The 139859-nt window shown below is 40.0% G+C and overlaps 3 protein-coding genes across 4 annotated transcripts; 2 read left to right on the forward strand and 1 right to left on the reverse strand.

Moving 5' to 3' along the window:
* Positions 1-42788: 42788 nt before the first annotated feature.
* Positions 42789-49916, reverse strand: LOC127572925 (uncharacterized). Its single transcript, XM_052020653.1, has 2 exons — positions 49511-49916; positions 42789-43474 (listed from the first exon to the last, which is right to left on the reverse strand). Exons 1-2 carry the CDS (start codon positions 49914-49916, stop codon positions 42789-42791), a joined length of 1092 nt encoding a protein of 363 aa, XP_051876613.1.
* Positions 49917-50015: 99 nt separating this feature from the next.
* LOC127572333 (coiled-coil domain-containing protein 112-like) lies at positions 50016-71864 on the forward strand. 2 transcript variants are annotated; one of them, XM_052019461.1, is made up of 10 exons: positions 50016-50140; positions 51096-51223; positions 56699-56817; positions 57825-57914; positions 60107-60182; positions 67154-67526; positions 67874-68290; positions 68902-68997; positions 71539-71657; positions 71763-71864. In XM_052019461.1, the coding sequence occupies exons 3-10, from the start codon at positions 56793-56795 to the stop codon at positions 71791-71793; spliced, it is 1227 nt and encodes a 408-aa protein (XP_051875421.1). In that variant the 5' UTR covers positions 50016-50140; positions 51096-51223; positions 56699-56792; the 3' UTR covers positions 71794-71864. The 2 variants fall into 2 exon arrangements, with proteins under 2 accessions (XP_051875421.1, XP_051875420.1); XM_052019460.1 differs by lacking the exon at positions 50016-50140 and adding an exon at positions 50275-50363.
* Positions 71865-73144: 1280 nt separating this feature from the next.
* On the forward strand, positions 73145-119920 carry pggt1b (protein geranylgeranyltransferase type I, beta subunit). The gene is made up of 9 exons (XM_052019462.1): positions 73145-73294; positions 79337-79455; positions 84377-84444; positions 85352-85503; positions 86944-87076; positions 108083-108128; positions 115279-115463; positions 119067-119175; positions 119430-119920. The coding sequence occupies exons 1-9, from the start codon at positions 73176-73178 to the stop codon at positions 119609-119611; spliced, it is 1113 nt and encodes a 370-aa protein (XP_051875422.1). The 5' UTR covers positions 73145-73175; the 3' UTR covers positions 119612-119920.
* Positions 119921-139859: the final 19939 nt, after the last annotated feature.

A 139859-nucleotide genomic window follows, 5' to 3' on the forward strand; every position in this document is an offset into this window, starting at 1 on the left:
AAGTTCAAAAGGCACAGCTCTGGGACATTCCAGGAAAACAGATAAGCATTTTTTTCTTATTTTCTCCATGACTTCCCCCAAGTATCATGTATTTTCTATCATGCACAGCTGCTCAGTAGCACACAGATAAAACTCGAGCTCTACTCCTGGCCTATAGCTCGATGAAAAAGCTGGATATGTTAAATGAAGTCTAATATTGTTTATTTTGAATAATATTCACTGAAAAAATACTGGCCACAGAATCGGGCTATTAAACCTCCTATTTCGGGAGTTGTGGGTGCGGATTTGGCAGCAGTTATATGGCCATTGCATATGTAATTTTTTTAGTTTGACGTGTGTCATCCACCATAACTGGAAGGCAGTTACACACATGTGAAGTATGCAGAACAGGCAGAATATGACATCAGTCCAAATGTAATGCTGATTGGATGCCAGTCGTCTCAAAATGGAATGACAATCCAGTCAATGCCGTATTTTAAGAACACATTAAGATCCCAGCATTTAGCAGCAGAAAGATACCTCACCTCCTCATCACCACTCCCAACCCTGCAAGCTTAGTTTAAGGGGTCGGCAATTACATGCAGTTCCTTTGTATTTGATTAGAAGAAGATTTGGTGAGGTTAGCTTTCTCGGTAATATTGGTGTTTCAGTTCAGGAGTGTTTCAGCTGAAGCTTACACCTATATGTTAGTCACATTCTTTTACATTTGGCTGTCTCCTCCTACTGCCACTTGCCCTGAGGACTTCCTGACCCCTGTGAGTAAGGAAGCTATCTCCTCCATGTCAGCTCATCCACGAAGGCATTCAGAGCCACGAAGAGATGGAACAGCCTGCTGGTGCCTGTGTTCCGCCATCTCTTCCAGCAAGCCCCTAAGGCCTCTAGAAATACTTACACCACCTGCTGCAGGCACAAAGCACCTCCCTCTTGGGAGATGCAGGCCTGACTTTAATCAAGTTTGAACTGGTGTTAACTATTCAAGAAAATATTTTCCCATGCTCTGCAGTGTTAGAAAGTGCGATTCACCCTTGCAGATTGCTAAAATCACACTTAACGAGGCCTCGACACACCATTTTGTGCACACTGCATTCAGTCAAAGGGTCATCGTTTAATCACGCTACGCAAATCTGTTTTCTGTTGCCATCCAATTTAAAGTCACTCAGAGAGTCATTAAAGCACAGAAGGAAACAATTTAATCCATCGTGTCCACCGTGTTTGTCAGTAAAAGAATTTATTCATTCTGTCCCCATCACCCTGCAAGTTTACTTGCCTCAAGTGCTGATCCATTTCCTTTCTGAGATCATTGATTGTCTCTACTTCCACCACCCGTGAAGGCAGTGAGTTCCAGGTCACTACCATGCACTGCACAAAGAAGTTCTTCCTTATGTCCTCACTGTTTCCCTTGCCCAACATTTTGTCTATGTTTCTTTGTCTTTGTATTCTCACGAATGAGAACAGATTTTAATTGGTTACGTTGTCTAAATCTGTCATAAACTTGTACACCTTAATCAAATCTCCCCTCTGTTGTGACTTTGAATGAGCTGCACAGGATCCAGAGCTGAAGATGGAACAGCTCTTTCTTTATTCAGCGCAAGCAAACACACAGTTCAGCCCTTGTGGGAGACACCCATGATGAAATTCAGAGTACATTGAGTTTTCATACTCTAAGCAAAGAGATAGAGCAGGTGATTGAATACAATTTCAGCAGTTACGGTTGAATAGTTCACTTCAATATTTTGAGTATAGACAAGCGTTTGCATAGACTGTACAGCAGGACCACATCTTCATTGATAACACCTTTGTTGAGAAAAGGTAGTTCATATCAATATTCCAAAATCTCCTGAGCCTGTGTTCATCACAGTGCTGTAAGTGCTGACTTTCTGACTGTGCAAATACCCCAAAAGAACAAAGATGTCTACAGACATATTTGATATGCTAAGAGGCAAAATAGCCAGTCTGGAACCTTCTTTGATCTCTGTCATAGTGGCGCAAAGTACCTTGGCAGAAAATGTCTTATGCCTGGCTTGATGTAGGCCATTTAACATAGTCCTATTGTCTGTGCAAATGAGAATTTCTCATGGTCATGCTAGTTCCCAAACCACATCTCTACGTGACCTCCCACTGTGAGCCTGCTCTCTCTTCACAGACAGTGCTGTTTGTTTACACAGCTACCCTTGTATTTCTAGACAGATTATAGAACATAGAACATCGAACAATAACAGCACAATTCAGGCCCTTCAGCCCACAAAGCCGTGCCGAACATGTCCCTACCCTAGAAATTACTAGGCATACCCATAGCTCTCTATTTTACTCAGCTCCATGTACCTATCTAACAGTCTCTTGAAAGACCCTATCGTATCAGCCTCCACCACCGTTTCCGACAGCCCATTCCACACACTCACCACTCTCTGAGTAAAAAACTTACCCCTGACATCTCCTCTATATCTACTGCCCAGCACCTTAAACCTATGTCCTCTTGTGGCCACCAATTCAGTCCTGGGGAAAAGCCTCTGACTATCTACCCGATCAATACCTCTCGTCATCTTATACACCCCAATCAGGTCCTCCCTCATCCTCCATCTCTCCAAGGAGAAAAGGCCGAGTTCCCTCAACCTGCTTTCATAAGGCATGCACCGCATTCCAGGCAGCACCCTTGTAACTCTCTTCTGCACCCTCTCTATGGCTTCCACATCTTTCCTGTAGTGAGGCTACCAGAACTGAGCACAATACTCCAAGCAGGGTCTGATCAGGGACCTATATAGCTGCAACAATACCTCACGGCTCCTAAATTCAATTCCCCGATTGATGAAGGACAATACACCGTATACCTTCTTAATCACAGAGTCAACCTGCGCAGCCGCTTTGAGCGTCCTATGGACTCGGACCCCAAGATCCCTCTGATCCTCCACACTGCCAAGAGTCCTACCATTGATACTATATTCCGCCAACATATTTGACCTACCAAAATGAACCACTTCACACTTGTCTGGGTTGAACTGCTCAGGCCAACTTTGCATCCTATCTATGTCCCTTTGTAACCTCTGACAGCCCTCCTAACTATCCACAACACCCCCAACCTTCGTGTCATCCGCAAACTTACTAACCCACCCCTCCACTTCCGCATCCAGGTCGTTTATAAAAATCACAAAGAGTAAGGGTCCCAGTACAGATCCCTGAGGTACACCACTGGTCACTGACCTCCACTCAGAATATGACCCTTCAACAACCACTCTTTGCCTTCTGTGGGCCAGCCAGTTCTGGATCCACACTGCAATGTCCCCTTGGATCCCATGTCTCCTCACCTTCTCCATAAGCCTTGCATGGGGTACCTTATCAAACACCTTGCTGAAATCCATATACACTACATCTACTGCTCTCCCTTCATCGATGTGCTTAGTCACATCCTCAAAAGATTCAATCAGGTTCATAAGGCATGACCTGCCCTTAACAAAGCCATGCTGACTATTCCTAATCGTATTATACCTCTCCAAATGTTCATAAATCCTGCCCCTCAGGATCTTCTCCATCAGCTTACCAACCACTGAGGTAAGAGTCAACGGTCTATAATTTCCTGGGCTATCCCTACTCCTCTTCTTGAATAAGGGAACAACATCCGCAACCCTCCAGTCTTCCGGAACTTCTCCCGTCTCCATCGACGATGCAAAGATCATCGTCAGAGGCTCTGCAATCTCCTCCCTTGCCTCCCACAGCAACCTAGGGTACATCTCATCTGGTCCTGGCGACTTATCTAACTTGATGCTTTCCAAAAGTTTCAGCACCTCCTCTTTTCTATATACATAGGTTACATTTGAAAACAGTTTGAAGGCTGGTTCTTGTTTATATTAAATAGCTACTCTATCTTATACTTCATACTTCCCAACTATAGTTGCTTCTCCCTAACACCCTCAGCCCCTTGCTCCCAGGAGAGTAAGCTTTTAACTTTTTCCAGAGATCATAGTTTATCCAAAGGTTCAAGGAATAGGTTGTATTGCTTCCAAAAGAAATGGAAATTACTATAATTATTACAGTATAATAATTCAAAACAACTTCACTATTCTAAACAGGTATGAGGTGGTGCTCACAATGAATTGGTCAGTCAAACAAGAAATAGCAAATTGTCTCAGCTTTAGTCATGGCAGCAATGGTCTCCTTAGTTTTCTCCTTCTTCTTTGTCTTTGTCTTTTGTAGCTGATCAAGGTGTTAAACCAAGGCAAGTTAAGACTAGTTGCCTAACTTTTACCCATCATGCACTAACCTAATTGCCCATTTCAAGACATTGGCAAATGTTCATCACCATCCTAATTACTTCAGCTATTAATGAACCAGCCACAAACAAACAGGTATCCTGAAGGAATACTTCCCGATTAGTGAAGTAATTATGATCCTCTTTCATCTCCAGCTCTACTCAAGTCATTTCAGTATGTCCTGCTTAAATAGGTCCTTCTGCTCTGACACTCTGTGTGCATGAGCTTTCTTGACTCAGCAGACGTACCTGTCTAACCAAGTCCCCCACTCCCTTTTCCCTTATCTGCAGTCCAGTTAGCATGGTTTATTTTATTTCCCCAAACAAGTTGTGACCTGGCCTTACCTGTATACCAAGGACACTCACTGTTCTGTGAGAGGTCTGCTATAAAATCATCCTGAAGCGTCTAGATTAAAGGATATTATCTCACAATTTTTCTGTTCTATCTCACCTTACATGGTTTCCTCCCCACTCACAATACAAGACCATTAATTATATAGTTAATATTTTCATGCAACAATTATGTCAACCTTTCCAACAATATAATACCAACTAGTTGACGGCCTAACTTTCAACATATTAACAATGTACCCAAAATTCTACAGAACAACCCCAGCTTTTCCAGGCAATGGTGGTGGCATTGAGATCAGAAGTGCAAACTAACATGATAGAGATCCTCTTGTCTCCACCTTGTGTCATCTAGTTTCTCTTTGTACTGGACATTGCATTCATTGGCATCACCCCTCTCCCTTCTCAATACCCTAAATCATGTTTGATTTCTAAGTTTTCTCAGTTTTGGTGTCTTTAATGTGGTTGATTATTTTCACCTTTACCCACTGGAATTCAGGCCAAGCACCTGCCACTAACCAAGAGGGGAAAAATGCTGCTATAGTCACCAGCCAATCATCTCTTGGGTTTCAAGTGTTGCTACACTTTAATTACTTTTCCCTTCTGTTTCACACACAAGCATACTCTAGACCACAGTTTATTTTCTTCCCACTGTTCTCATTTCCTCTCAGCTCCACTCCTGTATTCAACTCTTGCTCCAGCTATCCTGGCTGTCTCATTTAGCAAGTTTCTGTAAAATGAGCTCCATGTGTTTTTTTTTATTGACATTTTAGACTTTTCTGAAAGTTTAGTTATCAATTCCCACCCACAACCCTCCAACCTCTGGCCCCAGTCACTTTCATTTTGCTGAGGTTCATTCACTTGGATAACTTCCACTGGGCATAGTACAAACTGAGAGAACAGGTGTGACCTGTCAGTGACAGGGGCGATGAAAAGTTGTAATGTGAGCAGCCTTTCTCAGAACTATACAGCTGACATTGAACAAATATATCATGTATAGGGGTCACAGTCAGAAATAAAATGTGATTAAATCTGCTTGGGACCATTTTAACAATGTCCCTGAATGAAAAGTGCTCCCAATTGATGACTCACACTCCTTCCATTAGCAGCGTAATGGATGTCTGTTCCAGAGTTTTCTCTCAAATCTACATGTTTCTTATGCCAGAAAGCCATCATGGGTACATGAAATAAGGAGAATATTGTAGAACAATATTCAACAAAGCATGGGTCATAAGTACAAAGCTTTCAAAATATATTGGGAAGAATGTAATTTATATTTGACGTGAATGTTGATTTCTTTGGATTGTTTATGTCCTATTTTTAAAGCAAGCTGCCTCTTGTTTGATCTCCCTGAATACCCACTGACCTAGCAGATGTGTCAGGCATTCCCTTCTTGGGCCCGTCAATGGTACTACAGCAACAACTTCTATTTATATAGGGTCTTTAACATAGCAAAAATCTTCAAAAGGTATTTCACAATCTGCTAAAAAAATGAAAAATTGACGCCTACCCACAAATTGGGGGTCAAAACCCAATTACCCACAAAACCTTGGTCAGGGGGGTAGGTTTGAAAGGAGGGAGATGAGGAGGCAAAATCGTTTGGGGAGGGAATTCCAGAGTTTAGAGTCTTGGTTACTGAATGGAGCCACTAATAATGGAGCATCTAAGTTATTGGATGAACGAAAACAAGAGGGAACTGCATATATCTCACTGGTTTATAGAGATAGCAGAGGTTACAAAAATAGGGAGAAAGAAAACCACGAAGAAACTAAGGATGAGAGTTTCAAAATGGAGGTGATACTCGACAGGGATGCAAGTTTGGTGCAAGTCTGGATACAGGCAGCAGACTTTTGGATGTCCTCAAAAGACATCAAAATAGAACAAGAGGCACCATCTAGATGCGATTTGAATCAGTCAAGTTTAGAAGTAACAAACGATATTAATAACAGAAGGATACACAATTTGCACAACACATTTCACTCCCTGCCATGAAACCAGTTAGCTCCCATAATATACATATTGGGGAGAGGAGAGAGTAGTTTGAACACTATTAAGCGGAGCTATTGAAAACTTTAGTAGAAGGACAAATACTCAATTTTTTTTCGCGGTTGATCCAAGTCCCACTTTCTTATTAATTCCTTCCATTCCCTAGAAGAAAGTCTCATTTTTACAAGTTGCTTATTTGATATCTGCAAGCAATTGCCATTCATTGATCAAAATATTTTTAGGTTCTCAAAATACTTTGATTAGCATTTGTTAGTCTTGGTTTCCTTTCCATTCTTTATAAGCATCCATAAGGCGTTTAATTCTCACTCATCTATGTGACCTGACAATGGACTTGGACTGAGCCTGGAGTATTTGAATCAAATGACACAAATCAAGGGTCTTCACATATTTAGTTGGGTTAGACCTGCACCATGGAACAGCAGATAGCGCTGCTGCCTCACACTCCAGCAACCTGGGTTTGATTCCGTTGTCAGGTGCTGTCTGTGTGCAGTTTGCATGTTCCCTTTGTGACTGTGTGGGGTTTTCCCCAGCACTCCGGTTTTCTCACATGTCCCAAAGATCGCTGGTTGATATGTTAATTTGATGCTGTAACTCACCCTTTATGTAGGCGGGTGACAGGAAAGCAGGGTGGAGCTGTTGGTCCTGTGAGAAATAATAGGTTACAGAGAAATAAGTGGGGGAATGAGATTGGGAGATTGTTTTGAGAGCTGACATTGAAGAGCCGAACGGCCTTGTTCTCCATGGTAAGAGAATATCTTGTTATGAAACAATATGCATTTTCAATATATCACAAGATCCATTCAACACAATTTCACTTCTGCTTATGGTCTCTTTATCTGAGATAAATTAGCACCACTTGTTAATCTCAATTCCTTTCCTTCCTTTATATATGACTAAATTCAGCTCATCCACATGACCTGACAAGGGAATTGGACTAAACCTGGACCGTCTGAATCAAGTGACTCAAATGAAGTGCCACACATCTATTTGGATTTTAACTAATTACCCTGATTCAAATCAACCTCTAATTTTAGAAAGGGGTTGCTCCATTTTTCATTCGTTCAGGATCGGTCTTTGTATTACTACAGAAGGTAATGTTATGCTAGTCCATGACATAACTCCCACAGGCAGAGGAAGAAATGATGTGCGGTTACTTGTTCTACCAGCTCCCCAACATCCAATACAACATCAGTAATTTCCTGCTTGTTATTTTCTAACAAGATATTTTACTATATTGACACCATTATAAGTATGTAAAGCAAGGCACCCGGTGCATCGCTGAGATACATATTGAAGGGATATTTAAGTATTATAAGCCCCAATGTTGCAAACATGTTTTCAAAAATACTTCTGTGCAAGGGTTTGCTGACCATGTTATATTGCAATAGTATCCTTGGGTGCATTGCAACAGGACCCACTGCAGCAACCCATAGCCTAGAATCCCATGGCATACAGCAAGCTCAAAGCCTACAGCAGAGTCCTGTTCATGTGAGGGGTGATTTACAGCAGCAAATGAACATACCAACCAGCAAACTTCAGGACATGTGACGAAACCTGAGCAATGGGGAAAACCCCACAGAGTTCCATGCTACAACAGTGATTTATGATGCCCCTCACCCTCCAACAAAGTATCATGACCATTGAGCAATCATTGGGCAATATCCCATGGTTTACCTCAGAGTTCCATAATCAACTGTGGAGTCCCGTAGACTATTGCAGTGTCCCGTAGCTTCCAGCAGGATCCACTATCCTATATTAGGCCCATAGTAGTGTCAGATGGTCTAGAGCCCACTGTCTACATCAGGGATTGATACTCTACAACAAAGTGCTTTAGCCTATGAGCAGGGTACTTAGCCGACAGTAGACTCCTTGCCTATATCAGGATGCCCTAGATGTGCACCAACTCAATGCACTCCCACAGATTGAAACCCATCGTAAGAGGGAATACCCACCAACCATAATGGTATTGGAATAAACACTGCAGTTAAGTGGTACTACACGGCAGAAGCTGTCACGTTAATTGGTCATTATCTCATGGTAGCTTTCTGGGCCACAATTGCACAAAGTGGCCACTGGGTTTCCTACATTGCAACGGAAACCATTTCAAGAGGCAATTTTCAAAAGCAAAATTCTGCAGGTGCTATAAATTTGAAATATAAACCGAGAGTGCTGTAGGTACTCAGTAGCTCATGCATCATCTATGGAGAGAGAAACAGAGGTAATATTTCAGGTCAATGACCTTTCAGGATTTTAAGGGTCATCAACCTGAAGCAATACCTTTGTTTCTCTCTCTACAGATGCTGCCCGACCTGCTGAGTACTTCCAACATGCTCTATTTTATTGCAAAAAGCAGTGCCTTTGCTGTCAAATGATTTATGACATCATGAAGTTGTGAAAAGTCCTGTATAAACCCAATTATTTACTTCTTTTATTTCTTTAGGGCAATCAACTCCATTTATTTTAGAACATCTTGTTCATCGTGTAAGAGGCTGTCAAACATTTGTGAATGCATCAAATGGGTAGCAAAGTACAGCCTATTTTGTTCTGAAAAGCTGCCAGCTTGTGTGAACCACAAACAGTTTGAGCTGAGCAGCCAACAAACTAATCCAAAATTAGTAATGTTAATTTCATCTGAGACCATTATAACCAGCTGAGAGAGATTTCCATCCCAGCAATACGGGACAGATTCAACTCCAGCAGTAAGTGGGAAGAAAAGCAGTGTGGCATTTCCTGCTGCCATACAACTCCTATTGGTTACACAACTACCATCAGCTACCAAGTCATCACTTGAAACAACTTTGTTGGTTTCTACTCAGAGAGTTGGTCACTAGCAGTGGTGGTGCACTAGATTGTGTTACACCCACCTCTGGTTTTATTTGCTACTGTGAGGGCTGACACAAGCCCTTCGCTGCTTGGTTCAGGTTCACATTCAAGATAACGTAATAGCCCAGCACTGGTGATATTTTGTTCATGGATATATTAGCCCAGCCAGGCTACATGCCATTCTAGAAACAAACAGAACAACACCAAACCCACCTGTTTTCAGCAGGTTTACATGTAGATAGTTTTTAAACTAAATTGTGAAGGGAGGGATCAAATGAGGGGAAGTTTAGAAAATTAAAGAGAAAGGAGATGGGGGCATTGCACAGGAGTGAACTGGGTAATGATAATCGGAAGGTGTCAGGAGGATCAGATTATTTAAATACATCTCCGATTAGAGTCAAATAGAAAAATAGTAAAAGGATAAAATTGAAGAAAACTAATGGCATACAGCATTGGTAACAAGATGAATTATTGGCACATGTAAAAATAAGTGGGTATGATCTTGTACTGTGGTTGAAAATTGGTTGGGATTAAATATCCTAGGACAGTTAACTTTTAGAAGTGAGAGTCAAAATGGATAAGGAGGAGTGGGAGCCCTGATGTTAAAGAAGTCAGTTTAAGACAGGCTTAAACAGACTTTAAGACAGAATACTGAGACTTGGAGCGACCCTTTCCTCCCACTCTCAGCTCTCTGTCTTAAAGCCAGTTGGCAATCCGTGCAGTACTTGACCCTCATTCTGCATTGTCTGACCTTGTTCATTCATTTATTGTGTCACTGAAAGTTGTATCAGGATGTTCTGCATTAACATGGTCCACTGTCTCTGTCTTATGTCTTCAAATAATTTAATATGGCTGGTCAAGTAAGCTTTTCCTTTTGAAATCTATGTTATTTAAAATGGTAATTTTTGTTTCTAGATGTTCTTCCATTCTCTCCTTTGCTGGGCAGTCAACTATTTCTCCCACCACTGATGTTAAATGGTGGGGGCCAGCACGTGAGTGTTTAAGAAAAGGATGAAGCACTCATCACCATGTTCAGCCAGAAGTGCTCATTAGATGCTGCATCTCTACTTCCTCCTAAGATCATGACCATCATGAGCCAGTCTTCAATCTACATGGTATCAAAAATGGCTGGATGCAGCAAAGACTATGGTATCAGACAACATACAGACGATTGTGCTGATTATTCAACCATGGGGAAAATCGAATAGGTATGTCACAAAAAACATGGCAAATTCAAGTTGTTTAATTACTGCCCAATCAGTCTACTCCCATCATCAGCAAAGTGATTGATACTGTTGCCCTCAGCTTTATCAAGTGATACTTACTCCTCAAAAAATTGCTCGCTGATGGCCTGTTTTGGTTTCACTCAGTTCTGGACTTCACCACAGACTTGGTCCAAACATGGGCCAAAGAGCTGACTTATACAGGTAAGCTGATTCTATAGGTAACCCTTGATATCAAGCCAGTGTTTGTCTGAATGTGGCATCAAGGCACCCTGGTGAAACTAAAGACAATGGGCATCAAGACAAAAACACACCAGTGGTTGAGTCATACCTTTCACAAAGGAAAATGGTTGCTGTTGTCAGAGATAATCACTCCAGCCCAGAACGTCACTGCAGGTGTTCCTCAAGGCAGCGCCCAAGGCTTAAGCATCTTCAGTTGTTTCATCAGTGACTTTCCTTTCATCATAAAGTCAAAAGTGGAGATGTTCACAAATGATTGTACAATGTTCTGTTTTGTTCACAGCTCTTCACAAAAAGTAGCAATCCATGTCTGCTTGAGGCAAGACTTAGATAATATTCAGTGGAAGGCAGATAAAGGCAAGTAACATTTGGGCCACAGAAGGAGAAGGCAATGGTCATATTCATCAAGAGAGCAGCTAACCACCCACCCTTGATGCTCAACAACATTACCATGGCAGAGTCCAGCGCCATCAACATCACCGGGGTGGGTTACCAATATTCACAAATTCCGCTGGACCAGCCACAGAAATACAACAGCCACAAGAGCAGGGGAAGAGGCTGGGTAGCCTGCAGAGGATGATTCACTTCCTGCCACCCCAAACACTTTCTATTAAATACAAGTTAGGAATATGGTGAAATACCCTTCACTTGCCTGAATGAATGCAGCTCCAGCAACAATGAAGAAGCTCGGTTCCATCCAGGACAAAGCAGCCCATCCACCGCCATAAACATTCATTCTCTCCCTCTACCACCAGCAGGTTTTGACTGCAGCGTGTACCATCTGCAAAATGCGCTGAAGTTAATTCCCTCAGGTTACTGCAGCTGCACCTTCCAAACCCGAGTCCTCTATCACCAAGGACAAGAAAGCAGGTGGATGGGGACACCTCACCTCCAGGTTGCCTTCCAATTCTGCTGGGTCTAAATCCTGGAAGTCTGCCCAAAGAGTATTGTGGGAGTACCTTCACTGTAAGGATTGCAATGGCTTAAGAAGGTGGCTACTCAAAGATGAGCAATAAATGCTATCCTTGCCAATAATGCCCACATCCTATAAAATAAATAAAAGCAATTACCACTGGCCAACCTCAAGATAATTTCTGCATTTGATCTATTTCCTATCTCTATGATATTTGTATTTTCTAATGTTTCTAGATTTAATTTTATTTTTGCCTCTGAGATTTAATTCACGTGACACACTTCAGTCTCTTTTCACAACTCCAATCCCCCATGTAGAGGCCATAGTCAATCTCTTTCCAGGAGTTTCCCAGGCTTTGTTCTGTGAGGTGTGTGAGCAGAACTTGACTGACTTTCCTTCCTCCCTGTACTGATACTGTGTAACAACCAAAACACATTGCTCTTTCTCAAATTATGTCATGTTTTTTTCCAAAGATGGATAACAATCAAACTTCCTCTACAGTCTTCAGGCTGGAATGTTGCTCCCTCAACAGTGTAGTCAATGATGTACCAGGAAAATCTTGGAAAATGTGCCCAATATCTCAGACACAACACTATTAATAGCTGTGAACTTGGTGTCATGAGTCAGCTTCAGGTGTGCCACCATGATATAAGCATTGTTTTGGAAGTAATTTAAAAAATCTGAACATTACTACCACCTAACCCTCATTTCTTCCAACCATGATATTGTCTGACCTTGATCCTTGGGTCTTGACCTTTCAGTTACATTACTTGAAAGAAAATTCCTTTTTTCCTCAGGCACAAGCAGACAACGTGTGCAAGGAACCTTGCCAACCCACAGCAATACTCTGGTTGTTCTATTATTCAGAGGATGTGTATATCACTAGTAATGCCAACACTTATTGTCCATCTTCAATTGCCCCACATCTAAGGCACCATTAAGAGTCAACTATGTTTGTGGACTATAGCGCAGAACATAAGGAAAGGATGGCAGTCTTGCTTCCCTCAGTGGTATTAATGGCACTCCGATTTTTATGACAGTCTGGAAGTTTCATGGTAACTGTCACCTAGGTTAAATTCTTTAAAATCCAGATTCATTTAATTACTTGGTCTTAAGTTCTCCAGTTGTCATTGTAGGATTTGAATTTATCCCTGGACCAATTGTCCAGAAATCTGGCTACTAGTCCAATACCTTAACCAGTAAATTCACTCTGTCTTTGGTGTTTTAATTGTTTTTTTTCCATGTTTTAATCAAAAATTATACAGATTAAAGATCCATAGAAGCTGGTAGCAGCTGTGGAGTTTATCAAAAGAAAGGAGAAAGGACATGGGTTTTAACTGTGAAAATAAACATTATATATTTCTATGCAATCATTCCATTTCACTCCAGGCGTGGGTGGAAATTGTGAGTGGGAGATCTGGCACATCAGGTGAAAAAAACACCTGAGAGTCTCAACAGAATGAAATTAAAAACACATCTAAGTACTTCTTAAAAACTGAAAACATCATAAAAAATAAAAGGGAGCAGAATACAATGTAATGAGTGCATGGGCAATTAATAAAAATATCCTGCCCACACCTTTCAGTAATATTGATTTGGAATAAGACTTCTTCATTTCTGTGAACAGTCATCATTGTATCAAATGAGACAAAAAGACAACCCTTCTCCCACCTTATTGCCCTCATTTCTTCTCATTGCCCTGTAGTCTTGCCTACTTCTGAATGGAAATGAGTGATACAAGAAGTCCTAATGAGCATGTCCCACCAAAAATCCACATTCGGTACAGGGATTTTTCTATATAATGTATAATCACAGGAGGCCAGGTTATCACCACCTCCCTGCTCCTAATTCTATTTATCTGTCTCTGCCAGGATTACTGACAGCCTGTCCCCACCTATAGTACATATGCTGTATACTAGAAGGGAAACAGGGTCTAGCTGTCCATGAGATTTATGTTTATCTGTTTTTCTTATTGCCAGTACCTGGGACTTTCCAGCAAATAGGAGCCATAGTCTGTACTTATAATGTATTTATACAGACATCTTAATATAGATAATCTTCTCAAGATACTTCCAATTAATGTTATCAGATGAAATTTGATATCAAGCAGTAGAGCAATGATTAAAAGATTATTAAAAAAAAGTGGATTTTAAGCAGCATCTTGAAGGAGATAAGTGGAGAGGAGCTTTAGGCATCCAGTTCCAGAGTTTGGAATCTCAGCAATAAATAGTATGATGGCCTTCATTGCAAGTGGATTTGACAACAAGAGGAAGGGTGTCTTGCTCCAGTTACATAGGGCCTGAGTGAGGCCACACCTGGAGTATTGCACACAATTTTGGTAATTTGGTGATTCTTTGAAATTATTCCAGCATAATTCAAAAGCAGGAACCTATAGCATTGCAAAATAGAGAATGATTACTCTGTGATTCAATGTTTACAATTGGACATGCAATTGAAGGGAAATTCAGGCATGCAGCCAGTGATTTTCTGCACAGGCAGAAAATCATGGGTGCACAACCATGACTTTTCAAAATAAACTCACTACAACTGCCAGTAGAACACAGATCATACGTTCATCCTCCATAATATTTAATTATGAACTCAAACAATGATTGAACAGAATGCCTAAAGAAACTGGAATTTAATGGATGGATACATGTCTCCTTTTAAAATCTTATACCATCTTTGAGATCTGTTTTATTTTTCAAATGACAGTGATACACTTTAAGGAGTATTCTGCCTCCTTAGAATATGAGGCATGGAGTTGGAAGTTGCTCTAAATTTCTGATATTTTTGTGCTGGAAATTTACCAAACTCTATCTTGTAGATTTGTACCCTGAATTAGATATGTCTAAATATACTATAAGGCTGAAAAAGTTGTATGGAATAAAAATTAAAATGGAGAAATTATCTTATTATTCTTGATAATTTTGCCAGTAAGCTGCACAACGTATCAGTAATTGGTTTATTATTGTCACGTGTACCGAGGTACAGTGAAAATCTTTGTTTTGCATACCGTCCATACAGAACATTTCACAACATCAATGTACTACTTCGAGGTAGTACATGGGAAAAGCCGTAATGGAACACAAAATATAGTGTTACATTTACAGAGAAAGTGCAGTGCAGGTAGACAATGTGCAAGGCCATGGTGAGGTAGATTGTGTGGTCAAGAGTTCACCTTGGCCTACAAGAGGTTCAATAGTCTTATAACAGTGGGATAGAAGCTGTCTTTGAGCATGGTGATATGTGCTTTCAGGCTTTTGTATCTTCTGCCTGATGGGAGGGGGGAAAAGAGAGAATGACTAGGGTGGGAGGGGGTCTTTGATTATGTTGGCTGCTTTTCTGAGGTAGTGAGGTGTAGACAGAGTCCATGAAGGGGAGGCTTGTTTCCATAATGTGCTGAGCCGTGTCCACAACTCTTTGCAGTTTCTTGCAGTCTTGGGCAGAGCAGTTGCCATAGAAAGCCATGATGCATCTGGATAGGATGCCTTCTATGGTGCATCAATAAAAATGGGTGAGGGTCGATGGGGACACGCCGAATTTCCTTAGCCTTCCGAGGAATTAGAAGGGCTGGTGCACTTTCTTGGCCATGGCATCTACGTGGTTGGACCAGGAGAGGCTATCCATGATGTTCACTCCTAGGAACTTGAAGTTCTCATCCATCTCCTCCACCTCCACACCATTGATGCAAACAGGTACGTATTATCTTAATGTAAAAATTTTGAAGTTGGTTTGCTTTAGGAAATGCCTTAGTTCCTGTATTTAGAATTCTCACTTCCCTTGTCAGATTGCCTTTGATCGCCCAATGTATCTAATGAAAGTTGACGGCATGGGTTGATTCAAGAAAGAAAACGCAGGGTGAGAAGAAATGCAGAATAGAAGTCATGACTGTGAAGGAGAAGGGCAAGTTGTCAAAGCTCTCCAGGTAGGATGTGAAGGCACAAAATATTTAGGTGTTCCAATGTGTCCCTTCAAACATTTGGTTCTTGAACCAACTGGGACAACCTTAATCACTAGAATTTAGCAACACTATGACCAATTTGATCACTTTGCACTAAAATGGATTTTTTTTTCTTGTTGTGTTCTTTCTTGTAAAAATTGTGTATAGTTTATGTTTAATTTTATGTTTTTCTTGTGATTGTTGCTTTTATGATGCCAAGTGCCTGTGATACTCCTGCAAGTAAGTTTTTCATTGTACCTGTGCATATGTGTACTTGTACATATGATGATAAGGTCAACTTTGACTTTGTGGTTCAATGTCTTAGATCATAAAATAAAGGAGCAGAATTAGACCATTCGGCCCATCGAGTCTTCTCCACTATTCAATCATGGCTGATTTTCCTTTCAACCCCATTCTCTTGCCTTCTCCCTGTAACCCTTAACCCCTATACCAAACAATTACCTATCAATTTCTGCCTTAAATACACCCAATGACTTGGCCTCCACAGCCCTCTATGGCAATGAATTCCACAGATTCACCATCCTCTGGCTGAAGAAATTCCTCCTCATCTCAGTTTTCAAGGGACATCCCTTTATTCTGAGGCTTTGCCCTCAGGTCCTAGATGCTCCTCCTAACGGAAACATCCTCTCCACGTCCACTCTATTCAGGCCCTTCAGTATTGCTTAAGTTTCCTTCTGAACTCCATTGAGTACAGGCCCAGAGCCATTAAATGTCTTCCATTTATTTGCCAACTTGCTGAGTTCCCAATCAATACCATCCTACCCAGTGTGGAAACTTCCACATGGCAAGAGAGGCTCAGATACTTTGAAGCAATTTTTCTCATTTACCTTTGACATAAATAATTACCAGGTGAGGGATGTCGAGGAGAATGGATGGGGACCTACCTGAATTTTACTCCAGTGAAATTACAAGAAAAATCTTAGCAAATTCTGTTAAGGATATGTGACTTTACCTAATGTGATTTGGGGAATCTAAAGAGAACGTACCAAGAATAAATTCTCTGCTACTACAGTATTGTTTTAGTTTGAATTTCAAGAAATGGGTGACTGTTAGCTAAATATGGGACTTCTTTATATTAGTAGCCTAAATATCCAGAAGCCCACCAGTGAATTAAAGGAGCCAAATTTACCAGTGTAAATGCTGGTGGCTGGTTTACAGATTTATGCATCCCTGAATCTTAATTAAAACAGCTTCATTGTCAAGGCAGCTGATGAGAGAAAGAACTCAACAGCAAACTAAACGTGTGAAGTTTAGAAGCTTGTCTAAGCACTAAGTAAAATCTAACAGAGGGTAAATATTTCTTATTTTTAACAATGCATGATATCGTGATTCTGAGTCTCCAGGTATTCTCGGTAGTGGTGAGAATGTGGCAACAATAGAAGAGTGAACACATAGAATTACAATGAGATGTAAGTGTAAGGTACTGACTCATGAAATTACCAATGAGCTGCAATGAGCTGCGAAATATCAGTTAAAAAATGGAGAATGATGGATGCTGGAAATCTGAAATGAAAACAGATAATTCACAGGAACAGTGGATTGAGGGACAGCAGGATGCTCAGCAATTCACTGACAGCCATGTCATGCAAATATTCTTCAGTGTAGTTGAAGCCATCTATTGGTGTTGGTTTATTGGTTTATTATTATCATGTGTACCAAGAAAATTTTGTTTGTGTGCTATCCAGGCAGATCATGCCAAACGCAAGTACAATGAGGTAGTAAAAGAAGACAGAATGCAGAATATTATGTAGCAGCTATAGAGAAAGTGCAGTGCAGGTAAACAAATAAAGTGCAAGGAGGGGAGGGGAGGCTGTTTTTCACGACAGACTGGGCTGCATTCACAACTCTCTACAATTTCTTGCAATCTTGGGCAGAGCAGTTGCCATACCAAGCTATGATGCATCTGGATAAGATGCTTCCTATGGTGCATTTATAAACATTGGTAAGAGTCATTAGGGACATGCAAAATTTTTTTAGCCTTCTCAGGAAATAGGGGCATTGGTGTGTTTTCTTGGCCATTGTGTGTATGTAGCTGGACCAACATTGTTGGTGATATTTACACCCAGGAACTTGAAGCTCTCAACATCTCCACCTTGGCACGATTGATACATAGAGGGGTGTGTACTCCACCCCGCTTCCTGAAGTCAATCACCAGCTTCTTTGTTTTGCTGACATTGAGGGAGAGGTTGTTGACTTGATACCATGCCACTAAGCTTTTTATCCTTGTTTGAGATCCAGCCCACTATGGTGGTGTCATCTTCAAACTTGTAAATGGATTAGAGCAGGAATTGACCACATAGTTTTGAGTGCATAGGGATTATAGTAAGGGGCTGAGAACACAGCCTTGCAGGACACTGGTGTTGAGGATAGTCATGGAGGAGGTTTTGCTGCATATCCTTACTGATTGTGGTCTTTTGGTTAGGAAGTCAAAGATCCAGTTGCACAGGGGGGTGAAAGGTCCAAGTTCTAGGAGGGTGATGAGTTTGTTTCAAACTATTGTGTTGAAGGCAGAGCTATAGTCAATAAATAGGAGTCTGACGTAGGTGCCTTTGTTATCCAGATGCTCCAGAGATTAGTGTAGGGCCAAGGAGATGGTTTTCGCTGTTTCAGCGGTAGGCGAATTGTCTGGGAGGCTGGAGTTGATGTGTGCTATGACCAGCCTCTCGAAGCAGTAGTTATTAGGGCACACTATCTTATTTTATTTTTGGCACAGGGATGATAGTGGCCTTCTTAAAGCAGGTGGGAACCTCAGATTGGAGTAAGGAGAGGTTAAAGATGTTTATTGCCCAAACATCTAAGACCCCACCTGTCTAAGAACCAAGAATGGGGATGGACACCAGGAACAGGGGAAGTCAGCTCCAACCAGAAGGAACACTTTGAAGATGTCCTCCACTGTGACTCTGCCTACTACATGAGTGCTTTTGACCCCATCCAACAACAGTCTACTTGGGCCAGACTTGCCACCATTCCTGGCCAACAAGAAGGCCAGATCCCAACTGAAAAATAACCATGTCTCAGGAGCAGATTGTGTCCCCAATGAAATCTTAAAATTTGACATTGAGTATCTTCGGTCTTAAATCCATAGTCTGATTGTCCACATCTAGGAAGTGGAGCATATATCAGATGACATCACGGGTGCTGTAATTGTGACCATCTTCACAAATGGAGGCAAGTCTGACTGTGGTAACAACAGAGAGGTCTCCCTGATGTTTGCCACAGGGGAAGTCATTGTCCAGGTCCTTCTGAACTGCCTTCTCCCAATGGCCGAAGAGCTGTGCCCTGAATCATAGTGTGCATTCCGTCTTTCTAGGGAGATGGTGGACATGATTTTAACTGTGTGACCATTCTGAGAAATGCAGGCTGCAGCCCCAACCTCTATTGAAGGCACTAAAACCTTTGACTCTGTCAATCAGGTGCAGCTGTTGAACACCTTCCTCAAATTCAGCCACCAACTAAAATTTGTCTCCATCTCAGGTCTGCTCCACGATGGCATAAGGTCTTGATACGAAAAAATGGGTCTACAATAGAACCAATCTCAGTGAAGACCAACATTAAATGAAGCTGCATTATTGCCACAACAGTTTTATAGTTTTATCAATTTTTCTCGGCACTTTTTTGCACCTCACCTACAACAGACTTTGTGTGGGAGTGGGCCTAAATGGTATAACTAATGGGATAATGTTTAAGATGAAGATCTCAAACTAGGCACAAAACTCATGGTCTACTGGGCAGCAGTGATCTCCAACTTCCTGTATGCTCTGAGACCTGGTCAACCTATAACAGGCATTTCAAAGCACTGGCACAATCAATGTTGTCTCTGCAAAGTCCTACAAATTCACAATAGGAATAAATGTATTACATCCTCCCAAGCCAACATTCCCAGCATTGAGGCCCAAGTCACACTAAGTTAGCTCCACAGGGCAAGCCATGCCTGACACCAGATACAAGACCACTGGAAAATAGGAGCAGGAGTAGGCCATCAGGCCCTTGAAGCCTGCCCCACCATTTAATATGATCATGGTTAATCTCTGATGGCCTCAACTCCTCTTCTGTGCTATTTCTCCAGACTTCTCTATTTCTTGATTTATCAAATAATTATCCATCTCCACTTTCAATACTTCTAATGAGTCAGCTTCCACCAACTGCCAAGGCAGAGAATTCCTCTGAAGAAATTTCTATGTACTTCTGTTTTAAATGACTGGCCCCTTGTAGTTATGCCCCCTTGATTGAGACTCATCCCAACATCTATCTTGTCAAGTCCCCTTAGGATCTTGTATATTTGAATAAGGTCACCCCTCATTCTTCTAAACTCTAAGGAATACAGGCCCAAACTATTTAGTCTCTCCTGGTAGGACAATCCCCACATCCCGGGAATTAGCCTGGTGAATTTCCTCTAATGCCCTCAATGTTACTATACCCTTTTTTAGGTAAGGGGACCAAAAATGCATGCAGTATTCCGCGTGAGGCCTCACCAACACCCTGTACAATTGCAACAAAACCTCCCTATTTATAAACTACAACCCCTTTACAATGAAAGCCCAAATGCTGTTTGCCTTCCTTCTTAACTACCTGTTGGACCTGCTTGGTAGCTTTTTGTAATTTCTGCACTAGAACACCTAGCACCTTCTATACTTTACACACATGCAGTCTCCCTCCATTTAGATAATCTGCCATTTGATTTCTCTTATCGAATTGCATGACCTCACACATTAAACTCCATTTGCCAGTCTTTTGTCCACTCACTCAGTCTATCTACAGTATATCCCATTGCAGAATCACATATCCTTATTACAATATGCCCTTCTACCTATTTTATTCCTTCCTCCAGGTCATTAATGTAAATAGTGAACAATTGCAGGCCAAGAACTGATCCCTGACGTTCTCCATTAGTTGCCTCCCTCCAGTCTGAAAATAACTGTTTTCTGTGAGAAAGCCAGTTTTCAATCCATCTGACACACTTCCTCCAGTACCTTTGACACTTAATTTATGTAGCAGCCTCCTTTATGGCACCTTGTCAAAAGATTTTGGAAATCTAAATACACTACATCTACACATTCCCCTCTATCAACTCTCCCTGATACACTCTAAAAGAATTGGAACAAATTTGCTAAACATGATTTACTTTTCATAAAACCACATTGACTGGGTTTAATTACATTCAGCTTTCCTATATGATTACTTATTTCCTCTTTGATTACTGACTCTAATATCTTGCCAATAATAGCTGTTATAACTAACTGACCTGCAGTTTCATGTCTTCTGCCTTTCTCTATTCTTTAAAAAGGGAGTCACATTAACTGTTTTCCTATCTTCTGGTACCCTCACGAGTGATGAAAAATTTCAGTTTGCGGGTCCATTATCTCTGTAGAGTAGGGTCCATTAAGTTCCAAGCATGCAGTCCATTGGGTCCTGACAGCCTGTTCACCTTTGGCCCCCTGAGTTTCTCCAGTACTTTACCTCTTGTAACAAAGATTTTTATAGGTTCTACTATGTTATTTGAAATTAACCCATCTGATAATTTAGGGATATTAACAATATCTTCCATGATGAAGACTGATGCAAAAAATTTATTCAGCTTATCTGCCATTTCTTTGTTTGCTGTAATTAATTCACCAATCTCATTCTCTACAGGTCCCACATTTACCTTAGCCACTCTCTACCTGTGTGTATATCCATGGAAATATTTACTGTATGTTTTTATACCAGACTCAAGTTTTCTCTTAAAATTCATTTTCTCCCTTCTTATGAGCTTTATAATCCTCTGCTGCTGGATCCTAAAAACTTCCCAGTCCTCTGGTCTACCACTTGCCCTTGCCACTTTGTATACCCTAGTTTTCAATTTATTGTTGTTTACCTCCTTTGTTAACCACAGGTTGTGCCTCTTTATCATGGAGCCCATCTTTCTGATTAGGATAAAGTCTTGCTGAGCATTATAGACCAGCTGTTTGAATATCTGCCATTGTTCCTCTACTGATCTGCTTCTTAGCTCATTTACCTGGTCCACTTTAGACAACTTCTCCCTCCTATCATTGTAATTGTCTTATTATTTAAATTGAAGGCACTGATTATAGACCTATGATGTTCATCCTCAAATTATTGTGGTCATTGCCCCCTTGGGGATCTTTAATCACAAGATCCCTTATTAATCTCTCTACATTATATAACGAAACAGACACTTTATTCTAAGCTGTCATAGGAAGAGATTACCAAGCAGACAGAAAAAAAGATTCCAGGATATGCTTAAAGCTCCCTTCTCCACTGGCACAACATAACCATAGTCTATATGATCTATAGAATTCACAAGAGCAACTTGCTAAGACTTCTTCCCATACTCATGCCCCTACCAAAACAGCATATGCATGCCACCACTTTCAAGTTTTGTTCCATTAAACACAATCTTATCTTGGAAATATATCATAGTTCCTTCACCATCACGGTATAATCCTACAACCCAGCAACACTGTGGGAGAGCAATCATCAGGATAGCAGTAAATCAAGAAGGTGGTGCATTTTCATCTTTTCAACCATAATTAGGTCTGGCTAATCAATGTTATTCTTGCCAACAAAGTCAATACCCTGTAAGTTAAAAAAAAATCAGTCTGAAGTCCCACAGCCCCAGTATCATTCTAGTAAATTTCTTTGCAACCCCATTGAAGCTAGTGGAATTGACATTCAAATCTATTATTTGTCATTTTATAAGTGATATTTGTTATATGCCTTAGAATTAAGACTAAAAAGTGAGGAAGTTACAGTGCCAAATTGTAAATGTTACAATGTAACATAGCAATCCGTGTTTCCTTTGTGCTGTGTTTGTCATCTAGTAGCAATAATGTCAAACTCTTTATCATCTTGTTGCAAATTCCTGCACCTCCAAGTCAATTCAACAGTTACTTTGCTGTATTTTAATTGGATGCTTTCTTTCAGCTTCTAATCTTTGGAACACACACAACGCAAATAAATAACGTCACCAGAATACAAGAGGTATTTCTCTGATAAGTAAAAAGTAGAGTTCATTTAGTATCATTTACAGGCACTGAACATCTTAAAATACTTACTGATTTTCTAATATGATTACATCAATGACAGGAAAAATTATTCTAATTGTTTGACTTTGTTAATGTATAAACATGAAGCTGGACTTTTGTATCAATCTAGAATGGGGCAAAATGAAACTGCAGCCTTAAACTTCCAAAATTCTGCTAACTGCTGAGATGTGAGCACTGGTCAAGGTTAGCAGCACAGTGCATGTTGGAGAAAATGGCTTCTCTGTAGGGTATTCAACCTGAAACATTTTTCCACAGATGCTTCATGAGCTGCTGAGTGTTTTCAGCATTCTCCATTTTTATTACTATTTGGATAGCACTGGTTACTTATTTGGAACAAGAAACAGTTCATCTGTAAAGTAGGTTATTGTTTTTATGTTGGTTGGAAGATTGGATTTTTTATTGCTATTATGATGGCCTGGATTTTATAGGGACTAGAACCATTAACTTGCATAACCAACAGCAATTTCAGAATTTCTGATAAGCGTGGAAGTCTTGAAATTGCAGTTAACTGTTCAAGGTATCTTTCCCAACTGCACTCTTAACTCTGGACTGCTTAGAGCCCAGTAGGAAAAGCTGAAGTTGCAGAGATTCTCAGTACTCATGATGGGGCAGCCACTTCAACTACATGCACCAGGAAACTCTTCTCTGTCAATTTGAATGGAGGGGAACAGACATGAGAGACTATTAGTACCTTCAGGTTCATTTTAATTGAACATTTTTGTATTGGTATTGGTATTGGTTTATTATTGTCACTTGTACCGAGGTACAGTGAAAAACTTGTCTTGCATAATGATCGTACAGGTCAATTCATTACACAGTGCAGTTACATTGAGTTAGTACAGAGTGCATTGATGTAGTACAGGTGAAAACAATAACAGTACAGAGTAAAGTGTCACAGCTACAGAGAAAGTGCAGTGCAATAAGGTGCAAGGTCACAACAAGGTAGATCATGAGGTCAGAGTCCATCTCATTGTATAAGATTGTATCATCTCAATAGTCTTATCACAGTGGGGTAGAAGCTGTCCTTAAGCCTGACACAGTGCAGTTACATTGAGTTAGTACAGAGTGCATTGATGTAGTACAGGTGAAAACAATAACAGTACAGAGTAAAGTGTCACAGCTACAGAGAAAGTGCAGTGCAATAAGGTGCAAGGTCACAACAAGGTAGATCATGAGGTCAGAGTCCATCTCATTGTATAAGATTGTATCATCTCAATAGTCTTATCACAGTGGGGTAGAAGCTGTCCTTAAGCCTGATGGTACGTGCCCTCAGGCTCCTGTATCTTCTACCTGATGGAAGAGGAGAAAAGAGAGAATGACCCGGATGGGTGGGGTCTTTGATTATCCTGCTGCTTCACCATTAAATGTCATTTTACTGTTTTAACTGAATTTAACTGTTTAAACTGACATTATCTTCATTTTTAAAATAATTCTTTATTAATAATAATAGTTTTAATAATTCTTTTATTGTTTTTGAATGCCATAGATATTCAGAAATACACAATACACAAGCACTTTGCCAGAAGGCTAGGCCAGATGCTTGGCCTGGCTGAGGTATGGAAGAACTACCCTTCAAGGTTTTTGCAGCTCTTTGCAGGACAGAGTATTTCATTTCTCGCCTTGTCAAGTAATGAGACTGACAAAACTGAAGGCCATACCTGCATGTAGGGTCTCAGTGCTGAGGAATGGGGCAGTTTCTTAGAACAAGCCTTTTCCAGAAGAACCAGGGCAAGCTTGAGTTTAAAGTTTTTATGTACGTGAACAAGGCTCGTGACTGCAAATTCTGGGTCAATATTGGATCTGTACAATTAACACAGGCTTTGTCAGAGGTGAATTAGTAAAAAGATATAATTCATAGATTAAAAGTTGATTGTTTTTATACTTGATTATTTTTCTGCTTTGTAGGATTTTTATTTCTAATCTGATTTGCTTTAACAGATTTGCTCTCAGCTGGTGTTTTGGTCTCGGGCAACACACAGGCCTTTTTTACAATATATAATTTATATAATCTCCCTGTATCAGGACACCTGGTTTTTGCCTCTTCTTCTAACATGTAGATCATTTAATTAGGAGGATGGCTGTTCTTGTGTCCTAAGGGTCAGCATTTCCATTTATACACCAACTAATTTTTCCAAGCTGCTGGCAGTGACATGGTCATAAGCAGGTGGTCAGTCATCCAGAGATGCATCAAAGAAGAGGGAGGAAAATTGCTCTCAAATGTTTCCCTTACTTTTTTTGTAAACAATCCATGATCTCTGCTGAACACAGACTATACCCTTGAACGAATGAGTGGAATGGCATGGTAGCGTAGCAGCTAGTGTAGCAGCTAGTGTAATGCTATTACAGCACCAGCAACTGGGGTTCAATTCCTGCTGCTGTCTGTGAGGAGTTTGTATGTTCTCTCCGTGTCTGCGTGGGTTTCCTCCGGGTGCTCTGGTTTCCTCCCACATTCCAAAGATGTACGGGTTAGTAGGTTAACATGGGTGTAATTGGGCAGTGCGGGCTCATTGGGATGGAAGGACCTTTACCATGCTGTATAAATAAAGTCCTAAAACAAAATTAAGTTTTAAGTGGCCTCATGATAAGTAGGGAGATATTTAAACATCCAAGCTTAGACATGAATATACTGAAAACACCATGCAAAAACTGGAGCGCCCTGTGTACCTGTATAATTCTAACACACCCCTTAAATTAAATCTAATTCACACTTGATAGAATTCTACATGTGATAGTAATATCATCTTTCTAGTCACCTTTGTGATTTGAGTTTGCATCTAACCCAAATTAATGGGATTAATTTTGCCTCTGATTGCTGACTTAAGGATTCCACCAGAAATATGTTTGAGCTTTTTTTATTGCCAACTGCAGTGGGCATGATGTTCCCACAAAGAACAAATCACCTCTGATTTGGCATTAATCAGTAATTAGTAGAAGAGTCTGGAATGGGAAATGAAGAAGTGTTGTTGTGAAGCAATAGGAATGACTTTTCTGAATTTGGACTAATGCAGAAGTCAGAGATTTAGTACACTATACTTAACCTGTTGCTCATAGTAAATGCAGAACATTTTCCCCATAGGCCTTAGCTAATGAGCAGAAGCATTTCTGGCAAACGCAAAATTAAAAATGTTCCTTCCTAACTTTTTAGTTGTAAAATATAGAAATCAGATGTCCCAGATACAAGGATGAAGGATGAGCAATCACACAACAGAATGTAAACCAACACAGAACTGTTAATGAAAAATTACTTTTAAACTGGCTTATTGGAGGCGGTGTATGTTGAGTTGACAGTGAAAGGTTTAACCCCGACTGTCTGCATCGACTATTCTCATTAGACATCAGTAAATCACCTGAAGAGAAGTCTGAGAAATAGTGTAGAAAATTAAAAAGGCATGTTTGAACCAGATGATGTACAGGATAATTATGACTCCTCAGATCACAGGGAGGAGAAGCCAATTACGATTTTAAAATTAACTCTGACCTACATTCTCTCTAAGGGAATGCAGAAGACCAGTGTTACCTCTAGAAAGAAAGCAAATGATATTATAATTTCTACATAAAATAAAAAATATATGTCAGTCAGTAACTGAAAACCAACCACAGATAGAAATTTCTACTTGAAATGTTCGCTGAGCATTGATTTATTTGTGAATTTTCAGGGTTTTTTTGTGGTTTGAATTTGAAATAGGATATTGTCACACTTTATATACAGTGGAAGGAAAATAAAACTCTCGTCTTCAGCTGGAGTGTGCCAGTGAGCAATTTGATTAGTTATTGAAAGAAATCCAATTGATTAGAAATCATCCTGATTCTGTGGCCTAATTTCTTCTGTGTGCCACATGCCACTGTACAGCAGTGGACTCCTGCCTCTTACTGATTGAGTCTGAAGAGCTGGCTTTAAAATCATAAGAGTCAAATTTTTGAGTCAATGTCCTGAAACTCATTAAAGGAGCACCTTAACAATATGGACTGCAGTGTTTTGAGAAAGCAGCTCAACATCATCTTCTCAAGGCTAAGTAGCATGGGAAATAAATGCTGGCCTTGCCAGCAACACCCACATCCCTAGAATGAATAAGAAAAAAATTACAAGTTGTATGAGTAGATAATACTAAATGGAAAAACAGCCAAACCAAAGGAAATGCTTCAAAATAAAACTCTGCAAGTGCATTTTTACTATATTCTTTCTTCCCACCATGCACTATCTTCCTTATCACCATCTCATTTATATAATTCCAAAGGTATTCCTTTTTAATAAAACATAGTCTTCTTTCTCTTATTTTGTCAAACAGCACTGAGCATGTGTAAAGCTCCCACTTTTTTGTATTGGCTCATTGAAGGTGAAGCAGAAGTTTATTGTGACTTGGCTGTGAAATTTCTGCTGTGCAGATTTTCTTTCTCATTAACTTCAGATGATGAAAATCAACTTAAGTTCTATTGTGAGTCTTGAGAGAAACATCATCATTAATTCTGAAGCAAAAAAACTATGGATAGTGGAATAATTTGATATAAGTTCAACAACCTTAAAATATCAACCATTTCTCTTTCAAAGAGTCATAGTCATAGAATAATACAGCATGGAAGCAGGCCCTTTGGCCCAACTCATCAATGCTGTCCATGGTGCCCATTAAGCTAGTCCCATTTGCCTGTGTTTGGCCCATATCTCTCTAAAGCCCACCTATCCATGTACCTATCCAAATGTCTTTTGAATGCTGTTATTGTACCTGCCTCAAACCATTTTCTCTGGCAGCTCATTCCATATATGCACCACCCTCTGCGTGAAGAAGTTGCCCCTCGGGTCCCTTTTAAATCTTTCACCTCTCACCTTAATCCTACCCTCTCTGGTTTTTAGTTCCCCTTTCCTGGGAAAAAGACTGATCAATCCCGAGAGGTTAGCTCCAAGAATAATGAGCTGACATGAGTTAAGATGAGCAAGTTCAACATTCAGAGTGTATGGCCTACCAACTCCATCGTCAGTCTCACCCATCGTTACATTTGTTACATTCCTAGAACCCACTCCAGGACAATTTCTGTCAACTAGTACTCTTCTCTTTCCATAAATACATCCTGAATTGCTGAGTAGTTCTTGCTTTGTCTCTAATTCTCAGCATCCACAGCACCCGTCTCTATTATTATTACACTGTAACATACCTTGCAGCCTCTGATTACAGCTCACACTACTGGAAGGTATTCATCCATGCCATCTGCAAATAGGAGAATGCTCAATGATACATTTCTCTATTTCTCTCCATCTTGCAGAGAACGTGGAGTATTATTGGAGGGAGCAAGAAAAAAAATCTGAAAATACATTTTAGTGCCATTGGAAGAGGAAGTGTAGGTAACAGTTTACCTGAAGGTGATGACAAACAGCAGCCCAGCTGCAGATATCAGCTGAGGATTTTGAAGGCACAGCTTAAAGCTGATGAGTGTCCACAACCAAATGTTGGTGCACTGGAAAGCCTGACAGTAAGCCTACACACAACATCAAGGAGCATGGAAGAATCAGTGTCCTGTTTTGCCAGGGCTTCTTAATATTATCTGTGGTCAACTGCAGTCATGGTGTCAGGACAATCACATCATACAACGTTTATACAGGATTCGTCTCAAGTCAAGTTGGAAGATGGGACTGATGGCTTCAAATCAGTACAGTGTACAGATTTATGTCATTACCTCCCTGTTCTGCAGCTCCCAGTTGTTGTTTAGTGTAAGCAGGCTCCTTTAACAAGAAGTGCCCTGATCAATTCCCATCATATAGAGCTCAGATTTTTGAGTCTTTTTGTCCATGAAGGAGCTAAGAAGTGTGCTAATTGGCCTAATTTAACCCCCCTCGTTCAAATCAAAACATTGTGAAACCCTATAATCACTTTTAATAATTCACAGAGCAATTCAATGAATTATGTATATTAGAAAAGAAGCAACACCTTAGTATTTATTTTTGCTGATGGCATATTATTTCCTTTTTCTCTGCTTTTATTATAAATCTTACGTTCTTAAATCCTGAAACCAATTAAAGTACCAGTAAGTGCATGCATGGGTGTGCACTAAATACAGTGATGAACTATGATATCTGGACCTTTATTCACAAAACTCTTACATTCTTCTATCAATTAATTTCTTCACAAAAGGAATAAATAACTGAAGGCATTGGAAATCTGAAATGACAGAAGGAGCTGGTGTAAATACATAATAGTTTACTAACATCTCCAAGAGAAAGGAAAGGTAACCTACGTTTTTCTAGGTGTTACTGAAAAATAAAATCTAGATTTCCAGTGTTTTGTTTAAATTATAATTTAAGACATCTTAGGATTTGTTGAGAGAAGTCTGAGCTGGGGGAGTTTACTAATCTCTGTGTATTAATTTATTTTTGATGGAATTCCACGACAGCACTAGTACCTTAGTTACGTGAGTTTAGGATAATATTGCACCATCTTTATCTTGGTTATCTTCTCGTGATATATGGAGACAGCTGTTGGCAGTTCAATCTATCTTTCTTTTTCAATCTTTTTATTAATTTTCAAATTAGTACAAATTAATATATATAACATTAGTCATTATACTTATGGTGCAGAGAGATCAGGATAACAATCATAACAGTTAATATATATAATCACAAGGAGTAAAAAAAAAAGTAATCTAGACCTCCTGCGCTCTTATTAAGTGAATGTAATACAAAAGGAAGATTGAAAAGAGATTTAATTATATGAGAAAAGAAACCCCAAATCAAAAAATATTAATAATAAACCAAAAGAAACCAAAAACTTCAAACAAAAACTGAACTGATATTTCTTCAATTAAAAAAAAATTATGATGTCGATAACTCCGTTCCTCTGTATTCAAAGGTTATTGAAAGGGATCTGAAAAAGGTCAGCTTATATCATATGGAAATATTGAATAAATGGACTCCAAACTTCCTCAGTTCAATCTATCACATCTTCACAGTTGCATGCGACAGTCTGAAAGTTGACCAAAGAACATAGAAAGATAGAAAATAGGAGCAGGTGTAGGTCTTCTTGTCAAAAAGAGGTCTCCTTCATCACTCAATAAGATCATGGCTGATCAGCCAAATTCAGTACCCTGTTCCATCTTTTTCCATATATCTTAATTCTTTAGCTCTAAGAACTATATCTAACTCCTTCCTGAATATATTTAATGATTTGGCTTCAATAGTTCTCTATGTTGGAGAATTCTAATGGTTCAACATCTCTGGGGGAAGAAATATCTCCTCATTTCAGTCCTCTATGTTCTTAGACATTGGGAACAACTGCCGAACATTTATTTTGTCCATTCCTGTTTGGATTTTGTAGTTTTCTCATTCTTCTACTGATTTCATTCACTCCCTCTAGATCTGAAACAAAGTGCAGAAATAAACCCCTCACTTTTGGAATGGATGTAGACAGATTAACCAAGTGGCAAGAAGAAAGCAGAGGGAGAATAATGTAGAAAAACATGGAAATGTCCATATTAGGAAAAATAGGAAGGGAAAATATTTTTTAACAAATCGCAGGGATGGCAAGCAATTTGGAAGCAGGGATTCAACCCAAAACATTGACAATTCCTTCCCCTCCCACCCCCACAGATGCTGCTCGACAACCTGAGTTCTTCCAGCAGATTGTTTGTTGTTCCAGATTCTAGCATCTGCAGTCTCTTGTGTCTCTGTATTGGTTTATTATGGTCACATGTACTGAGATACAGCCAAAAATGTTTCTTTGCATGCCATCCAGACAGATCATTCCATACATAAGTACATTGTGGACTAGAGGTTCTCCATACCATGGGAAATGATCCTTCTTCATTTTGAGCAGTCATGGACCAGCGATTCCCCATAGCCAGGAAGGGTAATTCTGTTCCTTTAGGCCCACAAAGAAACTTTAAATGCTTTTTCTCAAGGAGGCTTTGAGAATATCCTTGAAAAATTTCCTCTCTTTGCCTGGTCTCTTCCAAATTAAGGTAGTGAAACATAGGTTAAAGAATAAATGCCGACATGAACAACCTTTCCATGACTGTGAATTGAATTGTCTGTTTATTAACAGTGTCACGGTGGCTTTATATGTACCTGGCTCTTAATCTAACTCAAGTAACATGCCAGAGATTTTAAAATGATTCAGCCACATTTTGAAGGTACCATTGTTGCATTTAAATACCACAACTATTCTTAAAATATTTACCTTAGCATTATTGTTTTTATTAAAAATGCAGGGGAATTTTTGAGCTCTGAGGAGTCTCATATTTTGGTGCAAAATTGCATCTATTGGATCAGAGTATGATATATAATACAATAAGCAGGAGTGAACACAGCAGTAACACCATCAAATTATCCATATTCCATCATTGATATTCTAAACAACAGTTGGTGTTAACAATGTTTTGAGTTGGTTGATCAAGTGTCTTTTACCTACTCATCTGCTCACTGATCTTAACTATGTGAGTGCAATTTTGATATTAGCATTTTTTTTATCCGGCCTCTGTCAGCAGTACCTTGATTTAATAATTGTCATGATCGCCGAAAATATTGACTTGCCACGAGCAGCACCAGCCCACCACATCCACACCAGCCCCATTTTGCATCTTCCATCCTACATGTTAGACACTACTTGTCCTTTGCTGCTATGTGCCCAGATGAAGTAGATAATTTTTGGTAAGACAACTAATTTCTTGGGATGGCCTGGTGCAGTTGAACTAATTGCTCAAGTTGGCCAAAATGGCAGCTCCATTCTTTGTAAAGTGGTCCTGGTGCTTCCAAAGTATTGAAATCTTTTGTCTTCACTCATGTTGCTTAGTGCTTCAGCAGATAGTCAATAAGCAATAACTAAGGAATTAAGGTAGAGAGAATGGAAAAAAATTGTGCTTTTCATCTTACCTTTATAACAACAAAAACACAGAAAGTTAAATTGACTGTGCATTTATCATGTGAATAAGGATAGAGCTCATTTATTCACCTGTCAGTAGTGTCTATTCCTCATTTCTTCGACCATTTTCGGATTCCAAATAATTGTGCTTGTTTAATGCTAATCGATTGGACAACACAGTCAATGCAAGAGGATTCTAAATCCTGGCTTTAGTCCTTGGTATTGGTAGCCTTGTAGAGAGGGAAGAAATTCTGATTCTTAGAAGGCCAAGCAGGGAATCTGGAATCAGCAGTGACTCAGTTGTCCTCATGTCACAGCTGCCTTCTGGCGTTTTCCGGAAAACTCCCACGAGGAATTATTCTGGGGTAACTTATTGCCATGAAGCAAGATGCTAAGTATGACTGTTGAGGCATATAGTCATTCAGGAGGCAACTGCCATTTTTTGTTTAGTAGGAGGAATTTGGCGGGATGCAATGAATTAAGGAAGATGACATGAAATTGTAAATTGGTTTATTATTGTCACATGTACCAAGGCACAGTGAAAAACTTTGTTTTGCATGCGCTTCATACAGATCATTTTATTACAACAGTGCATTGAGGTAGTATGAGGGAAAACAATAACATAATGCAGAATGAAGTGTTACCGTAACAGAGAAAGTGCAGTGCAGGCAGATAATAAGGTACAAGGTCATAACAAGGTAGATTGTGAGGTCAAGAGTCCATCTTATCGTTCTAGGGGACTGTTCAATAGTCTTATAAAAGTAGGATAGAAGCTGTCCTTGAGCCTGGTGGTATGTCCTTTCAGGCTTTTGTGTCTTCTGCCCAATGGGAGGGGGGAGAAGAGAGAATTTCTGGGGTGGGTGGGGTCTTTGATTATGTTGGCTGCTTTACCGAGACAGCAAGAAGTGTAGACAGAGTCCATGGAGGTGAGGCTGGTTTCTGTGATGTGCTGAGCTGTGTCCACAACTCTCTGCAGTTTCTTGTGGTCTCGGGCAAAGCAGTTGCCATACCAAGCCGTGATGCATCCAGATCGGATGCTTTCTATGGTGCATCAATAAAAGTTGGTAACAGTCGACAAGGACATGCCAGATTTCTTTAGCCTCCTGAGGAAGTAGACGTGCTGGTGAACTTTCTTGGACATGGTGTCTATGTGGTTGGACCAGGACAAGCTATTGGTGATGTTCACTTCTAGGTAATTGAAGCTTTCAAAACAAACTGCGGCAAATTTGTTGAATGTAATTCATTGAAGTTAGAGATCTCTTTCACTAAGAAATGTCAAACGATATTGCCTTTTTCATCATTTATCAGAAAAAGTGTTATAGTTTAGCAAATAATTCCCAATATTCCAATCTTATATAGCTCAACTTTGTTACATCATGCGTTAGATATGGATCTGACTTCATTATTTAGTGCATATGAAACTTCATGATGGGAATCCACATCAGTGACTGATAAGGTGTTGCCATGTACTGTAAGTTATTTGCAATGGAAATTTTCTTTGCAACAACATTACAAAATAAAAATTGTGCATGGAACGTACAAAGGTACCATGGTTAGCTCCAGGTGACTATAGTTAGGTCAAGGAGGTAGGTTTCAGGAGACCATGGGTAGCTACTTGTTACTACCACTGGGGAGGAGTTACAGGAGCCTGAAAACCTACAGTCAATAATTAAGGAACAGCTTCTTTCAATTCTTCAGATTTCTGAATCGTCCATGAACCCATGAACACTCATTATTTTTTTTGAACTATTTATTTATTTTTGTCATTTATAGCAATTTTATGTCTATGCACTGTTCTGCTGCTGCAAAACAACACATTTCACATCATATAATTCAGTGATAATAAATCTGATTCTGATTCTGATTCTGAGCTCATGGAGGTTGAAGTTAGCTCCAGGAGTATGTGATTAGCTTCAGAGGACCCTGGTTTGCTCCAGGTATCCATGGTTGGCTACAAGAGATCATGAAATGCTCCAGGATATAGTAATTAGCTGTAGAAAGCCACAGTTTGCTCCAGTATCCCCCAATTAGATCCACAATGCTGTAACTTCCAGGAAACCATGGCTGCTCTGCTAGACAGTAGTTGGTTCCAGGATGCTTTGGTTAGCTTTAGGAGACTATGATTAGCTTTAAGACACCATGCTTAGAATTAGGTGTCTGCTGTTAGCTCCAGGAGACATGGTTAGCACCAGGATGCTGAGTTTGTCTCTGGAGACCTTGGTTAGTTCCAGTGAACAGCGTTTGGCTCCAGGAAACACATTTGGTTCCAGGAAAGAGTAATTTTCTCCAGGAAACAGTGTTGGTTTCTGGGAGAATCGTTTGCTTCCACAAAAAAAAGAGTATTTTTCTGTCAGAAACACAGTTTCTTATTTACTTATGCACTTATATATTACAATTCTGGAGGAGGCCATTTGACCCATCAGCTGCATGCTGACTGCCTGCAGGGCAATTCCATCAGTCCCAATCCACTCTTCTTATTCCTCGTATTCTTGCAGCTTATTCACTCTTGTAAGTTCATCAACTCCTCTTTGATTTTTTTGCATGGCAACACTATGGAGAATTTGCAGTGGTCAATTAACTCACCAGTTGGTGTTTGGGATGTGGGAGGAGACTCGAGCACCCAGCAGAAAACCACGGCATCACAGAGAGAACTTGCAGACTCCTCCTAGACGGCACCTGGGATCAGGATTGAAACCAGGCTCCAGGAGCTGTAAGGCGGCAATATCAACTGCAGCTCTGGGAAACAGGATTTCACTCTATGGAATTTTTCCCCAGGAAACACATGTGGCTCTAGGAAACATAATTAGCTCCAGGAAACAACGTTAGGTTCCACTTATTCTCTTCCACACACCCATTAACTCTTCTTTGATTCTTTTTCACTTAACTACTTTAAGGGGTAATTTACAGTAGCCAATTATTCTACCAACATGTGTTTGGGATGTTGGAGGAAACTGGAGCACCCAGTCAGCAGGAAAGTATGCAACCTCCACAAATACAGCACTTAGGGTCAGGTTCAAAGCATCATCCCTGGCGATATGTTTGTTAAGCTGCAGGAGACTTTGTTCAGCATACAGAAATAGCATTTAGCTTCAGAAAACAGCATGTGGCCCAGGAAACAGCTTTTGGCTCCAGGAAATGGTGTTTGGCTCCAGGAAAGGCAAAGAGGGATACAGTCCTACTGTGGGCAAATGAGATTAGTGTAGATTATCAAAACGGTCAGCCTGGTTGTGGTGGGCTGAAGGGTCTCTTTCCGTGCTGTACGAATCTATGGCTCAATGAAACAGTGTTTGGATCCAGGAAACAGTTAGAATCCAGGTAAAAGTATTTTCCTCCAGAAAAAAACATTTGTCCCCTGAAACACAGTTAGAGACCGAAGGTAATTCCAGGCGACAAAGTCTAGTTCAAGGAGATTACAATCGGTACTCAAAAATGTGGTTATCTCCAGATAGTTGTGTTATCTCCAGGAGAATATTTTGAATGTTTTTTTTAATCTGAGAATTTTTATTATTTTTAGTGGGATTTTGAATATGAACAAAAGCTTTCAGATTATTCATATATATGACAAACTATTAAATAGTGTCATATATATGTTCATGTGTATTAGTCATATAAATAGCCCTTTGTAGGGGAGTATGGAGCACGATCAAAGAGAATGCTGACATGTAGGTGCTTTTGGAATAACTGGATGAATCACGACAGAACATTTTGAGGCCTGTTTTAAATAATGTTGCATGAGGTGTTTAGCTGAATCACAAAACAGACAATAGGCAATTATATTCTTCAGAAAAGTTGCTGCTTAGATGTTAACCCACATATTCCCTCAATGCTCAATGAAAATGACTGGCAAATTATTTACTACAACGCCACAGGCATTATAATTTTTTTGAACAATACTTTTAGTTACATAACTATACAAAAACTGGTCAAATATAGAGTCATAGAGTTATACAGCATGGAAAAAGCCCCTTTGCCCATCTAATCCATGTCGACCAAGTTGCCCACTTGAGCTAGTCCGATTTGCCTGCATTTGGCCCATCTTCTTCTAAACCTTTCCTATCCATGTACTTGTCTAAATGGCTTTTACCTTCATCATTTATATCATAAAGGACAAAATTGTTTTCTCACGTTAGGGAGTCAATTTTTATCTTTATTACCATTCCCAATTTACTTTCCATTAATTTAATTTTAACTTTGTATGTCTTCATCATCCATGTGTGCCTTAAATATGTAATCCAGGAATAGTCTGTAAAAACGTTTAAGAGTTAAAGTTAAATGCATGAGGTTAGTGGCTTTTCTTTTATGTTATCCTTGATTTCAAATTTCCCCATGGTCTTAACTCTATTTAATCTCCTTCAGTTCCATAACTCTTCAAGCAATTTGCTCACTCCAACATTGGCTCCATTACACTTAGCTGCTTGAGCTCCAAGCTCTGATATTCCCTTCCTGAAACCTCTTTGCCTCTCTATCTCTCTTCCTTCCTTAAAGACATTACATAAAATGAACTTTTTTGACCAGCTTTTGGTCATCTGTTCTGATAATTCCTTTTGTGACTTAACTTCAATTGATAATGCTCTTGTGAATTGCCTTGATATGTTTTGCTACATTAAATGTGCTACATAAGGTTCATGGTGATGGTATTCCACATACCTGACAAAATGCATAATATTGGAATGTAATGGACAAAACACTTCAGTCAAAAGACCAAGTCTGTAAGCTTAGAAAAAGGAGAGGAGAAAGTTGAAAAAGTCAGGTGTAATATACAATCAGAAGAATAATGTACAAATTAATGATCTAAGGAATATCATTTCATAGTCTAATGTGTGAATATCCTATTGTTTTCAAGACATAAGGATCCCACATATAACATGTTTTTGCATTCTTCTAGTCCTCCTGGGCTAGATATGGCTGGTTTGGGTGGTGTTCTAAATAAAGTTGAGCAACAGAGTTCAAGCAAAGGTGAGTAGCATTCTTCAAGGAAACTACTGCTCCTGCCATACCCACTGCAGGCACAAAATTCTGCAGGGAAAATCTAGAAGTCATTTCAATTGGCTGATGCTGAATCTCAAAAGTCTGGTTGTGTTTTTTTCTTTTTTTTAACTTGTGTAAGTACGTGTGATGGATCTAGAGTGATGTCAGCCTAAAGAGAATTGATTTGGAAATCCCTGTACATCAATTTTCTTGTGCACACCTTGGTGGCTCTAAATAATCATAATAAGAAGAACATTGTTGAATGTCTGTTTACAGGACAATTTCCTCCAAAACTGCATAACAGACAGAGTGGTCTGGAATTCATGACATTAAAAGAGATCTGTACAAAAGAACTTTGCAGAGAGTTACAATATTGTCTTTACAAAATTTGGGTTGGAATTTTCATGATATTGGAAGTGGAGAAATACTGAGGAAAATTACCTCCAATGACTTGAATTCAGATTAAGAACAATAGAAACGCATGTCCACTCTGGTAGATAGAAGAATCCTCAGTGAAATGAGTTGGAATGTTTAAATTCCAGACAAAATTTTGTAATCTTTCTCAAAAAGAGCAGAAAAGTGACTGAGAAAGGAGAAATTGAAGGAACACATTTAGGGTAAACATCATGCTTTTTTGAGGCAGAGGTGCTATTCCAGGCCCCTTAGAATTAAATTGGGGCATCTTATCCCCCAATCCTGTCTTTTGATATTTCTATGTCATGCTCATGTCTTATCACACTATTTAGATAGATTTGGATGAAGGACTCTCACCTGTGTTTGCAAACCTGGCTATAAGTTTGCATCATTGGCCCATTTTCCATCAGTATCAATTCCCAGGCTCAAATACAAACAGGGTGGACATTGACATCGAGGATTGTTGCCTGCTGGTGTCCACAATAGGCCTGCTTTACCAAGCATTGTTTCAACCATGAAATAGAATACCAATGCAGTATTAAGCTGAATATTAAAAAATGCTCTGCAAATCCATGTTTTAATTTTATCAATTAAAATGGAATTTATTTAAATATTTTGAGACAGTGCATGTTCAAAAGCATCCTCTTGAAACCCTATTTATAATTTAAAACAGTGCACATGATTGCTTAAGTTCTGCTTAATATCAATGTTAAATTTGCAGTGTGACAAAAGACCCTATTGGCAACTAATTGGTACATATCTGAGGTCAGGAACCACACTGTAGCCACGACCTAGAGAATGGGTTAAAGTTACCCCAAATTAACCTTCTGCACTGTATTTTATTAATTTCACAAATGTTCATATTTTAGGGACTGAGATGTAATTCATGGTAACTATTTTAGTTATTTCATCTCTCTTGTTGTGGATAATATACTGTGCCAAATGATTTTAATGAAGTTTAATTCCAAATAATAGTGGCAAATGCCACTATTATGAGATGCTTGTTGGGCAAAGGATGAACCTTAATATAGTTTGAATTCACCATTGTCTGAGGGACAACACAAGCTAAATCTGGTTTATGTGAGGTAATTACACCAATCTTTGCAGGGCACCAACTTTTTTTTGTTTATTTGTTTTTTAGGGATATGGGCATCACTGCCAAGGTCAGCAATTATTGCTTATTCCTGTTTGTCCTGGAGAAAATTGTGGTAGTTTATGGTAAGCCATCTTCTTGAAGTGCTGCATCGCTCTTTCTAGTAATGGTATATCAATGATGCTGATGGGTAGAGAGCTTCAGGATTTAGACCCTGAGGCAAAAGCATTAACAACAATGTAGTTACAAATCAGAACGGTTGTATGACCTGGAGGGAAATCTACACATGTTCCTTTGTGCCAGCAGGCCTTGTCCTTTGTAATGGTAGATGGCATGAATTTGGGAAGTGCTGGGAGAATAGTCCAGGTGAGTAACTACAGTGCATTTCATAAGTGGTACATGTCACAGGCACTATGCACCAATGGTGGACAGAATGAATGTTTAAGATGTGCATTGGGATATCAATTGAATAGGCCACCTTGTATTGGATGATATCTCGAGTGATATCAGACCTGGAATCATCCAGGTAAGTAGAGAATTCCATCATGCTCCTGCTGTGCCTTGTACATAGTGGAAATGCTTTGGGAATCAGGCGAGTTACTCACTGCAAGATACTCAGACTATGACCTGTTTATGTACTATGGTATTTATATAGCTGCTCAATTGAATCATTGGTTATTCCCCCCTCCCATCTTACCTCTAGATATTGATGTGGGGGGTGCACGTAGCCATTGAATTTCAAAGGTAGATAAACTCTCCCTCTGTTGGGGATGGTTATTGTCTGGCAAAGAATGTTACTTGCTACTTCAACCCATGTCAACATGTTGTCTATGTTTTACTGCATGCAAGGCATTTTCTGAGGAGTTGCAAATGGAATTCAGAAATCATCAATGAACATTCCCACTTTTGACCTTATGATGGAAGGCCGAGAAGATGGCTGTCCCTATGAGACTGTCCTGAGGAATTTCTACAGTGATGTCCAAGGGATGATTGACCTCCAACAACCATAACCACCTTCTTTTATGCAAAGTATGACTCCAAACATTGGAGAGGTTTCCCTTTGATGCTCATTAACTCCAGTGTTACCGGAGCTTCTTGATACCACATTCAGTCAAATTCTGCCTTAACATTAAGGCCATTTGCTCTCAGCTCACTGCTGAAATTCAGCTCTTGGGTCCACTTTCAGACCAAGGCTGTGATGAGGAGTGGTCGTGGCAATATTCTGAATGGGTATCATTTAGCAGGTCATTTATGAGCAAATACCACCTGGTAGCAATTTCAGCAGCACCTTCCATCATATTGATGATGACTGAGAGTACACTGATTGGTGGTGGTTACCTAGATTTTATCTGTCCTGTTTTCTGTGGTTCCAATATGCTCAATTGTTCCCTTACGTTGTATGGTATTCCTTCATTGCTGTTTTTGATATTGATATTTGCAGCTTCTTTTAATGTATGTAAATTTCATGTAAATTTGCATAAAACAATGTGATTTTACATTTTGTATTACCACAACAGTGGTGAACGTTTTTGACTGATTGATACCTCCAATGTTATTTTATTCATGAAAAAGCATCCAAGTGTTCCATCTAGTGTACAGTTATATTAATGCAAAAATGATTGGCCTTTTCCATTGAATTTCTTGTGTCTTGAAATTCAAGGCAGGCAATTCATCCTTATTTTGAGGGGTTTGGAAATGGAGTAAGTAATAATATCATACAACTAACCTAGAGTTTTAATTTCAAATCCCACTGTGTCAAGTTGTGAAAATAGATTTAATAAAGTAAGTAATTTGTGCCTTAATTCAAGGAAAATTGACAATGAAAACTGCTGGAGTCATAAAATCCCAGCCTTTTCCCAGTCAACTTACTGAACGTCCTTTGAAGTTGCCTAGGAAGCCTACTGGCAGCAAAAGTAGATCAATCACCTGTACAAGACAACTAATAAAGGGCAGGAATAAAAAAAATGAAAAATAACATGCTGGAAATCTGAAACAAAAACAAATCATGGAGGTACTCAGCAGGTCAGGAGAAAATGTCAACTTTGGTTCTCTCTCGACAAATGCTGTCTGACCTGTTGAGTATTTCCAGAATTTTGTGTTTTATTCTATTTTAATAATGAGAACGTTGTTACATTCTGACAATAAATGTAGAAAGTGGAGCTTAAAATGAGTGGATATACAAGAATACTAATATTACCATTCAGATAAAAACAACTTGTAAGTCAGCTATTCGGAAAGTTATCTTTCCTTCTCATACCAAGTATTGTATGAATGGTTTAGCTCCTGAATCCACAAAGTTCCAAGGGGCAAAACAGTCGTGTGATGGCACACTCTCCACTTGCTCAGTGGTTCAGGGCTGTAATTACACAAGAAACTCAAAAGTAATCAGAGCAAAACAGCCGACTTGATGACCAGCTCATTCACTCTACAGAAGTAACTTCACAAATGTGTTTACATATGTACACTGGATGCTCTGCAACAGATTGTCAAGTCTTTTTCAGCTAAACTTTCCAAACCCTAAAGGTAGCAGCAACATGCAAGTCACAGGTTACCCCAACTTCGATAAATATCTCCAATACTTTATGTCAAATCTTGCACTTTCTTATTTAGGAGGATCTGGCATACACAGCAAGTTCCTGATAAGACTGCAATAAGAAGGTTCACTGGTTTCATTCCAAGGACAAAAAGAAATAGTAGTTGCCATACAGTGGGATTTCCACAGTTTCCTCCAAGAGTAACATGGCTGAATATGTGAGACAAAGAGCTAGCTAATTTGTTACGTCTTTTTCACATAATCTCATGAAATGCAGGAGATAGTGTGCATTAAGTAGGATCCCACAAATGGCAGTAATATAAATAACCAGAATACCTGCCTACATCAAGGAATAAATAGTGGTTGTAAGTACCCAGAGAATTCATTTCTCCTTATTTGAATATTGCCACGGGACCTTTTACATCCACACAAAGTATTGGCTTCTCAACCACACTTTGAGAAACACTGCCAATGACACTGAGTGCCATCCTAACCTACAGTATGTGCACAAGTCTCTGGGATGGAATTTGAACTCCCCACCATCTTCCTTGGAGGCAATGTGACAATGACATTAACTTGGCTTAAGGATAAAAGCTATCATGCTGACACATAATTCCAAATTACTTCTCATTCCAATTTAATTCTGTTGAGTAGCACTTCTGCAGCCTTCCAGTTGCACTGTGACCCTACCCTTGTTTGTGGAATCTCCAACACTTACAATACTCTTGTGTTAGAGCTCTGTGTGGATCAGTAGTAACCTCTCCCCCTTGCTAGCAATCAACACTGCCACACCTCAAAGATGTGTGCTTAGCCCACTGGTCTACTCTCTCTACACTCATGACTGTGTGGCTAGGCACAGCGCAAGCACCATCTATGAATTCGCCGATGACACCACTGCTGTTGGTAGAACCTCAGGTGGTGATGAAAAGGCGTAAAGGAATGAGATAGATTGGCTGGTTGAGTGGTGTTGCAACAACAACCTCACACTCAATATCAGCAAGACCAAGGAATTGGTAGTGGAGTTCAGGAAGGGGAAGTCGGAGAACACACACCAATCCTCATTGAGGGGTCAGTGGTGGAAAGGGTGAGCAGCTTCAAGTTCCTGGGGGTCAACATCTCAGAGGATCTATCTTGGGCCCAACACATTGATACAATCACCAAGAAGGCACACCGGTGGTTCTATTTCATTAGGAGTTTGAGGAGATTTGGTATGTCACTAAAGATTCTTGATCATTTCTACAGACGTACAGTGGAGAGCATTCTGACTGGTTGCATCACTGCCTGGTATGGAGGCTCCAATGCGCAGGATCAAAAGAGGCTACAGAGGATTGTATACTCAGCCAGCTCCATCACAGGCACAACCTTCCCCACCACCGAGGAAGTCTTCAAGAGGCGGTGCCTCAAGAAGGCAGCATCCATCATTAAGGACCCTCACCATCCGGGACATGCCCTCTTCATGTTACTACTGTTGGGGAGGAGGTACAGTAGCCTGAAGACCCACACTCAGGAACAGCTTCTTCCCCTCTGCTGTCAGATTTTTGAATGGTCCATGAACCCATGAACACTACCTCGTTATTCCTCTGTTGCACTATTTATTTATTTTTGTAACTTATAGTAATCTTTATGTCTTGCACTGTACTGCTGCTGAAAAACAACAAATTTCACGACATATGTCAGTGATAATAAACCTGATTCTGATTCTGTAGGGGTAGAAGTAAAGTTAACATTTCAGGTCAGTGACCCTTCACCAAAACTGATGCACTGTTGATAGGTCAGTGACTGAACTGTTGACTCTCTCTCTCCACAGATGCTGAGTATCTCTGGCACTTTCTGGTTTTGTTTCAGATTTCCAGCATATACAGTTTTATTTTGCTTCAAAGTGGAAAATTGCCAAGGTGTATTCTATTCACAAAGAGCAAGACAAATCCAAACTAGCTAATTACTACCCAATTAATTTTTGAAAACAAAATTAAAATAAAATTAACTAATGGGATTATAGTTTTGTATCCTTTTTAATATTTGAAAAATAATAGAAAAAATTGAACATACTGGATTCAAAAATAATACTTAAAATATACAGTCAAGAATTAAATATCTTCATTTGTAATATCTCAGTCTATTTCAGTAGCAAGGTCCCTAAACTAATCGTCTTTTCTTTCCTAAGGTCCTGGAGTTGTTCTTTGTTTGTGCCAATCTAGGTATCTCACGCTGCTCTACTTCAGAAGGCCCCAGACTCTTTGCCTGAGGACAATGTGTAGGAGAGTGGTCCAGCAAACTTGCTGTGTGCTCTGGTTGTTCAACCACAGACTTTGTGAGCCTTAGTGGCTCCGGTGTTGTTTGGGAAAAGTGCTGCTGCATGGACAGACGTATCTCTGAAATGTTTTGAGCCATTTCCTGGGTGTGAAGGACCAGCCGCTGATTCTGCAACACCAGTTCTCTGGTGTTGTCGGCCACTCCCTTCGTCTGCTGGGCCACCTGATGGGTATGCTGAGCAACCAAGTGAGTTTCGTGAGCTAGCTCCCGGGTTGCCTGTATGAGGTCCCGCATGAGAGGTTGGAATCCTTCCCAAAAGTCTCTCAAGAGTGCAGTCTGCTGGTTTTGGGAAGCGAGCAGTTGCCTGTCAAACTCATTCATCAAGCTGTCCTTGGGTGGTGGGCAGGAATCCCTGTGAGAGAGGAATGGCTCTGGCAATGAGGATGGCATGTGAGGGGATGAGGGAGATTCTGAGGGTGGTGTCCAACTTCTTGCTCCATCCTCATGGGAAATGACATGAGTTCCTGATGGTCCGGCCTCCCCTGCAGTGCATCCCCTTTCCTCCTTTACTGTGAAAAAACATTGGAGGTTCTCCTGTTAAATCACTAGGAGAAAACAACATTGAAATCTTAATCTACCATTAAGATCTAAATTGTTTACAATTAATTTTAAAAATCAAACTTCATTATAACTTAAGATAGTGACAAAGTTTAAAATATATTGTTTCTAAGTGAGTCTTTGGGCAGGCCAATTCAAAGGAATGCATGCTGTGAAACATTTACTGTAATCACTATGTAAGCCATCTGCGGAATTTTCAGTGTTTATTTTTTCTTAAACATTTCACTAACACTTAAATTAAAAATCCACACTTTTCAGGCCCCAGATGCAATTAAAAACATGTTAAAGTACTGCAGTTTCCTCTAATTATAAACACTGCAAATTGTCATGAAAGAACACCTCAGAGCAACATTATCCCTTTTATAATTTGAAAAACAAATCTGTTTATAATTACAATTGAAATTTACTGAATTTTACAATCATTTAGAACGCAATGAGTTTTTGGCTCCAAAGTTTATGAAACATATAAGTGAAGTCAAATAATCCTTCTGAGGCCCAAGAAGATATCTTCCTAAATACTCACCTTCTTTTCCTGTCACATCATCTCCTTCAGAGATTTGTCTTAAAGTAGTAGCGAGACCTGTGGCACTAAATATTCTTTGAATTGGGACATTACTAGAAGTGCAAGTACTTCTCCATACAAAACTACCCCCTCCCCATCTCTCATATCTCCCACTTCATTCCAGATACACTGTAACTGGAAAGTTTCCTTATAGAATGTATTTCTATCTTTGCTTCCCCATTGAAGATGGAAAAAAATCAATTTGATCTCGCTCTACATTAATTCAAATACTTCTTGCATCAAGAAATGTACCCATGTGATTCTCACCAGCTGTTGGGCTTCATTATTAAAACCAGCAAAAGTAGCTTCCAGTTATATGTAAGGACACAAAATAAACTATTGCCAAATGGAGGAAAGGCGATATTCAAAACACAAGTCTCTGTCAGCAAGCTTTATAAAATTCCTTTTTATAGCTGTATTCTCTGCAAGGATTGCTCTATGTTATCAAGTACATGCCAATAAAATGATATATTGTTTTCATGATAATATGAATTAATGAAAGCCTTTAAAAACAAAGTCTTGTTAGTAGGTTGCAGGGGTTCATGCCTCCGGGGCAGCTGTTAGTGAATTCATGCATATTAACTAGAACAGGGATACCCAAACTTTTAGAACATAGAACAGTACAGCACAGTACAGGACCTTCGGCCCATGATGTTGTGCTGACCTATATAAACCTTATCCCCATTCGATCTACCCCCCTCCCATAACCCTCTATTTTTCTTTCATCCATTTGCCTATCTAATAGTCTCTTAAATGACCCGATCATATTGGCTCCTATCACCACCCCCGGGGTGCATTCTAGGCACCCACCACTCTCTGTCTAAAAACCCTACCTCTGACATCTCCCCTGAACTTTCCTCCATGCACCTCAAATGGGTGACCTCTAGTATTGACCATTGCCACCTTGGAAGAAAAGATGCTGGCTGCCCACTCTGTCTTTACCTCTCATAATCTTATGTACCTCCATAAAGTCTCCTCTCATCCTCCATCTCTCTAAAAAGAAAAGCCCTAACTCACTCAACCTCTCCTCATAAGACATGCTCTCTAACCCAGGTAGCATCCTTGTAAATCTCCTCTGCACCCTCTCCAAAGCTTCCACATCCTTCCCATAATGTGGTGACCAGAACTGAACACTATATTCCAAATGTGGTCTAACCAGAGTCTTATGGAGCTGCAACATTACCTGTCAGCTCTTGAACACAATCCCCCGGCTAATGAAGGCCGGCACACCATACTCCTTTTTAACTGCCCTATCCACATGTGGCAACTTTAGGGATCTACGTACTTGGACCCCAAGATCTCTCTGTTCCTTCACACTGCTAAGAATCCTGCCATTATTTTATTTGTACTTGGGGTCATTTTCAGGTTGCGGGAGGAGACAGTGGACCCTAATTGTTGCTGGAAGCATGACTCGCCAGCAAATGGAGGCCTCAAATGACATGGGCCTCAAACATTGAAGCAAAGGGAGAACAAGCCCTACTTTACAATTAACTGAAGAGCCTGTCCTTACTTGTGTGGTTGCTGGAGAGTCTAAGGAGTATATCTTCCTCCATTTAAGTATCTTTTCTAACTTGTCAAGGTAATTTCTTTAACTTTTCTTCCTCAGTGATTATTTCCCAACCACCCCATTTTACTCTTTGCTGATGTCTACTCCCCCCACACGCATCAAATTTCTCTCTGATATTCACTGCTTCCACCGCCAACAATCATCTGCCCAGCTTTCTCCCGTCAGACTTGCGGACTTCTCCTTGACACCCACCTCAATGTCTTAGTCCTCTTCCTGAACTGCAGCTGCAAGATGCCTCAAATTACACTCCATCATGACTTGGAAATGTTTCTAATTTTCTTCATCATCTTGCTTGGTTAATTGTGGAAGGCAGTCTCACAATACCTTCTCAAGGACAACCCTGGATGGTCATTAAAAGTTGCCCTTGGCAGTGAAGCTGACCTCCCTTGAAAGAATTAAAAAGGGATCACAACCTGCTGAGACACTTGAACGTGAAATCACCCAATGCAGAGGCAAGACGTGGCTGGCAATTCAACCAATAAATGGGCTCCATAGTATGGTCCACATTTGATGTGGCTTGTTGGCTCCAATACTAACCCTCTCAATTAATATCATCATTAGTCATTTCAGATACATTTTTCCAAAATAAATGAAATGATTGCCTGGATGCTGACTGGCAGATTGAGTTATTTATTATTCCTAGGATGAGGTATTTTGTCAGCTCTGATTTATGGGTTGAAAGTTCCTCCTCCTTATTAATTGTTTAGATCATTTGAAAGGTGGGTTAGGAAAGTGTAAGTATGCAAATTCAACCACTGCCAAAATAACAAAGCTCGGAATTTGGGTGTAGATTCAAAGTCACAAAATGACCCAGCTGTTTAATGCTGGGTGAACAATTTATGGTCAGTGGTAAACTCATTCAGGGTTCATGGTTGGTTTGGGAAATGGAAACAATTTGTATTATAAGTTTTAAGGTATGGAAATGTGACAAGTGTTATCAAAATAAAATCGGTACCAAGTCACACATGGAAATATCAGGCAGAAATCCAAAAATTTGGATTGTAGAAGTAGATTTTCATGAACACCAAAGGAGGAAAGCGATGGGGCAAGGTGCAGTCTACGTTTTGGGCTGAGACCCTTCGTTGGGTCTGGAAAGAAAAAAGGCAGAAGCCGGAATAAAAGGGTGGGGGGAGGGGAGGATTACAAGCTGGCAGGTGATAGGTGAGTCCAGGTGAGAGGGTGAAGATAGGTAGGTGGGGGAGGGGAGGTGGAAATGATATGAGAAGCTGGGGGGGGTAAGTGGAAGAGGCAAAGGGCTGAAGAGGATGGAATCTGACAGGAGAGGACACTGGACCGTGGAATAAAGGGAAGGAGGTGGGGAATCAGAGGGAGGAAGGTGTGGGTGATGGCAGATCATGACGGTGGGGGACGGGAAAGAGTAGGGGTAATGGGGCCAGAGGGATAAGGAAAAGCAAAGGGGGGGGGGGGTTGGAAACAGAGGAAAGTAGTTACCAGAAGATAGAGAAACTGATGTAGATGCCATCAGATTGGAGATTATGCATCTTACCTCAACTTGGCAGTGGAGGAGGTCGTGGACAGACATCTCAGTGTGGGAATGGGAATTAAAATGGCTGGCCACCGGGAGATTCTGGCTGTTATAGCAGACGGAGCGAAGGTGCTTGACGAAGCAATCCCCCAATCTGCGTCGAGTCTCACTGATGTAGAGGAGGCCGCACCAGGAGCACCTGATGCAATAAGTGACACCGATGTATTCACATGTTAAGTAGTACTTGACCTGGGAGGACTGTTTAGGGCCCTGAATGGTGGTGAGGGAGGAGGTGTAGGGGCAGGTGTAACATTTGGGATGGTTGCAGGGATAACTAGGATCAGTGGGGAGGGATGAGCGGACAAGGGAGTCACAGAGAGCGTAATCCCTGAGGAAAGGGGAGAGGGGAGGGGAGGGGAAGATGTGCCTGGTGGTGGGATCCCGTTGGAGATGGTGGAAGTTGTGGAGAATGACATGTTGGATGCGGAAGCTCATGGGGTGGTAGGTGAAGACAAGGGGAACCCTATCCCTGTCATGTCGGCAGGGGATGGGGTGAGGGCAGACATGAGGGAAATGGAGGAGATGTGGGCGAGGGCTGCATTAATAGCAGTAAAGGGAAAACCCTGTTTTCTGAAAAGAGAGGACATCTCGGATGTCTTGGAATATGTCCATGCCAACCAAGTTGACCTAGGCAAATTGGTTGGCATGGACAAGATGGACCGAAGGGCCTGTTTCAATGCTGTATAACTCTAGAATGATGCTTGAGCTCATGCACACTCAAAGACTGAGCACCAAGACACCATCAACTCATTCAGCAAAGCATAAGAGAAGATGGGTCTTGCACTCTACATTTGGAAGACCAATGATCACCTACCGATCTGCCCAGACTGCCCTCTGAAAATAAAGGTTCATAGAGAGATCCTGGAAAACACAGGCCACTTCTCATATGTTAGATGCCAGCTCTTGGCAAAGGCAGGCTTTGATGATGAAATCTTCCACCGCCTTCAATGAGCACCAGCACAACCTTTGATCAATGGAAGAAAAGACTATTTGAGGATCAAGAGTGGCACAAAGTTTATGGTCAACGAAGGCAGCACTGATCCTTGTTCTCCCTTATGATTCAAGGGTCTGAACTACCTACAGCAGGTGCCTCAAGGCACTGGAATAATACCGATAATGCTGACTCCACAAAATCCTCCAAATTCACTGGAAGAACAAGTGAACCAATGTCAGCCACCTCTCCCAGGCCAACATCCCCAGCTACGCTGGGCAGGCTGTGATATTCGTATGCCCAATACCAAATGCCCAGAATGGAGACTCTACTTAAGCTGTATCACGGGAGGAGATTACCAGATGGTACAAGATTCAAGGATGTGCTCAAAGCTTCCGTTAAGAAGTGCAACATCCCCTCTGACTCCTAGAAACCTCTGGCCCATGCCCAAGAGCACTTGGGATGGTATACAGAAGCTCTGCATAAGCAGTGAAAGGAATGCACTACCTCACAATCTACCAACCCACCTACCTGCCCATCTCCTGCCCAGTCTGTGGAAAGGTTTGGGGTTCCCACATGGGTCTTACTACGCACCTCAGAACCCATCAAACTGGAGTGAAAGCGAGTCATCCTCCATCCCCGAGGGACTGCTTAAAGAAGAAGATCAGCCATGATCTTTTGAATGACAGAGCACACTCAAGGGCTGATTATCCTAAACCTGTTTCTTAAGTTTTCTTTTAAATATATGTCCCTGGGAATACCAAACTAAAGACATTGAGTTTGATTTGATGTGAGTTTGTTTACCTGTCATTCTGGGTAAGGGTTTGGATCCTGAAAGTAAACCTTCTAAGAGAGTTATGCTAGGGATATTTTCATTCCCAATTTCAGAAAATACATTTCCTACTTTTGGTTCTGAAATTATTATTTTATTGGTCTGAAATCAGTCAATTCAATTCTGAATCTTAATACGTGCAAGTTAAACGTGGAAGTAGGCTGTTTGGCCTAATTAACCTATGAATTACTAAATCCCTAACTATCATTGAAAATCACCTTGCTATTACATGGAACTTAAGGGTGAACCAAAGCATGTTACAGGCAATGAATTACAGTTTGAAATATAGTCCCTGTGATAAGGTTAGAAGAGAGGTCAAAGAAAACATACAGGATAACTGATTTGTGATGAGCAGGATAGTACGAAATATAACTGACAGTAAAAATATGATCTTTTGGGTGACTCAAATACCCACATTTGTGAAACCAACACATTATTTCATTGTGATTTAATCTCGTCTTAATTTAATGCCTATCACGTTCAAATTAGCAGAAAAAGAATTAAGTTAGATTTAGTGCTGTTACACATTAATTGAAGGGAAACACTTACTTGACCTCCAATATGGAAAGTCTGCAGGATCTGATCCACCCATGCAAATTATTGATTGAGGGTGCATGACCTGATGGACTCTCCATTCCTCTGGGGTCAGGTCTTCTGGTCCGCAGGGTCCAACACGAATTTGGCGTGCTGCTCTCGCCAAATTGGCTACCTCTTTGGTACGCCGCATTAGGTCATCCCAACGTGTCTTGATGGCCTTTACAGACCTTTTGACCCGTGAGACCGCATTGACCTTGGCAGTGATATCCTGCCATATTTTATCACGATCTCCCTGTGACAATCTGTGGGCACGGCTGAAAAGTTGGTCCCTATGGGTGGTCACCTCTGCAATCAGCACCTCCAGCTCATCTGAGCTAAATTTGGGCAGCCTCTGTCTCCTCTGCTGCTGTTCTGCCATTTTGCTGAAATCTGCAAACTCCTTTGCACCACGTGGCCACCTCCCAACAGACTAATCATTTGCATGTTGTCAACATGCCCGAAAGCGATGTGGCCTGGTTTGCGGATTCCGCAGTCTTAACAACAATGCCCTTTCAATCGTTTGCAAATATAGCGACTGGTGGGGCCTTCCGCTAAATTCCCGCAAAAGAGATGAATTAAGTTTGCGGGAAGCTTGCAGAAAATGTTGGTTTGTGTGTGTGTGTGTGCAGAGAGAGGGAGAGGTGGGAGTGGGGTAACGGGGTCGCCGGTCCTCCGCAGGACATTTGCTGGGATGCGGCTGCGGCACATTTTGCGCCGCGGGTTCGGCTCCGCTTCCCCCGGCGCCGCCCGCTGGCGACTGCGGGATCCTGCAGCGCGCAACCGCAACATGGCGGCCCTAGCAACGGCGGCGGCCTGTGCTCAGCGGGTACGGGGCCCTGTCCGTCCCGTGGGGTTGGAGGGCCCTGTCCGTCCCGGGGGGGCGGTTGGGGGAACCCTGTCCTTCCTGGGGGGTGGGGGGGTGTGTGGAAAACCCTGTCTGTCCCGGGGGCTTGGGGGGTGGAGGGGGAAACCCTGTCCATCCCGTGGGGTGGGGGGGGGGGGGGAAGCCCGGTCCGTCCCAGGGGAACCCTGTCCGTCCCGGGGGGGGGGGGGGGGGGATGGGTGAGCCCTGTCCGTCCCGGGTGGTGGTGGGTGGTGGGGAGCCCTGTCCGTCCTGAGGGGTGGGGGGGGTGTGGAAAACCCTGTCTGTCTTGGGGGGTGGGGAGGAGCCCTGTCCGTCCCAGGGGAACCCTGTCGTCCCAGGGGATGGGGGGGTCCTGTCCGTCCAGTGGGTAGGGGGGGGGGAGGTGTCCCTTGTCCCGGGGGTTGTGGGAGGTGGGTGGGGCTTGTACCGAGTGTTGGGGGGGAGTGGGGCAGTTTGTACCGCATGTTGGGGTGGGGAGTTTCTCCTAGGTGTTGGGGGAATGGGGCAGTTTGTATTGCATGTTGGGGCGGTGGGGGGGGGGGGGTGAGTAGGTTTACCGGGTGTTGGTGGGAGTGGGGGCGGAGTGTTGTACTGCGGAGTGCGGGGTTTGTCCCGGGTGTTTTGAGGGGTGTCCGGGCTGCATTGGTTGCCTTGCGGTCTGTGGATAAGCAGCTGTCTCTCGCTGTCCGGCAGGTGGATGCTTGTGCCTGGAGGTCGGAGGTGGCGCTGGGGGCACTGCGGCAGCGGGTCCACCTGCCGCACCACAAGGACTCAGACAAAGCAGCGGCGTTCATTCAGGAACTGCGGAAGCTGAGGCTCCAGTGAGTGAAACTCACCCTCTGAGAGGGGGATTGGTCTTATGATGCGGGGTGCTCCATCCAGAGGGGGAGGGGTTGAAACACATTGGATAGATGTTGGACCACTGGGGTTAGTGGGTGTTACAGTCGTGTCTTTAACCCTTTGGCATCAACCCTTCTATCTGGGTAGTGCAAGAGCCAAGTGTGTGAGAAGATGTGTAAAAGATATGAGCAGGACTATCCTGGAATCTGTCTGCAAATCCATTCATTTTCAACTTCTTCTGTACCCATTCATGCCTTTGTGTTGTATCTCCTTATACTTATTAAAATATTTTTAAACTACCTATAAAACCAATGATGGCTTTATTATTTGCTTCCAAGAACCCTTGCTATCTGCGATTGTTGAACTGTATTACCGTATTTCTAATTTTAATAACTTTCTGCATGTGAACTGTGTTTCATTTTTTAACATAGATCTATACCCTGAAGTGTAAATAGGACAAATTATGTCAAATTAAATTTAGTTTGTGAAAAACACTACGATGCTGGAGGAACTCAGCAGGCCGGGCAGCATTCATGGAGAAAGCAGGTGGTCAACACTTCGGGTCAGGACCTGAGGAAGGGTCCTGACCTGAAGTGTTAACCACCAACTTTTCTCCACAGATGCTGCCCGGCCTGCTGAGTTCCTCCAGCATCATAGTGTTTTTTATCTATATATTCCAGCATCTGCAGTCCTTTGTTTCTCTAAATTTAGTTTGTGTTTTGCAAAAAGATGACCTGAAAGTACATGCACTATTTGAAGAGAGGAAATAACAGCATTTTAATATTTAACTGAAGAGAAATAGAACCTGGAGAAGGGCATTTAGCTCTTTGAGCTTTCTTTGTCATTTAGTAAGATTGTGGCTGATCCTCTGTCTTGACCAGATTCTTCCTCTTCCGCCAAATCTCCTGGATGTATTGATCACAGTCTTGAATTATATAGTTAGTGACCAAATTCACCTCAGGGTTGTGGGTAGAATTTTAACAACTCTCTCAAGGTGGTATTGGATCAAAGGGAAAAAAATTACAATGTTGCCCAAAAAAGGAAGTAAGACTGAGGACTGTGAAACTTTAAGAATTCAGCAAAAGAGAACTAAAGCATTGGCAAGGAAAGGGAAAGTAGATTATGAGAGTAATCAAATGTGAAACACAAGAACAGACTTAGAGTCTCTATAAATATGTAAAAAGGAAAATAATAGTTAATGTGTGTCTCTTTTAGACTGAGATGAGATAAATTATATCAGGGAATGAGGAAAAACCAGAAAAAAGAAACAAATGTCTTCATGGAAGAAAACAAAAAGTCTCCCAGAATTAATAGAGAACTACAGGTCTTGAGTGAATAAGGAGCTGAAAGAAGTTAACATTAGTTTAAAAAAACATTAGTATTGGAGTAATACATGGCAAGAAGGTGGTTTGTCCCAGATGATTGAAATGGAAACCCCAGTGATGTTCCCCAGCTATATTTCTGGAGTAGGGGTGTAGGTTTGAGGCTGCCTCCTACCCAAAAAGGGATATGGCCAAGAAATGTCACCAAGGGTTTTCATGCCACTCATCTGTGAAATGGAGGAAGTGATATCATCAACTCTTGTGCAACGAGTGGTTGGGGTGTTGAAATCAGTTATCAGTTCAGCATACTCATCGAAAAATGCCAACCAACATGTGTTGCTGCTGCAATTTGGCAGTAACAGGCAAATATGCAGATGAACGTCAAGTCAGATGATTCCCAAGGAATTTTTCAGTCATTCGGGGCTAGGAGTAGGTCATTTAGCCTCTCAAGCTTCCTTCACCATTTAATTAAAGTGTAGCTGAGCTCCATCTAAAGCACATCAACATGCCTTAACACATTTGCTTAACAAAACTCCCATCAGTCTTATTTGTAAAGTATTTCAATTAAGCAGGCCTCTGCAGTTTAGGGAAATTTTCAGGTTACCTCTCCTCAGTCTTCTTTGTAGACTTGATTGTTCCTACGCACTCTTGACTCGTCAGGAGTAGAACAAGGAAGGAGTCTTCCAAAACTGCTGCCTGACTCTTAACTTACACTAAATTCTGTTCATCCATTATAGTGCTTGCTGACTGATGTTGGATCCTGGTGATGTAATGTCCAAATTTTAAAATTCATAGATCCCTCCATGATTTATTTCCTCCATATCTCTGTAATCTCCAGTTCTATAACACTTGGAGATAACTGAATGTATCTAGTACTCTCCTTCCTTTAAAGCGTGTCTCTGACCAAAGTTTTGGTCATCTGCTTTATAATCTACTGCGTGTTTCACTGACGGATTTTATTTGATAACATTTCCATAAAATGACAGTGGATGGACAGAATTCAAAGCAAGCTAGGAAAGGGAAAGTGAAGTTTTGGATGATATTAATGGTAGAACAAGGAAGGCTACGTTAATGATGACATAAATTAAGGTGGTTTCTCTTTATGTAAAGAAGAGTTTTCTGACATCAGCCCTGAATAATATAGCTTTATTTGTACATTTATGATTTCCATTCAGTCTCTACTCTCCCAAAGAAAATAATTTCTTCTTATGCAATTAAAATCTTTTAATCATCAAACACTTCAGTTATGTCCTATACATTCAAGTGAATACAAGGTTAATCTAGGCAGACTATCCTTGTAGTTAAGACTTTTATTTATGGAGTTATTCTGGTGACTGCTGCACATTAGCTAATTTATCCTTGAGGTGCTGTGCCCAGAAATAAATACAGTATTCTAAACAAAGTCCAACCAGAAATTAGTGCATCTACGGGTTAATGTCCAGCCCTTTATATTCTAGCCTCTTTGAGTTAAGCCTTTTCAATCTTTTTACCAATTACTGTATCTGAGTCCTTATATTTTCCTAGCCTCTTGCTGATTTTAAAAGATAAATCAAACTAATTTTTAATACCTAGAGTGGTGACCTCATAATTTCCTTCATTGAATTCCATTGCCACAGTTTTGCACAGTCACTTAATCTACCATTGACTCTTTCTAACTCTCTGCACACATCTGTCCTGTTTGCTATGTTATAGGAAACTCAGTTATTTGGCTCTGCTTCATCCCAGCCACGTACGAATACACTGAAAACCAGGGATCTAGTGGGAATCCTTGAGTGAAGGCAGTAGTCATATCCTGTCATTCTGAATATTTATTGCTTGGATCCCAACATTTTGGCCTGTTTCCTCCCTACAAATTTCCTACATCCATGCACTGTCCTTTTTAAGTGTTTTTATGAGGAACCTCAGCAAATTCCTTTTGAAAGTCCAAATAAATATCATTATATAGATAACCCCATATAAAGCCTATTACTTCATCAAACAAAAAATCATTTGGGTGTAACAGGCATGATTTACAATTTACAAATCCACATTGAATCTCTCTGATTAATAATAATTATCCAAATGCTAAGTCATTTTATTCCTAACACTTTGTAGTAACTTCACTAAAGAGATCTTTTGCTGCACTTTGATGGGATTTTTGATATGGGAAAGAGACACGGACCCTGAGTAGCAACAGAACAAGTAGAAAGCATTATTTTAAAAAAAGGCATGTTTAATGAAACTTTTAAAGGTAGGAAGATGGAAGATAACGGGATTTAGAGAGGGAGTTCCAGAGAGTAGGATTGACAGTGACAAAGGCTTTTCTGCATTTAACTGAGCAGAGGGAGGTTTGAATTTTAGCAGAATTCTGAAGGACATAGACAGGATGTTTAGAATAAGAAAAGTTTTATGAAAGTTGGTGTTTGATAGGCCCATGAGCAAGGGAAGGAAAGAAGTAGAGCAACAAACAATCTGCTGGAGGAACTCAGTGGGTCGAACAGCAGCTGTGGGAGCAAAGGAATTGTCAATGTTTTGGTCGAAACCCTGCATCAAGACAGCATCTGCAATCTCTAGTGTTTCCAAAGAAAGAAGTGGGATTATCCAGAGATATCAAATTTTTGTTTGGAGTTTCCGTGGTGGTATAGACAGAACAACTGGTACAGAGGGTGTGGTTTGAAACTTCACTCTGACCTGAGTAGGGCCATGATATTGCACACTTTGCCTCGGTAAGAAGTTGGGATCAGGAGATTGGACCCTACATATTGAAAATCTGTCTTAATGAAAGCTGAAAATGATAACAACAAAGGCTGTGCTATTTTGATGGTTTAGTTAGGAACGTGATTAAAAATATATAGGCAGAGGAGGTGGCTTCGGTAAGGAATTATGTGCTAGTGGGCAAAGCAGGATACATTTTGGGAACAGCCTGCTTTAAAAACTTCAATGAATTGTTGGCTTGGGAAGATTTTTATGTTCGTCAATGAAATATTACCTTGTGCAGAATTTTGTTTTTTTAAGGAAAGTGGTAGCAGAAATCCAGGCAAAACTGATGACCCTTTGAATAATTTCCTGGAGTGGCATTACCTTTTAAAAAAAGATTGATGATTAAACATAGTTACTTCAGTCTTTCCTATATTAGTACATAAATAATTTTAAATTGTATCTTTTTGTTTTAAAATAAATATGACTTTTGTTGAAGCTCATCCTTTTCTAAGATTTCCATAATTTTCATATCAGGTCTTATTAATAACTAGTATTCAATAACAAACTGATTTCTAAAATTTTTTAAACTTGTGTACATTTCCTATTTTGATTGGAAAAAAAAATAAGTTTGCTTATTTTGATTGGAAGCAAACAAACCTTTTAGTGCAAGATTAAGCAGTTCTGTTCAAGAAAGTCCAAACTGCTAGGTGATGTTGAATTGTAAGTTAACTAATTTTAATGAGGCAGCAGTTAGGACTCCCTTTTTGGGCTAAGTATCCCAGTCCAAGACGGAGTAAGCCTGTTTCACCTTTAACAGCCCAAAAACATGCATGCTGAAAACACTCAGCAGGTGAGTTAGCATTTATAAAAGGAGCAACTCTTACAGTAGTCTAACACAGAAAAACAAACTCGTTTGTTCTCTCCACTGATGCTTACCTGACCTGCTCAAATGTAGTGTTTTCCATTTTTTTAATGGATGTTAAGAAATAATTGATCATGACTTCAATGTAAGGGCAATCTAATAACTAACAGCTGTTCAATTTCTTGACCAGCATATGGAGAACAAGATGCCGTGGAATTATATTCCACCTAAAGCCAGTGCTTTCAGCAAAAAAATATGTTTATTACCAGAATTTTGCAGCCTAATCATGCCACTTACAGCAAAACAAAAAGTATATCAGATTATGTGTTTGAAGCTCATTTCTGAAATAGAGTAATTTATAGATGAGAAACAAAGGACTGCAGATGCTGGAATCTAGATGAAAAACATGATGATGCTGGAGGAAAGCACGCCAGGCATCGTCCGTGGAGAAAAGCAGATAGTCAAAGTTTCAGGTCAGGACCCTTCTTCAGGATGATATGTTTTAGATGATATGTTCTTAACTGGGAAGCTGCTTTTGCATACGTAAAAAAGATAAAGAATTCTAATTTGTTGTATTTTTTTTCCTAATCCAGAATAGCCAATTTAGAAAAGGATAAGAATGTTTATCTTTTCAATAAAAGGAATGAGAGAGCAGAATATAGCACTCTTGAAGAGCTGGAACTGAAGATGACAAATAACAGGAAAACAGAACGTAGGAATTTAGCAATTTATTGTGGTGACGATGGGGGCTTTGATTTTCTTTCATATATATATTCAGAAATTTTTCTATGCTGTCTTGGTAATGTACTTTTCTCTCATAAATATTTAAGAATGGAGTATATCTTGTTTTGTTTGTATGCCAGTACATTGCTTGCTTTTGCTGCATGTTTATGCCTCTTCAGTTTGTAAAATTTGCCTCTGAGACAAGATTCTGATTCAAAGTGTGAGCTAGTTTGTTTCCTTAATCTATGTTGATGTTACCATTGCATTATTATGTGTTGTATTTGAGATGTTACACAGACACTGGCCCTTCATAACTTTTCTGATTTAAAAAAAACTATACATGAAGTATAAACTCCTCAGTTCTCTCTGCAGGTGGTAACCTGACCTGTGAAGACTTTGCAGCGTTTTTTGTTTTATTGTAGATCTTAGGTGATGAGACGACCCAACTTGGCTGCCATGCAAGGGCAATCCAATAACCTGCAGATGCTCATTTGCCGCCTTCAGTAATTTGAGCAGCTGTTAAAGACTCATCATTTGAACAAGGGCTTTTCACTACCGATCCTCCTTAAACCAACAAAGTATACTGATTAACTGGCCATTCACGTCTTAGCTCTTTACGGGATCTTGTTTTGCACAAGTGAATTAACAACAATAGACTGCACTGCAAAAGAAAGTAATTGAATAGGAAATGTTTTGAAATTTTTCTGAGGCAGTGGATCTTGTATAACTGCATGTCTTTTAAAAATGCCTTTCGAAGTGTAGTACTGAATCAGGCATTCAGAAGATATATACATTTATATTGATGTTTTAAGGCAAAACTTTAGACTGGCATTTTTCAAAATATATGTGAATAAATTGTCTAATTTACTTAAGAACTAAAAGGCCGCAATTTCGTTATGAGAAATGGAGAATGTAGAATGTTTTGACTCATGCAATCTTAATAGGGCATTCTTTACATCATATGTGATTTAGAATTTCTTGGCTGAAATTTCCTAGAGATGAAAGTTCAACAGCAACTTGCAAAAATACATCATAATGTGAAGAGATTCCAGGGACAGCTAAAAGACGTCAAGCCTACTCCAGAATGTAGGTACAACATTCAAACAATGTGTGCACTGTTATTTTGATTAGATGCTTTACAGTACATCCATATTATATAAAATATAACTATATATTAGACTCTCTCCTCTTGAAGATGGTCTTTGCCAAGCACTTCTGTAGCAAAAATGTTACTTGCCACCTGTCAGACCATGCTTGAAAGTTGTCTGGGTCTTCCTGCGTGCAGTCACTTTCTGTGGTACTGTGAATGGAATTGAATATTATACAGTCATCAGCAAATGTCTCCAGATCTGCCGTTATGATAGAAGGAAGGTCATTGATGAAGCAGCTGAAGGTGGTTGGACCTAGATTACTGCCCTGAGGGACTACTGCTGTGATGTCCGAGTAGCTGACCTCCAATAACTTCAATCATCTCTTTTTGTGGAAGATGTGACTTCACTGTTGGAATACTTTCCCATTAATACCCAATGAATTCAGTTTTATCAAAGATCCTCAATGTCACAATTGATCAAATGTTGCCTTGGTGTGAAGGGCATTCACCCTTGCCCTATCTTTGGAATTCACCTTGAGGCTGGGATAGTCCTGGAGCTTAAGTTTCAGCGCTACAATTGGTATATTAACTGGTCCCATAGCTTTTGCTGTATCCAGTGTTCTCATCTGTTTCTTAATATAATGGAAGCTCATTGAATTGGTTGAGCATTGACTTCTGTGATGTAGATTTCAGGAGGAAGCTTAATACGTTGTTGTATATTGTAATTTACAGGAACTTTATCAAGCCAAATTTGACACTGGGCTACATATGGAAATGTCGGAACAGATGATCAAAAATTTGGTTGAAAATCTTGAGTTTTAAGAAATCTTTGAAGGAGGAGAGGGAGATGCAGAGGTTTAAAGGGGGAAATTCAAGAACTTGTCAGCTGATGACCTTGGCTAGATGGTCAGGAGATTAAAACCAAATGTAGGGTTTTAGGGCTGGGGGAGATTTGAGATGGACTTGAAAGTGAATTTGTGTTAAATTTGTGTTCTTTTTTTAACCAGGAGCCAATATAGGTCAGCAATCACAGGGCTCATGGGTGAATGGAATTTAAGTGGAACACTTCACGTTTATGATTTTGGAAAGAATCAATTTGTCTGGGGAGGGGAGTGGATGAGGGATAGGCCGGTATAGTAGTGTAGTGGTTAACATAACGCTGTTACGGCACCAGCGACCTGGGTTCAATTCCGGCTGCTCTCTGTAAGGAGTTTGTACATTCTCCCCGTGTCTGCGTGGGTTTCCTCTGGATGCTCTGGTTTCCTCCCACATTCCAAAGACATACAGGTTAGGAGTTGTGGGCATGCTATGTTGGCGCTGAAAGAGTGGTGACACTTGCGGGCTGCCCCCAGCACATTGTCAGTAACACAAGAAGACACATTTCACTGTGTGTTTCCATGTACATGTGACTAATAAATAAATATCTTAAATATCTTAAAATAAAAGACACTGAGGGCAGTTAGCTCTTGGTAATGAAGTTGCAAGAGACCTCAGGGCAGACAGTAAGCTGATGGAAGATCATCTGTTGTAGGCTGCAGGCACAGAGAAATGATCTACTGACATGGTGCAAAGTTGCATGATATGAAATAAAGTAGTTTAAACATGTACAGCAAGCTTTGACTTGTCAAATATTCATTGTCTATTGTCAAATTTTCATTGTAAGCAAATATTTGATTCCAATCACAAGGATTGTTATTCCATGGACAATGCAGTCACACAATTAGATAAGGGACGCTAAGTCAAAAGTCAGAAAAAAAGACAAACATCTTCAGTAAGTGATTCGACTGAAACCAGGTTGATAACTGTTGCAGACCTGAATTTATAACAAATGCATAGCATACTTGGAGACTGCAAATTCTGTAGAATTTGGAAATCTAGCTTATTCTTGAAGTGTAATTTTACTACTACTGCTGTTGTCCACAAACTTGCATTGTAGTAGCATTTAGGAAGTGAATGATCGTGACCATGTGATGACTCTTAACCTCTCATTTCTCTTTGTGATGGAGATGCTCAATTTTATCTTGATATTTCAACTTCATGGATCATTTCTTATAACCTGTGTCATGTTTGTTTAAATAGCTACAATCTATTTCTTTTCAAGTATTTATTTCGTTCATTCAGTTATTAATGATGCTAATTGTGTTTGCTTACATTCATTTACTAATGGATTGGCATCTGATATTTTAAGTTATAGAAAAATTGAGGGAAGTAATGGAAGAAGTTGAAGATGCAATTAATGTCTTCAAAGAAGAACAACGACAGCTGTAAGTGCTTAACTGTTCTGACCACATCTGAAATGTTGCAATAATGCATTAGAAATGCTAATATTTTGGTTGGAAACTTAAATAAAAATATAGGCAAGGAAGAATAGCATTCAGGAGCAAAGCAAAATTAACCCAATGGTCAAAATTGGATTTTTGTAGCTCCTATTTCAAATTTGTCGTGGCCAGAAAATGGTGCATATACTTCAGGTTTGTCAATATATTGCTCAGTATCACTGTGGAACCATGTTAACGTCACCGATCTATTAGTGAGTTCTGTGGTTCCAATGTGCCACTTTATTGAGGTCGTTAGAATTTCGGTGAAGTTTAAATCCTTATGGGAGTTGGAAACTTCTGCACCTTTTCATTAATGTTCTGATCTGGGCTTTGCTGGCAAGGCCAGCAATTATTACCCATCCCTAATCACCCCAGAAGGTGGTAGTGAGCTGCCTTCTTGAACTGCTAGAGTCCTTCTGGTGAAGATGCTCCTACAGTGCTGTTGGGTAGGGAATTCCAGGATTTAGACCCAGTAACAATGAAGGAATGGCAAGTCACAATGCTAGGTGACTTAGGGAATCGGCAAGTGGTGGTGCTTCCATGCAACTGCTGCCCTTGTCCTTCTTCATGATAGAATTATGGGTTTGGGAAGTGCTTTCAAAGTAGCCTTTAATTTGTAACTGCAATGCAGTCTACACTGCAGCTACTGTGCACCAGTGGTGCATGAAGTGAATGTTTAGTGTGGTTGAAAGGGGGCCAGATAGCAGGATAGCTTTCTGGTTGGTTTCAAGTTTCTTGAGAGTTCTTGAGAGCATTCATCCAGACAAATGGAAAATATTCCATAATTTGTTTGTTCTAGAGTGGACCCTGGCACAGTCTCCTGCTAGGAACCTGGCCCCCAGCAGTTTGCCTTGACCAGTGACGTATGGAGGCTATCTCAGCCCAGGCAGCTAACTGGCTTCATAAAACCACTTTGACCCTCAGTGAAGCCCCACCCACAAACTCACAGGCTGCCAAAGCTGTCAGTGTGATTTGACATTCACAAACACTCAGTAAAACACTTGAGACAGATTAAGAAAAATACGTACTGTTTAATTTTTTTATATATAGTTAAGCTACAAAACTACATCCACACACTAAAAATAAATCAAAAATAATTTGAAGTAACAATTAATGAAAATGTTGCTATATGCCCTTCTCCCAGGAGCTGATGTCTTCCATTCATTTGAATGGAGACTCCCATGCTTGTGTTGGAATTAACCCAGCTGCTCAGTGGATAGGTTTCCAGTTTGAGAGCTGAATAGCCTGTCAAAGATCACAGTAATCCCTTTGATTACGTGAGGTATTGGACTGCATAAGGAGTCTCCTGGTGCAGTGCAGACAGCTGCAGCCAGAGGGAATATGTTGCTGCCAATGTAGGGTGATGCCTGCACTGCAAATTGGCACTTACATTTGGATACCTGGCATTGGTTTTGGCATCAGGTTGAAGGATCAGCACCATCCAAGTGTATGACATAGAAAATGGCATTTCTCATTTAAATGGATGACGAAGGATATTGAGACTCTAGTCAGGGAAAAGAGGGAGGCATGGGTCAGGTACAGGCAGCTGGGAATAAGTGAATCCCGGGAGGAGTATAGGGGTTGCAGGAGTATACTCGAAAGAAATCAGAAGGGCAGAAAAGGGGCATGAGAAGACTTTAGCAGAGAAGGTGATGAAGAATCCAAAGAGATTTTATGTAAAGAGAAAAAGACTAACTAGGGAGAGAATAGGATCCTTCAAAGACCAAAGTGGACATCTTTGTGTGGAGCAGCAGGAGATGGGCGAGGTCCTCAATGAATTTTTCTCCTGCTTTTACCATGGAGAAAGACATGAAGACTTCGGACCTTGAGATAGTTAATGGGGAGGTCTTGGGGATTGTCTGCATTACAGCAGAGGAGATATTGGATGTCTTAAAATGTATGAAGGTAGATAAATCTCCAGGGCTTGATCAGGTATATATACAAGAACACTGTGGGAAGCTAGAGAATAAATTGCGGGAGCCCTGCCTGAGATATATGCATCATCATTAGCAATGGGTGAAGTGCCAGAAGACTGGAAGGTGGCTAATATTGTGCCTTTATTTAAGAAGGGCTGCAAAGGAAAACCTGGGAACTATAGACCGGTAAGCCTAACATCTGTGGTAGTTAAGATATTAGAGGGGATTCTGAGGGATAAGATATACAAGCATTTGGAAAGAGAGGGGTTGATTAGGGATAGTCAGCATGGCTTTGTGCATGGGAGATCATGTCTCAAGAATTTGATTGAGTTTTTGAAGTGGTAATCAAGAAGATCGATGAGGGAAGGGCAGTAAATGTGGTATATATGGACTTCAATAAGGCCTTTGATTAGGTTCCGCATGGTAGGCTTCTACGGAAAGTTAGATCGCATGGGATCCAGGGAGAGCTAGCTAATTGGATACAGAATTGGCTTGATGGTAGGAAGCAGAGGGTAATGGTAAAATATTGTTTTTACTGGAGGCCTGTGACTAGTGTTTCCTAGGGCTCGGTGCTAGGCCCATTGCTATTTGTTATCTAAATCAATGATTTGGATGAGAAAGTACAAGGCATGGTTAATAAGTTTGCAGATGACATTAAAATAGGTGGTGTCGTTGACAGTGAAGATGGTTTTCAGGATTTACGAAGGGATCTTGATCAGCTGGGTAAGTGGGCCAAGGAATGGCAAATGGAGTTTAATTTGGATAAGTGTGGGGTGTTGCATTTTTGGAAGACAGATCAGGGTAGGACATCCACAGTGAATAGTAGGGCTCCGGGGAGTGTATGTAGAACAGAGGGACGTAGGAACTCAAAGTCAAAGTCGAGTTTATTGTCATATGCATAAGTACATGTATGCACAGGTGCAATGAAAAATTTGCTTGCAGCAACATATAAGCGGCATTCACAGGAAAACATAAACAAATTATACACAATTCTTACAAGAAAGAACACAATTAGAACAAGGAAAATCAAAGTTCATGGTTGGTGCAAAGTGATCATAATGTTGCTACCTGTAATGATTAGGATTTTGCCGGTTCCCTGAAAGTGGCATCACAGGTAGACAGGGTGGTGAAGAAGGCTTTTGGGACACTGGCCTTTCATCAGTCAGGGCATTGAGTATAGAAGTTGGGATACTATGTTGCAGTTGTACAAGATGTAGGTGAGGCTGCATTTGGAATATTGTGTTCAGTTTTGGTCACCCTGCTATAGGATAGATGCCATTAAGCTGGAAAAAGTGCAGAGGAGATTTGTGAGGATGTTGCCGGGACTCAGGCGAGTGAGCTATGGAGAGAGATTGAGCAGGTTGGGGCTTTTTACATTGGACCATTGGAGAATGAGGGGTAATCTTATAGAGGTGTATAAAATTATGAGGGGCATAGATAGGGTGAATGTACATAGTCTGTTTCCCAGGGTTGGGAAATCAACAACTAGAGGGCATAGGTTTGAGGTGAGAGGGAAGGGATTTAATAGGAACCTGAGGGGCAACTTTTTCACCCAGAGGCTGGTCAGTATATGGGATGAGCTGCCAGAGGAAGTGGTTGAGGCAGGTACATTAACAACGTTTATAAAGTTCTTGGACAGGTACAGGGATCGGAAAAGTTTAGAGGGATATGGGCCAAACACGGGCAAATGGGACTAGCTTAGATGGGAATCTTGGTCGGCATGGACCAGTTGGGCTGAGGGGTCTTTTTCTGTGCTGTATGACTCTATGACTCTAAATGTTAGAAGTAGCTTTTGATTAGAAGATAGTTCTCTACTGCTTATATATGGAAATTAATCCCCTATCACTAGCACTAATTATGCTGGATAACAGCATCAGCATCTACTTTTAATTTCTTGGGCCGGGAGGCATTGCTGGTAAGGCAAAATTTTATTGCCCATTCCAAAAGTAGTGAACTGCTGCGGTCCCTCTGGTTTAAAAAAACTCCCAAGAAGCTGCTGGGAGAAGAATTCCAGGGCTTAAAACCAACAATAATGAAGGAATGGTCAAATATTTATAAATCGGGATGCTATATCACTTGAAACTCCCAATGGATGGTCAAACATCATAGGGGGAGGGAGGTGTCAGAAAAAAGATAACCCTCTCCACAGCTTGTACACCCACAGAGCATTGGTTCTCTCAGGGCATGCTGGTATATAAGATCTTCTGAATATCGAGTAACATCTGGATATGTGGGCCACAACTTGTATAGCCATCTGTTATGTGGGTAGTGCTAGTTACTTTTTCTGCTGTTAGTGTTACAGGAAGTGAATGGATTGCCAATTAAATTGGCTGCTTTTTCTTGGATGCTGTGGGGCTTCTTGAGTGTTGGAGCTGATTAGTGGTGTGCATTATGCTTTTGTGGTGCCCTATAGCTGGTCAAAAGGCTTTGGAGTACCATGAGCCAAATCACTTGCTCGGAGCATCCAGCCTCTGACCTGCTCTTGTAGCTACGGTATTCCTGTAGCTGGTCTTGTTGAGTTTCTTGTTCAAAGTCAAAGTCAAGTTTATTGTCATCTGCACAAGTACCTTGATGCACAGGTGCAATGAAAAACCTACTTGCAGCAGCATCACAGGGACATAGCATCATATAAGCAGCATTCATAAGAAAAGCATAAATTAAACATATTATACACAATTTTTACAAGAAAGAACACAATTAGAACAAAAATAACTAAGTGATCAAAGTGGTCATAGCGTTGCTAAACTGTAGTGATTAGGGTTGCTAATGGTGACCCCCACCCCCGTATACTGATGGTGTTGTCCCGATTTTAAGTTCCCACTTCTGTCTGCTGCAAAGTAACACAGTGCCACCAGGTTGATTCAATAAAACGCGTTTATTAGCAGTATACCGCTAGGGAGAGGTCTCTTCAGCACTCGTTAAGAGTCACTATCCGAGGTCTCCGCAGTCCAAAGAAGCAGATGGTAATTTATACAGATATTGTCATGCACACTTAATGAATTTGGCTCCGTGAGTTTCAGTCAGGCCTCAGAGATCCAAAGGCAGACATCGCACCCATTGTCCAATATGATTGATTTACAATCAAGAGATTCAAAGACAGGTATCACCCTCATTGTTTAAAACAAGCTTCCTCCAGTCTGTTTATTACACCCACCACCCTTATTGTCTAGTATATTGCCCTGCCACCAAGGTTCCGGACACAGCAATTATCACCTAGCGCTGAGTCAGTAGCTTGCCTGCTCTTGCTTACAAGTTATTTTTCCATCGGTTATATGTACAGTTACAGTCAGTCACAGTTTCTTAACCCTTTACTTCCTCAATGGTATGGGACTCAACAATGGTAATGCTGCTGAATTTCAAGGATAGATGGTTAGACATTTTAGAGGTAATCATTGCCTTGCCCCTGCACAATGTGAATGTTTTTTGCCACTCACAAACTCAAGCCTGAATATTGTCCAGGTCTTGCTATTTCAATTTCTATGGGTGCCCAAATGAAAATAACATTGTGCAATTATCAGCTAATATCCCCCCTTCCCACCTTATGGAATGAAGGTCATCGACACAGCAGCTGAAACTGGTTGGGTCGAGGGCACTGCCCTGAGGCATGAGGCATTCCTGTCGTGATGTTCTGAGGTTGGAATGATCGATATCCAACAATTACAACTGCCTTCCTTTGTACAAGTATGACTCCAACCATTTGGAGTGTTTTCCCCTTGAGGCCTATCGACTTTAGTTTTACCAGGGCTATTTGATACTATATTTGATAAAATTCTCCCTTGATGTGAAGCTTGGTCATTCTCACCTTACTTCTGTAACTCAGATCTTTTGTCCGTGTTTGTACAAAAGTTTTGTTGCGATCTGAAAATGATTGGTCCTAGCAAAACTTAAATTCTGCATCAGTGAAAAGGTTATTGATGAGTAAAAGCCACCTGATAAGGCTCTGGCTTTGAAATTTATTTTGTTAAATTTTATACTATATTTAATGCTACAAACTAGGAGTGAATATCTAGGAATTGGTAAAACAGAAAACTGTGGATGTTGGAAATATGAAATGAAGACAAAAAATATTGGAAACCCTTAGCAGATCAGGTAGTATTTGTAAGGAGAAAACTTCTCTTCAGAACTGAGATTTTTGAGTGGTTGACAACATAATTGCCTGAAATCATTTGTACAACTCTTGAATTTAGGTTTCCATAAATGATATTCAAGGTTTTTGATTCAACCAGTTTTTCATTATTGAATTTAAAATATTCACTCCTCCATGGATTAAATTGAATTAACACAATGCTAATTTAACAGTACTAGTGAAAGGTCATCAACTTAAAACAATAATTTTGTTTCTGTCTCCATAGAAGCTACCTGATCTGCTGAGTGATTCCAGCATTTTCTGCTTTTAATTATGAAGTTCTAAGCACTGGTTTCTGTTCCTTGCTGAAATATTTACTGTGGCAGCAGAGGCACTGCAGACTTGTGTGGATTTGTAATCCTGTCAGGATCTGCAATGTCTGATGAAATGGCAGACTAGATATTTCAAATAGCTGATTTATTATGGTTTGCAAATGGTTCAGTTGAATAGAGACCTAAAACTGATCAGTTGTTGCATGCACAAGATATACAATGAGATGGACTATGACTTCACGATCTACCTTGTGACCTTGCACCTTATTGCACTGCACTTTCTCTGTAGCTGTGACACTTTACTCTGTACTATTATTGTTTTTACCTGTACTACATCAATGCACTCTGTACTAACACAATGTAACTGCACTGTGTAATGAATTGACCTGTACGATCGGTTTGTAAGACAAGCTTTTCACTGTACCTCGGTACAAGTGACAATAATATACCAATACCAATTTCTTGTGTGGGTTGTATCCATAAACAAATTTTTTGGAAAAAAAATGCATCTTTCATGGGTCATGCTTTGGCTGTTGTAAGAGGAGGCAAATTATATTTGCAGGAGTAATTATAAAGTATTTTCATTTATCTTTTTAAATTTAGATATGAAAACCTTCTGAAAGAAGAAAAAGTTGTTACTCAGGAAATTTCAGCTGTGGAAAAGAAAATGGAAATATGGGCCCGCAATCTAATTGTGATTCCCAAAACTGCCTCAGCAAAAGGATCATCAATAAAACCAGACAACGTGCTGGTAGAAATTGCAGAGTTTGAAAAGTTCCTTCAGCAGACAGGACGCCAAGGTGGCTGGGATGATTTTGATCATAAGAACTTTCTCAAAGTATGGATAAAACACAAAGGGAAGCCTTCTTTTATTGATGAAGCTCTGCAGTATTTGGTTGGAAGGACTCAAGAGGACATAGTTCAACATGAACAATGGTATCAAGAGTTTCTCTTTCTTGAAAAGAGGCAGAAAGAGGTAGGGAAGATACTTGTTTGGAATATTTTTAAATATTGAGTAGATTTCCAGAAATCTATCATTCTTAAACATATTTCCTGTTTATCAAAAATGACTGTTTTATATTTGTATGATATACGTATATAGATATGTGTGTGTGTATATATATAAACTATTATTCCAGCTGAAAAGAAAACTCAGAAGATGATTACTACTATTCTGCAAATCTTGCCTTTTGGTTTGAGTGGATAAAATGATTTATGATTTTTACATTATAACCATGTTCAAGATCGGGAACAGCAACTTAAGTAAGTAAGATTATCAGTGTTCAATCAGCTGTTTTTGTTGTTATTGAAATTACCTGACAGGCTATTCAGAAGTGGAAAACAGAGAAGCAACAAGAAAAAGTAAAGCTGATGAGGATGCAAGCACAAAGTGAAGCTGAACTAGATGCCAAACAACAGGCAAAAGAAGAGGCTAAACGACTAAGGGTTGAGAAGGAGAGAAAAGAAAGAAATTTCCAGCTCCAGTTGTGGAAGAAAGAAAAGGAACTGGAGTTTGCTCAAGAGAAAGAAAAACAAATGAAGGAAGAAGCAGAGAAAATGAAAAGGCAAAGAAAAGAAAACCAAAGACGGCTCAAAGTGAAAAAAATACTTGAAGATTATGCTAAGCAAAAGAAGGAGGAAGAGGAGTTTCTGCAACTGGAGTCCCAAATGAGGGAGCAAGCTGAAAGAGAAGAAAAACAACGGCTTGTGGCAAGAGAAATTTCCAGGTTTCAAGAGAGAGTAAGTCTTTTGGAAAATAGCTTGTTTATAAAATTGCTGAATAAGAGAATACGGTAAAACTTAAATAATCTGCCACTCCAGAGTTTGGACATCCTGAGGGTTTAGCATTTGGCTCACTGAGTGATTTTTACCACATTCCCTTTAAATTCACTGAGGCCCTGTTTTTCATGCTCCCTTTAAACTGGCCTGGTCATTGGAAAATTTATTGTGCTATTGTGTAACATCTTTTTAAAAACAAAAGGTGATTGAAAGGTATGTTGGGTATTAATAGGAATAACATCATCAGTGCATAAATTCTCCAGGTCCAGCACCACCAAAGTCACAAGGTTGCCAGACTATCAGAGTTACAATATATCCTTCATTGTATGTAACAGTCAAATATGAAGAACCAACTCTTGTATTTTTGTATTTTGCAAATCATTATTTTAGTAACACTTTGCATTTTAAAAAATATAATTTTGAAATGTAATTGTAAAATATTACTTACATTTTAAAGACTTTCAGTTTGGGAGTACTTTCACCTGTTTGCAAAGAAAAAGAGCAAAAGCCATTATTTTATGTCATTATTGGTTTAATCAAGCAATTACTCAATATATTTTTATACCACACAGGATTTTCACAAATTGGAGTTCAAATTATCAGAGAAGCAAATGAAGAACGAGATGAGGGATGAGCGAGAGAAGAGATTTGCCAAGCTTAAAGAGAAGGTTCTGTTTCTGCTTTTAAATAGAACAAAAGCCATTGGCTCAATGTGATTCACAATGATTGGTCACATTTGTTAAGAGTACGTTTCCTGAGGGGAATAGTACTGTAGCAGATCACTCGGATTTGTTTTTAGCCAATGGGTCAAAATGCAATCTCGGGATCCCAGACCTTTGCCCTTCCCTGTCCTCCATTTCCTCAGCATTTTTGGTCTTCATTGTGTTTAAAAAAAACTTTCTACTGATGGTTACAACTTGGCCTTGTAAGATTATACAATTTCAATTCACTCAGACCTTTGCTTTATTTATGTGAACTCTAGATCTGTCACATGCCACCCACCAAAGAAACTACGTGGACGCTGGTTGTATACTGTATCTGGTTAGTCTACTAATCCAAAACCTCCTTTTATGTTGTAAATTTTGTATGATTTTTGGCTTGCAGGCTCTTTGAAATGCCCTAGCAAGCCACTCATTTGCATCCAAGCTCTAAAACAAAACAAGTGTACTCAAAAGCAGCGCGGGCTGGCACACCTGCACTCACTGCTGCACATGTCCTCCTGTCCATTCTGATCGTCTGCCCACATTCACCATGCTTGCTGCCCTAGCTTGGAATGTCATGGAAGACATTAGGAGATGGACAGAGGATACGATTCAAAGACTGAATCCTGGAAATCCCTGGCTCGTGACACTCAAATTGGAGAAGAAATATTTGAGATAGCGTGGAGAACCTTGAGTTGAAGTATCAGATATTGGAAGGAGTGCATCATAAATTACCTACCCACCCATCACGTCAGGCACCCACTGCCCTATCTCTGGTATAGTCTGCAGATCCAACATTGGTTTTATCATCCTCATCCCTGAGAGATTGCCTAAGAAGTAAGAAGAGGTCCACTCCTGTCAAGTCTGGCTGGCTGCCTGCCTGCACTCACCATGCTAGCTGTTAAGTTTTTCTCCAAGCAACAAGGCTTGTTGCTGAGCTCTGTGACGTCCTACTATTTGGGCTGTTAACTTTCTAATTTTGATTGGTTGACAAATGGGTCCTTATTTAAGTGTTGCAATCAGGAAGAATTCCCAGCACCCAGTACAACAACATTTTCTTACACAGGTTATGACCTGTCTCGGGCTTCACTGGATATTCGTGATTGTTATTTTTGATTGGAAAATTTAAATAAAATACCTCACCCATCAGAAAGAGACGAGGGTGCTTTAAAGAATTGCATGGGAGATGATGAGGTCTTTGGCAGGTTTTAAAGGAACATTGGAAATCACAGCATAAGGTCTTTTGACTTTACGGTACGGAGTAGTAGAGAGGCAGTGACTGGAGCTATGAGAACTATGCCATTTGTATCTTTTAACACAGTGTCTGAATTGTTAATCTAACCATCCTAGCAAAAAAAAAGTTGTACACCACTGAAAGCCACAGCAGATCAGGAAGATGGCTCACTACCACCTTTTTACAGGCAATTGGGAATGGACAATAACTTCTCATGATGCCCTCATCCCATGTATGAATAAAAAAAAGGCCAAATAGATATTGAATTTGTTGGATTTCTATTGCTCTCTTTGTAGCTTTGCAGATATAGGTCCTGTCCGGGTTACGAACGCCCGATTTATGGACACCCCCCGTACACATGAACATTTTCTCCGGAGAACACAGACTGCTGGTTTCACCGCTTAGGAAAATTGCTTTGGAAATTGATAAGCAATTGCTTCTATTGATACTTGTGCAAAAATGTAACATCCACTGATACTTCAAGCCCATCGAAACCATTGATCTTGGGATATTGTGATTCTGTACCTTTGTAAATTGGCAGCGGAAGACAATAAATAAATGTTCATGATAATTGGCCCACATCAACACCATTTATTACAATATTGTGAAGGTATGGTGATCGTATCAAGTGATTTTGTGTATTTTCTGACAAAGTACAATATTTTGCTTTTAAAACTTAAGTAGACATGATCTGTTAGTGATGAACTTTTGCATCAGGATCTTTTGTTTTCTTTATTCCCAAATTCTGCATTTTTGAATGTTGGATCCTGATACTAAATAAAAATGGAAAATGAATTTCATCATTTGGATTGAGAAAACTTCGGTCATTAAAGCTGTCCATTCATTGCCTTTTACTGAGTAAAATGTTGAGTGAATCTTTGAACACAGCATTCCAAGGAAATAGAATCTCTGACTCAATGGCTAAATTCACTGTCTGATGTGATAATGAACCATGCAAGTTAAGGAGAGGCCAGTTTCAATCATTGGTTGATGGTGGGTGAATTGTGGCTTATGTGGTAAAATTTACTGAGCTTTTGTTTCTAGTCATTTGATAGAAATCTTTGTTGGAGGCATGCATAGTAGGGCCCAAAGTAGAATTGGGCTTGGGTTAACAGCCATTTAGACAAATTACTTGAAAATTAAATGTTTGAGGAAACAAAACTTCAGTTAACATCTTTAGAAGATGGGAAGTAAAATGGATACCTGATTATATTTGGTATTTTACTTTTGGAGAGAGGTTTAACACAAATATTTATATGTGTAAATTTACTCAGGTTGAAGCTCAAATACAGCGTGATCCATCTAGACTTTTCAAACCAACCAAAGGTTGGGAGGAACACACAAAAGATGTCGGGAAAAGTGATGGTGGGCCTATGCTGTATCTTCCTCACCGGTAGGTGATTGGCATGGCTTAAAAGCTAGATATTGAAATAGATTCATGTTTTTAAAGGTACTTTGCTTGGTTTCCTCATACAAACTATTTTTTTTTGTTTTTCAGAGCTATTCCTAGTTGGCGGAAGGGGATATAAAAGTATTGTTTTTCAAGTAATTGGACTGTTCAGTAGTAGTAATTGTATGTAATTTTCATTATTAAATAAATTGAGAAACAATTGAAGAAAATGAGAGTTCATGATTTGGTGGAAGATGGAAAAGAGGCAAGGAACATAATAAAAAAAATAAGGATTTATGTTCCAGAAATGGAATCATGATTGAGTTGCATGTGAATGGCCAAACTAATCAACCAAAAATCATTGCTAACAGAAACAAATAATACAATAGCTAAAACAGAGATGTATCATATGTTTGAACAGAATTGGGAATTTAAAATTCCATGTTATAATGACCTTAGAAAGAACCGTATCACAATGCAGTTACCAGATTATTGCTAAAAATCCACTATGTTCACTAGTTGTCTTTTAGAGAAGAAAAATCTGCCACTTATCTATAGTAATGAAGAAATGGGGAGTTCTGCTTACATGCTAGTCAACATTTATTCATCAGAACTAAAACCTATCACCTGGCAAATTTATTTCTTTTTGTAGGACTTTGCTGGGTGCAATGTCCTGTATTGCAATGAAGAACACTATGATGCTGGAGGAACTCAGCAGGCCAGGCAGCATCCGTGGAGAAAAGCAGGCGGTCAACTTTTCGGGTAGGGCCCTTCTTCAGGACTTAAGAAAAGCCCTTTTCCTATCTTCAGTCCTGACCCAAAACGTTGACCGCCTGCTTTTCTCCACGGATGCTGCCTGGCCTACTGAGTTCCTCCAGCATCATAGTGTTCTTCAACTAGATTCCAGCATATGCAGTCCTTTGTTTCTCCTGTACTGCAATGGTCCGTTGCTGGCTGCAGATTACTTTGAGAAGTTATGAATTTCATAGCAGCATGCAAATCTAAATTATCTGTTTCCAATACTGGTTAATAATTAAGCATTTTAGGGGGTGTTAATGGCACTGCTTTTATCTTGCAAAATCTGCAGGACGCATTCAGAGTAATGTTGCTGCTATTTTTGCGAATGATCACGATAGGCTTACTGTGAAGAGTTGTATTTCCAACAAATCATGTTTGTTTGGCCCTATTTGACTACATAGTCAAATAGAAATGTTTCATTGGGTATTTTTAAACAAAAGTTAGCATGCACAATACAAACGCAGCATCTACTAATTTCTTCCTTATTTATTTATTAAATCTGGTAGATTATTCCCCCGTCTGTTTGAGTTTGCTTTACTTAGTTAATAGTAGAAATTTAACTTGAAACTTGCACGTTGAGGAGTGTTTGAAGGCGAAGGAAATGCAAGCGCCGTTGTGCAGCGGCTCCGAGCCCGGCAGCCGGCGGGCGGGCGAGCGTGTGTTCACGCACTCGCTGGTTGGTCGGAGCCGGGAGGGGGCGGGGTGTGTTCATGGCGATCTAACATGGCCGAGGAGACGGCGGCTGGAGAGCACTTAGAGTTTCTCAGGGAGCGGCACGTCGGCTTCTTCGAGCGATGTCTGAAGATCTTACCCGAGAGGTACTGCTCACTGGAGACCAGCAGGTAGGGGCCAGGGCCCTGGTGCGGGACGGCGAGAGCTAATGGCGGAGGCAGATTAAAGCGAGGGCCCAGGTGACCGCCCGCAGCCCGGCGCCGGGTCTGCTTCACACTCGGGCCGGGGCAAGGGGGGACACAGTGGGATTAGGAGCGGGACATCCCTCTGCTCCACTGTTTACCGCTAGGAAGCGGCTGGTCCCTACGGCCGAGACCTGGGCGGCGGTTAACACGTGGAACACTTGCAGGCAGTTAGCGGGCTATCATCTCTTGGGCTGGGCGATTGCAGAGAACTGCCGGGCGTGGACAATACAGTAGTGACCTTCCTATAAGTCATAATTTGCAAAGCACAGGAATGGCCTGCACTAAACAAAACATGACTTAAAAGAAACAGGGTTCGTTTTGCGCACAATTGAAAGCTCTCTCAACTGTTTCATACATTTGTATGCAGTAATATTAAGATGTCTCATAATTTTACGTGCAAGCCAGTCTAAAATTGCTACATATCGTCGCCGTAATTTGACAGTACTGTGATACACCATGTGATTTTTGTAATAATAAATTGCACATGCCAGTACCCTTTGGTGGACCCATCCATTTCCCTTCTTGGAAATGATTAGTGGCTCTGCTGCAATCATCGTTCAGGGTAGTGTATTCTAGATTGCAATAGCGTACTTTTCAAAAATTTCGTTTGATGCTTTTGGTTCTTTTGCCAATCACCATAAATTTGTCCTCTGACTCTTTTGCCACTATTTACACTGTCACGGAAGTTCCCAAGCATTTATTTTTGCTACATGTTTCATTCACCACTTTTTATAGATGTTGAATAAAAACTGTTCGTAGGATATAAGAAATAGAAGCAGACATACACAATGTCTCTTCTACTCCACCATTCGGTAAGATGATAGCTAACTCCTTCAATATATTTTCTTTTGGGTCTTACTGTCATTCTATTAGTTTCTGCTAACTTTCATTAATTTTGAGATTTGAATACTATTGATGAGGCCAGCATTTAGTGTCCGTCTCTAAATTTTTTTAAAATAAGGTATGCCATTTCAGACCATGTTTAAGAATCAACCATATTGGTGGGTCTGGAATCACAAAGACCATACTGAGTAAGGATACCAGCTTTTCTCTCCTGAAGAACATTATCGAGCCAGAGGTTAACAATGACTGAGCATCTTTAGCGCACTGCCACTATTTTCTGCTATATGACCCTTAGCCAGTTTTTTTGTTTTATCCATTATTAAAATGTCCTTATGATGTAGGAGGCAACTCTGATCCATGTTACTTGTCAGCAATTCTATTTTTCCACATATTTCCTTGTACCTGTTCGATCTTGAATTCCATTATCACCCTTCTAATTTACAGTAGCCATTTAATCTAACAAGCACTGTGTATTTGGGATGCGGAAGAAAAATGGAGTATGTGGGGAATACACATGCAGTCATGGGGAGAAAGATGTAAATTCTACGCAGCACAGGAGCTCAGGACACTGGAGTTGAGCCAGCTGCACACCCACAGCTCAACTGTGCCACTGCTGTTTCTTTAATCTCAAGGGCTTTAATTTTGCAAACAAGTTTGTGTGTTATGCTTGCCCAGCGTAAACTGCAAAATTGAAACTATTCTATTGATTAGCCTTCAGCTCTTGTGCAATTCTAACCATGGCTGTTGATTTTCCCCAGGTGGCAGCATGGGTTAGGAGAGGAGGTGTGGCAGCTTGGCCTGAACCTAGACCTTCTGATTCTGTTCTGTATCAAGGCTTGTGCAACAATGCTTCCACCTTTTCACCCCTCTGCCGCTGAAAGCCTAGTTCATACCTTCATCCCCTCAAGACTCAACTTCCCCAGTAATTTCACAGTTGATTTCCTTGCATTCAAAACTGAGATCAATATATTTCTGATATTAAAGGAATCGAGGAGATGAGGATAGTGAAGGAAAATTGCTGTAGAAGATTAGCGATAATTCCATTGAATGGCGGAGCAGGCAAGAGGTGCCCCGTGGTCTACTTCTACTCTGTTCTTATGATTTTGTTCAAGCTTCAGATCATTCAGAACATTGCTGCTCTCCCAAGCTGCTGCATGACTGACCGCTAACAAAGCTGACCCATCCCTCAGTGATGTAAAGCCAATTGTGGGCTCCTGCCATTAAAGTCAAAGTTGACTTTATTGTCATATGCACAAGCACATGTATGCATAGGCACAGTGAAAAACTTGCAGCAGCATCAGAGGCACATAGCATCATATAAGCAACATTCACAAGAAAAACATAAATTGGACATAAACAATTTTTACAATAAATAACACAATTAGAACAAAAAAAAATCAAAGTCCATTTTGGTGCAAAGGAAGTTAGAGACACAATCGGATGCATGACAGCTATGGCAGGGTTTACGTGCCATTACTTTCTATAAGACGAAACCTAACATCATAAATGGCAGTGATGCTTTACTCCCCAATGAGCTCAATGCCTTTTATGCACGCTTTGAAAGGGAGAATAACACTACACCTGTGCAAATTCTCACAGCATCTGGCAACCCTGTGATCTCTGTCTCGAAGGCCAATGTCAGAACATCCTTTAAGAGGGTGAACTCTCCAAGGTGTCAGGCCCCGACGGTGTACCTGTCCGGGTACTGATAATCTGTGCCGACCAACTAGTTGGAGTGTTCAAGGACATCTTCAACCTCTCACTGCTGCAGTTGGAGGTTCCCTCCTGCTTCAAAAGGGCAACAATCATACCGATGCCCAAGAAGAGCAGGGTGAGCTGCCTCAACGACTGTCGCCTGGTAGCACTCACATCTACTGTGATGAAGTGCTTTGAGAGGTTGGTTATGGCTACAATTAACTCCTGCCTGAGCAATGACCTGGACCCACTGTAATTTGTCTTCCACTACAACAGGTCTACAGTGGAGACAATCTCACTGGCTCTCCACTCTGCTTTGGAGCACCTAGACAACAGCAAAATGTATGTCAGGCTGCTGTTTATCGATTACAGCTGGGCATTCAACACTATCATCCCCTCAGTATTCATCAACAAGCTTTAAAACCTGGGCCTCTGTACCTCCCTCTGCAACTGAATCCTCGACTTCCTAATTAGGAGACCAAAGTCAGTGCGGATCGGTAATAACAGCTTCTCTTTGCTGACAATCAACACAGGTGCACCTCAAGGATGCATGCATAGCCTACTGCTCTGCTCTCCTCTATACTCATGGCTGTGTGGCTAAGCACAGCTCAAATGCCATCTATAAATTCACAGATGACACCACTGTTGTTGGTAGAATCTCAGGTGGCGATGAGTTGGTGTACAGGAGTGAGATAGATCGGCTGATTGAGTGGTATCACAACAACAACCTTTCGTTCAACATCAGCAAGACCAGGGAATTGATTGTGGACTTCGGAAAGGGAAGTTGGGAGAACACGTACCAGCCTGCATTGCGGGCTCAGTGGTGGAAAGGGTGAGCAGCCTCAAGTTCCTAGACGTCAACATCTCGGAAGATCTATCCTGGACCCAGCATATTGATGCAATCACGATGGAGGCATGCCAGCGTCTCTACTTTGTTAGGAGCTTGAGGAGGTTTGTTATGTCACCAACGACTCTTGCAAATTTCTATAGATGTACGGTGGAGAACATTCTGACTGGTTGAATCACAGCCTGGTATGGAGGCTCCAATGCACAGGATTACAAGAGGTTGCAGAGGGTTGTAGACTCAGCCAGCTTCATTCTGGGCACATCCTTCCCCACCATCGAGGACATCTTCAAGAGGTGGTGCGTTAAGAAGGTGACATCTATCACTAGGTACCCTCACTATCTGGACATGCCCTCTTCTCGTTACTACCAACGGGGAGGAGGTACAGGAGCCTGAAGACCCACACTCAATGATTTAGGAACAGCTTCTTCCCCTCCACCATCAGATTTCTGAATGGTCCATGGACACTATTTTTTGTTTGCACTATTTATTTATTTTGTAACATAGTAATTTTATGTCTGCACTGTCCTGCTGCCACAAGACAACAAATTTCATAACATAAGTCAGTGATAAAAAACCTGATTCTGATCAAAGTGGTCATAGTATTGCTAAGCTGTGGTGATTAAGTCGGTGATGGTTGGTTCACGAATCAAATGGTTGAAGGGAAGTAGCTGTTCTTAAACCTGGTGGTGTGGGATTTCAGGCTTCTGTACCTCCTGCCCAATGGTAGCCGCGAGAAGATGGCGTAGCTTTGATGGTGGGGATCTTTGATGGATGTTGCTGCCTTGAGGTGGCATTTCCTGTAGATACTACCAATGGTGGGGAGGGATGTGCCCATGATGTATTGGGCTGAGTCCACTATGCTCTGCAGCTTCTTGTGTTCCTGCGCATCCGAATCGCCATACCAGACCATGATGCAACCAGTCAGGATACTTTCAACAGTACATCTGTAGAAGTTTGTTAGAATGTTTGCTGAACAAGCTGAACCTCAAGAAGGTAAAGACGCTGGCACGCCTACCTTGTGATTGCATCTATGTGCTGGGCCCAGGACAGGTCATCTGATATGTTGATGGCCAGGAATTTAAAGCTGCTGACTCTCTCCACTGCCGATTTCCTCCAATGTAGACTGGTGCATGTTTGCTCTCCTTCCCCTTCCCTAAGTCAACAATTAGCTCTTTAGTTTTACTAACATTGAGCAAGAGGGCGTTGTTGCGGCACCGCTCAACCACATGTCCTATCTTGCTCCGGTAAGATGACTTATCACCACCTGTGATTTGTAGCAACAGTTGTGTCATTGGTGAATTTGAAAATGGCATTGGAGCTGTGCTTAGCCACAGTCATGTGTGTATAAAAAGTGGAGCAGGAGGCTAAGCACACAGTCTTGAGGTGCACCTGTGTTGATTGTCAACGAGGAGGAGATGAGAATATTGCCATTATTTGAGGGCCTGAGTTTATAGGGAGATGGTTGGGCAGGCTAAGACTTTATTCACTGGAGCGTAGGAGACTGAAGGGTGACCTATAGAGGTGTGTAAAATCTTGAGGGGCATAGGTAGGGTAAATGCACACAATCTTTCTCCCAGGGAAAGGGAATCATTGAGGTCTGCCAATCATTGAGGAAGTTGAATATCCAGTTGCAGAGTGAGGTACAGAGGCCCAGGTACTGAAGCTTGGTGATGAATTTGGATATGGATGATTGTGTTGAACGCCGAGCTGTAGTTGTTGAACAACAGCTTGACTTACGAGTTCCTGTTGTCCAGATGATCCAGAGCAGACTGAAGAGCCAAAGAAATCACATCTGCTGTTAACCTGTTGTGGTGGGTGGCAAATCGAAGTGGATCCAGGTCATCTCTGAGGCAGGAGTTGATTCATGCCATAACCAACCTCTTGAAGCACTTCATTACAGTTGATTTAAGTTCTACCAGTTGGTAGTCATTGAGGCAGGTTACCACGCTCTTCTTGGGCACTGGTACAATTGATGCCTTCTTGAAGCAGGTGGGAAGCATTAGCAAGCAGTGGCTCTGTTGTTCCTGTGTCATAATTTTAGGTTCAAGCCCTGTTTGTGGAAATTGAGCATGTAATCTGCTAATACATCAGTGCAGTAGGGATTTGTGTCTAGAATATTGGAAGTACATTGTCTGCTTTTTCACCTGGTCGTAAAGTAACATGCAGTATTCAAAGAAAAGCATGAGAGCCATGTTTTATTGGAAGACATTAATTCTTTCAATTTCAGATTACAAGTTCGATGTAATTTGCAACAGAATCTTTATTTCAATAAGTGAGTTGCATAAGACTTGGCAAACAGTTGCAAATTATGGGCACAGACTTCATTGAAGATCTGTAAAGTTGTAAAGTCAGAAATGAGATGAAAATTTTTAGCTGAAACTTAGTCCCTTTAGTGCGTGAATTTCAAGAACACTACAGAGGACATTGCCATCTTTGCAATTGTGATTCTTGGCTGTAAAAACATGAAAAACATTTATCAGGTTTTCACAGTGAATGATGGCCAAAATGTGTTGTGTATGCCTTATAATATAGAACCTAAATTCATCCCAAGAACATCCATGATCTATCTTCTGTATTTGCAGATTGACCATTGCTTTCTTTGCATTATCTGGACTGGATATGCTGAGTGCCTTGCATCTGGTGGATAAAGCCAGCATTATTGAATGGATTTATTCCCTGCAGGTCCTTCCTACTGAAGACAGTGAGTGAGTTTTTGTTTTTGATCTTGTAGTCAATGCTTTATTAAAGATGTGTTGATATTTTTGTGCTTTTGCACTGTTTGGCTAATTTTAGCAAATTTGATACATGCTCTAATGTAGAATTTTTCATTAACATTTTCTAATATGCTGTAGATTTGGAGTGTATGGCAAGAATGTAAGTCTCATCAATCTGTGAATTATACAGGTTACAGAATTGCCAAAAGTTTCAATCATAAATGTTTCTAGGTTAATTCTTTTGATATTAACTTTAGTTTTGTCCCATTCTGAAGTGCAGAGTTTCCTGACCATCGCTATTTCAATTGGCATTACGATAAAGAGTATATGGCCTTATTAACTAAGGCTTAATTTTTGGGGATTGAATCTAACTTAGTCATTGGCCATTAGGAGGTCAGGTGAGGGCATAGTTTATGGCAGATGCTCAGAAAAATTCCTTCAGTCTTCTTGTTACTTGATGAAATTGTGGATACATTAGCAATTTTTTGAGCTGAAATGGGCATCGAGAAGTTAGTCATTGGCAGGATTACCTGAATCTAAAGAACTAGAAAACTTTGAGCAAAGAGATATCTGATCTATGCAAAATCAGTAAAAGTAACAGGATTTTGTTTTTTTAAAGGGAAACTTGACTGTGAATGTATGGCTGAGGATACTCTGAAGATTAGTTTTTCATATTCATTTTTGAAGCTACAGGGTTCACTGGCAAACCAGCATTTATCATTCATCTCTGGTAAAGAGAACATATGAAATGCTTGCCTTCATAGGTTGGGGCATGGTATATTAAAGTTGGGACGTTATGTTGCAACTTTACAAAACACCTATTAGACCCCATTTATAGTATTGTTAGCATTTCTAATCACTGTTGCACTGGACAGAGTTCGGAGGAGATTCACCATGATTTTGCCTGGATTGGAGAACTTCAGTTATGGGGAGAGATTGTTTTCCCTGGAGTTAAGGAGGCTAAGGTGTGACCTATTAAAAGAGGTGTAGATAGTCGGAATCTTTTACCCCTGGTAGTGGCATCAATAACAAAAGAGCATAGGTTTAAGGTGAGGGGAAGAAGTTTTAAATGGGAATTGCATGGGCAAGTTTTTTTTTACACGTTAGTTGATATCTGGAACTCACTGCCAGAGGAGTTGGTGGAGTCTGACACAATTGCTACGTTTGAGAGACATTTAGGCAGGCACTTAAAGAGTTAGATATGGACGCAATGCGGGCAACTGGGATGAGTGTAGATGGGCAAAAAATTTAGCACAGACAAAGTGGACCAAAGGGCTCGTTTCTGTGCTGTACAACTCTGACTCTTGCTTTTGAAAGTGGTGATGAGTTGGTTTCTAGAACTGCTGAAATCGTTTTGGTGAAGGTAGTTTTATAATGCTATTGGATAAGGAGCACCAAGATTTAAACCCAGTGGTAGTGTATTTACAAGGCAGAATGTTGTGCCACTTGGAGGGCAGTCTGCCTATGGTGGTGTTCCCATGTATTTGTTGCCCTTGTGTCTCTTGGTAGAAGAGGTTATGGGGTTTGGGCAGTGCTGTCAGAGTAACTTGGGCAAACATTTTATAGATGACACACACAGCAGCAGAATTATGATGGCAGTGAAGAGAATAAGTATTTAAAGTGGATATGATACTAATCAAGCACAAGGCTTCGACGTGAATGATGTTGTCCAACTTGAGAGTTGTTAAAGTTGGTGAGTGGAGAGTTGTCCATCTGCTCCTAACGTGTATCTTGCAGAAGGTTTGAATCACTCACTGTGGGACACCATGTTTCTGATCTGTTCTTGTGCTTGTGTTATTTATGTGACTGGTCCAGTTTGAGTTTCTGGTCAATGGTGACTCCCTCCCCCGTAGAATGATGATGGTTGGGCATGGAGTGATGGAATGCCTTTGAACGTTTAGGATAAGTGGTTAGACTCGGTTATTAGAAATGGTCATTCTCTATTGGTTTGGTGGCAAAGATGTTTCTTGCCACGTACCTCATACATGTAATGATTTCACTTTCTAGGAAGTTGTGAATGGAAGTGAACATTGTACAGTAATCAGCAAACATCTTCACTTCTTCCTTTCTGATGGAAGAAAAGTTATTGATGCAGCTGAAAATGGTTAGGCTTAGGACACTGTCCCAAGAAGCTCCTGCAACAGTATCCTGGTGTAGGGTTGAGCTCCAGTATTCACAACAATCTTCCTTGTTATTGTTCAAGAATGACATGCCTTAATTCTTCATTTATCCTCTCTGCTTTTATTAAATATAGTGTCTAATGTATTTTATGCCACATGGGTTTTTTACATTAAAATTACTTCATTGCCAAGGATGAAAAGTGTAATATTTTGACCCAGTAGCCACAGAGCAGCCTAAACTCATGCTGCTACCAGGGGCTTTCATTGATTTGTGTTTGGAGTATTAAATATTCTATTCATCAGGGCTGACAAATCAGGAAGGCAAATAAACATCATAGAGTTGTACAGCACATAAAAAGGCCCTTCGGCCCATGCTTGTCTATGCTAACCAAGATGTATATTCAAGCTGAATCCATTTCCCAGCACTTGGCCCATATCACTCTAAACTCTTGTCATCCATATACTTTTGCACATACTTCTTAAATATATCTAATGTACCTGCTTCAACCACATGCTCTGGCAGCTGGTTCCATATAATCTAGTACCTGTTGTGTAAAGAAAAAGTTGCCCCTCAGGTTCTTATTAAACCTTTCACCCTTAACCTTACAACTATGTCCTCTAGTTTTTGATTCCCCAACCCTGGAAAAAAGACTGCTCCCCCTATGATCCTCATGATCTTGTATACCTCTATCATAATCCTTAAACTTGATGAATTTGCTCAATTTTATATGAATTTAAAGTAATAATATAACAAAATTGAACAGTCTAAAAACTGATTTCAAAGATGAGAATAATAGAACATGTAAAATAATTATTACTTGACAAAATAGAGAAAAAAAGTTAAATAAAGGCTATGTGTTCATAGAAATGCTTTCTACTGCCGGGGGTGGTGGTAGAGGCTGATACAATAGGAGCAATTAAAAGACGCTTAGAGAGGCACATGGATGTAAGAAAAATGGAGGGTTATGTCTGTGTAGGAGGGAAGGATTAGATTGATCGTGGAGTAGGTTTATATAGGTTGGCACAACATCCTGAGCCAAAGGGCCTGTACTGTGCTGTACTATTCTATGACTGTGGAGGGTATACATACAGAATAGCATCAGATGGCTCTGTTGAGATGGTATGTCTTTACAGCATGATGGAACAGCAACTCATTAAGCTGCCTATGATGCATTTTTTTTCTTTAGTTTGGTACAGCTGGTAAAAAGAAACTCCATTTGTTTGAGATCTGAAGGAAAAAATTTTTTTAAGTTTCATTAAACATTAAGGGACCCTAGGTATAGTGTCTATTAATGCTTGCAATGATTTTCAAGAAAATTGAAATGTGTTGAAGTATTTCAACACTTAATCACGTGAGGTTTTTAGATGTACAGAGAGGACACGTAACCATGATTTTTTGGTCAATAGAGGTAATACACTCAGTAACCTGCACTCTTGATGTGCAATCTGTATGACAGAAAATTTTGCATAATAAGTTGTCTTTTTTATCTTTGGGAAACCTGACTGCATTGATGTTTCATAATGCTGTTGTTTTGCCAAATGTGGCAAGACCACAAAGTTTACTAGGTTTCTACAGTTCTCTGCCAAATCTGATCCAGGATCATCCTGGAATGCAGAAGTAACTCCTATGGGGTTCCCTTCTCCAATGAAATCCATCATATTAAGTCCCACCTCCCTCCATCTTGCCTTTAGCAAATGCAAAGTGCTCATAGCCTTGTTTGGCATGAAGACTGAAACCATCTGTTTAGCGTACTCAGCTGGTTTCTTCTTTCCTTGGCCACTGGGCTGAACTACCCTAATGCTCCCCACCACCCTAACCTGGAATTTTAGATTAAAGGATCGCCTTTAGTGGTATCTTTCCTGTTTTTATGGTTACATCACAAGCCTTGCAAGAGTCTACCTATGGCTGCCTTCAATGCCTGATCATAATACTTCTTCCCCACTCTTTCTCCAACTTTCCAGTTCCCTTTGATTTAATCCAGAAACAAAGGTTCTATGTGCGTTGAATGTCTATCTCACCACCACCATTCCCAATCCCTCAAGTCTCCAGATTACTAGATTTCTTGTCCAATGTCCAGTACATGTTGGACAAGAAATGCCCGGCAACTAAATGGGAAGAACAAAACCATTGTCTTCAGTCCCCAATGCAAACATGGTTCCATCGCCACGAAATCTAGCTCTCTCCCCCTGGCAAATATCAGGATAAAATAGGCAGTTGGCAATCTTGTTATTTTGAAATGATCCTCCATTCACGGAACTGGGGAGTCCTCTTCTGTTCCACCTCAGGTCTTCTATTTGTTGGTATTTTTTGTTATCTCCAGACTTGACTATTGCAGTCCTGGCTGGCCTCCTGTTTTCCCACTCATCACCACCACAGACGCATATAGACACACACCACTGCTGTCTGTATCCAAATTTGCACAATTTGCCATTCAGTCATTGCTGGTCTCTACTGGCTTCTGGTTAAGCATAGAATAATCTTAATCAATGTTAAGGGAAGAAGGTCAATGATCCAGATATTGAAGTTTGCAGGAATTTGATCCCCTTGTAATTGGTCTTTGTTACAATTTCCTGCATTCTCATAGGGGAAAAAAGTCAATATTTTGCTTCTGAAAATTTTAACACTTTGTCTCTGACAGCATCTACAGAATGTGAAATTTGTGTTACCATGAAATTTCACTTGAGTCAGATTGAAGCTTAACTGCTGTTCTTTGGTAGTAAGTTCAGAAAAGCTTCCATTTAAAATGTTCACTCGGCATTACTTTAAGATTATTATTTTGTTTTTCAGAATCTAATCTGTACTGTTGTGGATTCAGGGGTTCATCACATCTGGGAATCCCATATAATCAATCAAAGGTTAGTGGAATCAATTAGAACCCAGCACTTTATTCAATAGTGACTAAAACAGAGGTCAGAATAGAAGCCTCAGGAATATTTCTTTATAGGGACCACTAGTAATTTTGAGTGAAGTCACTGTACTTTGGGACTTGGGTCTCATAGTCTTGACACGTTTACAGTCTTAACCATATACACAGTTATAGCTTTTTAATAAACCTTTTCATATTTGTGAAAGTTCTTTGTGCTGCCTAAGTAGCTGAAGACTAAATATTCTTTATTACTGCTTCCTTGAGATACTTTACTACGTACTGCACTCTAGTTTATTTCATAAATTGGAAATCATGAAATATTTGCCTTGACTTAAACCATTCAGAAAGTGATAGAAATTATTTATTTTTGAGGATTTTCAACAAATAAAATAAGCAACATGAAATTAAATGAGGCAATGAAAGGGGGAGATATTGGGTGGGTGGAAGAATTTAATATCCATTTTTATGTGCTGAGAATGTTAACATTAAGACTTAAAATATTCATATTATCATACCATACTGTTTATGAAAAGGGATGGAAGTGGAGACTTCTAATCAATGTGACCACTGAATTTCCTGTAGATCAACTGAAGCTGGATAAATTAGCATTAATGGTTTTCAATTATTTTATAGTTTTTATTTTTTAAGAAGAAAGTACAATGATTTGGACATGCAAAAATAAGATATAAGACATTGATTTCAAACATGACCTTTAATGTAGAGGAATTCTGTTGACTAATTATTCACCCAATCTCTGATACTTCCTAATCCCCCTATCTCAGATGAAGTAAAATCATTGATTTATTCAATCTGGTTTTTTTAACCTATGAGCAAAGCAAGTGAAATGCTGATATTTGCACTGTTTTCCCTAATGCATGGCTATTGATGTATTTTAGAGTCATGGTACACATCATTTGTATGACAGTGGTCACATAGCAATGACCTACACTGGCCTAGCTAGCCTGGTGATTCTTGGAGATGATCTGAAACGGGTAAATAAGAAAGCATGTTTAGCAGGACTTGGAGCCCTACAACTTGAAGATGGCAGGTATGGCAAAATCTTTATCATCCTAGCAGAAATTATTTTAATACCTTGCAACTTAACACTACATTTATGTAGCAGTGATATATTAACATTGGATAGTTATAATCTGTGTTTATTTTCACTTGATTGGAAGAGCCTGAACTTTGCTGTCAAGTCCATTTGATTCCTGTGAACAAAACCAGGTTTTTTTTTGATGAAAATGAAGTGGTAATGTTCTAATCATCCATGGCATTTGGGATTTTGTTTAATTACATTACCCAAACCCCAGGAATGATGGTTCATTCTCTTAAATTTTGCCTTAGACTTGTGGAGCAGTTTCTCAAAAATAAGTCTTTCTGTAAGCCTGCGTAGTTATGACCGTACTTGCATCGATTAGCATTAGCCATACTTCATGGCTTTCCATACAAGTTTGCCAGCAGTGATCATTGAATGCCAATTGGAAGCAAGAGTTTTGCTATTTCTCCTCTCCTTTTCCATAAGAGCCCTACAAAGAAAACCTTTCTGCACTGAAGTGAATTGGTATCCCCAAGTGGAAAGTTTAAACAAAAAAGCACTTTTGTACACTTTAAAAACAGTTTGTACATAGTTTTGTGGCTCCTGTTGAGAACTAGCTATTTCCCTCCTCAGTCACCAGCTATCTTTGTTGAGAGAGGACCAAGGAATTAGCACAGATGGCATGGAGAGGGGTTGCATCGCTTTCTCTCAAGTGTGTGCTGGTAAGATGCATCCCTGATATTCTGCTCAGTCTAGCCTGGAGCAGAGCCACCAACCTGCTGACCATCCCTCAATAGTAAGATGACCTGGCTCCACAAAGCTTCGGTGGGCAGTCTAACCATGCACATTACTTTTCTCCACTGCCTGATGGTTCCTGATTCTCATTCACCACTCTCTTTTTTACCACTTACCCTGTATGCCTATGCTGCTGCTGCTATTTCTATGTTATCTTATTGCCAGAGTGGTATCTAGAACACAGAGAGTAAGTTGACCAATAGCAAGTGGAGTGGCAGATGGCACTGATGGCTGGGCCAAAAATAGTGGTAGAGGCCTAAGATTGTAGAATCTGCAACATAGTTTGGGACAGCCTTGCCACCTAGCTATCATGACATTCATTTTGCACTTCAGAATTTAAATTTATTTACAAATGCACAATTCATGTAAAAGTGGTTTGGGTTGAAACTTTGACTCCTTCGAAGTAAAATCTGTTTTGCTATTTAACCAGATTGGACAAAATATTTGTAATGTACATGGAAACTTGTTCTAATCACAATGAATTTAAGATCTTTCAACAGATACTTTTTGAAACAGTTGGACAAACTTTATTTTCAGTGGATCCAAGATATATTTCATGCTGTAGAGTCAGATGAAAATTAGAGGCACCTGATGTATTTGTTGCTTCAAGATGGTTGCAATGGTGTTTTTTTTCCCCTTTTGTCTGTTTTGTAGCTTTTATGCAGTGCCAGAAGGAAGTGAAAATGACATGAGGTTTGTCTACTGTGCCTCTTGTATCTGCTACATGCTTAATGATTGGTCAGGAATGAACACAAAGAAAGCCATAGAATATATCAGGAAGAGCATGGTGAGTAAGGTGAAATTAGATCTGTATCATGATTAGTCATTGAAGTAGTTGAATTTCAGATTTTAATTGCAAATTAAAATACTGCAATTGGTGAAAATCTAAAACAAAATATTGGGAATACTCAACAAGTCTGGCAATATCTGTGGAGAGGAAATGGTTAATTTTGTAGGTCTGTGACCTTTCATTGTGTCTAAGCTCATTCCTATTAAAATCAAATAGGATGTGTAGATGTTGCCCATTTCTAACGAAAGATTATTAACTTGAAGTATTAACATTTGTCTCCACAGATGATTACTGACATGAATATTTTAGCAGTTTTCCTTATTTAATCAAGTTTGTTTTACAGTGGAGTGTTTCATATTCTCAGTTAGCTCAGGCAGCTTACTTATTTTCCATGTATACAATTATTTCTTGGATAGCCATTTTGTTTCGAAGAAAGCATTTTGCTGTAAAATGAAGATATTTGTGCATAACGCAAGTAGATCTGTTATGTGAGAAGTGGGAGCAGGACTCTGACACACAGATTTCAAGCTTGGTCCTCCATTCAGTAAATCGGTTCTACTTTTCTGCATGATCCTCATAATCCTGGATTTCTTTGAATTCCAGAAATTTATCTGAAGCAGCATTGAGTCCCAGATGAATCAGCATTCAAGCCTCTGGTAGAAAACATTCCAAATCACAATCTTCTGAGAGAAGAAATTACCCTTCACCTTGATCATAAATGAGCAATCCCCTATGCTGAGGCTGTGCCCCTTGGTTCTAGATTTGCCCATCAAGAAAAGCATCCTCACAGTATCTACCCTGTTAAGTCCCCCTCACAATCCTACATTTAATAAAATCACCTCCTGATAATTGTAGATTTGTGTGAAGGCCTAATCTTATAACTTAACTCCTTCATTCCAAGAGCATAACTTGTGAGGTTTCTCTGCACTGCCTTCAAGGTGTGTGTGTTTTGTTTTTTATTATTGAGTCATTTTTCGGGATCTAGGTGTCGATGGCAAGGCCAGCATATTTTGGCCATCCCTAACTGTTCTTGAGAAGGTGGCTGCTGCTTTAAACCACTGCGGTCCTTTTGGTGTTGAGCAGGAAGTTCTGCAATTTAGATCCAGTAATTGAGACGGAACAACAATATATTTCCAAGTCAAGATGGTATGCATCTTGAAGGAGAACTTTTGGGTGATGGTGTTCCCAAGCACCAGTCCTAGTCCTCAATGATAATGGGTTTGGGAAGTAATGTTGGCATAGCCAAGGTGAGTAACTGCAGAACATTTTGTCGATGATGATGTACATAGCAGCCACTGTATGCTGGTGACATGGAATTAATGTTTAGGGTGATTGGTGGGGTATCGGTCAAGTGGGTCATCGTCCTGGTTGGTGTGCAGCTACGTGAGATTTGTTGGAGCTGCACTCCTCGAGGCAACTATTCTATCACTATGCTGACTTGTGCCCTGTAGATGGTGGAAAGGCTTTGGGATGTCAGGAGGTAAGTCACTTGCTGCAGGATACCCAGCCTCTGACCTGCCCTTGTAACCATGGGATATACAACCCAAAAAGACCAAAACTAGGTATGGAACTTTAAGTGTAATCCCACCTACATCACATACAGTCGCACCAAATGTTCTCAGCTTTTGTACTCCATCCACTTTACAATAAGGGGCAGCATCTCATATGCTTTCCTCTTTGTTGCATGCTAATTTTTCTGTTTCCTTTTGTTTCTAGTTTCTTGTTCTTCCAAGGGATTTGCAATCACTTGGTAGAAACTATAATTACAGAAAACAAAGAAATATAATGTGACATTTTATGGCGCAGATTATGGTCAGCATGTTTTTGTTTCACCATAAACTAGCTGGACACATTCAGCTGGGAATTGAATAAGCTGTGTGGAAGTTCCCCGAGCCGGCCTTGTAGTGTTTCGAGAATTGCTTCATTATGAAATAGGTATTTAAAATCTCTGCTGAATGTTATTAGTGCTGTTTAAAATCATTGAAATCTAAATTAATCACCAACAGTTAAGCAGTAGGTAGTTAATACAGTGCTTTAATTGTTCTTTGGCCAAAATAATTACTTATTTATGACACAGAAGGAGGCCATTGGGTTTTGCCAGCTCCCAGCAGAGCAATCCCATCTGTCCGTTTCTTCCTCTTACTTTCCATGTATCTCTGCAAGTTATTCTCTCTTCTATGCTCATCAACACCCTTCGATTCTTTGACCATTTATCTACACTAAGGGAGAATTTACAGTAGTCAGTTATCCTACCAATGCATCTTTGGAATGTGGGAAGAAATCAGAGCACCTGGTAAAAACCCATGTGGTCATGGAGAGAGTGTGCAGATTCCACACGGAGCATCCAGTGATTCTTTAGCTGTGAAGCACTACACTGACTGCCTCAATTAATCAGGGATGCTAATTATGCTCTTGATTTTAATGAATTTTAACTGAATACTTGGGATAAAAACAATTTGATTCTTTTCAAATGTATTACCCCATAGTGATATTTGAGGGTAAATTAGAATTGAACTCCATAGAAGTATATATAGGATATAATTGTAAAGTGAGTGTGGAAACAAACAAACATGTAAGCACATGTGAATAAATCTTTGAAGCTTGCAGGGCAGGTAAAGAAAATAGAATGATGAACTTAATAATAGAGGCATAGAATGCAATAGTGAGTATGTTATGATGTACCTTCATAAAGCACTGAGGTCATAATGGGAGTATTTTCTATCCAGTTCTGGTTATTGCAATTTGTCATAGAAAATTTACAACTCAGAAGTAGGCAATTCAGCACATCATATCTGTGTCAGCTGAGCAATAGCCACTTAACCTAATCCCACTTCCAGTATTAGGTCCTCAGCACTTCAAGTAAACATCCAAATACTGTTTAAACATGGTGAGGATTTCTGCCCCTGCCACCCACTAACGCAGTGAGTTCCCGACCACTACTACTTTTTGAGTTTAAAAAAAACATTTCCTCATCTCTCTACCAATTGCATTAACTGTGTTTCCTGGCTTTTGGCCCCACTGCTGAAGATTTCAGCATCCTTCCTATTTACACTATCTGGATCCATTGTAATTGTATATGCCTCATTCAAGTCTGCCCTCAGCCACCTTTGTTCCAAAGAAAGCAACTCCCACATATCCAAACCTTCCCCATAGTTGTGATTTTCCAGTAGAATCTCAATACATTTCTGCACCCTCTTTGGTGCAATCTTTCATGTAATGTGGTCAGAACAGTAAGCAGCATGTGAAAACTTTGCAGGGGGTGGAGAAAAAATAGTAAAATGGCTTTGGGGACAAGGAACTAATGTCTAGAGAAAAGGCAGAAGAAGCTGTGATGGTTTTCTATTGAGCCCAAAAGGCTGAGAGGAGATATGATAAAGGTGTATAAAATGAAAATAGGTCAGGGCAGAAGATGGAGAGAAAACATTCCTATGGTGGAAGGGCTGAGAAGCAAAAGATGCAAGTGTAAATTGACTGGCAGAAGAACCAAAGATGACATGAGGAAAAAAAATTACACCGCAAGCAGTTATGGAATTTCTTGCCTGACAGGCTGGTGTAGGCTGATTTAACCATGCTTTCCAAAACTGAATTGCATCAGAATTTGAAAGAGAAAAAAATTTTGCAACGATGAAGAAACTTGGTAGGGAATGGGTTTAGCTGTGTTGCATGTGGAGAGTTAGCATTGACTTGGCTGAGTGCCCATGTGCTTTGCTGTTGCATTCTCTGATTAAAATTGCTTAGTGTAAAGTACTGTACAATCCCATTTTCATATCAATAAATAGCTTTAGTTTACTAGTACTGTAGCCACTTGAAACTCCTAATTCAGTGATTTCCAATATGGCAAATGTAAATTTTATCGGAGGGTACTTTCAACTTACTTTTGACTTTTTCTATTTGTTGTAGAACCTTCTAGATGAGTGTTGTGCTCTTGGATTGGATGCAGATTGCATTATTGTCTTAGAGCTCATGTCTTTTCGTTTAAGAGAGAATGAGGAACAAGTCAGCATCACGTATAATAAATGCTGCTTACCTGCAACTATATTTACTTAATATAAACTAACTTAAAGTTCTTAATTTCCTCTACTTTCCCTACACACCCCTACTCACTCCACTTCCCTCCCCTCCCCATCTTCCCTTCCCTCTCTCCACCCAATCCCTCATCATCTCCCTTCACCAGGCCCCTGAATTCTCATCCAAGTGACCATTTTATTAAAAGTGCCCAATACGCATTTTCTGTTAAACCATTTTTTAATTCTGAAATATAATCACTAATCAAGTGGTTGATTCCAAAATGTTTCATATGTTTTTCAAATATCGTATAACAAAATGGTAAAAATGAATCCTGGAATAGATTGTGGAACACTGTTGTGTATTATTGCAATTTATGCTGTAGCCTGATGACTTGATTTACTATTTGCAAACCAATTCATTCATTGTAACATTGTTATCATTAAACTTTTATTTTTAATAATAAAGCAGCAGTTTGTGATTGACATTCTATATATAGATCATGTCTAACTACCCTGGTAATCTCTTGTCTCCATCTGGTCAGGCTTAAGCAGCTTTGTGGATGTAACATTCGTAAATAGTTTCTTGCATTGGTTTTGGTAACTAGGGATGTGGCATCCCCTTGGAATTTGAATGGTTGCTTATTTAAGCCCCTGTTTACCCAAGTGGGGGTGGGGGGATGGTTCTTTGAGGCACTGCCTACAGATTTTTTTTGAAAGGATTGAATTGTTCTATTATAGATATTGTTGTGTGCACTTTAAAATTTGATTTACTGCAGTAATTTTTTTTGAAAATCAATCACTTCGGAGGCAAGTCATATTTATGCTGAATTTTGAAACCCTCGCTCAGTCTCTCTTGATAATGTCACTATTGCTGTGGTGTATATTCCTGAGGCAACTGAAACCAGAGTTGTCAAAGACCATTTGCTCACATTACACCTGCTACCTGTTTTGTCTTTCGTTTCTCTTCGCATATAAGCTGACTAAAATAGAAGCGTGATTTTGTTTTTAAAAACCTTTTAGAATGCAAGTTTATCAGATTTCTGGGAGATGGAAATTGGTGTTCTCCAGGATTGGTGCTGGGACCTTTTGCTATTTTCAATGCATATACTGTAAGTGATTTAGACCTGGATGTGGAGAATAAAATATCCAAATTTGTGGAGGATATGAAGTTTGTAAACGGATTATAGTAGACTTAAAAAGGGGCAGGCTGGTGGAATAGACAGATACATGTCAGATGAATAACAGCAAGAAGAAATGATGAAAGGCAATATAAACTAGATGGTTGTCATTTCAAAGGGGATGCAAGAATAGAAGCCTGCTTATATACAGACATAAACCTAAAAGTGACAGCAAGTTGGAAAAAGAAGCATATGGCATGCTGGGATTCATGATTAGAGATGTAAAGTACAAAAGATTGTATTGCAGAATTACTTGTGCCTTGCATAAACATTTGAAGGTAGAAAGGTATTTTGCAAGGCTATGGGAAACGTGGCTGACTTGATTGCTGAATAAATAACTGAACAACCCCACTAAGCTGAATGGATTCCTGCAGTGCTGCAACCATTCTGAGATTGTAGAAAACACAATGAACAAAAGTGAAATAAAAACAGAAAATGCAGGAAACATTCAGCAGCTCAAGGATCATCTGCTAGTTCTGATGCGCTTATTTACATATAGATGACTCTCAGCTTTGCCTCCCTCCACCAGCACAACCCTAACTGCCTTCATTAACTCATCAAATGGATGACTTCATATACAGCTTATTCCTTCAGCAACCCTGGCTTCACCTATTGGAGGTACTCCCTTTGTCCTATCCACCCCGCTTTCCCCCTCTTCATCTATAAGCTATTCTTTTCCCTGTTTCTGACAAAGGGTTTTTGACCCAGGAAGGCCTTTTTAATTTCAAATATTTTTTCAATTAGAGACGTTTAGGATTTTGTTTTAAAAAGAAAAGGCCTTGGACATTATTGAAATTAATTAAAACATTGAGTAAAATAAAAATAACATTGATTTGCAATCCAGGACAGCAGCATCATTCAGATAGAGGGAGCCATATTAGATGAGGGACCCATGGCATGGACCTCAGCACAGCCAAACTGCACCCCTAGGCTCTGAGTTAAGTAGCATTTCACCTCCAGCATGTCCCTGATATCTGCATTGCAGTGCACAGGTACAGAAGTCAGGAACGTTGCAGCTAGCTAGCATCTCTCCAAGAAACCTCTGACCAGCGATAAGTACAATCCAGTCCAGATGGTACAGCTTGACAATTTTAGGCAGGTTGTGTGGCACTGTGGAGTGTTCTTTTTTCCATGTCATAAAACTAAAAGCTTGTATGTGATTAAAACGTGATCCTCCAATTTGGGGAAGCCAAACACGGATTATATGACCACTTTGCAGAACACCTCCATTCATTCTGCAAGAGTGGCCCCTAAGCTTCCAGTCACTTTTTCTCTATCTTAATCCCACTGTTACAATAAAGCCTGATGTGAACATGAGGAACAGCACCTCCCCTTCTGTCTGGGCATTTTGAATTCAATTAATGAGAATTCCTTTGGTACTTAAATTTAGAAATGCAAACCTATAATCAACTTTTCCAATAATGACTGATGTTTCAGGTACTGTTTTGTCCAATCATCTACTGAAAGGTCATAATAAGAAATAATATTAGCAGCTTAATGTTCCTGCACCTTTTTTAGATAATAGACTGATTTAAGGAAAAAAAATAATGCTTGCAGACAAAAGGGATTATTGAACTGGAGCAGCTTTGATTTTAGTGTTACAAGCTTTTATACTCTCCATAAAATTTTTTTTTCCTTAAACTAATTAAGCTGTTATTATTACTTCTGATAGTGATCTTCCAGTAGACAATTGGACAGAGCAGTTCCTAAAATATCAGTCATTATTGGAATTAGTTGATTGTTTATTTGTCTGCCTTTCTGATTTATCTAAGTACCAAAGGAGTTTGTATTAATTGAACTCAGCTTCTCATTTTGTACTTGACATACTGTACTGTGATTGTTCAGCCTATTGGTGCAGGTACATTTAATGCAAGCAACTGGCATTTGAATATGTCTAGTGAGGTGGAGTTGCAACCACAGTGAGAATCTGATAATCTGCCATCCTGTTGCATGGAAGTCCTGAAGGTTCAGTATCTGGGTGACTTGGGGCCCAGTTTCCCTTGCTTCCTTTAAACTCACCAGGGCCACTGGAGACTATTTAGCAATATAATATTTCTTTATTGTCTTATGTAACAAAGTGAATTAAAAGTGTGTTGGTATATGAATAGGCGTGATATCTGATAGTCCACGAAATCTGCCAGTGTGACACCATGAATGTTATTTGCCACATCAGGTAAAACCTGGCTCATTGATTCTTCCACATCATAACATTTTCCATTGCGGCTTAGTTTGCTCATTCTATACAATATACGTTAATCCTTTATACACTTTTTGCCGTGGATGCCTCAACTATATTTTCTCAGTTTAATTTTCTACTACTTCTACTAAGCTCCCTAAGTTCTGAAATTCCTGGCTCAGCACTCTGCTGCTTGATGTTTACCCATATCTGCACATCAGAAGACTTGGACAACATTCAGGCAAGGACTGTTATGGCAAGTAACATTCACATTACAAGTGGCAAGTAATGACCAGCTTTATCAAGAGTCAACCAAGTACAATTCAATAGCATTGCCACTGCCAAGACTCCATCAACAACAGTCTGGGGATTCACTATTTCCCAGAAACTGGAATGAACCAGCTATGCAAAAGATCAGATCAGATATGGGCATCCTCTCCTGACAGCCCAAAGCCTTTCTATCATCTACAAGGCACAAGTCAGAACTAGAACAGAATACTCTCCATTTACTTGGATGATATGTGGAGTTGCAGCAACACTAGACACCATCCAGGACATAGCAAGCTGCTTGATTGGGATCCCAACCATCACTAATTCACTTCTCCAACATTACATTGTGGCTGCAATGTGTACCATCTACAAATTGCGCTATACAGTATATACTCAGGCTGCTGCAACTTCCAAACCTGTGATTCTACCACTAAGAAAGGCATAGGCAGCAGCGATATGGGAACAACAACAATCGCAAGTTCAAGTTCCACACCATCCTGACTTTGAAATATGTTGCTGTTCCTTCATTGATACAGGATCTATATCCAGGAACTTGCACTCATCAGCGTTGTGGGCATACCTTCACCAGAAGGACTGCAGCAATCGAAGAAACTTTGAGGGCAAATAAGTTTTGGGAATAAATTCTGGCTTTGTCAGTGTTCCTATATCCCGAAAGGATGAATTTAAAAACAAAAAAATCCCAACATCCTTTTCATACATTTCTTTAGAACCACCTCTAAGAGCTTGGTTACTCCTCCTAATATCTCCTTGTGTCTCATTGGCAAACTTGATATTTCCCTGTGAAGTCATGGAATATTTTGAACTCTTAGGTGTAATACAAGTGCCAGATGTTACTGATGAAACATGAACAAGAGCAAGCTATTCAACTCCTCGTGTATGATCATTGTTATTAATCAGCACATTGTTCAAGCTTAGAACTGAATTATTTAGAGCAATTGGTTTTAGAGGTGACCTGATGCAGGTGAGTTTGAGGATTGGATTGTGCACACACTTCTAGATGTATTAATTTTAGTTGTTTTAGGATGATGTAAGGTCATATGATCATAGAAGTCTTTGCCTATTTGGCTGGTTGTGTCCTTGCTCTTCTTGATCTTTCTAAGGGCAATGGCTACTCTGTCCAAGACCCTTATTTTTTTCAATAAAATCTCCTCTCTGCTTCCGTTCCATTGAAAGCAGACCTCAGCTGAAAAATCTTCAATCCTGGTAACATCCTTTGTAAATCTCCTCTGTACAATCTCAATCATATTCTTTTTGTAATGTGGTTGATCAAAACTGTAGACTGACTCTAGCTATGCCATAACTGATTCACAGTGCTGGCAGACTCCCTGCTTGTGTTCTGTGCTTTGGCTAATACAGGAAAAGGAAGGATTTAGTATGTTGCTTCGCCCTATTTTACAGTCCTGCTACTTTTGAACATAGAAGATGAGAAAGAAGCAAGAATATGCTGAACCTTCAAGGCCAATCATTGAAGATAGTGGATGATCTGATCTGATGTGTTTTTTAACAATGTTTATTGGAGAAGGCTAGATGTTATTATTTCTTTGGAGAACCAAATCTTGGGGTTCATGTCATGTAACCACTTCATGGTTTCAAAGCAGAACCAGGCCAGTTCATGACTTCTGTGTTAGTTGAGCGACTACACAGTTAATATAAACAATGTCAATCTGGTCTCCAAGGTTAGTTTTAACACCTTGGGGAGTTGGGGACTTCACAAGATTTTGTTTTCTATTTTTGGCCTTGCTTATCCTCTTTTGGCTGTCCCAGGAGATTTGCTTCTATGGCAGGGAGTGCCTAGTTCTGATGTTTGAGGTGTCATAAGTGTGGAGCAGGCATAATAAACTCGCTGGTCTTTTCCTCTCCATCACTTTGTATATATTTTCTGTGTTTACTACTGGCCTTTAAGAGCTGTATGGTCTATTAGGGCAGACAGGTAGTAAGCCTTCACTTGTTCATTTAGGGCTGGTCTACGCATTAACGCTCTTTGGAATGATATAGGAATGATGTTGGTCCCAATAACATATTTTCCTTGATCCTATTGAGTCTATCTGGTCAAGTCAGTCAATATTTCACTCAAACACATTTGTCTCCGATTTTAAGATTTAAGATAAATTAATCTCTTCAGCAATTATTATATGCACTGTAGGATTATTGTAACTGGATGGTTGACAATTGGCATGGACTCGATAGGCCAAAGGGCCTATGTTGTATCCCTGTGATTGTATTGTGCGAGATCTGTGCAGATAACAGACTCCTGAAGCACATCTGAGATAATGGGGAATATACATACACATCACTTATGGCTACTGTGTTGTCACATCTGCATTTCTGAGTCATATGCTAGTGCAGTCTAGAGATTGGCTCAAAATATTTAGGTTTATCAATTAAAGCTCCAGAAATTTCCCTATTCTTGGAAAATGATTTTCCATTTAAATTATGTGGTATTGGAATCTTGTGATTCAGTGCCAGGTTGCATTCAGTCTCTAACTACAATAATGGATTTTTTTCCTATCATTCTGTAACTTTCTTCTTGACTGAATAGTACTAGAGCTGAACCCTAGATATTTTAATGAATTCCTTATGTCAACAATGATATTGAAAATAAACCAACGCTAGCATTTTACTGCTGTCTTGATGTTCAAATTGAAACATTAGGATAGATCAGTCCCCAGGGTTGAATAGGATATAGCCCAGGTAACAAGGGAAGAGATTGCTGGGGCATTAACGATGGTATTTGTATCCTCCCTGACGACAGGAGTGGTACCGGAGGATTGGAGGATGGTGAACGTTGTTCCATTGTTCAAGAAAGGTAAAAGGGATAATCCTGGGAATTATACACCAGTGAGTCTTACGTCAGTGGTGGGTAAACTGTTAGGATTCGTAGGGACAGGATTTATGAGCATTTAGAGAAGCATAGTCTTATTGGGGATAGTCAACGTGGCTTTGTGAAGGGCAGGTTGTGCCTCACAAGCCTAATAGAGTTTTTTGAGGAAGTGACAATACAAATTGATCAAGGTAGTGTGATGGATGTGGTAAATATGGATTTGAGCAAGGTGCTTGATAAGGTTCCCCATGATAGGCTCATTCAGAAAGTCATGAGGTACGGGATCCATGGAGAATTGACTGTGTGGATTTGAATTGGCTTGCCCACAGAAGGCAGGGCGTGGTTGCAGAAGGAGAGCATTTGACCTGGAGGTCGGTGACTAGTGGTGTTCCGCAGGAATCTTCTGGGGGACCCCTGCTCTTTGTGATTTTTATAAATGACTTGGATGGAGAAGTGGAAGGGTGACTTGGTAAGTTTGCAGATGACACAAAGGTTGGTGGTGTAATAGTGCAGAAGGTTGTCATAGGTTGCAACGAAATATAGACAGGATGCAGAGCTGGCCGGAGATGTTGCAGATGGAGTTCAATCTGGAGAAGTGTGAAGTGGTACACTTTGGAAGATCAAACTTGAAGGCAGAGTGCAAAGTTAATGGCATGATTCTTAATGGTGTGGAGGAACAGAGAGATCTTGGGGTCCAAGTACATAGATCCCTCAAAGTTGCCGTGCAAGTTGATAGGGTGGTTAAGAAGGTGTATGATGTGCTGGGCTTCATTAGCTGGGGGATTGAGTTCAAGAGCTGAGAGGTAACGTTGCAGCTCTATAAAACTCTGGTTAGACCACATTTGGAATATTGTGTTCAGTTCTGATCACCACATTATAGGAAGGATGTGGAAGCTGTGGAGAGGGTGCAGAGGAGATTTACAAGGATGCTGCCTGGATTAGAGAATATGTCTTATGACGAGAGGTTGAGTAAGTTAGGGCTTTTCTTGGGAGTGACGCAGGATGAGAGGCAACTTGATAGAGGTATGTAAGATTATGAGAGGCATAGATGGAGTGAACAGTCAGCACCTTTTCCCCAGGGCGGTAATGGGCAATACTGGAGAGCATCTGTTTAAGGTGTGTGGAGGAAATTTCAGGACAGATGTCAGAGGTAGTTTTTTTTTGCACAGAGAGTGGTGGGTGCCTGGAATGCACTCCCAGGGCTGGTGGTGGAGGGGGGGAGCTGATAAGATAGGGTCATTTAAGAGAATCTTAGACATATGGATGAAAGAAAAATAGAGGGTTATGGGGGATAAGATAAGAGGTGGAGAAGGGTTATATAGGTCAGCACAACATTGTGGACTGAAGGCCCCCTATGGTGTTGTACTGTTCTATATGTGTATACTCTAGCTTCTGATGAGAACTAACTTGCAGCTGGCTTGGATTACATGGTATCAATAAGCAAACAGGTGAGGGTGCCCTTTATATCCCAGTACCTCTGGAATGGAATAAATCTTGTTCTAAAATCCTATGTAGAAGAGGACGGCAGTGACACATTAATATTGGAATACCCAAGCATGCCTCAGCAGGGGTGTGACAACATTTCTAGGCTGTGGAGCAGTCTTCCAGTGCCCGGTACTACATTAGCTCTAGGTTCCCTATTTTAGTGCAAGATCTTTATATTCATGTAGGACAGACACAGTGGTATCTGGATTTGAATTACGTACATGTTCATTGTCATCAACACTTTGACATTCCCTTGCTGTTACTCTTCTACTTTCATCAGTATGTTTGCCCGTTGTCTTTAAACTAAGCATCTGCACTGACAGAAGTAGGCCAACGACTGTGATTATATTTAGCAACTGATGAGATTAAAAGCAGCAGGGAGTTGGCAGCAGTAGTAATTGGAGGGAATATCTAATAATTTGTTTGCAGAAAAGTGTCCCGACATGTTGGAGTTCGCAAAAATGTAGCCAAACTTTAAATTATTTCAGCAACCATAATGATTTGTTTTAACTGTTTTTAAATCTTGTAAAATGCCTAATTTATTTTTCCTATGTATTAAATCCTTTGATAAAGATAGGTTTAACCATGGAATTGTTGCTTAGGTACAAACATTTTTTCCTCCATCTGGATATTTAAGACAATTATGTTTTTGAATAATACTTATAGTTTGATGCTTGAGTAATTGCATGGAAACATTATTTACAAGTCATGGAAACATTATTTACAAGTCATGAAATGTTTGTGTGTCTTGCACTCAATAAGAACCTTCCATACTTATCACAATAATGCAATTATATCCAGGGCAACAATTATGTTTCAGAATGTAATTTCATTTTTGTCTCTGATCCTAAAAGCTAATGGTGATAAATCTTATGCTTGCAAGACGTTTGGCTACTGCACTTCCCATTTTATCACTGGTTTTGCCCCATCTCAGTTTCTGCATGGAAACTTCCCATGCAATCTGATGTTCCGATGCTTTTAGTGATGTTAATTGAGGGAAAAATATTAGCCCAGACGCCATTGATAACTTCCCCTTCTCTTCAAAATAGTGGTCTGAGATATTTTACATCCACTTGGTTTAAGGTCTCATCTGAAATATAGTACCTCCAGTAGCGTGTTACTGCATTGGAGTGTCACTATCAATTTTTACTTTTAAGACTTGGGGAAACACAGTGATGTAGCATGCTGTAGCCTTGATTTCCAGTGTTGTGTGTGTGGAGATACATGTAACCGCCTGGGTTTTCTGCAGTTGCTCAGTATTCTGTTCACCTTCAAAGATGTGTGTGTGTTGGTAGGTTAATTGGCTATTATAAATGAGTGGTAGAATTGGAGGGAGTTGATAGGAATGTGGGAAAAATAAAATAGGATTAGTGTAAGATTTATGTAAATGGGTTCTTAATGGTTTGTGCATACACGGTGGGCTTAAAGGCATGTTTCCGTACTTTGTGACTGTGACTTGAGCTTGAATTTGTATTATTTGAGCTCACAATTATGTTCTGGCAAAGAGTGCTACCAGCCAAGACACATCTAATTACTAGAGGCCTGTCATATCCTTTTAGCAATATCTATGAAAATACAAATTAGGAGCAGGACTAGGCTTTTACATTCAATAAGAATATTGTGTATGTGCAGTAATCATTCTTCCCCTTGCTTATCACCTCTGGCTTGAAAATTTTCAATGATTGCTTCAAGTGCCATTTGAGTAACGAGAGTTCTTTAACACTCTTGAGAAAAAGATTCATCTTCTCTAACTTAAATGGTTAATTTTTTTTAAATAAAGGAGTGGTTCCTTGTTCTAGATTCTCCCATGGGGAAATGTCCTCTCCATATGCACATCCATTCAGGATCTTGTAGGAAGTCTGGAAAATCTGAATCTGGGATTATTTTCTTTGTCATGAATACACCAATTTAGCAGACCAGCAGATTTTCTATCGACAATTATAGAATCACCACAAAATAACAATTACACCACTTAGTATTTTATATTTTAATTTGAGGAATGAAGACAAGTTCTTGAATCTGCCTCCAATTGAATGTAAATCAGCATCAAAGCAGTGGGAAGCATTCAAAAAATAAATAGAACTCTGAAATATTCCCAATGAAATAAAAGGGGGAACTCCCAAATCTAGACTGTCCATGGATGTCAAAGAATATTCTGGGTTGAGCAAAGGCAAGAAAAGAAATATCTTGAGCACTCAAAACTGCCAACCAATCAAAACAATTGCCAGGGTTAGAGAATTTTTGTTATAAGGAGAGCCTGATTAGAATTTGATTATTTCCTTTTGAACAAAGGAGATGGTTATAAAAGTGAGAGGCTCATTTGCCAAGAGTTCCATAACGAGGGAAAATTGGAGGGGAGTTGAAATCACCAAAAGAATGGTGGAGGTCTGAAACTTGCCGTCTAAATGGTTAGTGAAAGCAAAACTCTCATTACATTTAAAAAGTACTTGGGTTTGAAGAGTCGCATTTTAGAGCTGGGAATAGGGAATGACCAAAGTGCTGTTCTATGGCTGATTTGAATATGATGGGCCAAATGGCTACCTCCTGAATACATGCCTTAGAATTCAATTTAGTAGATCTAGCTAAACTACTAGTTGCGAAATACCTGGCGATAAGCTATGGGGCAGAGTCCCAAAACTTCTACTTCATATTTCATCATTATCAGCTGCTCTCCTTACTCTGCTCTCATGCAAAGTAGGTGTCCTGTGAAACTGTCTAGCTATAAATTAAGAGGTGGATCAGGTATTGAAAGACATCAGCTGGGTAACTGCAACTATGAACATTTTAATAACCTTACCAAAAAATAATAATTTGGTCCAAAAATGTGATTTGCATATTTTCCACCTGCAACATCCTTCCTGTCACATTGAGATGCTTTAAAAATATATCTTAAAGATTCAATAGAGTTCATGAAACTCTATCTATCCTCTGCTTGTACCCACAAGTATTTGCAGCTATGCATGAATGAACATCATTAAATTTTTAGCAAACAAACCCCTTTGTCTTCTGACATCTATGTTTCACTATCATGTATTTGTTATATGTTTGATCTGTTTAGCTTCATCACTTCTATTCAACACATGCAGTCTAATGATTATTCTCCCCATTGGAGGTAAATGTATAGCCTCGTATAAAAGGAAGCTTGCTTTATTTCAGCAAAAAAAAGAGACCTTTGAAGAAACAATTAAGATGACAAAATCCTATGCCTAATTTAATTGTAGAGCAAAATTGAGGGTCAACTTAAATTTGAACGATTGTCAAGAATTCCAGCATGGCTTTGATGCTGAGCCAATGAAAGAAAGAAGTCTTATCTCCTAATCTCTGCTATAGAATGACATAATCTCCAATAAATTATTGAAAATAGGGCAAGATAGCCAATGAGAGGAATGTGAGAAATTATATTTACGGACACAGTATTGTTGACAACAAAGCAAAATGAACTTGTGCTGGTACGTGCTACTGTGGAGTCAACGTCTTAAAACCGATAGGAAAATTTTAAAATAAAACTGGAATTAAAAGAACAAAAAGAACCACAGCTTTTTAGGAGTGAAAGCTGGAATAGAAAGCCACTTGCAAAAAAAAAATTGCTGGAGAAATCTGAGGTATCTATGGAATATATTGGCAAAGATTGTTTAAAAAAAATATCCAGCCACTCTTTAGACTCAGTGATTCAGTTTTCTTTGTTGCTTGTACATTTCCTATACGTCATTGCTTATTGAAGGTTTATCTAAATGTCCTTTGATTCCCTAAGCTCCTAGCCAATCAGCTTCACTATAAACTAATCTTAGCATCCATTGTAACAGTATTAGTAAGTGTTCTATTGAGATGGAAGCTTCAGTTTAACCTGCAGTGCAGGTATTTTGTTTTGAAAACTAGTGTTTCTTAATAAACTTTTCTAGAACAGTGCTGTGATAGATTGCTCTAGTCCCTGTGATGTCTTGAAGCTCGCCATGGACATTATGTATTTTGACCAAATGTTACTTAGATATAAATAATTTACTGTGTGTAGTTTGAAATCACTTCTATTTCAAACTACCATTACAATGTTAATCTGTTTTTTTGGGGGGGAATGGTTGGTAAATGGATTAGCAGTCACTACTGTCGATCTGGTATAACAGCGGTTCAGATTATGCTTTGTGTCTTATTTTATCCAATTCTGCCACTAGCACTGATTTACATTTCCCATGACATGCTTGCTGTTTTGTGCAAATTATTAACAACTGGGAGATGAGTGAAATGGATATTTTTTTTGCCTGCCTCCACCTATCATTCACTGGCTTCTGTCTCCCAACTCCAACCTCCCCCTTCCCCACCTGGCTTCATCTGCCTGTCATTCTTCACCCATCCTCAGTCCACCAATCACCTTCTGGGCCCCGGTCTCTCCACTCTCCCTCTCCTCTTTTATACTGCCTATCTTCCCCCTCCACATTCAGTCCTGATGCAGGGTTTCAACCTGAAATATCACAATTCTTTTCTCTCAGCCTCCCCCACAGATCCTGTACAACCCGCTGATTTCCTCCAGCAGGTTGCTTGTTTCTCCAGGTTCCAGCATCTGCAGTCTCTTGTGTCTCTAAAATATCACTGTTATCTTTTGGGCTACAACATGTAATATTTAATGTGTGGTAAATCACAGCATGTAATTCTACATTCAAGTAGTCCAAAAAGTTGTGGTTGGACAGAAATAAGGACTGGCAATATCTTTTGTTCACTTGAAGCTCTCAACCCTGTCGACCTCAGCACCTTTGATGTAGACAGGTGCATGTACACTGCCCCCTTTCCTGAAGTCAATGACCAACTCTTTTGTTTTGTTGACATTGAGGGAAAGGTTGTTGTCATGACACTATGCTACTAAGCTCTCTATCTCCTTCCGGTAGTCCAACTCATTGCCATTTGAGATACGGCCTACAACGGTGGTATTATCTGCAAACTTGTAGATGGAGTTAGAGCAGAATCTGGCCACACAGTCATGAGTATATAGGGGGTAGAGTAGAGGGCTGAATACGCAGCCTTGTGGGGCACCAGTGTTGAGAATAAGCATGCTGGAGGTATTGCTGCTGATCCTCACTGATTGCGGTCTGTTGGTTAAAAAGTCAAGGATCCAGTTACAGAGGGAGGTGTTGAGTCCCAGGTCTTGGAGTTTGGTGACAAGTTTGCTTGTGATTATAATATTGAAGGCAGAGCTGTAGTCAATAAACGATAGTCTAATGTCGGTGTCTTTACTGTCTAGATGCTCCAGAGCTGAGTGTAGGGCCATTGGAGGCTCTCAGGTTATTAGCTCTCTTCCTGCTTCATACTCCAATTTTGTTTTAGCTTTTGTATGGCTCTCTCCTTGTGCCTGCATTGACTTCTTTTCCCCATTTATGTAAGTCGCTCATTTGCTCTGTTCTCTGAAGCTCTTACTCTCGTTCTCAATTATTCCCACAATTTTTGCTCCTTATTGTATTTAAGTTGCAACCTGGAAATATTTCAGTTAAACATGGAGACTGGTGTTCAACCCACCAATCTGCATTGGGGTTTATATGTCTCAAGAACAAGCAGTTCTATATTGACTCGACTTATCCTTACCGCCTCCAATTTTTTCTTTCATGCATCTATCTGATCAAATTTCATTTTGTCACTCCATTGTGGACTCTGAATTTCAAAGGTTCAGCTGTCTACAGAAACTGCATTTGTGGGCTGATTGACTGCAGATTGGAGCTTAGCCTACTCTGCAGTGTTGTTTTGCATTTAAAGTGAAAGAATGAAGACACTGAGAATGTGATCAGCTCTACATTGGCAGGCCTTCAACAGGCCCATATACACTTGCTTAAACAAGCTGTCCCATCTGAGTTTCCTCTCCTCTTAAGAGGTGGAATATTAAATATTCTTTTTCAAGCTCATTCCCTCTACCTGCTGGACTTGAGTGGCCAGAATGGCCTATTCCTCCACAAACGGACAATAAAGAAGAATGGGTTCTTCCGTACAAGTGAAGTTGCTCATTGAAAATGGAATTGAGGTTGCATCAAACAAATAGATTTGATCTCAAAACAATTTGCAAAATAACTTAATTTGTTCTCTACTTGGATTTCTTACAGCAAAGTACTACAATATGCATAAAAAGTCAGATGATATTTCCCTGACTGTTTCTCCCTTCTAATACAATGATATCACATAGTTCCAACAATGTAATATTTTATCGTGTAGGTAAAGATATATGCTTGCATAGAAAAGTAGAAATTTTATTGCAATTCCTTCACAATATCCCCCCCCCCCACCCACAAAGTGAATTTCATCAAAGGGATCAACATAATTTGTCAGTTCTTTTTTAAATTCCTTCAGCTTTGCAACACTCATGATAATCATCTCCAAAGTATACTTCCAAGTGCTCAATGCTGATTTTTCAAATCAGGCTTAACACATTTCAGGAATACACAAATGGGTATGATTTTAAAATTGTCCAAAAAAGGCCTTGGTTGCTCCACTTGGAAACTGATAATGATATTGTAAATGAAAATGAGAAAATGGAGGACATATTGGAAAAAAATACTTGGTATCAGCACTGGTTGCAGAGGAAGAGGCCAGCATGCTGAACAAACCAAGGAATTTATTGTGGAAATGGAAGTTTGCCTATATTAACATGAGTAAAATAAAAATGAATAATGGCAGTATGCATGACGAATGGTTTCTGCCCCAGGTTTTTAAAATAAGTCAGTGAGAACATTGAATGCACCTTAAATTAAATCTTCTAATAACTACCTTAAGATTGGGGGAAAAAATGCACAAATTGTTTCACTGTTTAAAAAGGAGAGAGAGGCAAATAGAGGGATTTAAAGATAAGTTGCATCTAGCATCTATTGTTGAACAGTTATTTGAGTCTACGATTAAAGGTCGAGTGAATGAACATCTTAAAAGCAGTCAGCAAGTCTGAGAAAGCCAGCATGGATTTATACAGGGTAGGCCATGCCTGACAAATCTGGCTGAATTTTTTGAAGAAGAGAATGAAGAAATGTGTACAGTGTTTGCTTGTATGGACTTACAAAGGGTATTTGATGTCCTTCAAGAAACTGGCTGAAGTTAAAGCTCGTTGCCACATAGATTTCCTCTTGGTGCCCTGTTTCCTCTCACACCCCAAAGACCCAATCATAGGTTAATTGGCTACTGTAAGTTACCCTAAAGTGTAGGTTAATAGCAACAATCCAAAGGGAATTGATAGAAATGTATGAGAGAGAATAAGTTGTAGAGGTACAGGGAAATAATGGGGTTGTTGTCCTGGAAGCCAACATGGGCTGAATGGTTGTCTCGTGTCATTAGTTCTGGGCCCACTACCTTATGAAAGATAAAAGCCATGGCCTTGGAGGGCGTAAAGCTTGGATTTGCTGGTTATACCTGGACTCCAAGACTTATATTGAGACATTTGTAGACCAGAGTTGTATTTTCTGGAATTTAGAAAGTTATGGAATGATTTGACATTTTTAAGATGCTAAGATTAATTGATAGGGAAGGTCAATAGACTAGTTGGGGAATCTGGGCATTTTCTAAAAAATTGAAACCAACCTTTCAATGGAGTGAAGTTAAAAGCTATTTTTATAGAGTTATACAGCACAGAAACAGACCCTTTGGTCCAACTCGTCCATGCCAACCAAGGCGTGTTCCTGAGCTAGTCCCATTTGCCTACAATTAGCCCAAATCCCTCGAAACCTTTCCTATCCATGTAGCTGTCCAAATATCTTTTAAATATTGTAATTGTACCCATTCCTACCACTTCCTCAGCAGTTCGCTCCACATAGTCATCACCCTCTCGGTGGAAAAATTTGGCCATCAGGTCCCCTTTGCATCTTTTCCCCCTCACTTTAAACTTATGCCTTCTAGTTCTGGACTCCCTACCCTGGAAAAAAACTGACAGTCCATCTTAAATAAGCCCCTCATAATTTTATAAATGTTTTATTAGGTCACCCCTTGGCCTCCTTCGCTCCAGGGAAAACTCCCAGATTATCCAGCCTCTCCTTGTAACCCTCCAGACCCAGCAACATCCTTGTGAATCTTTTCTGCAACCTCTGTAGCATAATTTTTCTAGTGGAAATTTGGAGTTACTTCCTGGAAACATTTGATGCTAGATCAGTTAAATTTAAGTCTTGAAGTTGTAATACCTAACAATCACAGATCCAATCTTGTTTAATGACATAATAGGCTTGAGGGACAAAATGTTTCCAGGTGAAAAATTATAATACAAATATAACTGCACTGGAGCTCTAGAACAGAAGAAGATGCGAATATACTGACTAAATTAAACAGAAAGCTAATTTGTGGATGGCAATCAATGTGAAGAGAATTTCAATCTTAGCCTTGCAGTTTTTGCAAATTTTGGGTGGATATTTAATATACCAATATATTTGATAAATACTTAGAAAATATTAAGGGGCTTGCTGCAGTAGATACTGTGTGAAAATTTCCCATGGCATGGGAGACCAAACTGAAATGTCAGTTACCCATTTATGTCTGAGCTTCGGAGAAATCTCTTCCCTCAGCAGTTGTGAATCTTTGAAGTTCTTGGCCCTACTGAACTACAGATATGGTGATTCATTTTTGGATGCGAGGATGTGGAGTTGAGGTAGAATGTCAGCTTAATGACAGAAAAGTGGAAGGTCTGATTGGTCTACTCCTGCTCCTTGAGTTCTTATGGAACTACAGTAAAGATGAATACATTTTCATGTGTTACAGATTAGCTTTTAGTATACTACTGAAACACCAGCCATTTCATCTAAAAAATTTCGGCCACAACATTTCTATTTTTAGGCAAACACTAGCTTGTTTTTCTCTTGAAATTTATCATCATGATAAATGAGTGCTGTTTCAGTACGTGCGAAGCTGATGATAACCTTAGGTTTCTGTTGATCAGAGTGATCCGTAAACTGAGCAAAATCAATACTAAAAGCATTGGCAGTATCATTTTGAGGTTCAATCTCTAGATGTGTTACTGCCCTTAATTCTCATTTTGTTGTAGTTTATTTGGTGCATGTTGCTGATTTACTATTTGGGAAATGTATTTAAATTTTTGTTTTCCTTCAGTCATATGACAATGGACTTGCCCAAGGAGCTGGACTGGAATCACATGGTAAGGACATACTTATAGTAGAAAATAACATTCTTCTTATTGTCTTGGTAAACACCTCTTTCATCCAGTAAACTGTATCTTTTACATTTTTTCATGTACTTAGTGATTTTCAAAACTGTTGCCTTTATCTGAAATGTTGCCACACCTGATCCCAATGCTTCAGAATAAAATGTCGCTCTTATGTACCAGATTCTTCGCATGCAAGTTCTGTAGCCCAAATTTTCTTGAAGTATACATTAAGTAACTGTAAGCCCAGGAAGCAAAATAAAATCTCTGAGATTAAATTGTCTACTTGCTCACATTATCCATTTACAGAATTAACATGGTTTACTCTGGGGATCATTGGCCTTGCCTTGTTTCACATACGGCAGAACTATCCATCCAGATTTTGTAGCAGCAATGAACCCGTTGGTGCTTGCAGTCATTACTTAATGGAACTGATGGCAACATTGAGATAGAGATCCCATTGTTACAGTTGATCCAATGTATCTTCACAAGCAGCACTCTTTGCAGCCCTCTTCACTGCATTCAAGTTGAAATTGCTTGAACTTGTGTGAATTGAAGCTTTTGTAGTCTAACTGTAATGTTCATGAGTTTTTAAGCGTAGATGAATCCAGAATAAACTAGCGTACTATTTAGCCAAAAGAGAAAAAGAGCATAATTTTAAGTTTGTGTATTGTGATTTATTTACATAAATATGTCAAAATGTGTTTTTAAAATGTTGTTTAAAAGGTCCTATTAAAAGCTCCTATTTTAATCATGTTTCAGTATTTAGTGGTGTGTATAATAGGAAAGAATAATTTTGGCATAGGAGATGGTCTATTGTAGAACAACTTTATCGGTACTATTTTAATGCTTTTTCTCATAGCCCTGCAAATCATTTACCTTCAAGTGCCCACCAGCTTCCTTGTTGAAAGCCCTGATCGACTGTTTTCACCACCCTTGCCAGCAATGTTTGATATTGTAACCACCCTTAACTCATTATTAAAATTTTCTTCATATATTCTTTATATTGTCCCCTGGTCTGTGAACCATTCTGAAAAGGGGAAGCATTTACCCTTTCTAAATGTCATGATCTTGTATACTTCCATCGCATCTGAGTTTTTTTTCTCCAAGGAGACCAAGCCTTAATAAGTTAATTATGTTCCAGTTTCATGTCTGAATGTTTTAATGTAATTAGCTGCTCAGGTGATTGATGATATCACAACTATTGGTAGCAGTCCCTTTAAACTAATACAACATGAGCAGGTGTAGGCAAAGGGAAGTTTTTATTGGCAGACCTTTATAGCATCCCTTTTTGGAAGTCTGTATCTTCAGCTTGTTCAAGGACTGTCTTCCATTATAAGGTCAGATGTGGGGATAACTGCTGATGATTGCACAATGTTCAATTCCATTCGCAACTCCCAAGCAAAAGAAACAGTCCACCCTTGTGTGAGATGTTCTAGAGAACCCAAGCCTTTAGTGAGAATGAGAAACCAAAGGAAATGAGTATAATTTTTTTTAAGTACTAGAGATTGTGAATGCTTTGATCATTTTGCAAAATTTTATAAATTATTGAATTGTTTCCTTTAATTGGAGGGTAGCAAATTTGTCTCCACTATTTAAGATGGGAGGGAGAAAGGAAAAGGGGAACTACCAACCTGTAAGCTTAACTTTGGTGGCAAGGAGGATGCTGGACTCTGTAGTGAAGAATCTAACAACAGTCCTCAAAGAATACTAGGGTTAAGCAGCATCGTCATGGATTTATGAAAGGGAAATTGTTTGCTCAATCTACTGGAATAAGGGGGTAACATACTGATTATATTTTGAGAATTGGTCATTGGACAGAAAGCAAATAGGTGAGAATAAATGAATGTTAGGTTAGCATGCTGTGACTAATGGAGTACTGCGGAGACCAGTGCTAGCTCCCCAGCTATTCACAATCTTTATCAACTATTTGAGAGGACCAAAGTCATATTTCCAAATTTGATGATGGCACAAAATGAGGTGGTTTGTGGGTAGGGAGGAGGATGTAAAGAGGCTTCAAGGGAGTGGATGCAAGCTGAGCGAGTGGGAAAGAACTTGGTAGATGCAGTATAATGTGGAACAATGTGAAGTTATCCACTTTGAATATCAAGATTATCCAACCATTCATCACATAAAGAATATTTTGCTTTTCTGTTAAATCCAAAGGAGTCAAATTGTACAAAATTAATTGAAAGCCAATGTGTAGTGCAGTAAACAATTGGTTTAACCATTATTGCAAGAGGATTTGAGGCCAGGAGTAAGGACATCTTGCTACTGTTATCCAGGGTTTTGGTGAGACCACACCTGGAGTATTGTGTACAGTCTTGGTCTCCTTACCTAAAACAGCTTATACCTGTCATAAAGGGAATTCAGCAAAGATTCACTAGACTATAGTTTCAAAAATGGTGGGTTGGCCAAATGATAAGAGATTGAGTAGAATAAGACTGTATTGAAGTTTATAACACTCTTACAGGCTCATCTGGCTAGATGCAGAGGGGAGGGATATCTCCCTAGCTGAGGAGTTTTGTATCGGCATTTCTCAATAACATGTAGGTCATTTAGGACTAGAATGAGAAGCAGTTTCTTCATGCAGAGAATGGTGGATCTTTGAAATTCTGTGCCCTGGAGGGCTGTGATGGCTTGGTCACTAAGTTAATTCAAAATAGAGATCAATAATTTCTGAATATTAATGGATTTGAGGAGTATAGGAATAGTGCAGAAAATAGTCATAAGGTAAAAGATCAGCTGTGATCTTGGTGATTGGTGAAGGAGACTCAAAGGGCCAAATGGTGTATTATTTTTATGTACTTATTGTCAGAGACTCGGTATTTTGTGACAAGTGACTCACCTTCTGACACCCCAAAGTCTTTCCACCACTTACAAGGCAGAAGTCTAGAAAGTGATGCCCTAAAGTATTCATAGCGCCCTAAAATATTCATTCCTTCCCCAGTGTATAGTGGTTACAATTTGAACCATCAGCAAGTTGCACTGCTGTTATTTATCTCAGCTACTCTGTCAGCACCTACTAATCCAGAGGCCTACAAGGTTTTTAGTTTAAAGGTATACTTTATATAAGTATATTATATATTACTTTATACAAGATATTACTTTAAAGTATACTTATAAAGTAAAGCTATAATGAACTTTTCATATTTTTGTTGGCACAAGTGAAGACTAGAATATTGGCTGTTTGCTTGATCCAGTAGAAAGGCTTATTTGAACCTGTTAGGCCAAGTAGGACAAAAGACCAACAGTCCACCATTAACATTCTTTCAGAGAATACTACAAAAAGAAATTTTACTTTGATTCATTAAATTTCCCAAATCAATGTACAAAATCCAATCAAATTTTATTTTACAGCAATCATTAACAATACTTGTAAGATGCGCAGACTATCTTAAAAGCTGCAAAGTGCATACAAATTGAAAGAACCAAAATGAAATGTGATCTGTCACACCAGGTGAAACCTTTGTTCTTGTATCTGGACACATATGTAACGTTTAATTCAAACAGAAATGAGCATGATGTAAATTTATACCTTCAGGGATTATCTTCTCTCTTGATGGATTCTGAACCAGCTTTAGATGAACCAGATTGTTTTTTCAGTTGTCTTCAATGCCCAATGTATAAAATCTTGGTTTCCATGCACAACTTGTTTTCACACTGAATTACAGCAAATATAAAGATGGTCAAATAACACTGATTTTTGATCAAGTTTATATGAACACAAAAAATAGAAGCAGAATTGGACCGTTTTGCCTCTCATGCCCTCATTCAGTATGATCATGGCGGTGGCATCATTTTGCTAAACTGATGTCATATGCCTTGATTTGCTTAATACCCAAAAAATTTGTTTATCTGTCTTGAATATACTCAATGACTAAGCCTCCCAGTACTCTTGGGTAAATTGGTTTATTATCGTCACATGTACCGAAGTACAGTGAAAAACTTGTCTTGCATGCAGTCCATACAGATCATTTCATTACAACAGGTAATTCAAGGTAAAAACAAAAACAGGATGCGGAATAAAGTGTTGGTCAAGAGTCCATCTTATTGTACCAGGGAACCATTCAAAAGTCTATAACAGCGGATAGAAGTTGTCCTTGAACCTGGTGGTATGTGCTTTCAGGCTTTTGTATCTTCTGTCCGATAGGAGGGGGGAGAAGTCTGGGATGGGTGGGGTCTTTGATTATGTTAGCTGCTTTACCAAGACAGCAAGAAATATAGACAAAGTCCATGGAGGGGAGTCTGGTTTCTGTAATGTGCTGAGCTGTGTCCACAACTCTCTGTCGCTTCTTGTGGTCACGGGCAGAGCAGTTGCCATATCAAGCTTGTGCATCTGAATAGGATGATTTCTATGGTGCATTGATAAAAATTGGTGATGGTCAAAGGGGACATGCCAAATTTCTTTAGCCTCCTGAGCAAGCAGAAGCACTGGTGAGCTTCCTTGGCCATGGTGTGTACGTCGTTGGACCAGGACAAGCTATTGGTGATGTTCACTCCTAGGAACTTGAAGCTGTTGACCTCAGCACCATTGATGTAAACAGGAGCATGTACACCACCCCCTTTCCTGAAGTCAATGACCAGCTCTTTTGTTTTGCTGACATTGAGGGAAAAGTTCTTGTCATGACACCATATCACTAGGCTCTCTATCTCCTTCCTGTACTCTGACTCAGTTATTTGAATGCAGCCCATTATGGTGGTATCATCTGCAAACTTGTAGATAGAGTTAGAGCAGAATCTGGTCACAGAGTTGTGAGTGTATAAGGAGTGGAGTAGGGGACTGAGGACGCAGCCTTATGGGGCTCTGTTGTTGAGAATAATCGTGGCAGGGGTGTTGCTGCCTATCCTTGCTGATTGCAGTCTGTTGGTCAAGAAGTCAAGGATCGAGTTGCATATTCATTACCCTGTGAGGTATCTTCTCATCTTGCTCCCACCACCCTAGTCAGAGGAAATATCAGCTCTGCGTTAACCCAGTCAAGCCCCATAAGAGTTTTTAATGAGACCACCCCTCATTTTTCTGAACTATAGAGAGTCTAGTCCCAATCTGCTTAATCTCATCTCACCTCTTCCCCCATTCTAGGGATCAATCTGTTGAACTTTCTTTGCACTCCCTATTTCAAATATAACATTTGTTAGATACAAAATATTCCAAATACAATGTCACTTGGACTTTATATAATTATAGTAATTCCTCTTGCAGTAAAAGCTAAGATACCATTTGACTTCCTAATTGCTTGCTGTACAAGAGCATCCGGGTTCAACACCAAAACCTTTCCACTCTTTCACCATTTTAAAAAAAAATTCCACCTTTTTTATTCTACCGAAGAGGATGACCTTGCATATTTCCACATCATTCCATCCAAGAGTACAATGATGTACTCTTCAACTGGTTAAGATACCAAACTAATAATCTGGAGGCCGAGCCTAACAATCTAGAAATCAGAGTTCAGATTCCATCATGGCAGCTGTGGAGTTTATATTAGTTAACAATGTGGAGGTTGGAAAGTTTAAAAAAAAGTATATATTATTAGTAGCGATGACTGCAGAATCTGCCAGATTGTTGTAATCTCATTAATGTCCTTCAGGAGAAAACTTGGCATGTTTACCTGGTCTGCCCTATATATAACGCCAGACCTACCTGACTCTAAATGTCCTTTGAAATGATCTATCAGCTCATTCAGTACAAGGATAATTGGGGGTGAGCAGTAAACGCTGGCCTTACCAGTGACACCCAGATCCTGAAGATTCTATAAAAATAACATGCCGTTGTCCATTCACCTAACCTATTTCATCTTGAAACCTCTCTGCATCCTCTTCAATCCCCACCACTACCTAGCCTGATATCATCTGCAGGTTTGAATATGTAACGTCTTCTCCCTTTGATATAGGATCTCCCTTCGCCCTCTCATTGATATAGATTTTGAACAACTGGAGGCAGTAGCACCAATCCCTGCGACATCCCTCTATCTGCAGTCTCCCAGTATGAAAACCCTGTTTTTTCCCATAGTTTTCTGTCCTTTAACCAATCCTCAATAAACACTATTATGTTATTGCTAGTCCCATGTGCTTTAATTTTGTTTAACAATCTCTTGTCTGGCAACTTGTCAAAAGCCTTGTGAATTTCCAAATAAATGATACCCACAAGTTCATCCTTATTTTTTCTGTTGGTCACTACCTTAAAAGAACATGAGACACAACCTCTGTCAAATGTGGTTTCCATTTCATAAATCCCTGCTAGTTTTACCTAATCCTGTTATTTTCTAGGTGCTCTGCCATCTCTTTATTAAAGAACCTAGATCCTACCAGATTCTAGCATTTTCCTGCCAATGATAACAGGCCAACTACTTTATAATTTCCTGTTTTTCTTTCTCTCTCTCTCTCGCTCCCCTTCTCCACCCTGCAACCTCCCGCCAAAAGACTGAGAATTATTCTGGAATCTGCAATTTTGGACAGTGACATTTGGTGCATCCATTATCACCCTGGCTACCTCTTTCAAAACCTTGGTATTTGGATCCTGGGAAATTATCGCCTTTCAGTTCCATTAATTTCTCCATTACTTTTGCTGTAAACTATGCACAAATTCTTTAAATTGTAGCTGTTGCTTTTACCTTGCCCTTGCTGTTGTTGGCCCATCCAAACTCATTCTACTAGATTTGCTGAGTTATGATGTTCCTCCCTACTGGCTTTACCCCGTTCTTTGTTATCAGGTTCATTTTGACTTTTTTTCCTGAAAGGTTAGTATTCTGAACTATCCCATGTATTTCTTCTTTGTGTCATTAATTCATCTATCCAGTTAGATGCTGATGTTCTTTCCTTCAGGAGACTCCCCTTATTTTCATCCATTTCACTGGGCTTCACTATCACATTGTCCTTTCTCACTTTCTCTATCCAAGACCCTCCTTCCACCATTCTGTTTAAAGCCTTGTATACAGCCGAAGTGATTTGATTCACATGGACACATAACTTGTATGTTGTCAAAATTGGAATCCATTTCCTTTGTCTGTTACTCCCTCCTCCCAGAGTGAATCTAGGAAAACCATGTCTAGTTTATGTTGCTATATTATGTGAAATGAAATGTCAGGAGTATCTGCATTAATCTTTTTTTAAACAATGTGTGCTCTTTTGTATTGGTCACTAACAGGTGGATCTACCTTTTGTGCCATTGCTTCACTTTGTCTGATGGGTAAATTGAATGAAGTCTTCTCTGAGAAAGAATTAAATAGAATAAGACGGTGGTGTATAATGAGACAGCAGAATGGTTTTCATGGACGACCCAACAAACCTGTAGATACCTGCTACTCTTTCTGGGTTGGTGCAACCCTAAAGGTAATTAAAATTCTGGAATTTTCTTGTACTGAAGTATTTTCCATGAGAGCTCCTAATTTTGTTTCTATTCTATGACTGGATTCCCAGTGTTTCTGTCTAGTACACAAGTTGAGGGATTTGCCTGGATCAAGCTGATGGCGAAAACTTGATTCCTGCAAAAATTCTGTGTTGGTTCTTGCTTTCAGACCCATCTACGTGCCACCCCAAGTAAAGGTAGCTTGCCTGTGGGGTTTTTGGCAGGCTACCACCCTGACAACTCCCCATCATCAGGATTTCTGCTTCCAGTGACCTACTTACCCTTAGCAAAGCTCACTCCACTTAAAAACTGGCCTATAAAAATTGATTAAATTAATCTTCGATGAGTGATTATCTTCCCCAGGGATCAGTGTGTACTATTAGGGCAGAAAACTGGAAAAAAATTCATTTCCTTCTACCTTCTCCCTGTCACCAAAGCAATTTCAGGTGAATGAGGTTTACAGATATGGACTGTTGCCCTGGCTGTCTGGATGCCTGTGATCCAGAATTTGGATGACGTCCCTAACCTTGGGCTTGGCCACATGAGAACTTTGCCTTTTTATTGTTACATGGCAGGGTTTAAAACAGGAATTTCAGGTGATGGATTGATGAAAATTACCCATGACGAGTAGATCAGGTCAGTACAAATGAACTGAAGCAGTCTATTGCTGCGGCTGCTCTGTTGGCTGCATTCTTGAGCACTTGATCAGTCATGATACTGCTGAACTTGTGTTGCACCTGAACACACAGTCCCCTGTAAATTACATTGAATCCTCTCTTCCCCATGTGATTCTTCCAAACTGTGTTCAGTCTGGAGACCTGCTGATCAGTTGGGTGGTAATGAGTTTCTCTTACTCATATTTGACTTTCCCAATATATAATTTGCTGAAGAAATTCCTCTCCATGTGAAGGTTGTTAGGTTTTATCTAGATATTAAATTAGCCATACATAATGAGAAGATAGTGCATACAAATGGAATTTGAAAGCAAAAGTACACGGTTCTGGAACACAGAACAGTACAGTACAGCACATGAATAGGCCCTTCAGCCCACAATACCTGCGCCAACCATGATGCCAATTTAAACTGCATATTTGTCTGCACATGGTCTATATATACCCCCATTTCCTGCTTGTTCGTGTGTCTATCTAAATGCCTTTTAAACATTGCTAATCGACTTCCACCACCTCCCCTGGCAGTATGATCCAGGCACCGACTGCTCTCTGTAAAAATAAAAAAGCAACTTGCCTTGTAAATTTCCTTTAAACTTTCCCCCTCTTTAAAGCTCTAATATCTGACATTTACACCCTGGGAAAAGGTCTCTGACTATGTACCCTATCTATGCCTCTTTTATGATTTTGTATACCTCTTCTGACAGTCCAGAGTAAACAATCCAAGTTTGTCCAATCTCCTCTTAGAGCTAATACTCTCTAATCCAGGCAGCATCTTGGCAAACCTCTTCTGTACCCTGTCCAAAAAATCCAAATCCTTCCTGTAATGCAGCAACTTGAACTGCACACAATACTCCAAGTGTGGCCTAACCAAAGTTTTATACAGCTGCAATTCTCCATTACTACAATTCTGAAAAAGGTTTTATTTTTGTGTACTTGTTTTCATTTCCTGGAAAAAAATATTCTCACTTTGCTTCACCTTTCTCCACTCAAAAGTATCCAATTTGCTAGTTTGAGGGCAGCCAGATTGGCCGCTGGCCATCATGCCTGTGCTGTTCAGAATAACTGGAGCAAATCAAAATGATAGACAGTCCACGGTTCTGCCTACTTGCCTATTGGGTGTGGAGGGTCATATGGTTCGGCTCTTTGCATCCAGAAAAGGCAAGTGTGGGCAGATGATTAATGTGGGTGGCAAGTCCACAGAGCAGGGCTACTTGCAGCATGATTCAGTCCAAGGTTAGATGAGGTACCTTACAAGTATTGTGATAGATTAGAAACCTGCTGTGGATGAGAACAGGAGTATGTTTACAAAGATATAAGAATATAGTGACTTTTGTATTAAATTTAACTTTGTATTTTTTTGGAATGTCAGTATTGAGTTACAGCTAAATATTCTGAATAGTGACAGAACCATGATGTACTAAGTGAAATGAACCCAAATCACTCATTATAATGTCCTATTTTAAACTTTTTCTTTAATCAACCATTAGTTTTGCTTTACTAGTATAAAAAAGAGCAGTGGAGAATATTTTGTTTAAAACGCAAGAATTTTGCCTAATGTTTAAGAAATATTTGAAGGCATTAGAAGTGCCTGGAAGAATCTGTGAGTGAGGTTAAACCAAAGCTCTGTATGGTGTCAGCTGAGTTGTTTTTTAGAAATTGATTTTAGATTATTAAATAAAGATGATAGAGGGTAAAATGTATCCATTTTTAGCTTTAATCCTTGAGTCAAGAATTTCATGCTTTTGATTTTCTAGTGAAGTGTCAGCAGTGGCTAGCATTCTTGACCCAGTCAGAATACTATGGAGACACTATTATGGAGTGTTAGAATATTGTGGAGAGAATATTATGGACTTGAAATTCCTCAATTAACATAACTAAAATACTTTATCTAACCTCATTTTTGTGAGTGGGAAAAATGTGGTTAGATAAATTGGCTGATGGATTTTGTACATTAAAGCAATGACTGCACTTAAAAGGCATTTCAAAATGCACTTTCAGAACTTATTGAAAGGAGCATGTAAATACATTTTGCTTCGAATACACTGATGCTGCTATATGAAAATATTAATTGATCTTGGAATGCACAGTTTAATATTTTCAAAGATTGTAAGGGACTGGAGTCAGGTTCAGTGGAAGAGAACTGGTGGGAAATGCCTAGGACAATAGAACTAATCTTAGTTTGTAGCCTGAACTCACTGATGAGAAGCACCAGATATCTTTAAAAATAAAAACAGAGCAAAATGATGTTTTTGGGCTGAAATAGTTGTTGGATTAATATGTTTAGGATGTCACATACAGGGGGTTGACCACATAATTAGGTTGGCACTAAGTTACTGAGCGAATGTTGAATTTTCAGAGATTCAGTCCTTTGAGCTAGATATTAAACTTTATAGCTTTATTTCAAAAATGCTAGAGTTTCCTTTGGTGTCTTTCAGGTAATGTTATAAAAGAATCCAATAATTATAATTTCAAGCAACAAACAATCTCCTGGAGGAAATCAGCGGGTCAGGACCTGATGCAGGGTTTCAACCCAAAATGTCGACAATTTCTTTCCTCCCACAGATGCTGCTCAACCCACTGAGTTCCTCCAGCAGATTGTTTGTTGCTTCAGATTCCAGCATCTGCAGTCTCGTGTCTCAATTATAACTTTGATTTTATTTGTAGTGTGCATGACGTTAAGTTCATCTCCATTATATTGAATACACTTTAGAAAGTAATTCTACATGGAACTATTTGGTCATGCAAAAAGTGAAATGTAAATAGATTTACAGAGGCAATTTGCAAGCAACAACAAAGTGTTTTTACACACAGAGCAGTAATTGTTTTTGTGACTCTTTATAGTGCAATGAGGATGCCGGCTTGTGGGAAATAGTAACTAAAAGAATAGTGAATATAGTTGTTAAACTATTTTTGAAGCTTTTGCAGATTTTCCAGTATACTAATTTTGAGAAAAACAGAAATTACATTTTGTCGACCCAGGATCGCATTGTTGGTGGATTTGCAAAATGGCCCGATAGTCATCCAGGTAAAATTGAAATTTAGTAATTGGAATATAAATACATGTAAACAAAGCAGAAGTTCCTGTTGAAGATACCACCTTTTTATTTACGCAACCTTTTTAGTGGAGAGGAAGAGTTAAAATTAGAAAATAAATCTTTCTAAGACAAATGTGATTAGATTTGTTATTAGTGGATTAAATGTTTTCATCCAGTTTTAAATCCTGTGTTGTGTTTTTCTTCAAACTTTCTCCTAATCCTGAATGTTATTTGTCTGTTTCAGATGCTTTGCATGCATACTTTGGGGTCTGTGGTCTTTCTTTAATTGGAGAGGCTGGTGTTTGCAAAGTACATCCTGCATTGAATATGAGCATAAGGGCTTTTCAGCACCTCCAGCACCTGCACCAGACAGCAGAGACTCAGGAGCTGGAGCAACACTCAGAATCTGTGCCTGACTACACATGACAAACATGGTAGCAAAAAAAATATAAAACTGAAACTAGGTTGAATATTTTTGCCCAAGGAAAAAGCCATCACCTTAGGAAAAAAAAAGTCTTGTTTGAATGCTGAGGTTCCATATTAAAAAGACAGCTGTACAGAATGTTCCTTTTAAACAATTATCATTGGTCAGTAAATAGACCAATTGCTATTTGCTCTGAATTCTGATAATGCATTGAATATATGTTTTGAGTGAGTGGAGGTTTGTCTATATTCTGTAAGAAATCATTTATACTAATTTTCTAAAGAATTTTGAGCATTTAATAAATAATAAGTAATAATGTCTGCTGCTCTCTGATTTTTGTGTTCACATTGAATACTTCAGATGTTCTTGTTCCAAATTTCTGTGCTTAACATTTCAGCAGTTTCTCTAATCATTTTTAAAATTCTTCAGTTAAACTCTGACAAAATTAATAAGTTGTGTCTTTATATGGAAAGCTATCAATTTTTCATCAAGTACATTGAAAATGCACTATAGTGCATCAGTTTGTCAACATTATTTTTGGAGGATGAACTCAAGATCTGATTCACCTGCCAGGAGAGGTTTTCCTCAGACCTGCTCTTGCAATCTGTTATAACTTGCAAATTCTTAAACTCCCAGAATCTTTTATGGTCCAATTTGCTTTCTGTCTGAGTAGATCATTGTAATGAGGATAACTAGGCTGCTGTAACCTCTTGTGAAAAGTCCTTCAATTATTTGTAGCATGGCATAGCACGATAGAGTAGTGGTTAGCACAACACTGTTGCAGCGCCCGCGATCGGGATTCGATTCCCATCGCTGTCTGAAAGGAGTTTGTACATTCTCCCCATGACTGCGTGGGTTTCTTCCAGTGACCCGGTTTCCTCCCACATTCTAAAGACGTTCGGGTAGATTAACATGGGTTTAAAATGGGTGGCGCAGACTCATTGGGCCAGAAGGGCCTGTTACTGTGCTGTATAAATAAAGTTTTATGTTATACCAATATAGGAACTCTCCTTAGAAAAATTCTGGATCCATATTTCTCTCAACCATTAGAGGACAGAATTCATTTTCCAGTGAGATAAGAATAGTTTAATTTGCAGAATGTTTTCTCATTCCATATTTTTAGTTCTCTACTAAACCTAACATATTTAACAATATCAGAGAAGTAAATAACCTTAACATTGATAAATGTCTCTTCTTTCCTATTTGCTGAAGGTCATAGAAAGGATACTGAAAATCTTATTCTTGCTCTTTATGCCTTAACTTGTGGAGGGGAAAATGTTAAAAGTTGGCAAGCATGCATAGAAAAACTACAGCACAATTCGGGCCCTTCAGCCCACAAAGCTGTGCCGAACATGTCCCTACCCTAGAAATTACTAGGCTTACCCATAGCCCTCTATTTATCTCAGCTCCATGTACCTATCCAACAGTCTCTTAAAAGACCCTATCGTATCCACCTCCACCACCGTTGTTGGCAGCCCATTCCACACACTCACCACTCTCTGAGTAAAAAAACTTACCCCTGACATCTCCTCTATATTTACTCCCCAGCACCTTAAACCTATTAATTTTGTGGATTTTTTTGAAAGTTTCATAGTTTCCATCAGTGAAGGCTAAACAAATAAAAGGCTCATCGAGGCCTACCTGTGAATGTGGTCAAGCTTTTCATTAGAATTGGTTCAAGAATCTATTAAAGTATCAATCAACTGCATTCAGAGCACTTAATTTCCACATTGAATCTACATTTCAAATGTTGTTATGTCAGCATAAGATTTATGAATTCCCATAATCCTTGATTTAACACTGCAGGGGTCTCGGTGTAGAAACTGAGGTGACTCCCTCTGTTTTTCAGATGTGCAGATTGAATTTAGAGACGATCCCAATCTGTTGGCGTAGTTGCTAAATGGTAAAAAAAAATTGGAGTTGATCTTTATATTCAGACTTCAGTGTGCCTAAATGAGATTAACTAGTTTGTTTTGGGTAGATTGTAGAATCACAGTGAATTTGATTAGATCATGCTTGATCTCCAGCTCCTTGCACTTGCCCAGCACCATGATTCCTGCACTCCTGCACAAGTAATTTGCTTAATTCATGTTGAAATGTTGGAAATTAATTACAAACATCATGATTAAATAAGCTAAAAATAACTAGCCACAAACCTGCACTTTTCAATCCAGGACAGTGATCCCATTCAAACGAAAGGGGCTTTGCCATATCTGATGGCCATTAGTAACATGAAGCTATGGACCCCAATGTGAAGTACTCCTGATTCCATGACCATAATCTATGTGATGCACTGCGGTTCTTTGTGGAACTGCCAGCAGCACAATCTTGGAACTGCATTGGAGTAATGCTGTAATGAATAAATAAATGAGTGACTGGAATGGAGTTATCAGATTGTTTATTGAAATGGGAAAAGAACTACATTTCTTTTTTTGAATTGTTTTGCCACCCTCAACCTTCTCCCCCAAATTCCTAATGTCCCCTCTGTATAGAGTCAGTGGCTGCAGGAAAGTAATTCGACTGGGATCTCTTTGCATTTGTGGAGTACGGTTTTCTAAAGCAAACAGTAAAGGCCACATCCTGGAATGAGACGAGAAGATGTGTATGTCAAAAGTGCCCAAAACAACTAGTATCTTCTGTGAACGAATGACTATACAAATCTTATCCTGTTAACATGCTTATATGTGTGGGTTTGCATGGCTTGTGGGTTCTATCATGCAGCATAAAATGACCATTCGTACCTTTGAAAGTAGATGAACACTTGGGTGGGGGGGAAAGTTCACCTCTCTCTGATGCTATGTTAAATTTGAAGTAGCATGTTGTTAAAATGCCATGTAGGGTACCAATTATACACTCTTACCTGCCCCTTCACCTGCTTCCAGATTTGGGTCACAAACGCTGGTCTGCTCCTACACTGGTCTAACAGCGAAAATACTTGTACTCAGGAATGGTCCAGACTGGTTGGTGGCACTTCCAAATAGCAGTTTGGAGTGCTGCAGCTCATCCTATGCAGTTGTTAAGATTTCCAGTTTGTTCCTATTTCAGGATAGCCAGTTGTGTGCCTGGACAGCTGGAATGTATTTAAATGACCGATCTTCCCTTTATAGCACACCATTATCTCAGCAACAAACATGTACAGCACCCAAAAGGCAGCATTTCAAATCAGAGAAAGTTTGCAACATAGGAGGCCAATCATGTCTGTGCTGGTTGTAAAAAGAGCTGCCCAATTTAATCCTGTCTTCCAGGCCCTGTAGATTATGGCAATTTCAAGTACATAGCAACGGTTATTTATATGTGATGAGGGTATTTGCATCCACAACCCTCTCAAACACTGGGTGATATTTTTCCCCCTCATCTCCCCTCTACTAGAATTCTACCCAATTGCTGTTAAATCCATGCTCTCTGGATTTTGACCTTCGGAAAGTATCCTTTTTTTTATTCTTTCTGGGCTCTTTATAATGTAACAAACTTCAATTAATTCTCCCCACAACCTCCTGTATTCCAAAGACAATAACCCTAGCTCATGTGATTGTTCCCCACAGTTCTAGTTTTACAGTCCTAACAATATCTTTGAAAATCCCCTCTACGCTTTCTCTAGAGCAATCATATCTTTGCTGTGAAGTGGTGGCCAGAACTCTACACAGCAGTCAAGCTGTAGCCTAACTAACCGATACAGTTCCAGCATAATCTACCTGCTCTTATATTCTGTGCCATGGTTAATAAATGAAAACATCCTGTATGTCCTTTTAACTACCTTATTCACCATAAGAAACTTACTAAAAGTTTTAAGTTTAATGCTTGGCAACGGTTACAAAAATGCCCAGTGGAAAGTACCTTGGTACTTTGGTTTAAATACACACTAAAGGGAATGCTTCATCTTGTAATATGATGGAGTATATCACTTGTCTTTTAAGAACACTTTTTTTTCATTGTAATGATTTTACTTAGTCTATCTGCTTTTAATCATTACCAGTCTGTAGATATTTGCAATGGATCACTGCTGTTGTTCTGAAAGTTTCATTTAAACATTCTACGTTATGTATTTTAAAAATGCATGTGTGATTAAGTGTCGTTTTGGTGTAACTGACTCAAAAGGGTCCAGATTTATGGCATAGCCGTGTGGATCAGAATCTGGATGCAGGGGTCTGGAAGTAAGTCAAAGTTCCCATTTATAAACACAATAATGACAGACTGTGGATGAAGGAAATTAAGACAAAATACTGGAAATACTCAGTAAGTGAAGCAACCTCTGGAGGGCGCAACAAGAGTTAATGTTACAAACTGATGCCCTTTTGTCATAACTGAAGAAAATTGGAGAGCAAATACATTTTGAGTATAGAGGCAGTGAGTGGGCAGAGCTTTGGAAAATGACTAAAGGGGGCAGTCTGTGAACAGACAGAAGGTAAGACAGATTATCTATAAAAAGACAAAGCTGGGTGGTAATGGGCCAAGATGCCAAAGATGATGATGCAGAATCATCACCTTAAATTGTTAAACCTGTTGAATCAGAGAGGCTATAATATGCTTAATTGGAAAATGAGATGCTGGTCCTCGAGCTTGAACTGAGACTCCTTTGAATAATGTTGGAGGAAGACAGCAAGGTAAAAGTAGGAGTGAGTCAGAGAAGTAAAGACATAGGCCAGGATCACACTTAACTGAATACAGAGGTTATACATAATGGGCACAATTTCACTTGAAGGAATATTTGAGGCCCTAGACAGTGGGTAAGAGGGTGGTAAAAAGAGAGATGTTGCATCTTCTCCACTTCTATCAATAGGCACCACAGGAGGGGTGGGAGTTTTGTGAGTGATTGAAGATTGAACCAAGCTGTTGTAAAGGAAACTCCCTCCTGAGAATGCTGAAAATGGAAGGGGAAGTTGTGTTTGCTGATGGAATTGTGCAAACAATTATCCATTGAATGTAAAGTGTGGAAGATGAGGACGGTGGTGTATGTGGTTCTGAGAGAAAAAGGAAGGGGTGAAGACAAATGTTTGAAATGGAACAGGTAAAGGAATGAGAAACATTCTCCCATACACAATGTACGGCTCCACGCTATACTGAATTGGCATCTTGTAACTTGACATTTTGGGGGAAATCTAATGGACAGGATTGACCACACTCTATTATAGAAGCTGCCTAAATTCATTAGAATTAAAGACTGGCACATTCTACATATGGATCTGTAATCCATCCCACCAGATCACCACCAATGTAGTGAAAAAGAAAACTCACCACCAGAAAGACTTTATTCTCATGTTGTACATTGTACTCCTACAGTGCAGAGTACCTAACTTCTGTTTTTGTTTTGTCGTAATTTCAAATGAAGGTATGGGACAATGTAGCGGGCACTGAGAATATCTATTTCCAGGAAGGGATGAATGATTAAAATTACAATATTAAATAGAGTTACATTATTTGAATTCCATTTGAGGAAGTCAATGGCCACTTGATTTTAACAATGTGTAAGAGAACCTTAAAAGAATTTCATAGTTTGTGAGGTGGTTCAGATTTTTAGTGTTTTGGATAAAATCGGTTTGTGTCTAAAAAGCCTTTTCTTGTTCCCTTTAATGCTTTTGTGTTGGCAATTAAAATAATGAAAGAATTCTCACATAGTAGTTGTACAGCCAAGGGTGCTAAATGATGTGAAGAGAAAAAAAACAGAAAAGACTCGAATGCAGTGCAAACCACATGAACTGTTAGAATGATATTGTTTAAATGTTTATAATCTAAAACTATTGTTGCTCTTTCCTATAAATTGGTTTACATTTATAGTCCATATGCACTCTGGCCAGGAGATCAGTGCCTGTATTTAGAGAAATTCCACCAAATTACTATATCATAGTAGACAATTACTATATAGCCTGTACAACAACTGTTGCACTGTGAACTGTACATTGGTATCTGCAGATAATTTTAGAAAAAGGTGGTTATTTTGTGTAAGTAGCAAAGTTAGGTGGAGCAACAGTTTAATATTGAGGTCCAGAGAAAACCACCTGGTTAAGCTCTCATCTCCAATCTGATTATACCCTCAACAAACCTACACAGGTATATTTGCTCAGATGATGCTGGATGACAACAGGTATGGACAAATTTAACTTTTCCTCCCCCTATCTGGAGGTGCTGAGGTCAACTGTGGGCATCTGTCTGCTGCACCGAGATCAGTTATCTCAATATAGACCACATGTCCAACCTATGACTCTTGATCTGCATGGCTCAGTTACTCACTAACTCAGCAGCATCTGAGTTATTGGGAAAACACTATCTTGGCTCTGATATAAGCCTCATCTGTAAGGTAACAATTTTGCTATCTCAACATATTTGTCTTAAAGTGTATATTATTTTCTAAAAACAGAAAATATTTGCATTCCTATTATCTGAAGCAAAATACCCAGGATGCGTGTCAGGTTCTATAAACAGTACAGTGGTGATTATTAACAAATAAATGCCATTAGTAACCTCATTATAGGAGAGACATGCCAACCAGAATATAGTAAATATTTTCCTTGGAGGTTGATTGTCTAGATTGCAAGTCATGTAGCTCCTGTAACATCAGCCAGGTGCTACTGAAAATTGAACTGCACCAATCACCTCCTAGCATTGTACAGCATAGAAACGGGTCCTTTGGCTCACTGCGTTTGTGCCGACCATCATGACTACCTACACTAATTCCATTTGCCTGCATTAATTCCATATCCCTCTATACTCATTCAAGTACCTGTCCGGATGCCTCTTAAATGTTATTACTGTTCCTGCCTCCACCACCTCCTCTGGCAACTCATTCTGGATACCAATTACTCTTTGTGTGAAAAATTTACCCCTCAGATCTTTAAACCTCCTCCCTCTCACCTTAAACCTTGGCTGTCTAGTTTTAAACACCCCTACAATGGGAAACAGACTCTGGCTATCTACCCTATCTGTGCCTCTCATAATTTTATACACTTTTGTCATGTCACCTCTCAGCCTCCTTTGCTCCAGGGAAAAGATACCCAGCCTATCCAATCTCTCCTGATAACTTAAGCCCTCCAATCCAGGCAACATCCTTGTGAATCTTTTTCAGCACTCGTTCTAATTAACCACATCCTTCCAAAAGTGTGGTGACCGGATCCGCGCACAATACTCCAAGTGCAGCCCAAGCAACATCTTATACTACTACACATGACATTCCAATTCTTATACCCAATGAAGGTAAGCATGCCAGATGCCTCCTCACCACCTTGTCCACCTGTGTTCCCATTTTCAGGAAACAATGTACTTGTACTCCAAGGTCTCTCTGTTCAACAATACTCACCAGGGCCCTGCCATTCACTATGTATGTCCCACCCTGGTTTAGTTTTCCAAAATGCATCACTTCACACTTACCCGAGATAAATTCCGTCCTGCCATTCCCTTGCCCAGTTGATCTATATCTTGTAAACTTTCTTCACTTTCGGCTATCCCACAATTTTGACGCCATCTGCAAACTTACTAATCGTGCCACCTACGTTCTCATCTAAATTATTAATATATACGACAAACGACAGAGGACCCAGCACCAATCCCTGCGGCACACCACTGGTCACAGGCCTCCAATCTGAAAAGTAACTCTCCACTACCACCTGCCACCAAGCGTATTTTAAATCCAATTCGCTAATTCATCCTGGATCCCATGTGTTCTAACCTTCCAGGCCAGTCTATCAAGCGGGACCACGTCAAAGACCTTGGTAAAGTACTGCACTTGTCAATCCTCTTGGTCACCTCTTCAAAAGAAAATCAAATTCGTGAGACATGATTTCCCACGCACACAGCCATGCAGGTTATCCCTAATCGGTCCTTACCTTTCCAAATGCAAATAAATCTTGTCCCTCAGAATCCCTTCCAGTAACTTTCCCACCACTGATGTAAGGCTCACCATCCTATAATATCCTGGCCTATCCCTGCTGCCCTTCTGGACACATTAGCTATCCTCCAGTCTTCCAGTACCTTGCCTGTTGGTTGATACAAAAGAAATAGCACCTTCTTCCTGTGTATAAACTGACAAAGGACTTGAAAAACTTAAAAATATATTTTAACTTTGGCATTCAAAGATAGAAGGAACAATGAGAAAGAGAAAAAAATGTAAATGCCATAATCCTGAATTAGTGCAAAATTCCCATTTAATAGAAATGGATGTAAAGAGGATGCCAGGTATGCAGATGGCAGAAAATCAGACTGTTGCAATTTCAGACGTAGTAAACTAATAATTAGAACGTCAGTGGGTTCTATTATGAATGTGCAATTCCTGATACTGTATTTGTGCATCTGGATATTATTTTACACAGAAACGCAATAGATAAAACATAAGACCCAGCATAAACACTCCTTGGAGCTATGGTGTGGCATTTTCCAATTTATTCTCACAGACCTGATAATGTGTTAGTTTTTGTGTTGCTTGGTTTATTGCTGTTTTGCAGTACTAAATGTTTAACAGCAATTCTACTATCATTGTCAAATACACATTCTTGCCAGAAAGAGACCATACAGGGTGTGCATGGTGGAGGGTTTGACTGTTTTCCCTTCCTTTACACTTTGTATCTAAGAATACTGAGTACAGACTCCCTCAGCTGCAGGCACCTTACCATTGTGTTCCCACCCAGTGCTTTTCTAAATAGTTGCTTCCTGTAGTCGGAGAAGGAGACAAATCCTCCCCAGGATGCAGTCACATACTCACCTTCCCAACCATAGGCACCAACATCTGCAGCCTAAATGGTTATAGATAGAGACAGGCCTGAACCAGCAGAGGCAAGAGGAAAGGACAGCCCAGAAAACAACTCATTGGGCAAGCTCAGACCCAAGTCTGAGGGATAGAAACAGAACATAAGTGGCGACTCACCCTTGTGAAGGTAAATGTTTGCTGCCCTTGATTGCCCAGTGTGTTTGGGGTAACTGCCAGAGAGCTACTGCCACATGTTGGTAATGGCAGAGGAGACACAGGCAGCCTGTGTGGCTTTCCAGCATTAACATACTGTTGTCAACCATGGAATATAAGATCACTTCAAAGGATTTTGCAATTGGGCCCTTCTTGAAGGATATGTGATTATCCACTTTGTTAGGAAAAATAGAAAACCAGAATATCATTTAAAAGGAAGGAGGCCATACTGATGTACAAAGGGAACTAGGTGTCCTCATGCAGGAAGCAAAGAAGTCAACATGCAGGTACAAGTGATTAAGATGTCAAATAGAATGATGGCCTTCGTTGCAATGCAATTGACTACAATTGTAGGGAAGTCTTGCCATAGGGTATACTGCAGAGTTTTTGTTTCCCTATTTAAGGAGGAATATACAGTACCTGCATTGGAGGCAGTTAAAAGACAGTTATTAGTTTGACTCATGGTATGTAGGGGTTGCCTTTTGAAGAAAGATTGAGCAGGTTGGTGCCTATACTCACTGGAGTTCAGAAGAATGAGATTCTGAAGGGGAATGACGTGGTAGCTGATAAGAGAGTATTTCCTTTCATAGTTAACTCTAGAAGTAGGGGACGCTGTTTAAGAATAAAGGGTAAACCATGCAGATAAGTAGGAATATCTTCACTCAGAGTCATAAATTCTCTACCCCAGAGAGCCGTGGAGGCTGAATCATTGAAAACATTCAAGGCTGAGATAGATTTTGGGACTATAGGGGAGTTAAGGGTCATAGAGATCAGACAGGAAAGTGGAATAAAGACTACAATCAGAACTCCCATGATTTTAGTGAATGATAGGGCATGTTTCAGGGGTGTTATGGCCTGTTTCAACTCCTATTTCTTATTTAGTAGCATCAATTGGTGTGTGAGATCCAACATTTCCTTTGTTTTGGACTCTGTTGGGAGAACAAATGAACAAAGGCTTAATTCTCATCAGTAATCTCCTATCTTCTATTCTCCTCACAGATCAATAAGAAGCAGAAGCAGTTGTGCAATGGGCGTGGGTCACATCGATCATGTTAAGGATGACAGGGTAGTTGCACACAGAAAATAAAATAGTACAGCACAGGAACAGGCCTTTCAGCTCACCATGTCTTTGCTCACCATCATGCCAATCTAACTAATCCCATCTGCCTGTATGGTCCATATCCTTCTCTGCCTGTTCATGTGTCTGTCTAAATACCTTTTAAACATTCCCATCATATCTGCTTCTACTACTTCCCATGGGACGTATTCCAGGCATCTTTCACTCCCTGTGTAAAAACGAAAATCGCCTTGCACATCTCTTTTAAACTTTCTCCTCTCACCTTAGACCTATGCCCTCTAGTATGTGACATTTCCACCCTGGGAATTTAAAAAATCATGGTATCTAAACCCCTCATGATTTTACATATGTCTATCAAGTCGCCCCTCAGCCTCTGATGCTCCAGAGAAAACAATCCAACCTCTCCTTGTAGCTAATACACTCCAATCCAGGCAACATCCTGGTGAACCACTTCTGCACCCTCCCCAAAGCCTCCACGTCCTTGTTATATAGTGTGGTGACCAGAACTGCACACAATACTCCAAAGCTGGCCTAACCAAAGTTTTATACAGCTGCAACATGACTTCCCATCTTTTGTATTCAACCCCAACCGATGGAGGCAAGCACGCCATACACCACCTTTATTACCATATCCACTTGTGTTGGCACTTTCAGAGAGCTACAGACTTGGACCTCAAGATCCCTCTGTACTTCAATGCTCCTGCCATTTACTGGATACTTTCCTTTTGCACTTGACGTCTCAGAACGCAATGCCTCGCACTTGTCCGGATTAAATTCCATCTGCCATTTTTCCACCTATATTTCAAACTGGTCTATATTCTGCTGTGTCCTTTGACAATTTTCCTCACTATCCACAACCCCAGCAATTTTCATGTCATCTGCAAACCTACTATACTAATCTGTCTCCATTTATCATCCACACGCCTCTGTCTCCCAACTCCACCCCTCCTCCTCCCTCATATGACCCGATCTGTCCAGCATCAAATGCAGTTTTTTTTAAAATTTTCATTGATTCTCATTTTTTTGCCTTCCTCAAAACTATCTTCAAGGACATTTTCCAGCCATAGCCCCCATGTTGGCCCCGTTGCAGAGTAAAGTTGCATTGGATTAAACCAATGATCTTCTCCAAACAGTGTAAACATGTACTTACCTGTTAGATGAGGATTCTAGTCAACACTTGGATATGGATGTGTACAGTTCAGCTGACAAACATGGGTTGCAGAGGGGAGTAATAAACCAAATAGATCAGGTGAGACCTCTTAACCAAAGCAGGGAGGTTCCTATTTACATTGAGGAATAGACCCATGCAAGATAAAATCATCATGACAGTTGCCAGGAAAATAGCCATGGATCTGCATGATGTTCTAGAACCGTACAGTATGGAAACAGACCCTTCAGCTCAACCAATCGGCACCCTTCCATAATAACCCCATCCCCCAGCACTTGGTCCATAGCCTTCTATGCCTAAGCAATTCAAGTGTTCGTCTCAAATGCTGTCAGAAACCCTACTTCAAACACTTTCTCAGGGAATGCATTCCAGGTACTCACCACTCTCTGGGTGAAGAAGGTCCCCCTCTGAATCTTTTCTCTCTTACCCTAAACCTATGTCCTCTAGTTTTATATACCTCTAATATTAGGAAAAGTTTCATACAGTCTACCCTATCTATACCCCTCATAATTTTATATACCTCAATCATTTCCCCTCTTAATCTCCACCATTTCAGGGAGAAAAGACCTAGCTTCTCCGTCTCTCCTCATAAATGAACTGTTCCATCCCAGGCGACATCCTGGTGAATCTTCTCTGTACCCTCTCCAGCATTATCACATCTGTCCTATACCTTGGTCATCAGAACTACATGCAATACTTCAGCTGAGCCCTGGCCAATGTTTTATAAAGTTGGAGCATAGCCTCCCTACTTGTGTATTCAATGCCCCAACTAAGGAAGGTCAGTATCCTGTAAGCCTTCCTAACCATTTTATCAGAATTGCCACCTTAAAGGATCTGTGGACTTGTATTCCAAAGTTCCTCTGTTCCCCAATATTTCCTAAGACCCAACATACATGGTGTATGTCCATTCCTCATCAGTGCTCCCCAAATGCATCACTTCACACTTGGATTAAACTCCATCTGCCTTTTTCAGTCCATTTTACCGAAACATCGATATCTCTCTGCAGGCTAAGACTACCTTCCATACTAGCAACAACTCTGCCTATCTTCATGTCATCTGTGAACTTACTGATTTCGCCTCCCATATCCACATCCAAATGATTCACATATATTACCAATAAGGATCCTTGTGGGCAACCACTAGTCACAGGCATCCAATTGCAAATCCACCCTCTACCATCACCCTCTATCTCCTATTGCCAAGCCAATTTTAGATCCAGTTTGCCAACTTGCCTTGGATGCTATGGGCCCTACCCTTTTGAACCAGTCTCCCATGTTGGACCTTGGCTTCACTGAAGTCCATGTAAATCACATCTACTGCTCTGACCTCTTCAATACACTTTGCTACCTCTTCAAAAAAGTTCAGTCAGATTGGTCAGATGGAACTGCCCTTGACAGCCATGTTGACTGTCTCTGATTAGTCCCTGCCTTTCCAAGTGATCGTCTATCCTCTCCCTCAGAATCTTTTTCCACTGTCTTCCTTATCACTGACGTTAGGCTCACAGATCTATAGTTACCAGGCTATTCCCTCTGCCTTTCTTGAAAAGGGGGACTGTGTTTGCTGCCCTCCAGTCATCTGGTACCTCACTTGAGTCCAGCGAAGATTTAAAAATCTCAGCCAGAGCCCCAGCAATTGCTTCCTGCAGCAGGCTGGGATAAATCCCATCCAATCCTGGGCATTGATCCACTTTTAAGTCTGCCAAGGCATTAGGTACCTCCTCTTTATTTACAGAGACCTGCACTCAACTTTCTTCTACCCCATCACTGAATTCTCCAACTACAAATTCTGTTTCATTTGTAAATACCAGTGAAAAGTATTTATTTAGGACTTCATCTATACTTTTGGCTTCATGCTGCTGGTGATCGGGCAGCAGTTGTTCTTTAATGGATGACAGCCTGTATAATTCATTGTAATGAGCTTGGTGTAGGAGCCTGCATTATGATATATTCAGTTGGACTTGGAGGAAGCCTGCAATACACTCAAACCACAGAGCTCCATCCGCTCTATCTCCTTATCCACAGGGAATAATTTGAATCTGTTTAGATTAATTAACATAGGATCAGTCACCTACTTTTCACAAGTATAAACTGTTGATGGACTGACTGACTGTTGCTATTATCGCTGTTGTAGCTGGAAAATAGCCAAAGGCAAAGAACCCGAGAGCCATAATAATCTCAACTGCATTAGACCTGACAGTGCCAGCTGTGGCAATGGGTTGCACGTCTGCTCACAAGAGGCATTCTCCCTGGGGAAGAGCAATCTCCTGATCCACTGCTCTTCCGATAAAGCTTTGCAGCTCTGGTCCTCTGCAGTCTACTGGGAGGACAATGGTTCTTCCATCCCCTGTCGTCCTCCAGGTAGTTCTGTTTGGTTTGTTCATTTGTGGGCGCTGCTCCTCTTCCTCTAGCTCAGATGCATTGCCAAAAATACCTCCACTTCCAGAAAAACAGCATTGTCGATACACCATGAAGATTGGTGAGGCTGCACAATTTGTGCAAATGAAGAGATTATAATTTTTCAACCAAATGCAGTTTGCCTGACATTTGCACTGAATTAAAAGATGCCAGATGAATCCCTCTTTAAATACCACTGGAACTTCAGAGAACAAAGTCGTCTGAACAACCAGTGTTTTCAGGATGGGTTCTCAAGTCAGTGTGACAAGGCTGACTGAATATCTTCTCTTAAAATGCTTAGTTGAATATATTCATTAATTCCTGCCCATGTCTAATGGGGAAGCTCCAGCAGTAAAAAAAATTTTTATCCAATCATTTTTCCTCTGCCAACATCCACCCATTGAAAATGGGTAGGAGGTGGTTGAATGTCAGAATCTTTCACAAAAATAGTTTCTGCTCTAACCTACCAACTGTTTACACTTCTATCAGGACTTCAGTCTTAACTTCGCCACAGCTACTCCATTGCATCAAACCTGGCATGAATATCATGCGCAGTAAATAAAGACCTGTGCCTAATATCAGGTATGGCTTTGACTTGGGAATGACGCTTCCTCAGGTGACTCTTCCTCAACTCTAGACATCACTTTCCAAAGAAAAGAGGGCAAGAATGTAACAAAAAGTAAAGTATTATCAACAGGAAGGCTTTGGATCTTCTCCCAGTTGGGTCACTGTAACTCCACCAAGAGAATGACAGAAATGGTTTATTTGTCTATCCAGGGTTTTCACCAATTTATTACCAAAGTTAACACCAGCCAAGAACTTGAAAGCACACTCCTGGTGTGCTGAGACATTTTCTTATTTCATTTTTGCCCTCTTTCCCCTAGAAACCAACAACTATTCCAGAGATGGAGTGTAATGTTTATTATTGACATGTCACATACATTTAAATCAGAGTAAAAATTGGAGAAGGCCACTGTTTAACAGTAAGTAAAATGTGTTTACATTCTTTATCAGCAATATGTTCATTTTCTAAAGCTCCCTTTGTAGTACCTTCTGAATTGTGGATTTATTTAAGATTATACTTTGTAGTTTACTTTTCATGCTTCGGTTTCATTTAGAGCACTCAGTCAACAGAAGGGGGATAAGCTGCAACCTCACAAACTAAATCAGAGATAGACTTCATAAGGATAAAAATGTAAGAAGATGTAGAATCATACAACACAGAATGAAGCTATTCAGGACAGGATGCCTCTGGAGGGTCCTTGAAAGAGTTATTTATTTAATGCCACCTTCTAGCTGTCTCCACATCCCAGCAAATGTTTAATATACAATCATATATCCATTTCTCTTTCAAGTGTTACTATTGAATCTGCTCTTTAGGCAGTTCTTCCCAGATCATACATGGCTTATTTTTTTTTCTTGCTGTTCCTTTTGCAGTTATTTTAAATCTACATCCTAGGACCAACAGTTTTTCCTTATTTTATCAAAACACTTCATAATTGTGCCTAGTTTTATTAAATCTCCCCCTGAAATTCTCTGTTTTAAGGTGAACAAAACCTGGTATCGTTTCAGTAAGTCATCTCTGCACTTTCTCTAAGACCTGAGGTTCTTCCAAGGATTTGCTGTCAAGGATTAGCTATAATACTCCAGCTAAAACCAACGATGGTGAAGGTTTACATAAAATCCCATTCTGTTTCTATAGGGGGATGATTGGATATTTTATCCATTTCCTGCATTTTCCACGTTTTCTGAGACCTCTTTGTTCCTCTACTCCACCAAAACTCACATGTTCCAGACACTAATTGGCTTTCCTGTTCCTTCTATTGAAGTACTTCCTTGCATTTATCTGTATTGAACTTCATTTGCCAATTTCTGTCTCCTTCTTTATTGCTCCATTCCCTAAGTATGGACCTGTCACCAATGTCCACTCAACACAATTAATGGGAGTTTTTTTTTACTCAGTTACTGTGGCAAGCCAATAAATTGCTTATTATTTTCAATCTTCGTAGAAGAAACTTCAATATCTAATCCATTAGAATTTTATGTATTTGTTGTTGCATTAAAACTGTAACATTAGAATAAAATTTCCAAATGGATTCAGTGAAAATAACAAACAAAATATTTTGAACTGAGTTTGCTTTTCTTCTTCTAGTCAAATAACAAAGCAACAACTTGCTTTATGCAGCACCAATAACACATTAAAGTGTCATAAAATGCTTCCTAGAACAAAAGACAAATAAAAGCTTGGTCAAGGAAGTCGGTTTTAACTTGCATCTTAATCGAGGGAGAGGTGGTGAGGTGGAGAAGAGGGGCAGTCTGTGAATAGGGGAGTTCTACAGACAGAGAAGGTTAAAAATATAGGGAGGGCCAATGTTGTAAATTTAGGCCTTGAGGTGTTGCCAGGCAACTATATGCTGGTTGTCAGGATATGGTGCAAGTTAAGAAAGGAGCAGCAGGGTTTTGCATGGTGACTGGCCAGGACACGAGAGAAATAGTCAAGTCCAGAAGTAACAAAGACTTGGAAGAGTTTTCAGGAACATATAGACTGAAGTGTGGCCAGAGATATGCAAGAAATTAGATTGCTCATCTCTGCTTATTTCAGTGCTGCACAATTGAAAAGATAATTAACCACAGAGTGAAATGCTATAATGACCATTTCAGGGTTATTTCATGAGGCTCAAAAGATTCCACTGATCACTAACAGCAATATTTGTCCTTGCACAATCCTATCAAGTGCACTTCAAATTATATCATTCCCCATGCTGGGCTCTTTATGGAGCACTGCACGATAAATGTTGTCCTTGGACTGATGTCTTTGGACCGACCATTACTGGGCACAGCAAGGATAACTAGATCTTCACAGTGCAATGGGACACCCATCCTGATGCAGGGTTTCGACTTGAAATTCCTTTCCATCCACAGATGCCGTTCATCCCACTGAGTTCCTCCAGCAGATTATTTGTTGCTTCACAGTGCGCACGGTAGTGTAGCAGTTAGTGTAATGCTATCAGAGCGCCAGCGACCCGGGTTCAATTCCTGCTGCTGTCTGTAAGGAGTTTGTACGTTCTCCCCGTGTCTGCGTGGGTTTCTTCCAGGTGCTGTGGTTTCCTCCCACATTCCAAAGACGTACAGGTTAGGAGCTGTGGGCATGCTATGTTGGTGCCGGAAGAGTGGCGACACTTGTGGGCTGCCCCCAGCACATTCTCAGTAACGCAAAAAGATGCATTTCACTGTGTGTTTTGATTCACATGTGACTAATAAATAAATATCTTATCTTAACACTAAAATGAGAGCCCACAAAATTCCCATGCTTTCCTTTTATCCTTCAGCCACCTCCATACCTTTGCCATGGTATCACTTGCCATCCTCCCATCTTCCCTGAACCACCGACATCTCCATCACATATCGATGCACCATAGAAAGCACCCTATCTGGACGCTTCGTGGCTTGGTACGGCAACTGCTCTGCCCGGGACTGCAAGAAGCTGCAGAGAGTTGTGGACACAGCCCAGCGCGTCACGGAAACCAGCCTCCCCTCCTTGGACTCTGTCTTTATCTCTCACTGCCTTGCCGAAGCAGCCAGCATAATCAAAGACCCCACCCACCCAGGTCATTCTCTCTTCTCTCCTCTTCCATCAGGTAGAAGATACAGGAGCCTAAGGGCACGTACCACCAGGCTTAAGGACAGCTTCTACCCCACAGTGATAGACTATTGAACGGTTCCCTTAAAAAATGAGATGGACTATGACCTCATGATCTACCTTGTTGTGACCTTGCACCTTATTGCACTGCACTTTCTCTGTAGCTGTGACACTTTACTCTGTACTGTTATTGTTTTTACCTGTACTACATCAATGCACTCTGTACTGACTCAATGTAACTGCACTGTGTAATGAATTGACCTGTATGATCGGTATGCAAGACAAGTTTTTCACTGTACCTCAGTACAACTGACAATAATAAACCAGTATCAATACCAATCACTTCCACTAATCTCTCTGCCCAAGTCCCTTCTCGGCCCTCCAAATACCATCCGGCCAATCTACCTTTGATCCTCAGATCTCCCTTTGAATCTCCAATTGCTCAGGTCCCAGCAAACTTAAGGCAATGATCCCCACACGACGCCACCTCCCAGCATCCACCCCATTGGCCCACACATCTGATTACTGTGCCAAAACCCCCACCCACAGCCAGACAACCTACCTGCTGCTCTTGCCCTCCCACCACTCGTAATCTGTTCAATCACCTGTCAGATGCTCTCTCCCTCACTCACAACAATCCCCCAGCCTCTTACCTCGTCTCCAACCCAACATCAGGCCCTTTGCCTGTTGTGACTTTCTTATGTATGCGCCCATACCCTAATACCAATCCCTGTCGACAAACAGCACTTTTTTGTCTGTGATGAAGTGCAATGCCCATTTAGTTGCAAGGTTTCAGGCACTATGGAAGTTTACAGCAGCAGATGCATGACTGAATTGCGGAGCAGACTCGATGGGCCGAATGACCACATTCTGCTCCTATGCCTTATGGTGTTATGAGTTGTTCCTCAGGGTGTTACTGGTGCTGCCGCCAATCTGCTCACCCAATGTTGTGCATGGAATTTCTCGGCTAGGGAAAGAAGTGGTCCTGTGAGCAGGAGGGAAGGGTCCTCACTGAATATTTCCAATACAGATATGGGAAAGCTGAACCCATGCACATTTTGATTTGGCAAGGCTTCCAAATCACTATCAAGGAAATAGCAAACACCTTTTGCTTTGAAAAGACCGCAAAAGCACTTATAATTATGGTAAGGTCTGCCTCAACAGAATTTTGTGAGAATTTATTTTAATGTTATTTTATTTTAACAATATTTTTAATAACTCTGTATGTGTTTTTAAAAGAAATAATAAACTTCGCCCTGGAGCTAGAATGTAGAATATCTTCCAATGAAACTAAGGATCAAGAGGGTTATAAATGAAGGTCACCATTTGAAAAAATATTATATTCAATTAAAATGTATCAGTTGGAGGCGACTTTCATGATATCATTCATGGAAAATAATTTTTCTAGCTCTCAGTTGAAGTACAGGTGATGTCCCAGGAATTTACTCGTTAAGGGAACAACTTTCCATTCTGGAGACACAAGAGAGACTGCAGACGCTGGAAACCTGAGTAACACACACAAAATACTGGAGGAACTCAGTGGGTCAGGCTCCCTCCCTCTGGTTCCCCACCTCCTTCCCTTTACTCCATGGTCCACTGTCCTCTCCTATCAGATTCTATCTTCTTCAGCCCTTTGCCTCTTCTCCCGCTCACCTCCCAGTTTCTCACATCATCCCCATGCTCCCCCTCCCCCACCTACCTACCTTCCCCCTCTCACCTGGATTCACCTATCACCTGCCAACTTGTGCTCCTCCCCCTCCCCCTCCACCCACCATTTTATTTTGGCTTCTGCTTTCTTTATTTCCCAGTCCTGATGAAGGGTCTCGGCCCGAAACATCAACTGTTCATTTCCCTCCATAGATGCTGCCTGACCTGCTGAGTTCATCCAGTATTTTGTGTGTGTTGCTCCATTTTACCTTTTTTTTGTTCTACTGACTCCAGAATGAGTTACAGGTAATTTAGATAGAACATAGAACAGTACAGCACAGGAATAGGCCCTCCAGCCTGTAATGTCTGTGCCGACCATGATGATTTAAATCAAACAGTTTTCCAGCAGTGGTACCACTTTGGATGTAAAGTTACAAAACAGATGTGAAATGACCTCAAAAGGAACTCTAGAGATGCTGAACAAAGTACAATGCTACACTAGCAAATTGCAACCTATTCCGTATAGTTACATTTGAGAGTGGTGCAATTGGTGACTACAATTGTGTCACATTGGCAACTCTTTGCTATTAAGAGTTTTAGAGGAATATTTGCTTTTTTTTCAAAGCCAGCATTATATGTTAAGATATTTTAATATTAACATATAATAATTTAACACCATTTCTTTGAATGTTTTATAATCATAAGAGGGGCAACATTTGAGAATCGCACCAATATTTAATCAACTAGTAAATTAGATCTGCCATAATTTTTATCCCTGCCAATTTAGACTCAACATGAAATGTAACTTTCTCATCTTCTTCATTGACACTCAGGGTCAGGGATGACTTGCTTGCACTCCAGTTCCTTGGTTTCTGAGGTGACTGACAAGGCCAATGTAGCGCCTATAGACTCTATAGCAGATGGGACAGGAGGTGTCTGGTGGTATGGGTAGGTGGGTATGTTAATAAGGTGGTGCACTCCTTCCACCACTTACACTGGGCTTCCACGTGCTGCCAATTCATTCAGCCAAGGTTCTCGGTATGATCCTGAATGCTCTTTCTTGACTTTGAGTGATTATCAGCCAAGGATTCACAAGAGTTAGAGGCGACGTTGCATCTTTTCGAGAGGTCTTCAAGAACATCCTTGGATCATTTCCTTTGTCCACTGGTAATCTCCTTCTGTGACAGAGGATTTACTAGTATTATTCTGTTTTGGTCCACTGCTGATTTTAAATTAATATACTTTTTTTGTGGTGTTAGGCACAAGAGATTTTACAAACTTTAGTTGCCTATAGATTCAACTGACTTTAATGAGTTAGATTGCAATGCCTACCTCTGCTGTGTTGTACTCTATATTAGTTCCATTCAGCTGCAATTAAGTCCAGGTCCATTTTGGCAGAAGGCGATCTTTTGTAGTTGTTCTTCACAGAATCTGATGTT

This window comes from Pristis pectinata, chromosome 7, assembly GCF_009764475.1.
Source record: "Pristis pectinata isolate sPriPec2 chromosome 7, sPriPec2.1.pri, whole genome shotgun sequence".
NCBI lineage: Eukaryota > Metazoa > Chordata > Chondrichthyes > Rhinopristiformes > Pristidae > Pristis > Pristis pectinata.

What these genes read in the sequence shown, in the direction of transcription:
- LOC127572333 (XM_052019460.1), top strand. Translation starts at nt 50,325, where the DNA reads ATGGCGGCCCTAGCAACGGCGGCGGCCTGTGCTCAGCGG. An exon ending in AAATAACAGGAAAACAGAAC is followed by an intron (nt 56,818 to 57,824) that starts GTAGGAATTTAG and finishes GAAATTTCCTAG; the next exon opens with AGATGAAAGTTCAACAGCAA. An exon ending in CGTCAAGCCTACTCCAGAAT is followed by an intron (nt 57,915 to 60,106) that starts GTAGGTACAACA and finishes TGATATTTTAAG; the next exon opens with TTATAGAAAAATTGAGGGAA.
- pggt1b (XM_052019462.1), top strand. Translation starts at nt 73,176, where the DNA reads ATGGCCGAGGAGACGGCGGCTGGAGAGCACTTAGAGTTTCTCAGGGAG. An exon ending in TCCCATATAATCAATCAAAG is followed by an intron (nt 84,445 to 85,351) that starts GTTAGTGGAATC and finishes GATGTATTTTAG; the next exon opens with AGTCATGGTACACATCATTT. An exon ending in CTACAACTTGAAGATGGCAG is followed by an intron (nt 85,504 to 86,943) that starts GTATGGCAAAAT and finishes TCTGTTTTGTAG; the next exon opens with CTTTTATGCAGTGCCAGAAG.
- LOC127572925 (XM_052020653.1), bottom strand. Translation starts at nt 49,916, where the DNA reads ATGGCAGAACAGCAGCAGAGGAGACAGAGGCTGCCCAAATTTAGCTCA. An exon ending in CTTTCCATATTGGAGGTCAA is followed by an intron (nt 43,475 to 49,510) that starts GTAAGTGTTTCC and finishes GTTTTTTCACAG; the next exon opens with TAAAGGAGGAAAGGGGATGC.